This window comes from Prionailurus bengalensis, chromosome B1 (genome assembly GCF_016509475.1).
Source record: "Prionailurus bengalensis isolate Pbe53 chromosome B1, Fcat_Pben_1.1_paternal_pri, whole genome shotgun sequence".
NCBI lineage: Eukaryota > Metazoa > Chordata > Mammalia > Carnivora > Felidae > Prionailurus > Prionailurus bengalensis.
Window position 1 is genome coordinate 123,237,135 of NC_057344.1, and position 110,445 is coordinate 123,347,579.

The 110,445-nt window shown below is 38.2% G+C and overlaps 1 protein-coding gene across 1 annotated transcript; it reads right to left on the minus strand.

Annotated features, from left to right (window-relative positions):
• Positions 1-3,971: 3,971 nt before the first annotated feature.
• On the minus strand, positions 3,972-62,445 carry METAP1 (methionyl aminopeptidase 1). Its single transcript, XM_043571924.1, has 11 exons — positions 62,213-62,445; positions 32,379-32,430; positions 25,254-25,366; positions 24,246-24,306; positions 22,995-23,086; positions 21,768-21,851; positions 19,567-19,705; positions 17,931-18,062; positions 14,706-14,849; positions 10,111-10,176; positions 3,972-5,794 (listed from the first exon to the last, which is right to left on the minus strand). Exons 1-11 carry the CDS (start codon positions 62,324-62,326, stop codon positions 5,631-5,633), a joined length of 1,161 nt encoding a protein of 386 aa, XP_043427859.1. The 5' UTR covers positions 62,327-62,445; the 3' UTR covers positions 3,972-5,630.
• Positions 62,446-110,445: the final 48,000 nt, after the last annotated feature.

The following is a 110,445-nucleotide window of genomic DNA, read 5'->3' on the forward strand; positions in this document are numbered from 1 at the left end:
ATATACTAAGCAACATAAACAGTGAAAATGTGCTTTAAAGTATCTATTGCTCTTTCTCTAACATAGATCTTCAGACTAAAGGTTCTTATCCTTGGCTATTTTGTTTCCTCAGAATCAGATTGACTAATAAAGTTGTAAAAATTCCAGCCTGAATTTTCTGTTGACCCCTGACCCAACTACTGAAATAAATTTGCTTTATAGTCACATTATATATAGAATAAAATAGTTGCTAATAGTATCATTCCACAAATAGGTCTCTCCACAGATAAGTATAGGGATTTGTCCTAGTCTTGCAACCAAATAAAAAACTGGAGAAATCAGAGCCCTGGGGTCCTGTTGGTCCTGTGCTCTTCTCATGACACGAAAATACAAATGTACCTACAAGTTTTGGAAAAGTATTAGCACGTTTGTTCTTGAGGGTGAGGTGAGGAGGCCGAGGTAACACGAAAAGGGCTAAGCACCCAGGAGATGTAAGCGATGCCTCTACTAAAAGTTTTACAATGGTAAAAACGTTCTAGACATCAGTAAAAAAGAATTACCAGAAGACTTTGAGCCGTAACAAACGTATCACTGATACCTTTTCAGGAAGCCTTCTTCACTGCTCCACTGGACTTATTGGCACAGTTTGCTAAGACCCCAGCATTGACACATTTTGTAATATAACCACAGAATCACCATAGACTGACAGCTGTGTTTTTGCTCCTCCACAGTCCCCAAAATGATGAGAGGCAGCCAAGGCCACCTTATTTCCTGCTTTCTTTTTCTCAAAATAACCAAATACAAAGCACTATTTTTCTTTTTCATACTTAGCACCAAAAGGAAGAAGAGGTAAAGGAGAGGCTGCCACCAGAGGCTGCTTGCTCCTCAGGGTTCAAACGTGGGGGAGCCTGTGCTACGCTAACCTTTCCTTGGGTGTTCATTTTTAAAATGAAACAATACATTAATAACTTTTAGGATATTAGCATAATGTAGCCTACATTGTGAAACAATCTGTTGCTAAGACAATAATGCCCAGATGTTTTTCTCTACTGGAAAATGGGCCACACATCTACATTACAAAGTGGTATCATGTGCTCCTCTTATAGCTCCAGAGTTTGGTAGAGGTCAAACACCAAATGTAGACAGAACCTTACCACACTATCTCAAACCTTTCCAATACTTCTAACTCCCAGATCACTATCCTTCCCATTCCTCTTACTGTACCTTTTGCCCCCAAGATGCACTGTATTGTCAAAAGGGAGCTCACAGTTTACGAAATTTAGGATACAGTAGGAATAAAATTACTTCAAGTAACAAACCAATAATCTGTACTCCCTTAGTGAGACAGGTTTCAAGAATCACAAATTTTGCACTTAAGTTCACTGTTGGTAGTGATTTTGATACAGTAATTCTAAATTTTACATGTCTTACAGAATCCAGCAAATAAATATTAATGCTGTTCAGAACCAAAGTTCTCACCATGGGATAAAGCAGATATAAATATGAAACAGAAAAAGATGAGAAAGATTAGTGTTAGATTTGAAAGTATCAGAACGAATTCATGATTTATAAAAAGTACATTTTCTGGCTCTGTTTCCTGAAAGTGCCTGGCAACAAGGACACCCAGTAGCACCCAGATCCTCATTTCCAAATACCATTCCCCATGAAAGGGAACGAGGGCTCCTTGGAGAAACAGCCTGTCCCAGTGTGAGACAGGAAAGCTGTACGATAAACTTACAACATCTTGCTACAGCAAAAAGAAAGCGCTCAAAGACTGATAGGCGCAGGTCAAAATGACACATGAATAAGCTTAAAGGTGCTTCTGCTGGCCAAATTTGGGACAATTACAGTAATTAAATAGAATTTTTAAGAATTGATGAGCCCACATTGACAACACTCAACGACTGTGGGTAAAAGGAGGGGAGAAAATGCTTCTTTGTAAAAGGGTGCCAGCTAATAAAATGTAAATGGAATGCTAGATTTCAGTCTCAATTTGCAGCCACCAATGTAATAAAATAATGGACTCTGGCAAGGATTATCAGTGCACATTAATTCCACTGAGTGAAAAGAATATCCAAATGGTCTTCAAGTATCTCCTCCCAGATTATTTGCTTCAGAAAAGAAAGATATTCTTAAAATGGAAAGATCTGACAAAGCAAGTGATCAAACTTATATTGGCAATAATGTGACAGTAACATTGTGTCTCCTGATGTGATGTGACACAACGAATGAGACATACCACATACCATCAGTAGAGTCTTCTGCCAAAATATTTATCTTGAAATTTCTCATGAGAAACTCCCAGAGAAATACAGAAATTTATAAGCTAACTGGCCTGCTTTATTAAGTGTCAATTTCATAAAGCACCAAAAAAGGTAGGATTGTTCTAGAGTAAAGAAGACTACAGATACAGGACAACCAAATGCATGGGTCTAGATCCTGGATTTAGAAAAGAGAGAAGCTTTAAAGAACATTTGGAAAAAAACTGAGACTCACATTTGAGTATGTACTATACATTAGATAATTCTGTATCAATGTTAAATTCCTTGGGTGTGGTACTATGATCAGTAAGAAATGTCCTTACATCTTAACAGACAAGCTGCAATAATAATGTGAAGTATGATGCCATTTGTTTCAAAAAGAAGGTGCTTAAGAGAGAGATGTGGCAAAGTAATGATCACTGAATATAGATAAAGGGTATATGATCATTTCCTTGTACTATACTTTCAACTTTTTTGTAAATCTGAAAATTTTCAAAATGCAAAGTTGGAAGTAAAAAAAATTTTTTTTTTTTTTTTTTTTTTGAAAAAAACAGCTTACAGATACCATGAGGGTGCATTCTGGGGGCCTTAGCAAAAAGTAAAGCACCATGCCTGCAATCTTAACCAAACACAAAGAAAAAAATAGTAGTTATAGGACAAAAGAATCAAGGTAAGATGACGAATTCCTCAACCTCCTATTAAATTTCAACCCGTGGCAAGTGGTATTAAAGTGTCAGTGAATGGGTCCTAATGTACCTTAATCCACTACATCAGCAAAAGACATAAAATTTAAAGGCAAATGTTTCCCTGCTTCTAAATTATAATTCCAAGGGGGCTGGAGGACTGGCAGGAAAAACTATATGTATTACTTTAAAAGCTGACACAAGGGGTGCCTGGGTGGCTCAATCGGTTTGGCATCCGACTTCGGCTCAGGTCATGATCTCACAGCTCAGGAGTTCGAGCCCCGCATCGGGTTCTGTGCTGACAGCTCAGAGCCTGGAGCCTGCTTTGGATTCTGTGTCTCCCTCTCTCTGCTCTTCCCCAGCTCATGTTCTCTCTCAAAAATAAACAAACATTAAAAAAATTAAGTTGAGGGGCGCCTGGGTGGCACAGTCGGTTAAGCGTCCGACTTCAGCCAGGTCACGATCTCGCGGTCCAGGAGTTCGAGCCCCGCGTCGGGCTCTGGGCTGATGGCTCAGAGCCTGGAGCCTGTTTCCGATTCTGTGTCTCCCTCTCTCTCTGCCCCTCCCCCGTTCATGCTCTGTCTCTCTCTGTCCCAAAAATAAATAAACGTTGAAAAAAAAAAAAAGTAAAAAAAAAAAAAATTAAGTTGACACAAAAAATAAAAAGTTAATACACTCTGAAAAGTTGGCAGAATAATGAAACGTGAAGCTTTCTCATCTAATAAACATTTTAAATTAGATATATACAATTAGACTAGAGCCCATACTGTTTTGAAATCTACCAAACCAAAAAAAGCATCATCACCAATGTTAACCTTTTTACAAAAAAATTATCCTATCAAGGTATTTTTTCCTTGAGCTTATATTCTAATGATCAAAGAAGCCCACACTGTTAATTCCACCATCAGTACCTAAAATGATTACCTAAATATTCAGCATTCTGTCTTGAAAGCTCTCAAAACTATGGTTGCATCTCAAATACTGCTGATAGGCTCTGGTGAACTAAACACAGTACTGGAATTATGTAGTCGTTAAACTCGAAAAACTCTTCACTCAAATGGTCATGAGTTTATTTCAGATTATGAAATCAGCCACCCTACTCCCGCCACTTCCCTCTGAAACCCCAAACAAATGCAGCAAAGTTAATAACTACACGGTGGGGGGGGGGGGGGGGGGAGGGGATAATCGTTCAAACTTTTAATCTCCCTTTACACATTATATTAACATTCATATTGCAAGGCATTCCATTCACAAATATTACAGTTTGATAAAAAATTTCACACACATACCCCCAAAAGTCTATACCAGATTCAGTCACTTCACTAAATCATTAAAATAATAAAAGTAATGAAAACATTATCATAATTCTTTTAAAGCAATAAAGGTCTGAGGCACTCTGGGAAAGATGTTCTCATATAACATGTCAGTGGTATCAAATTATCTTACAAGAAAGTTACCAGATACCCAGTAATCAAGTACACTCCAATGACAACGACTTTGATCTGATACGCGTTCCCTGGATACACTTCCATTTGGACTGAACTACTGAAAGGAACAAAGATATTGGGCAGCTGGGGTCATTTCTAATGAGGTTCCCAACCATGTCAAGGTAAAGTGTGTTTTCAACACACCACAGACAGCTGCATCTCTACTGCAAGGGAACAGTACAATCTTCAAAGAAGTTCCTTTCTCATCACTACCAGGTTTACTAAATGTCAGAAGCTAACAGCCCACCTGACTTACTCTGCTCACTGCCAAAGAAATTTCAGAACTGTCTCTTCCCATCAACCTCCACAGTGCAACCGTTCACCCTTCTCTGAATATCTCCAAGGTTTGCCCTTGAAATAAAATAGAGGGGAAGAAAGGGAGCTTTTTCCCTCCCATTTCGACCAGAAAGAGGTCTGAAAGAGCAATGTATCACAAAACGCTCATGCTCTGAAACAGCCAGCTATCATATGAAACATGGCTATTTTTGCCAGAAACTAGATGTTTTTAAAATGTGACAACCCTTTTCCAAAGTGAATTTTGCCACAACCATTCACTGACGGAGTCCACACTGGAGAGGAAGTCTCACTGACCGAGTGCTTCCTTACACACAATTACAAGGGTAAATAAGTAGCATGGGGAAGGAGGGAGGCCAAATTCCCAACTGGGAAATAAATCACTGCAAACAATGGGTCCATTTATGACAGCATATAGCACTGTCAGGGCAGAATTAACACAAACCCAGGTCATATAGTGTTCAGGAATTACATACATGGAATTTAAAATGTATACATATATATTTCCATACATATATAATAAAAAAAATCTGGAACAACATATGTTGCTAAAGTTTCAAGGATTCTCATCTTCCACATTCACCTGAAGAGCAGCTGGCTCTTGCTGGCCCAGTTGTGGCAGTGATAAAAGCAACTAGAAGCAGGTTTACGTAAAAAGTGCTCAAAGGCCAAGTGAGAAAACAGGGGTGCAGAGATTTCTGGAGGGAGAGGGGAATACTGAAAAGAGTTGAGAATGTTTCTTTTATTCTTCTCAGCTTTTTCAGACCCAAGTCAAGTTCTTGAGGACACACATCCAATGCTGTAGTCTTCCTTATCTATAGTCAAAACAAAACACGTAATAAAAATCTCCTCTTCCATTCTGTACTCTCAATAAAATGCATGGTACAGCCAGAAGGTATTACTGAGATGTGCCATCTCGGGAGAAATTAAAATTGGGACATGAAGTGAGGCCGCGTGCTATCAAGTCGCCGGGTCAGGATTTCACAGCCAGTGTCCGTGACCAGCAGGGTGTGCTCAAACTGAGCAGACCGCTTTCCGTCTCTCGTCACGGCGGTCCAACCGTCTGGCCAGGTTTCATCCTGCCATCCACCTTAAACAAACAAACAAAAACAATTTCTTAATTCTATCGCTCAGTTTTCTAAACAAACTCTCTAGATAAGAGTATTTGCATGTACTCCTATATCCTTGGATATTACAGAAGCCAATTAGAAAATTCACTATTAAGACTCCAATTTACAAATGGTAGGCAGCTACATTCAAAAGAATGAAACTGGAAAAAAAAGAACGAAACTGCACTACTTGCTTACATAGTAAGCAAAATACACAACACACAAAAATAAACTCAAAATTAAAGACTTGGAATTCCATGGATCTCCTTAAAGAAAACAGGCAGTAATCTCTTGGACATCAGCCTCACCAACATATTTATGAATCTGTCTCCCGAGGCAAGGAAAACAAAAGCGAAAATAAACTATCGGGACTACATCAAAAATAAAAAGCATTTGCACAGCAAAAGACACCATCAACAAAACAGAAGGCAACCTACCGAATGCAAAAAGATATCTGCAAATGATAGATCTGATAAGGGGTTAATATCCAGATACATAAAGAATTTATATATACCTCAACACCAAAAACAAAAACAAAAACAAAGAATCCAATTAAAAATGAGGAGAGGACCTGAACATTTTTCCAAAGCAGACATCAGACAGCTAACAGACACATGAAAAGATACTCAACATCACTAATAATCAGGGAGCTACAAATCAAAACTACAATGAGATTATCACCTCACAACAGGCAATAACATGTGTTGGTTGGTGAGGAAGTAGAGAAAAAGGGAACCCTTGTGGACTGCTAGTGTAAACTGGTGCGGCCACTGTGAGAAAAATTAAAAATAGAATTACCACACAATCCAGTATTTCCATTACTAGGAACTTACCCAAAGAAAACAAAAACACTCCTTCAAAAAGATATATGCACCCCTATGTTTACTGCAGCATTATGCAGAGTAGCCAAGATATGGAAGTAACTCTCAAGCGTCCACTGATAGATGAATGGATGAAGAAGATACGGCATGCACACACAACAAAGTATTACACAGCCATGAAAAAGGGTGAGATCATGCCATTTGCGACAACATGGATGGACCTAGAGGGTATTATGCTAAGTGAAATAAGTTAGACAGAAAAAGACAAATACTCTTATGATTTCACTTACATGTAGAACTTAAAAAACAAAACCAATGAACAACCAAACAGACTCTTAAATTTTTTTTTTTAACATTTATTTATTTTTGAGACAGAGACAGACAGCGAGCAGGGGAGGGGCAGAGAGAGAGGAAGACACATCTGAAACAGGCTCCAGGCTGCTCTGAGCTGTTAGCACAGAGCCTCATGCGGGGCTGGAACTCACGAACTGTGAGATCATGACTTGAGTCAAAGTCGGATGCTTAATTGACTGAGCCACCCAGGTACCCCTGCGAAAGACTCTTAAATAGAGAGAACAAACAAGTGGTTGCCAGAAGGGAGGTATATGGGGCGGGGTGGGGGGGCGTGAAATTAGGGAATTAAGAGGTACAAACTTCCAGTTATAAAACAAAGAAATCACGGAAATGAAAAGTAGAGCATAGAGAATACAGTCAATAAAATTGAGAGGTGGTGACTACAGTTATCACGATAAGCACTGGGTAATACATAGTACTGTCAAATCAGTATATTTAATCTATACCTAGAACTAATACAATATTGTACATCAATTATACCTCAGTAATAACAATAATAATAATACTCCTATTTATACTTCAACTGTTTTAGTTTTTCCTCCAACTTCATTTTGGTTTTTAGTTCAATGAAGTAATGATGATATTTTATTCCTTGGGTGTGTTACAACTTCACATTTTTTATGCCTCCCAAATACCAAATCAAGATGGTATTTCCAAAATAAAGGCACTGGGTTTCATTTTAGAAAACATATTGATACAGCTCATTATAGAACTATGAGTTAAAAATTGAATTAATAAATTTAGCTCTTTCCTGGTACAACTTTGGCATAAACTACAGCCAATGTATATTGTAAAGGAAATCATCTTTTTACACTTTTATTACAGCATTTTTTTTAATGTTTGTTTATTTTTAAGAGAGAGACAGAGAGAGAGAAAGAATGCAAGCAGGGAAGGGGCAGAGACAGAGAGGAAGAGAATCCAAAGCAGGCTCTTCTCTGTCAGGACAGAGCCTAACATGGGACTCGATGTCACGAACCATGACCTGAGCCAAAATCAAGAGTCAGACGCTTAACCGAGTGAGCCACCCGGGCGCCCCTATAGCATTTAATTTCTAATATGATTTTTAAATGGCAGGCACACAGATGGTGACAAGAGATTCTACTCTGAAATTTTTGACCACACCCCTCTAGTAACCAGAAAAAAAAGGGGCTAAGAGAAAGAAATAGGATTGGTGAGAGAATTTTAAAAAATTAGAATGAGGCAAAATAGATAGGGAGGGGCTAAAAGAGAAAGGAAAGAAAGGGACAGTGAAAAAAGCCCCAGGACAATGAAAGAAACCACTCTCGAGAAAGAGAGGAGGGGAGGCAGAGGTAAAATGAGAAAGTTATGCAATTCTGGATACTAGTATAGAAGTGTGTTTATAGAGACTTTCTTGTCTCCAAATTAGATGTCAAAAAAAATCAATACAGCCTTCATTTTGAGTAATCTTTACCAAAGATTAGGTCTCACTGACTCACACAAATCCTAGAACACATATAAAATGCAGTGAAGTAACCTACTTTTACAATACTAAATCCCAGCCTAAAAAGAAAATATGAGGTAGCTTAAAGAAAGCTAATTCATGCTTTGTCAAACATGTAAAGATGACTGTAACTGCGTATTTTCTGATGTAATGAATAACCTTTTCACAACTGGATTAAAGACATAATACTTATCTAACTTTACTGCGAACTGCTTACAAAAGGTTCTTTACCAATGTCAAGTCAAACATATCTGGATCCTATTCAGAGAAAATTCAAATTCTTCTTTGCATTTGAAACTTTCCACTCCAGAGCTAGGATTTAGCCTACCTGAGTTACACTAAAGTATGTATGCTATAATATGATGATTATCTGAACAGGCTCTATGAAAAGTTATTTGCTTATTCTTGGAAATACCACACTGTGTCTTACCAACCAGGTGCCAGTTAATGAAAACAGGTATGTAACCAAAACTACTTTCTTCTCAGTGTCTTGCTTTTCTCTGCTAATATACCTCCCGCCCTCAGACTGGTTCCACAGGATCAGAACTTAATTCTTATTCCATGACAACGACAAAAACAGTACCTTGCATGTTCACAGCCCTTAAAAGGACACAAGGTATTTTGTGCTAATGTAAGTCGTCTCAATTCTTAATAGCTGCCCTGGGGAGCTGGCAGGTTAAAGACTGTAATTCCACTTTACAGAAAAGGCAACAAAGGATCAGGTTATAAGAAGGCAGCCTGTAGACTGAATTTAGTGACTCACTTCTAAGGAAGGCAATCTGACAGAAGTAATGGGATGTCACTGCCAAGATCAGGTTATAAAAAAGACCGGAAGAATCCAGAGAGGAGGTATCCTTTAATGTAGGCCCCAGGACACACCAGCCCCACTACTACAGCCTCACTGCGTCCCCTAATCCCAACAGAGGACTGGCTGAGAAGAAAGGTGAAGAGAACATCCGACCATCTGAGCGACAAGCTCTAATCATGACACTGGGTCTTTATCAATGCTATGAGCCTGCCACGGGGAACAGCAACACTGAGGACATAAAACTGCCAGCGTTAAGTATGTCTGTGCTGTGCTTTGTCCACAAGAGCTAAATAATGCCACCTGATGACCTGAGCGCAGACCCTGAGCAGGCAGAACAGCTCATGAGTTTGGTCTAAGTCAGCTGCCACATAACTAGCTAGATGACTTCAGAAGAGTTACTTACCTGCTTCAAGGACCAGTTTGCTCTTCTGTATGATGGGGATAGCACCTACCTCGTGAGTTGTGGAGAAGCAAATCATATACCCGTGTCTGCCTCGAAGTGAGTGGCTCTACTTCTTTTTCCCTCCCCCTGGACACCCATCAAAAAACTACACAGGCTTGATGGAGGCTCCTGTTATTACAACACACCCTTTGACAGAATCTTTTATGGAAAGGGACCAGGATTCAAGTACTTCAGCATCTACTGACAGCAGAATTACCAGACAGAAAGCACTGCTTTCTTGCCAGCCCTTACAGTTTTCAGTTCTCTACATGATACTGAATTGAGCTTGAGATGCGACTGGGAGTGGAAATGAACCAAAAAGAAAATAAACAGAGCAGACTACTGATCTGATCATGAGTGACCAAAAGTAAATTAAAATTCAAGAACATTATAGCATCCTTTTTTCTCACCTTCACAAATCATTGGCTCAATTGTAAATACATGGCCAGCCTTCATCACTCCAACTGCTTTATTTTCTGAAATTAAAGAAAAAAAAATTCTCAAAACCCAGCTAAAAACCAGCAGCATACTGTTGAACAGCTCCCTTGTCAGAGTACACAACTTGCATTCCTATCAGTGATTCTTAAATTCCTCTCTCCTTTCCCAATTCCCCCTTCTTAAAGGGGATCATTCAACAAACAGGTATTTTGCAGATATCCACCTGCTGTGGGGCAGATACTGTCCTAGGCATATTTTATTCTGCTTCTATTTTCTCTAGGAAAACACAGAGATGTCTGCAAAGTGATTTCAGATGAAGTTATCACTTCTATGAAATGAAAAGTACCACCATTTATGTTACACCAGGAGTAGAGTTGAAATCATTCAACCAAGCAAAGTTCCATTACTCACCCAGATATTTAAAGGAAAACAACAGATGTTCCAGATTACGCCGGAAGCCTCGCACCTTTTGGGTGGGTGTGTGGATGTGGGGTGAGGGGGGAGCAGGCACACAGCCCACAGAAACAATGGCACGATTCTCATGAGGCTTTTATGTTGCCTTCTTTTTCTTATCTTCAAAAAGGAACAAAGCCTCTATGTATGAACCTACTTTTTTTTAATGATAAAACTATCCCTTTTTATCTGAAAACAGAAATTCCATTTTCTCCCCCAAATACTTTTTTAGCTTTTTGTTCACTAATACGAGAGTATTTTTCAGGACCATCATGAAAGACACAACGATGAGTTCAAGTATTCAAACTGGTCATCCTCCAAAAAAGGCCAAAAGGTAAAAACAGGAATGGACATTTTTAGATAATCTCAGACAAAAATGGAGAATCAGTTTAAAGTTCCAATTAAAAAAAAAAACAAAAAACTGATGTGAGCATCAGTAAACAAATGACTGCATTTGCTCTGCTTAACCACCAGATGGCAACAGCACTGGCTTTCAGGGTTTCTTAGTAAGGCTGGTCTTGGAGATGGTGGCTTTGGTAATGAATGACACGTGTCCAGAGGCTGAATCCACTAAACGCCATCTAGATGTGATCTAATCTCACCTGCACATTTATATTCCTACACATCCTTCCTTGTGAAAAGCCATCATGCTGCTTTTCACTCTCTTACGTATTGCCAAAATACACGCACTGCAGATTCCAAATCTGGACTTTCTAAATCATCCTAAAATCTGAGAGGCAAAAAACAATGACTTACTATTTCTAAGAACTTTCTTTCCTAATGACCTGCAACTTACTACATATAAAGAATTGGTCATATTCCCCTGGGGATATGTATTTTTTTTTACTGTCAAAAGGGTAGCAGTGTGATGTCACAGAAAGAAAAAGGATAAAGGAATCTGGAACTGAGCTGTCCCACTGCTGCAGCACTGGAAGCATGTAGCCTCCGAGAGCACTTGCCAAGTGGCTAGTCAGAATGATGTCAACTGTTCAGTGTAAAATATATGCCGATTTCAAAGATGAAATATATATCTCAATCATTTTTACACTGATTAAATGCTGAAATGCTAATTTTGTGAATGCAATGCATTACATAAAATATATCATTCAAGTTAATTCCACCTATTTTTTTTTTTTTACTGACCACTAGAAATTTTTAAATTACATAGGCACCTCGCAAGATATTACTATTGGACAGTGATGAAACAGAGACTCAAAGTTCCACTCCTTTCTTCTGTCACTGACTCATTATTCTAGAAGTTACCACTCCTACTCAACTTGACTCATGGTTTCAGTTTCTCCATGTACCTCACTCAGCAAACATACATTATCTGATTGACTACACGACTGCAGACAGTATGCTAAGTACTTCTGTAAAAAGCTGTACCTGCTCTACCATCTACCTCACAGATTATTTAACATACATTCCAAACGTAGGGTATTATCATCATTACCTCTCAGCCCTAATGACTTAAATAAAAGGAAATCAATTCTAACAAGGACTTCTCTAACATAGAAGGCGTGGAGGAAGTTACACAACAGTTTCCTAGTTCCACCTTCAGCTAGTTAGGAATATGGAGTTACAAGCCAAAGCAGGGATCATTTACACATTTCAAAAGGTCTCAGCTGCACAAAGACTCAGCAGTTTCCTTTTACACTTCCCTGAAGTGATCACAACATATTTTAATATATATAAACCTGACTGAAACTGGACTTTCCATAAATGTATCAAACATATGAAATCAAGTATACGTGGCCCTTGCTTCTTTTTTCAGAACTGTTTTCTATTTCTAATTAAATGGTTTTATGTATTTTACGGACACGATCATCACTGACCCGTGTCCCCTTCTCCCATAAATTCTATCTTCTTCCATCTCTTTATATAATCCGTATCTAAACCTAAGTCTGTCATTTGTCAATTCAGTAAGTAAAGGGAATTTTTTCACCCCCCCCCCCCGCACACACACTCTGTACACAAACATACACACACTCATGTATCCCTGTAATCAGAGTAGCCACTTCCATTCTGTTAATGGAATGCACATCAGATTACAGGGCTTACCAGGAGGGAATTAAGTTGACTACCTATTTTCTGTTGCTAATTTTTATTTCAAGCACAATTCACAGCTTATATAAAGAAAACTTCGTGGTCTGCTAATAAATGTTTGCTGATAGGTACCAAATGCTGTGCTCCAAACTACTTCTCCAGCTTCTCCCATTGAGAGGTTTCTCACTCCTTTCCCTTTTCTTCACAACTACTGACATCTAGAATCTTACCACCTCACACCTCGACTACGGCAACAAGTGTGCATCAGGCTGGCTAGACTAGCTCACACCTGCAATACACTCTAGACAACACTGCCAAATTTGTCTTCCCAAAATAGCAACTTCACCTTGTCATTCTTCTGCACGAAAATGTTTCTGATAATCCCAGCAAATAAAGTCAAATATCCTTGGTCTGGCACTGCCTCCTGCTGTATTATTAATATATAGTACTCAGCCCTAGCTCATCATTTCTCTGTTCACTCTCAACTTGAAACATCTATTCATGCTTGCTCTCCACCTGGAATTTCTTCCTCATCTCCACCAAGCCAAAATTTCAACCATTCTTTTTTTTCTCCCACATGAACTACACCAAACCGCTTCGGTCCTTACCAGGCGGCACAAAGTATGGGAATCAAGATTGCCTCTAGAAGGACAAAACCCAGGTACCACCCCTAGTCTTGGTATTTATTTACTAGTCTGTGTGAACCTGAGTAAATGAAGTACTTTTCTAAGCACAGAATCTGCATTTATTTATTTTGTTTATTTATTTATTTATTTAGCAGAATCTGCTCTTTAAAATAGGGCTAAGAAATTATTCAGAGTTGTGATGATCAAATGAAATAATGTATATCCATCATTATCATCATCATCATCATCATCATCATCATCCTAAAAGTTAACACTAATTGTTTTCCATGTACTATCTCACTTAATCCTAGTAACAATTCTAGGGTAGGTGCCACTCCCTACTATTGTTCAAGATGAGAAAACTTAAGCACAAGAAATTATGTGAAAGTGCCTACACAGCAATAACTCACATATATTTGTTAAATTCCTTCTTAGGTCACTTACTGTGGACAGCTTTCATTTCTAGCACTAAATAAACAGACTTATTCTTGCATGCCTTATCTCTCTAAGAGAAAAAGGTTTTTGGAAGACATTAATTGTCCCACACTTCCTTTCTTATTCTATCAGATAGCACTCAACTTAAAAAGGTACTTCATCTATCTCCTTTATTTATACCAACAAACAGTACAGTATCTGATATATACTACAAAATCAAACCAAGCCAAACCAATTTCATTTAAGGAATCAAAAAAGTGACAGCAGAGAATGCCTGATGACTCAGTCTGACTTCAGCTCAGGTCATGATCTCATGGTTCATGAGTTCAAGCCCCACATCGAACTCGCTGTGTCAGCACAGAGCCTGCTTCAGATTCTCTGTCTCCCTCTCTGTCTACTCCTCACCCGCTCATGGGTGCACACTCTCTCCTTCTCAAAAATGAATACACATTAAAAAAAAAAAAAAAAAGAACAGTGATAGCTGGATCCATGGCAGAGGCTGTTGACCAAAATTAGGTTACTTCTCTGAGAGTCCTCAGCTAGATTACACTTCCCAATCTCCTTTTCAGTTAGTGTAGCCATGTGACTGAATTCCCACCAATGAAAAGTAAATGTAAGTGATCTATGCCAATTTCAGGCTGGTTCATTAAAACCTCCCAAAGATACCCCTCTCCATGCTTTTCCCCCTCCTCCCAGTATCTACAGATTAGAAGAATAACTCCCAAAGTGATCTTGAAAGGTATAGGTTGACGATGACAGAACCTGGGTCACAGAATAATTGCCGTATCACCACCACCCCAATAGTGACCAAACACATTTTGGACTGTTAGGTGAGCAAGATAACAAATGTGTATTGTGTATGAGCACATATACATTTTGAGGGTCCATTTATAACAGTTAATAGAAAAATAAATACAAAATAGTAGGTCCTGTTAAATGTTTGAATAAATATTTGTTAAATAAATGGTTAGCAAACAGCAAATCTTTGCTGGCAAAGTAGTACTTACTGGCATAATGGGGTACATTAGGGGCTGTATGAAAAAGCTTGTGGATTCCATGCCCACAATAGCTTCGAACAACTGAAAACCCATTTGCTTGGGCATGCTTCTGAATAATGTTTCCCAATTCTCTGTATCGAACACCAGGCTTCACTGGAAGGAAAAAAGAGGACTCATGACAAAGTAATAGTAAGTGACACTTACTGCCAATTACTATCTATGTGCCTGGAACCTTTCCAAATGCTTTATATTTCTACATTACATGCCTATACATAAACATGTCCCTTACAAAACTTTCAGATGAGGAAACCAAGGGTAACAGATACTACACTGCCAATAAATAGCAAAGTTGAGATTCAAACTAGTAGCACCTGTACTTCCTCCTTCGGTGCAGAAAGGGACACATGTGCAGTACTAAGGGGTTGAGAGACATACCTTTTGCTTTCTAAATAGACAAAAGAAAGGGGCGCCTAGGTGGCTCAGTCCGCTGGGCGTCCCAACTTCGGCTCACCACTGGTGGGTTTGAGCCCCACATCGAGCTCTGTGCTGACAGCTCAGAGCCTAGAGCCTGCTTTGGATTCTGTATCTCCCTCTCTGACCCTCCCCGGCTCATACTCTGTCTCTCTCTCTCCCAAAAATAAACATTAAACAAAATTTTTAAACAGACAAAAGAATGGAAAACAGGCATCTCTTTCTCTCCTTCTCTAAGGTCAAGTGTGCTATCCTATTAAAGCGAGCAGAAGAAGTAAAGTAGGAAAGAGCACCAGGACAAAAAGCAATGTCCAGAAAGTAACTTGGACTTATCCTTAGTTTCAGAGTGATCAAGTTCTCAAAGGATTACTTCCCCTGGGCTTCTTTCCCCATAAAAGTGATCCTCAAATTACTCACAGTTGCCTCTGAAGACAGTCCTGAGGATAGGGTATAGAAAGATACTTCTCACTATATACTTCCTGCTCTGCTTAATTTTTATGACTTTTGCCACTATAAACCAAAACAAACAAAGTGGTTCTTGTTGTTGTTATGGCTGTCCCAGCACTGAGACCCCCAAGCTGGGCGCTGCCCAGACTCCCAGAGAACCTAGTCATGGTTCTGGTGCTCCAACTCCCTACAGTCTCCTAACTCTGCCTCCCTGATTTTCAACCTGTGGTTCCAGTACAATGTATCGCCTCCAGCCAATCAAATCTCTGGGCAAATAGCTCCAGGAATTATTTCAATTAATATGTACTTGTTCTTAACTCTATGTTCCAGCTTGACTGTTTTCAGGGGTGGGAAGTTAATAATGTTGAGGAACAAGGCTGACTTGCATAATGATTTGCTTGCATTCCCATCCAAGCCTTCTTATCAGCCCCAGTCACGGGGGAGCAAAGCAAAACTTTAACCCATTTTGCTCAATATACAACAACAACAAAAAATCCCTGTTCAAAAATAATGAGAATAAAAGAGAGGAGATTTCTCCCTAATTCTCAAACTAGAGGCAATTCTCATCCCAAGGATGCACTTCATAAGTACCTGGAAACGCTTTTAGTTTTCACCACTAGGAGGGCCGGTGCAAACTGGCATCTAGCGGGTAAAGACCAAGAATGTGGCTAAGCATCCTACAATGCACAGGACAGGCCCTACAATAAAGAATTACCAGACTCAAAACAATTTAATGTGTAGATTGAGAAGCCCAATTCTAAAAGGATAATTTTAACAACAGTCAAGCTCTACTGCTCTACACCATGTTGAGCAGCCAAGCCAGTAGAAAATAAGGGGCAAGAATGATACATACAAAGGTATTAACAGCACTTTCCAGAGTTCTATCCTGGCTACTGTGACAAAGACTTTGGTATCTGCTGGTTTCTTGGTAAGTTCTATTCCTGTGTCTTTGTAAAACAACATTTCAGCTCTCTGGTTATTTCCATCAACTCACAGAAGAGCAAAAAGGATATAAACATCAAAGATACTACCTGGCAGAAACCCTAAAAATTGTTTTAAACTACAACTTCCAAAAATGAGAAACTAAACACTAAAGAATATTAGCTTTTACATAATCAACACAGATACTTGAAAGTATCACATTTTCATTTTTCATTCCTCTAACTTTATTAGTAAAAATGTCATCATTTTCCATGCATGTTAAAATGGACTCAAAAAAATAAAAATAACAGATCTATGTTATCAGAGATAACTATGTGTTTGTCAAAGAATGTGGTCCTGTCCAATACTTTGTTGATGATATATCAGGTTTATTGTGGGGGAAAGGAAGGTGAATACAGATAATATACTGAACAATATAGCTAAAATGTCATGGGATTCAACCTAAAAAGTTGTTTGAACTCCAACTGTCCTTTTAGTAACAGTCTGCTAACATTCGCAACAAGCCATTCTTTCTCCTCCTAAGACATACTATAAACAACAACAAAATCTGTATGAGCTATCTGAGTGGACAAAGACAGCCTGAGAAAAATCCTACAGAAATATACCTGTACTCAAAGATATTATTCACTACAATAGCAAGACATCTAGAAAACACCAAATTCTAGTAGGGGAATACTTGTAGAAATTTTTATAGTATGAAATATAATATATAGCCATTAAAACAAGGGGGTAGATCTATGCATGCAAGTACATATGTTAATTGGGAAAAATCACAAAGACCCTACTGAGAAAACATACAAATTACAGAATATTACAAATATTATAACTCTAATTAACCTAACTAAACACATACACATAAATATATGTGGTATGTGTATGTCCATCTGTTAATGTACAGGGGAGAAAAAAAACCTAAACGTTAAACGCAGATACCTCTGGGAAAAAAGATATAAAAAGGAAAGAGGTAAGTATAAAGGAAGATCGTTCATTTTTCTCTCATAATCTAGCATTAATTTTTTTTAAAATGAGAACATAATATGAAAGAATTAACATGTAGGAAAAAAAACTGCATTTAAGAACTACACATTTCTATACACTTATCATGTTATACATATAATATACATTCCTCCTCATTTATCGGTCAAAGAAAAGAAAGATAAATCACAGAAGAGAAAGGATGATAAGCAATCATCTGGTCCACCTCATCAAGGGATCCCCAAATCACCCGTATACCCATCACTGCTAAAACCCACGCTAACTCAGGCAGGGTAGAGGCAAAGCTGGTAAGGGCAAGGAAAGAACTGTGGAGGGACGAGCCATCTGAAGCCCATCAACACGTAACAGCTCTAGAGGGTGCCCAGCACTGCCACCGACCTGCGTCAATGGCTTGCATCAGGCACTCATACGTGGTCTGAACCAGTTTCCGTGCTCCCTCGTCCACATCTCCGACAAAGAACGTCTCATTCAAGTCCCCATGGTAGCCATTGCGATAAAGAGTGATGTCCACTGTAAAACAATGTACAAATATATAGACCATATTTTTGTTTCAAAATAGAAGACATTTCTCCAACATGACAGCATCAAGCAGCTTAATGAGAAAGACAATTTCTGCATTCTCAAACTAGACACTAATGGATATACAGTTATAGCCTGAAAGACATTCCTTGTCTGTCATGCAACTAAACTCACTGTGGCGGAAAAGGATGTGGTCACGCAGCACAAGCCAGATGGTGGTCTTTTATACTTACAGTACTAATTAGATCATTTATGTCAGAAGAAATGTATTGAGGATACATTCACACAAGATCAATAAGCAATTAATAACATTAAATGGAGGACTATGCTACGTTTCGACATTAAACAGAAAATACTGCTTTCACTTACTGTCTAACGCGTTTTTTTCTCTTCCTAGTGAATCACTAAATAAAAAAACTTATGCTGTTCTACACTTATTTTTTTCAAAAACTCATTTGCTTTCACTTATTTGTGAATATTCACCCTTCCCTTTGTCAACATATTGAATACATACAGACTACTAACATACAACTGTAATACACTAAATGTATGTTAAATGAGTTTTTTTAAACCATGAATTTTGACCAACCTACAGTATCACGATATAGGTGTGTTGGCTAGCACGACACGTACATTCCTGAAAAACCTCACACATTATGTAATAAATGTGTAAAAATAAAATAACAGGTTTGTATGAAAAATAATAATTAAAAATAACAGGGTATGTATGAAAAACAGGGTTGGGCAAAAGCCATGGCCTTTGTAAACAGATACCCTAACTAAAAAATAACAACCGAACAAGAAGTGTTGGCTGTCTCCACTAGCACTCCCAGTCAGCATCATAGGCAAAGCATCCCCTGCAGCCTTACCACTTGGGCTCATGCTTCCTCATCTGACAGGTAAGCGTTTGAAGGTTTCTGATTACTAACAAGACCAAGGTTATCAATATTAAAAATACCATCTAGGGATGTCTTCTTCATCGGTATTTCTTTTTATCGCAGCTCCTTCCTCTGCACTTGCAGCGTCCCCAGATAGTTTAACACAGTGGCCCCTGTAGCCACTTTCTGAATTTCTTACATCAAGGAAGGCATTTCTGTAGGATTTTACTTTTCTTAAGATCTTCATATATTACTAAAAATTTTTCATTCTCTGTAAGAAAGCCTGCCCTGATCTCTTCAACACCATTAGTGGACTAAAAGAAAAGGCAGGGGGGAGGAGTGAATCCCACCTGAATCAACATTACTTCCACATTTCACTGACATCTTCCACGATTTGTCAATCACAATCATGCTGTGCCAAACATATCATACTAGAAGTACTTAAAATCATAAAAAATGTTTCCACAGATTTAAGATTTCTTTAAAATTTTAAATACAAAAAAGGGATAAGTTAAAGACAGGAAGCAAGTAAAGAAAATACAAGTCACTATCAGAGTCCCAAAACCTTGTTGTTGCTTTGCTCATGGTGACAAAAGTCATGCTTACACATTTCTTACCGTTAACAATATCACCTTCTTGCAAGGGCCGTCTGTCTGGAATCCCGTGGCATATCACTTCATTCACTGAAGTACAACAAGACTTTGGGAAATTATAATAATTCAGGGGAGAGGGATAACAATTTCTTGCAATACATGCCTATAAGAAATTAAAATACAGAGAAAATAGTTTGGAATGTGCAAAAGAAAAAAATCTATATGCAATTAACCAGATTTTAAAATTTTTTAAATGTGAAAAAAACTGTTGTACAGATGCTCCTAATGAACTTATTTAATATATCATTTTAGAAAAAGTAATAAATATTATCTTAAACAATATACATCAGACTGTAGACAAACCAATATACTGGTAAGTGCAAAAGTAAAGCAATTTCACGTATTATAACTATTTCCAAGTACACACAAATGTTACTACATGAAGATTCTAGTTTGGAATTAACTACTCTTTATTAAAAATATATTATTTAAAATAAAAAGATAATATCTAAAGCAAATATTAAATGTACTTTTAATGTAATTATATCTTATAACCAGCTTATATATATCCTTATAACCAAAAATGGAATACCAGCATAATTAAGAGATGACACAGTACTTCCTGATACATTTTAATCACTACATTCACATGGAACAACAAGGGAACCTCTAAGAAAATGGTCTGGTTTTCCTTAACAAGTCTTATTTTACTTGGATGTTTTTACACAGTGGGAGTTACAACATATATAATTTCTGTTTCCATACTACCACACAGTCTTCAGACCAATAAATACTTGCATATGATTTGTGAAATATGCCATAATTTTACTGGCAATTGCACTACTATTAGAAATTTAAATGAAGTTTCCTCAATTACAAAAAATATTACAACCAGTAACTATATGCCTGTCACTTTTCCCTTATCTGATGACATGCTTCTCACAGCCAGTATAAATAGTTTAGAGCACATAGCAAATTGTTTTGACTAAAAATGTCAACTCCATCATTTACAAGTTGTGTAACATTGGACAGTTAACATGTGCCTCAGTTTCCCTATCTATACAACAGAGAGGACAGTGGTATCTAGCTCATGGAGTTGTTGCAGACATTAAATGAGTTAGTGAAAAAGCACCTGCCCTATAGCAAGTGTGCAATATGCTACTACTGCATACTACATATTTTATAACATCAGGAAGAACTCCCCAAAATCAGAATTTATAAATTTTGAATAAAAAATTTTATAAAAGTTTTTTACTGCTCAAGAAACCTCGTCAAATTCCATTTCAAAAAGGTCGTCCAATTTACAGTAGCACAACCATGCAAAAAGAGTACCAGCTTGGGGTGCCTGAGTGGCTCAGTTGGTTAATCGTCTGACTCTTGGTTTTTGGCTCACGTCATGATCTCCTAGTCCGTGAGTGAGTTCGAGTCCTGCATCAGGCTGTCTGCTATCAGCACAGAGCCCACTTTGGATCCTCTGTCCCCCCCCTCCCCCCCCCGCCCCTTCCAATCCGCGCTCTCTCTCTTCTCAAAAATAAACATTTAAAAAATTTTTACAGAGTACCAGCTTCATCTCCACAGAGACTGTGGAAATAAACGTCTTTAAAATACTTAACTAATTCAATAGGTCTTCATGATTTGCGTTTGATTACCAGAGCAGGTTTAATTAGTTTACCATATAATTTATTAACTAGTTTTGCTCTTGTCTTATGAACAAGATATTCATATAACACGTGCACTCATGTATGCCAGGGTTTTAAGGTCTCTTCATGAAGGATAGGTAATCTACCCCTATATCATATTTAGTACAAACATTTACCTCTTTACTGCCTTTACAAATGGTAATAATGACTATTCAATATTTTCTTTTAAAAGATTTTTAATTTTTTTTTGTACATTTATTTTTGATAGAGACAGAGCACAAGTGGGGGAGGGGGAGAGAGGAGGAGACATAGAATCCGAAGCAGGCTCCAGGCTCCAGGCTGTCAGCACAGAGCCCGACACAGGGCTCCAACTCACAAACCGCGAGATCATGACCTGAGCCAAAGTCGGACGCTCAACCGACTGAGCCACCCAGGTACCCCTGTTCAATATTTTCTATATTGAAAGAAAGTAAAATTTTGCTTTCAAATTAGCCATTAGAACTTTCAGAATTTCTAATTTTTTAGAAGCCTAAAGCATCTAATAAGGTGAAAAACATTTTCAAAGCATAAAAGTCAAGTTCTTACTAAGTGTACAGCATGATCTATTTCTTCAGTAGTTACACCAGGTTTAATCATGCCAGCAGCAATGTCCAATACTTCCCTAGCAAGCTGTAAAAGAGAAACATTTAATACATTCAAGAAGAAATGAAATAGAAACAGAAATCTGTACCCTTTGTACTATCTCACATTTTGTGAGAAATCTGTAAAATGAATTTCACGCTGAATACTATAATCTTGAATTTTCATTTTAAAGCTATTTGTATTTCTAATGTCCATCAATAAATATGTGTGTAAAAATATGTAAATAAAATCAGGCTAACCAGCTTAATAAGTAAGCATGACTGAGTTCCATGTGAAAATGCATATCCTAAGGAATCTAAACAATAATCAATCGATGGAAGTTAAGTCTTCTCACATTTCTATACTTCCTAGGTACAGCAGTCTCCTGTTATCTGCAGGGGATATGCTCCAAGACCTCCTGGATGCCTGAAACCACAGACAGTTCCGAAACCGACACATACTGTTTTTCCTATACATATAAACCGATGATAAAATTTAATTTATAAATTAAGGAGAGTAAGAAATTGACAACAGTAATAATAACACAGAACAATTATAACAACATATACTCTCATAAAAGTTCTGTGATTGTGATCTCTCTCTCTCTCTGAAAATATCTTACTGTACTGTACTCACCCTTCTTGTGATGTGAGATAAAATGCCTACATGAGGAGATGAAGTGAAATGAATGGTGTAGGCTCTGTAATGTGGCATTAGGCTACTACTGACCTTCTGACAATATGTCAGAAAGAAGATCACCTGGGTACAGACCGTGGCTGACTACAGGTAACTGAAACCACGGAAAGCAAAACTACAGATAAGGGTGGGCCACTGAGTTTCACAATAGAGGCTTTTATTTAGCTTTATATAAAACCTCAAATTTGCCCTATGTTACGATGACTCGTGAAAATAAAATGACAAAATATGAAAACTCGGTTCAATTAAAAAAAAAATACAAGGATCAAAAAATGGACTGCCAACTTGCCATAGTACTTTTCAAAAAGGCTAAGTAGAAAAGAACCATTGCATAAAATTATATGCTAACAATAGTTTAATGAAAAGTATGACTAGCCATAGTCTTACAATGGGACATTTGCTACCTTTGTAAATCAGCAAATCACTGACTTCATATCTAGAAACTTCAAGCCCATTTCCATCTATCTTATCTCATGGGGAAAAAATAACTCTTACCCTACATACAAGTCGCATCCCTTCTATGTCTTCAGATGAGAGTAATTTAATTTGAGAAGTACCTTTAAGAGCCTGTTCAGATTCAGACATTCCTGGAAAAGAAAATCAGTAAGAAAGCCAAAATGAAGGTAAAAATGTAGTATTTATTAGCATAATGATCTTCCCAATGACATAATAATAGTCAAGTCTCATTGTTTCACACAAGAGTACTCCATAACTTAGGAGGGTCCAAGTCAGATATTTTAAAGAGATATTCTCAACATGAAAAGGAAATTTGCCCCTCACCACCCAAAATAAATAAATAAATAAACTTAAAAAAAAAAAAAAAAGAGCACCTACAAGTCATTATAAAAAAACTCCTCCTCTAACTGGCAGGGAGCAACTTGTGCTACATATTACCTATCTTCCCCAGGCATCTCACTATTGGTATCTATAAACCAGAGAAGACCACGGAACCCACCTCAGGGGTGGTCAGGGTAGTAACGGGAGGAAGGAACACATGTAAACAGCTTAGCACAATGCCTGACATACAGTCATGAAAAAATACGTATCAGTTATAGAATCATCATCATCATCATCACCACTATTTCTATTACTGCTACAGCCCAGAGTCTTTAGTTAGGCATTCATTCGAGGCCCCCACAATCTATTTTTTATCTAAATAGACACTACATAATTAAAGTAGAGGACACATTAAAATCAAAACAAGTTTTTGGGGCACCCAGGTGGCTCAGTCAATTGACCGTCTGACTTCGGCTCAGGTCATAATCTCATGGCTCATGGGTTCAAGACCCATGTTGGGCTCTGTCCTGACAGTTCAGAGCCTAGAGCCTGCTTCAGATTTTGTGTCTCCCTCTCTCTCTGCCCCTCCCCTGCTCACACTCTGTCTCTCTGTCTCTCTCTCTCTCAAAAATAAACATTAAAAAGATTTTTTAAAAAATAAAAATAAAAAACAATAAATAAAATCAAAACAAATTTTTAATCTAAAATTTGATGTAACAACACAAAATACATTATGTTGAATGTAGCCTTTAACAGCTGTATCAACAGTGTTTTCAGAATTGGGCATATTTCTAAGAGGAGGAAAGAATCTTTAACTCTGATAAATGTTCTAGTGTGTCTTGGAAAAACATGTTTACATTTACTGAAAAGCCAGCAATAGAAAATTTCTACAAAAAAGCACTCCTTTCCTTTGCAGTAATTACCAAGCCCACAAATTGAAAAATGTAGAATCGGCACAGCAGAATTTACCTAACGGGTGATCAGCATAATCTGGTCTTTGAATATAACTTGGCACTGGCCTTGTTGGCATCTAAAAACATCAGAGAGATTAGTTAAAACCAATTCAAATCTGAAAGTAACTTTCATTATTAAAATTTAATAACAAAGAAAATAAAAGTAGGGGAAAAACACTAAAGATATAAGTTCACTCATAGCATATAAATGGAAAACAAGTTTTAAATGACATCTTAAATATCGTATCTATTTCATGAAGACTAAGCTTTACTTTCCTAATGTTAATGCCACTCCCTTTCTTAGGATATTTAAGAAATATCCAGCAAGGATTTGAGACAACACACAGACAACATGGTGCCCAAGCAAAATGACAAACCAAAAACAATAATAAAATGTATTGAAGTAAACATATAGCAGTATGCTCCTGGTCATTATCCCTGAAGGCAGGATTAAACAGACTTTCTTATGTTTTTGTTATTTGTCCAAATTTTAAAAATTAAAGGTACATTCCTTTTATAAAAAGAAAAACATCAATAAAGAGAATTTAAATATTTGAGAATGGCAGACAGATTTCAACTTAATTCCTATGTTATTAAGATTCTTGAGGTCCACCTGCCAAGAACATAGGAAGGGGTGGGAGTGGCAGAAAAGCCATACGTAAATTAAGGTGGAAATATATTCCACTTTAAAACAAAAAAAGCAAAAAAAAAAAAAAAAAAATTGGAAAATAGAAATATACTACCACTGTGCTGGCCAGAAAATATCTACTCTACCTCATTCTTTTTTTAAGATTAAAGAATTTTTAATCCGTTCACCTAAGATGTTTTCTCCTTTGTCCAGGACTGTCAATTATCCTAAAATCCAAATAATATATCATAAAAGCTAACGAGCTAGAATGCAAATTTCATCCTGATTATGTGATTCATAATTAGAATGTAAAACACGTGTACCATTTCTAGGAAACTGAAAATTCTTAAAATTGGTTTAAAAGAATGCAAAATTTGTATTACCTTATTTACTCACCAGTGGATAATGTGGTCTGAGTTTACCAGTATATCGATAGCCTGCCCACGGATCAGTGTTAATATCACCTTCTAGAGTCCAGGAAGACACTTCTCGCTTGGCCTTTTCATCTTCTGGGAGGTGGATGGATGAGAAAAAGAGAAAGAAATGCTTCAGTGGTCAAGCTACTGAGCACCAGCATACTTTAACCATCACTTGTTTGGAAACCAAGCCACAGAGACCAGGTATAAAAATCTAGCAAACTTCCACCCTAATCTAAATCACCAAAGCTTCTGCTTCCCTGCTATGTTCATAACCCTAGGACTCTTCAAAGATCCAAACGTCTTGGGAGAAAAGGCCCAAGCTAAACATATTCTAAGTTTTTACACGAAATTGAATAGGAATAGCTCCCAGAGCTCCCTTTTCAAAAAAAATGCTAAATGTATTCTCTCTACAATGTCAATTTATAGGAAGACCATTTATTGAAATGTAAAATCTAAACCTAGGCAAAACTTCCCAACTGAGAGCAGATATTATAAATGGATTCTGTGCTCTTACTAAAACAACAGAGTCTAAAAAATTCCACAGCAAATTTAAAATAAAAAAATTCCCACTTAGCTGATGAACAGCTTTCAGATCAATATTTCAAAATGCTTTGAAAATTTTATAGTCATCATTTGCCTTTTTTCAGGAGGGGGGTAATAGGATGTAGTGAGAAAGTCAAAGATAAGAGGGGGGAAATATCAATAGAAAATTACTGAAAACTCATTAGAAAAATTAAGAATCACACACACACACTCACTCATTCCTACCAGCTTAGTCATTAATACATAATGTTATATTTACTGAAATGCACCTAAGAATTCTTTTCACATGGAACACACCCTCAATGGTGTCTTATGTCCGCACCCTGACTGCATCTCTTATCCATCAGCTAAAATAAACTAACCTAAGACTTTAAGGGCATCTGGATGGCTCAGTTGGTTAAGCATCCAACTTTGGCTCAGGTCATAATCTCACAGTTCATGAGTTCAAAGCCCCACATCAGGCTCCATGCGGAAAACTCAGAGCCTGGAGCCTGCTTCAGATTCTGTGTCTCCCTCTCTCTCTGCCCCTCCCCTGCTTCTGCTCTGTCTCTCTCTCTCTCTCTCTCTCTCTCTCTCTCTCTCTCTCTCAAAAATAAATAAACATTAAAAAAAATTAAAAGAAAAACTAACCTAAGACTTTACACAGCAGGAATTCAAATCCCTCCTACACCAAGTATCGACCTATACACTTCCCAACTCACACTGATCTTCTCTTGATTACTGTTATCATTGACTTTAAAAATCAGACTTCAAATAATTTCTGCAGTGTACAAGAAAAATAAAACTGCCCCCCACACACACACACGCTATCTAAAATATGAGACTCACACAATGTTAAGCTAGAAAGGAACAGTGAAATGGGTAAGGGGGTCCAAAGGTACAGACTTCCAGCTATATAAGTTAAGTGCTAAGGGTGTAAAGTATAGCATGGTGACTACAGCTAACAACAAAAAGACAACTGAGACTAATTTACTCATCAATTTACAGATGAGGAAACTGAGGTGATGTGGCTCACAGGAGCAAAGACATGGGAATGCTGGTTCTCAGTCCAGTAGCCTCTGCAGAGAGCCCTTCGTCAACTTGGGATTGCAAGACTATTGAGGCACAACAGACTAGAATGCAAAAATATAGCCAGTCTTGGGGCACCTGGGTGGCTCAGTTGGTTAAGCGTCTGACGTTGGTTCAGGTCATGATCTTGTGGTTCATGGGTTAGAGTCCCACATCAGGCTCTGTGCTGACAGCTCAGAGCCTGAAGCCCACTTTGGATTCTGTGTCCCCCTCTCTTTCTGCCCCTCCCCCACTTGTGCACTCTCTCGCTCTCTCTCTCTCTTTCCCTTGCTCTCCCAGAAATAAAAAAATGAATAACCTTAAAAATATATATATAGCCAGTCTGTTCACATTACTTTGGAAGAAAATTCAATGATAATATTACAAATAAAAGAAAAGAAAAGAATAAGACTATTAAATAAGAATAGCAAAGGACGATGCCTGGGTGGTTCAGTTGGTTGAGCGTCAGATTCTTGATTTTGGCTCAGGTAATAATCCCAGGACTGTGGGATCAAAGCCCTATGTTGACTGTATGCTAAGCGTGGAGCTTGCCTGACATTCTCTTTCTCTCTCTCTCTCTCTGTCTCTCTCTCTCTTTCTCTCTCTCTCTCTCTCTCCCCCTTCCTCCCTCTGCCCCTCTCCCCTGCTCGCACTCTCTCATTCTCCTTAAAAAAAAAAAAAAAAAAAAATAGAATAGCAAAGGAAAAGAAAAGCTCTATCATGCTACTGAATTTTAGATCTTTCTCCCCTCTGGAGTTCAAGAAAGCCACTGTGAATGTGAATGTCAACAGGAAAACTGTTTCCCAACCCAAGATAAAAATGGACTCCACTCATTGCCCCTAGGGTCCAATATTACAGAAAACCGTTCAAAATACAGGCCAATTGATGCCTGCTTCAGCTATGAACTGCATCAAGTGCTTCGTCTGAAATATGAACTTCCAGAATCATTTTCACCTGAAACCCAGACAGAACAGCAATCAAGATGCAGGCTTTCTGGTCTGACACACTACTGGGGAAGGAGGAGGGAGAAGGAAGGACATAAGATCCTTCAAAGCTTCCTGCTGATCTGCATTCAGACCTTTCCACAATCTATTGTCAAAAGAAAATTAAAAGCAGACCTCCAACAAATATAACTCAGAGCTATCTAAACAAGTAAAGATTGAAATATGGCAATTTCTTTTCTCTATGTAGAATTTACCTAGGGAAATTTACACTTCGAAAGTAAGTTAGTTTACATTTTAGGCCCTCAATTTGAGGACACGTGGGTGGCTCAGGTTATAATCTCACAGTTGGTGAGTTAAAGTCCCACACTGGGTGAGCACAAACCCTGCTTCAGGTGAGCTCCAGCCCTGCTTCAGGTAAAAAAAAAAAAAACCAAAAAAAAAAAAAAAAACCACGAGCCCTGGGTGAGCCCTGCTTCTCTCTCTCTCCCTCTCTCTCTCTTTCTCTCATAATAAAGGAAGAAAGAGAGAGAGAAAGAATGAATGAATGAATCAATTTGATCTCAGCCTTAAATCCTACAAACATTAACAGACACCTAGTAAGTATGAATCGTATGGGAGTTTTGTAACAAAATTACATACTAATTGGTCTCTGTCAAAAGAATGAAAGCACAGGACAGTGTAAATAAAGATCTGTAAATAAAGCTGTCTTTGAAACATCATAATGCAAAAGGGCCAGGTACACTGCAGGGAGTGTTGAAGAGTACCTGATATGTGCAAGATCTGGCCCAAAGTACATCATACCCAGGACTCATTCTTTAAAAAGTTCTGTGCAAGCTGTCTCTTCCAGCCAGCTGATAACAAAGAACTACATATGTCTAACATATGCCTGGAACAGGACTTTCTAATCACAATCCTGACTCCGTTCTTCCAGAGATGATTATTAAATAATTGCTGAGCATTTACTAGGCATTGTACATATGCTAAGCACTTTACATGGATCTGTTCATTTAATCCTCACAACAAACCTATAATTTCAGCATTTTGGAGATAAGGCTTAAAAGTAATCCATGCTCGAGCGTGAAGGACTCCACGAATCCCGTTTGGAGGCATCTTTGAGCTCGCCAAGCAAGCATGATGGGCAAAGCTCACCCTCCCAAGTTGAAAAAATTTATGGACAAGAAATTATCATTGAAATTAAATGGTGACAGACATGTCCAAGGAATACTGCGGGGGTTCGATCCCTTTATGAATCTTGTGATAGATAAATGTGTGGAGACGGCAACTAGTGGGAACAGAACAATATTGGCATCATGTTAGAAGCCTTGGAACGAGTATAAACAATGGGTGTGTTCACCAGAAGAAACCAACTGCCCTCACATGTCCCCTCCATAGCACCTGTTTTACTACAATATAAAAATCAGGTCATGCATTTTCATATTGAACTTTTTTGTTAAATAAACTTCTTTAAGAGTCAAAAAACAAAAAAAAACAAAAACAAAACAAAAAAAAACTAATCCGTGCTCACAAAGCTTGGTGGAAGTAGTTCTCTGAATTATCACATAACACCTTCTCTCTGCAATCCAAAAATCAAGCTTGCTAGTTTCAAGGAGTAGAGGAAGAGAATAAGTAGTGTAAAGTTTTTTGTTTTTTAAATAGAGTTTTCATATCATATTTCTGGCTATTCAAGAGATACCTGTAAAACATTCCTACCTTTTACTCTAGGCAAAGGTGACAAACACACTGAATGTATCAGTAATAAAGTAAAAACAATGATAACCTAAAACATACTATATTATCATTAAGATGTAAAGTGCTACAACTTTTATAGGTCAGACTAAAAGCCAATGCTACTGCATACATTCTGACAGGAGATACACATTGGACACTGTGTACCCAAGCCAGCATGTCAGCATTACGTGCCTTTTTTTTTTTAATGTTTATTTATTTTTGAGAGACAGAGAGCAAGTGGGGGAGGGGCAGAGAGAGAAGGAGACAGAATCTGAAGCAGACTCCAGGCTCTGAGCTGTCAGCACAGAGACTGTCGTGGGGCTGGAACCCATAAATTCTGAGCTGAAGTCAGACGCTTCACCGAATGAGCCACCCAGGCACCCCCTTTAAGGGCTTTGCAATCTAAGTGATCGTCTTCACTAGGACACATAAAAAATAAATACTCCATTGACTCATTTCTTTAACTGACACTTGAAATTTTCCTAAGATCTTATTAGCTTCTGCAATCAAAACAACTCCAGGTCCAGATGGCTTCACTGGTAAATTCTACCAAATATTTACAGAAGAAATAATACCAGTTCTACACAATCTCTTCTAGAAAAGAGGAGGGAACATCTCCCACTTTATGAGTCTGGGATTACTCTGATGCCAAAACTAGGCAAAAATATTAACAGCAAATGTCAGACCAATATCTGCACCAACATAAATATAAATCAGGCCTCCTTAATTAGAGATCAGTACACATTACAGTTAAAAAAAAAAGAAAAGAAAAGAAGGGCACCTGGTGGCTCAGTCGGTTAAGCATCTGACTTGGACTCAGGTCATGATCTCACAGTTTATGAGTTTGAGCCTCGCGTTGAGCTCTGTGCTGACAGCTCAGAGCTTGGAGCCTGCCTCAGATGCTGTGTCTCCCTCTCTGCCCCTTCCCCAGTCATTCTCCCCACCCTCAAAAATAAAATACACATGAAAAAAAATTTTGTTTGAAGAAAAGAAAAGTTACTGCTTCCTGTGTTAGCTCACTATTGTTTCTTTGAACACGGTGTGATCTGTAATATGCTTGGCTCCTTGCCAGTCCAACATTCTTTTCCCCCGATCCCTTTTCCAGCTATTCCTCTTCGCCCTGGATGTTAACCTTCCCCTACACCATTCCCTCCTCCAGAATAGTCATCCTCAATGGTATAGTCAGGGTCAATTTAATAGGATGTAAAAGATACAGGGCTGGCCAGCTGAGAGCTGTCCCCATCCAACAGCATAACACACCCCAAAGGGATCAAGAATAGTGCTCACCCCTAAGAAAATCATCTCCAAAAAATCCAGGAGGGCACCATTTAAAAGAAGGCACCATGTGTAAACACCAGAGCTATAAGTAAAACGCAAACGGTCTCAGTCCAAGGCAGTAATAATTATGTTCTTTTTACTTAGGGAACATGAGCTATTTAATTCTCTTGGAGTGTAGGTCATAATAGCCCTTATTTCCTGTAGGAATCCAGTATTAACGAAACACACACACTTCAACAAGTTAACATATGCATGGGGTAGAGACCCATTCTCAGCTTTTTTACTAACATACTATTTCACCTCAACCTTTCCCTTCCCTATGCTTTAACTTCCTGGATATAAAATGTTAATAACTGGCTCAAAAGAGCTCTAACAATATCTAACACATCAGACATACAATACTTAATGTGTGACTTAAGTTACATATTAAATAAAAGTAAATGGCATTTTTAAACCAACCTCTATACTGTACTTTGATCTGAAGTAACAAACCCTGTCATTTATGCTTTCTTAAACTCTTATGTATTCATAATCGTATTTCCTCATTTCTAACCACAATTCTTCCCACAATAACCTAACATTTCCATTAAATGTAGACTTCACTTATAGAACCACAGAAAATAAGTCTTTTTAAATTTTAATTTCCCTTTCCTTCAAATGGTGGTTGAACTGACCTCAATGAGGTTTTAAGATATAAATATATACATATGTATATACATACATATATGAAATAATCTATCTACTTTATTAAACCAGCAAATTCCTAAAAAATATACAGTTAGATGAATAAAAAATACCAAGAGCATTAAGACGAAACTTAAGATGGATGAAGACTGTCTACCAAGCCTTCATCCATTAGGATGGCAATGCTTTAAGACCAGAAAGCCCTTGTCAATTTTCAGGTAACTGTTACAAATTGTCTTAAGCCCTTAAGCCAGCCCACTAATGAAATGAATTTACAGGATGAGTAAGTAAGCCAAAGCAAGAAAGGGCATGTGAGTTGGCAATAGATCCATGCGGCTGACAGCAATAGCTAAGAAGCAGCTAATCGTTTCACTTTGTTGTGTCTCACAAAGTAACTTTAAAAAGGAAAATTGAGTATCTAGCTGCAAGTAATAAAACATCAAAAAACAAAGTAATAAAATTTTGAAATAGCAATCAAATTGAAACTAAACAAAAACAAGAGGTCTGGCTAAATTTAGAACCCAGACAGCTCATGTGCACCTGCCTACAACATGCAAACACTTCTAGCAATGGAAAGAGGGTGCCAAAAAATTAGGACATTCTCAGGTACTGCTCAAGAAAAAGCCATCTATCCTAGCAACCATCTCATGTTTTCATGTTACATACAAGATTAACAAAGACAGTACTCAGCCACATTTTATTTGCATGTTTATGCATCACAAAGAATAAAAAATTTTAAAATAAGTGCTAATCTAGAACATATAGGGATTACATTTTCAGAACATTCACATATACACTTTCAGAACTGGAAGACTTCTAGTCTTCTGCAAAAAGCCACTTCTAAAACGATTAACACAGAGATGTGTAATTTTACTTACTTGCTTTCTTATGCAGTAACTTGTGAGTTGCCCAACTTCCTTTAAAACATTCCTAAAAGAGCAAACATGAAAATTAGTTTCAGACCTTCCTTAATCAGAAACATTTTAAGGAACACTGTATGTAAGATACAGTTACTGGAAACTCTGCAAAAATCTAAATCAGTTGAGTTTACTATATTCAGTATTTAGGAAAGCTTAAGAAATGATGATATCTATTTAAAAGTTCACTTCAAAAACCATCCTAAACTTGAGAGTACTTCAAATAAGCAAGAAACATCAGCCTATATTATAAATAGTAGTCATAGTCAGGGCGCCTGGGTGGCTCAGTTGGATAAGAGTCCGACTTTGGCTCAGGTCATGATCTCACGGTTTGTGAGTTCGAGCCCTACGTCAGGCTCTGTGCTGACAGCTCAGCCTGGAGCCTGCTCCGGATTCTGTGTCTCCCTCTCTCTCTGCCTCTCTCCCACTCATAACCTGTCTCTCTCTCTCGCTCTCAAAAATAAATAAACATTAAAAAAAAATAGTCATAGTTATATTTCAATTTTATGTCACCAAATTATTTTTAAGCATTTGAAAAGAACCATGACCCATGTCATACAATGGAGGGATGGGGGGGGGGGACACACAAGGAAAATTTTGCAGATTTTTCCATTATTTATAGTTTGATTCCTAGTTAGTTGTATCCTCATTGTTTTCTACACACTGACAATCCTACACTATAAGTTCAGTAAGGGAAGGGACACTGTCAAGTTTACCATCACATGCCCAGAGGCAACCGTAGTGGCTGGTACACAGTGGAGATTCAGTGCATACTTACTGATTGATCAGAATGGATGAATGATGTGAAAGATTGGACTTTTCACTTAGGGAAAAAGTTCATATGACATATTTCAGACACCAATAGGAAATACTATATTGGGAAAATGAACTCAAGTAACAAATTGAATTCAAATAATGAACTCAAGTAATAAATTAGAAAAATGAATTCAACCATAGATCTTATTTATGCTTTGATTTTTATAGTATTTCCCTCAAAGAGTTTAAAATCACTCAAACAAATCAGTACAAATACTAAGAGAATTCACAAACTCCTACAAATGTTTTGACTTTGCCAACATAAAAAAGTAATGGATAAGAAAAAGCTAAGACAAAAGTAGAAAGCCTCCCTAGGACTAATTAGTAATTAAACTACATGACACCAGTGTCGCTAAAGCTACTCTCCCTAAAGGTTGTCCACGGGCTCTGAGGGGTTGGTTTCTCCCTCCAGGGCCAGGATGTTCACTACTTCTCCTTTCCTCTCCTTGTACCCTACACAGCCTGTAACTGTTTGCATTCAGAAAACCCAGGTCAGAGGCACCTGGGTGGCTCAGTCAGTTAAGCATCTAACTTCAGCTCAGGTCATGATCTCAGGGTTCGTGAGTTCAAGCCTCACATCAGGCCCTGTGCTTATGATAGGGAGACTATCCTGGATTACACAAGTAGGCCCTAAATACCATCATCATGAGTATCCTTATAAAAGAGAGGCAAAGAGAGGTTCACCCACACAGGAAAAAAGGTAATATGGCCAGAAGGGTAGAGATTGGAGAAATGTCGTAGAGCCTCTGCAGGGAGCATGGCCCCACCATCACCTTGATTTAGACTCAGTGAAACTGATTTTGGACTTCCACCTCCAGAACTATGAAAGAATACTCTGCTGTTGTTTTATGCCACTATGTGGCAATTTGTTAACAGCAGCCACAGGAAACTAAGACAGTAAATAACAAGACACCAGGGCACAGCAAAAGAATAAATCCAATTACTACAATGACGGTGAAGGATCAATTACAGTCTTCTTGAAGCTTTTTTTGCTTACATGTACTTATTCATGGGGTCAACTCCCAATTATGCATGGTGATTTTTATTTATGTCTTAAAATGTTTTTATACTTATTTATTTGAGAGAGAGAGAGAGAGAGAGAGAGAGAGAGAGAGAGAGAGAGAGAGAAGGAATGAGCCAGGGAGGGGAAGAGAGACAGAGAGACACAGAACCCAAAGCAGGCTCCAGGCTCTGAGCTGCCAGCACAGTTCGACATGGGGCTCGAACTCACGAACCATGAGATCATGACCTGAGCCGAAGTCGGACACTAACCAACTGAGCCACCCAGGCGCCCCTTTGCATGGTAATTTTTAAATGGGATGAGCGAAGGCACATGACTTATTTTAAGAAACTTAATTTCAGTCAGCAATTTCAACCTCTTCTTTTCCTCCCCTTTCCAAATTATTCATCATCATGGATAAGACTGACAAGAGGGAGGAGACAGATTGGAGTTTCACTTGTTTTTCCCTTCTCCCACCCTAGCTGGTAACAAAAATGTTTATGGCAGTAAGACATTCAGCAAGGAAAAGTTCAGGGACGAGGAAAGAAAGGAGTGAGGTATTCAGGGTGGGTGCTAGAATACCAGTCTAAAAGTCGGCCAGGCCTAGAAGCAAAATCCCACCATGGCTGCATGCTAGGTGCACCAATGTTTTTCTTCAGTTCAAGACCATGACTCCAATGTTTCCTTAAACCAGACAAACCATCTGCATGCTAAATATGCTTGGTACAATTTTCAATTCATTTTCATTATGCCAGCTTAGAATAAATCAACTGAATGTCTGCTCAATGAGAACAATATATTGCTAAAGTGGCTTACACATCTCCTAGGAACAAATAGAACCACTATTGCAGCACTGCTATAAATAGACTTCCCTGAAAAAAATTAAGGACAGATTCTTGTCCCATCACATACACCCCCTTCTCCAAAATCCTAAGGTACTCCAATTGTTACGTAAGCACAAGCACAGTTTGTGCCCTCAGCCTGGCTATCCCTCTTCCTGCCATCACTGAAATTAGGACATAAGAAGGCAGAAAACCAACAAAAAATGAGAAGAAAATGTCAAGAACAATACAGAAGAGACTTCTGGACAGAGCAGGGTTATCAAAGGTGACCCTGTAGATACTCTTCAGCTCTACAAGCCTAGGATTCCATCTTACAAGTAATTATGGAAGACATTACAAGTTCTCAAAAACTTAAAAATGTGACAGTAGAAATGATGATCTCAAAGTTAACCTCTCCCAAAAGCAGACTGAAATGACAAGAAGTTGAAAATAACGAGATGGTATTTGTGAAACAAAGGACTTGCAACCAACAAGTCTGGGGCACCTGGCTGATTCAGTCAGTAGAGCATGCGACTCTACCTCGGGGTTGTAAGTCCGAGCCCCATAATGGTGTAGAAAATTACTTACAAATAAAAAAAATTTTTTTAATCTTAAAAAAAAAAAAAAACCAACAAGTCTAACATCTGAATAATAAAATTTCAGAAAGAAAAGGGCGAGGAGAAATCAAAGAAATAAAAGTTTTCCATAACTGAAAGACAGGAGTTTCCAGACTGAAAAGACCCCCAAAGAATAAAACGCAACTTGCCCAAGGATACAATATGAAATTTCTCAACACTGAGATAAGAGAAGATCCAATAAGCTTCCAGAGAAGGGGGGAGAGGGGGGCATAAATATGCAAAAGATTATGAATCCATGGCAACAGACTTTTCAACACTGGAAGCTAAATGAAAATGGAGAATATAAAAATTCTGAGAAAACAATTTCCAAACTAGAATTCCAAACCCAGCCAAACTGAAAATCAAGTGTCAGGGTATATAACAAGACATTTTCAGAATCTCAAAAATCTACCTCCTGTGCCATCTTTCTCAGGAAGCTATTGGAGGAGATGGTGCATAAAACATGAGAACTAACCAAGAAAGAGGATGATGTGATACAGACAAAAGAGAAGTAAAGGGCGATGCTTGAAGAGGGATATAAGGAGGACTGCTCTGAAGCAAGCCCAGGGAACAAGTTATGGCTGGAGGTCAGAGAGTTCCCAGATAAAACCGATTACATGCCAAATGTATTTAACAGTACTGAGAGGAATTCTATGAAATTGTAGAAGAGTCTGGGAATTAGTAAACGACCAAAGGATACTGTTAAAAGAACGGGAAAGAGGGAGGCCTGGCTGGCTCAGTCAGTGGAGCTATGACTCTTCATCTCAAGAGTTGTGAGTTCCAGGGGCGCCTGGGTGGCGCAGTCGGTTAAGCATCCGACTTCAGCCAGGTCACGATCTCGCGGTCCGGGAGTTCGAGCCCCGCGTCGGGCTCTGGGCTGATGGCTTGGAGCCTGGAGCCTGTTTCTGATTCTGTGTCTCCCTCTCTCTCTGCCCCTCCCCCGTTCATGCTCTGTCTCTCTCTGTCCCAAAAATAAATAAACGTTGAAAAAAAAAAATTTAATAAAAAAAGAGTTGTGAGTTCCAGCCCCAAGTTGGGGTAGAGCTTCCTTAGAAAAAAAAAAAAAATGGATAATAGGGGGCACTGGACTGGCTCAGTCAGAAAAAGAGGCCCTTGACCTCAGGGCCATGAGTTTGAGCCCCATGTTGAGTGTAGAGATTATAGATAGATAGAAAGAAAGAGAGAAAGAGAGAAAGAGAGAAAGAGAGAAAGAGAGAAAGAAAGAAAGAAAGAAAGAAAGAAAGAAAGAAAGAAAGGGATATAGAGGAAAGCAGGGAGGGGATTTGTAAGTTAGAAACATTTGTCTAGGTATGTGAAATAATTTGAATAACCAACTAAAAAGTTACAAAAAGTCGGGGCGCCTGGGTGGCTCAGTCGGTTAAGCGTCCGACTTCAGCTCAGGTCACGATCTCGTGGTCCATGAGTTCGAGCCCCGCGTCGGGCTCTGGGCTGATGGCTCAGAGCCTGCAGCCTGCTTCCGATTCTGTGTCTCCCTCTCTCTCTGCCCCTCCCCTGTTCATGCTCTGTCTCTCTCTGTCTCAAAAATAAATAAAACGTTAAAAAAAAAAATTTTTTTTTAAAGTTACAAAAAGTTATTTTAATTAATTACGGACATTTTGCCTCCATGATGTTGAGACAGTAAACATAAACCCAATCAAGAAACATCTAAATTACTTTATTGTGAGTTAAGCTTCTATACAAAATATTTTAAAACATATATAGTGCTAAAAAAAACTCTAAAGTTTAAAGTATGAATAAAATCAATATCAATATTTTATCAATAAAATCAAAATCAATATGAAAAAATCAATAGGTAACTTTAGAAAGAAAACACAGACTTTTAAAACTAGGAGAAATTTATAATTTTACAGAAGATGAATTCAAGGGGCATATGGGTGGCTCTCTCAGTTAAGTGTCCAACTCTTAATTTTGGTTCAAGTCATGATCTTGCAGTCATGAGATCGAACCCCGCATCAGGCTCTGTGCTGGTAATGGAGCCTGCTTAAAATTCCCTCTCTCCCTCTGCCCTTCCTCTGCTAACGCTCTCTCCTAAAAAAAGAGAGAGACAGAGAGAGAGAGAGAGACAGAGATGAAACCAAGTAATCTCCCACTCAATAGGACTTCTATCACACTGTAATATATGTTACATTAAACTATGAGAGATTTTTTAAATGCTATTATATAGATAACCATTTTTCAAATGAATTTTATGTTCTACAATGTAATAATTTAAAATGCTTGCTCACTGCCATATATATATATATATATATATGTCTAGACATTCAGATGCAGTTTAAAATTAAAAAGTAAACATCTTCTATGTCTAATGATACCATCTAGGTTGAATACCCACTGTATCAATTCCTTTAGTGTGATACTTAACTTTTTTTAGATCACTGAATCTTTTGAGAATCTTGGGAAAGCAATCATTCCCCTCCACAGAAAAAAAAATCCATGCACATATAAACTCATGCACACAATTCTACTCATTTATTCATATAAATACAGAATGCACATTATGACCAAAGCACTTGCAAGGTGCTAGGCATGCAGGAGTGAACAATATAGGCCTGTTCTAGACAAATATTACACGGCTAATTACACAATTACACAGTTTAAGTCATAAGGGCTAAAAAGAAAAAATACATGGTGCCGTTAAAAGAGGAAGAAGACAAAAGCTAAAGATATAGTTAGGGATCAGATTAGGTTAAGGATTCTGGTCTACTCTAATAACAGAAAGCCATTAAAGAGTTTTAAACCAAGGAATAACCTGAAAAAGACTGAATTCCTGGCATCCCTGATCTCCATCAAACCCAAAATCAAAATCCCTTTTTCTAAATAATAGCCTAAAGAATGGTCTTAAGAACTGGTTTTTAATATAGGCAGTCCTTGCTTTGCATAGTAGTACAGAGCCATAAAAATGACCAGGGCAAGCTATAACCATACAAAGAATCTTGTAAGAAATTGTAAGAAATTACAATTGTTCCATGACCTTTAAAATTTTTTGATAAAACATTAAAAAAACTCTGTCAGTTATAAATATATAGAGAACTGGGGGGTGAAGGAATAAAAGTAACACTTATGTACACTGTAATACTGAGAATTAGAGTGTTTTGTTTCTTTATTTAAAAACTTAGCAAGGGGCGCCTGGCTATCTCAGTCGATCTCAGGTCATGAGTTCGAGCCCTATGCTGAGTGTGCAGAGATTGCTTAAAAAAATAAATAAAATTTTAAAAAATTAAAAAATAAAAACTCATCAAGACTAGTTTGAACAACGTTTAGCCTTCTTCCCACTGATGACTTATGAAACGGAGTAAGCATCTTTTTGTGCTTGGCAAATTATCCGTCTCCTTTCTAGATGTGGAGCAGCTTCCAAATTTTATCCTTTGCACTTTCAAAACCTCTGAGACTTCCTTTAAAGTTTTTGTTGGTTATCGTTTCCCCTGAGACACTGTCATTCTTTTCAGCACAACCAGTTTCCTCATTTGTGTCAACAAGCTGGCCTCACAGAGGTGCTCTGACTACTCGTCTCGAGTTTCTAGAATGGTGAGCTATGCCAACATTCCCATGGTCAGCTACTTTTTCTACAACCCCATTTATGTTCTATTTAGATTTCACTTCCAGCATTATCATTTACCATTTCTTTGCTGCACTTTCATCTTTGTTGACAGATTCCTTCTTTCAATTACATTTGTAAAATATCACAGAAGTTCTCACTGAAAAACAAGAAAGCACCACAACTACAGGCTTTGCTGTCTGTCTGGATGAGAACTGAATGACGGATGCACAGTGACCAATCACAGGTTTTGAAAGAAGGGAGTGACTGGTCACCAATCAAGATGCACACCTGTGATTTACATAGTGCTCCTAGGACTGAAGAATTAGCCCTCAAGTGTGTACTTTATGTAATTACTCTGTGATGTTAGGAGACTTGGTTTCGTTTAACTAAACTATGGTAACAAAACTCATGCATATCAAAACTGCAAAATAAGATCTGCCTTTAGGGGGCACCTGGCTGGCTCAGTTGGCAGAGCGTGTGACTTGAGTTCAAGCCCCTCATTGTGCAAATAGCTTACTTAAAAAAACAAAAAAACAAAAAAAAAATCTGCCTTTATATAGTTGGCACTCTCATACAACCTATTTATAAAACCTTTCTAAATGGGTTAAGTGAACAAAAACGCTTCTGCATCACTCAACATCTTTTTTTACCCTCACAGAAGCTGACACACATTTCCGTAAGTTAAAAAAAATCTCTATCCCAACTGATTCATTTAGAGAACACAGAAGTTTACATACCAATTTGAATGGGGGCAGGAGGGAGGGGTACGTACCAATCTGAACAAGAAAGGGTAGAGGAAGAACTATCAGAGAGGAGAGGTAAAAGAAGCATTTATGTTGCCAAAAATTTAGTATATTCACCTAATTTTTTAATACTAAAAAAAATACTGCCTACTTATTACTAAGGATAATTCATAATTCATAAAGGGTTTCTAAGTAGGGACAACTCAAAACCCACAAGGCTTTGTAAAACATTCCTTTTCAAAACTAACGTTAGGGCAGTGGCTAAAATCATGGACTTTGAAATCAGACAGACTTGTATCCTAGCTTGGTCACTTATTAAGCTGTGATACTGGAGAAAAAAAAAATCTTAGTATCTCTTCAGTTCCACTTTCCTCAACTGTTATGTTGGGAAAACAATTAGGTTAAATGTGTGGCCAATAAGTGCTCAATTCTAATTGTCATCCATTTTACTTTTTCAAGCAATTTAAATTTTAACTTTGAAAAGATGATGCACCTACATATCTATCTTTAACATGTTGTCAACCCTGGCCCAAATTCCTGGCTTGTGAAAACTGATGGCAATTAGGCAGCTATTGCTTACTGTGAGCTCTGTATCTGACTAGCATCATTACTGCCCACAGAAGCTGCACAGTGGGGAAGGGGATGCAACCCAAAGTTCAAACTTGCTCCTAACATGTAGACCATCAGAGAACCCAGCCTACTGGCTCAAGGTGTCTGAGTACAACCTGGGACCAATCTCTGGCAGAATACTAAGCTATGCAACCCTTAGAAAGCCAGGCCACGAAGACAGAGTGCTCCAGGAGAAATCCTCCAATTTTGGTTCAAGAATCAGAGTTCGTGAGTTTGAGCCCCGCGTCAGGCTCTGTGCTGATGGCTCAGAGCCTGGAGCCTGCTTCAGATTCTGTGTCTCCCTCTCTCTCTGCTCCTCCCCTGATCATACGCTGTCTCTCTCTCTCTCAAAAATAAATAAAGATTTAGGGGCGCTTGGGTGGCGCAGTCGGTTAAGCGTCCGACTTCAGCCAGGTCACGATCTCGCGGTCCGTGAGTTCGAGCCCCGCGTCGGGCTCTGGGCTGATGGCTCAGAGCCTGGAGCCTGTTTCCGATTCTGTGTCTCCCTCTCTCTCTGCCCCTCGCCCGTTCATGCTCTGTCTCTCTCTGTCCCAAAAATAAATAAAAACGTTGAAAAAAAATTTAAAAAATAAATAAATAAATAAATAAATAAATAAATAAATAAATAAATAAAGATTTAAAAAAAAAAAAATCAGGACAGGGAACTCCTAATGCTCAAAGAGCATGGGTATCCACCTTCTCTCTCTTCTATCCTCTCACACCCCAGACCCCAAAGTGATCCTGAGGTGGCCATCTACTACATGAGTTTGTAGGAGTCAAAGTTCTGAGGAAGGGGCATTTTCCTTCCCTGATCAGTGCAGAGAGGGTGGGATTAAATCCTACTGCTTTTTTTTTTTTTTTTTTTTTTTTTTTTTGCCTCTGCCCTCTCGCCATTTGGCCACAGATACAGGCACAGTCATGAAGTGTGCAGCAAAGCAGGTAACTAAACCGCAGCTTACTGGCCAGAAGACAAAAAGAGAATTCCCAAAGAACCAGAAAGTACTTGCAAGTTGTTCCAGAAAGGGAACTTACAGAAAGTTGTCCATAATACAATAAACTGATGCTTGTGAGAAAAGAACTAATCAAAAATCCATCATCCAAGTCTCAGACCAAGCACTGGGTCAGAAGGCAGGTAAGAACTCATAGCCTGAATCTAACCAGATTAATAGCCTGCTAAAACAAAAATATCAACATTCTCCATAGGATCTAAACAAGACTCAAGATCTCATAATATTCAAAATCTCCAGGATACAATCTAAAATTATTTGACATATATTGGGGTGCTTGGGTGGTTCAGTCAGTTAAGCATCTGACTCTTGATTTCAGCTCAGGTCACGACCTCATGGTTCATGGGTTCGAGCCCCACATCAGGCTCTGTGCTGACAGTGCAGAGTCTGCTTGAGATTCTCTCTCTACCCCCATTCATTCACTTTGTCTTTCTCTCAAAATAAATTTTGAAAACTTTTTTTAAAAACTATTTGACATAGGGGCACCTGGGTGGCTCAGTGGGTTGAGCGTCTGACTTCAGCTCAGGTCATGATCTCAAGGTCTGTGGGCTCGAGCCCCGCGTCGGGCTCTGTGCCGACAGCTCAGAGCCTGGAGCCTCCTTCCGATCCTGTGTCTCCCTCTCTCTCTCTCTGCCCCTCCCCACTCACGCTCTGTCTCTCTATCCTTCAAAAATAAACATTAAAAAAAATTTTTTTTTAATTCAACAAGGCACGAAAAATAAATATAAAAGGCATACAGACAGGGAAGGCAGGAAGAGGGAGAGAGAGAGAGAGAGGGAGAGGGAGAGGGAGAGAGAGGGAGAGGGAGGGAGAGGGAGAGGGAGGGAGAGGGAGGGAGAGGGAGGGAGAGGGAGAGGGAGGGAGAGGGAGAGGAAGGAAGGAGGGAAGGAAGGATCCTCTTTCAAAGATGACATAATTATCTATATAAAAATACAGCAGTACCTGGGTGGCTCAGTTGGTTGAGCGTCCAGCTCTTGATTCTAGCTCAACACTAAGCATGAAGCCTGCTTAAGATTTTCTCTCTCTCTCTCCCCCCGCCCCCACCCTGCTCCTCTCCTCTCTCCTTCTGCCCCTCTCCCCCCGCTCAGGCTCTTTCTCTCTCAAATAAAAAAAAAAAATACAAATAAATAAAAAAAATTAGAAATACAAAGGAAAAAACTCCCAGAACTAAAATATCAGGGTTACAAATACAGAGTCAACACACAAAAACCCACTGTATTTCTATATACTGGCAGTATATAACTGGAAAATGACACAAGATCAATACCATTAAAAACCAGTCCTCCCAAAATTAAATAATATAAAAGCAACAAAAGCTGAACATCAGCTATAGGCTGAAAACTAGTTAATAATAAGAGATCAAATATGACCTAAATAAGTAGAGAGGTATCTTGTATGCACAGAGTGGAAAACTCAACATCTGAAAGATGTCAATTCTTCCCAAATTCATTTATAAGTTTTAACCAATTCCAATCAGGATTTTTCTTTTAGATATAAAAAAGTACAATTCTAAAATTTATACAAAAATGCAAACAAACTAGAATTGCTCAAACAATTTTGAAAAAGAAGAAAAGAATTGGAGAACTCTTACACTTTTTCTCACATTCAGGAAATAATTTTTCTATTTCTACTCTAAAAATATTAGAGACTCGTGCTGAAACCTATGAAATTCATTTTCGGCATCCATAGAAGCAATTTTTTGTATTTGATGTAATGATTTGATGTATTACTGTATTAATAGCTTTTCCTATTATTTCATGACTTCTAACTCCCTGAAATAAACTAGCTGACTATGGTAGATTATTCCTTTTTATACTGCACAATACAACTTCACAGTATTTGTTTTGCAAAGTTGTGGGCATTTTAAGTCTCTCAGTATGTATTGTTGGTATTTCTTAATTCAGGGTTTTCTTGCTGCCCTGTCTTCCCTTTCCTGTCTAACTACCATTTCAATATTAATACCAACCCTTATTACTACTGGTCAACAGGTAATAGGGAAGCTGTCATAACTTCTCTGCTTCAGAGTCTTGTCTCAAAAATACAAATTCCTGCCATCTTAATGAATAGAAAGGACCAGGTGGCAAAAATCTATAGAGGAAGGTTTCTGTCAAGCTGAGTTAGGAGGATCACTGTCCATTAGAGATAAAGGCCTGTCTAGCCTCCAGTCAACATTTGTCGATTGGAACTACCATTTGTTGAGAGCCTTTTTTGTGTGTGTGGCAGGCACCTTACATGCATTATCTCACTCAGACCTCACACTTATCCTAGGAATCGGATATTAAGATTCCCATTTCAGGGGCGCCTGGGTGGCGCAGTCGGTTAAGCGTCCGACTTCAGCCAGGTCACGATCTCGCGGTCTGTGAGTTCGAGCCCCGCGTCAGGCTCTGGGCTGATGGCTCAGAGCCTGGAGCCTGTTTCCGATTCTGTGTCTCCCTCTCTCTCTGCCCCTCCCCCGTTCATGCTCTGTCTCTCTCTGTCCCAAAAATAAATAAACGTTGAAAAAAAAAAATTAAATAAAAAAAAAAAGATTCCCATTTTACAGATGGGGAAACTAAAACAGGAAAGGGTTAAATAACTTGAACCAGCTCAAACAGCTGTTGGGCTTTCAGGTTCCAAGGTCCACTCTTTCTATGCAGCTACAAAGCTCACAGGGCAGGGCTCTGAAGAAGCGACAGCTCAGTAAAGGGGAAATAAGATGGGGCACCTGAATGGCTCAGTTGGTTAAGCAACCGACTCTTAATTTCCACTCAGGTCATGATCTCGAAGTTCATGAGTTCGAGACCCTCGTCGGACCTGGCACTGACCTCACAAAGCCTGCTTGGGATCCTCTCTCTGCCCCTCCCACCACTCGCACATGCGCACGCACTCTCTCTCTCTCTCTCTCTCTCTCTCTCTCTCTCTCTCTCAAAATAAACATTAAAAAAAAAAAAGAGCTCTCTGAGACAGGAGCAGGGAGCTGGTGCCACTCCCACCTGTGCCCAACTCTAAATGTATCTTTCAAAGCAATTAAGCTTAAATAATCAGATGCCCTCCTCTGCTCCATTCAAACCTTACCTTTCTTCAAGAGTACAGAAGATAATAATAACTGATTTTAAATACCATCTGTCCCTCAGTGGGAACTGACATTTCTAACTGCCTCTACAATTCACTTAATAATCTATTCCACTGTGATCTGTACCACTGATTTGATTCTGAGGTAAACTTTGAATAAACTAAAAGCAGCATAAATTTTTTAAAGGGATCATATTTCAAAATCCTTCTCCATCCTCACTTCATGGTGGGCAAAGTAAAACAACCCAAAATAATATATAAAGATCAACATTTAAAATACCCCTTAAGCATTCATGGAAAATTATTTTTTCATATCTGTTTTAAAAAGTCACAAGCTATGCAGTAATTACCAAGATTTAAAAATAATCATGCTTGACTCTGCTTCAGCAAAGAACACTTACAACAAGAACATACTCCTGGAAAAACACAACACGTTTTACATTTTTCAGACTACTTGGTATTCTAAAGAAGCTTATGATGCACTGGAGATCAACTCTGTCCCACATCGATTTTTCTCCCAACTGTAATGTAGCCATCATCAACTAACATTTTGAAATTTCACACATTCACTGAAAAGCAGCTCTCCACCAAATAGCCTTCTACTTTCCTCAAAGGATTTCAGAGTGCTTTATATTTAGTTCATGAAACTTACATCAAATCCCAATTTTTTAATAAGAGGACTAATAGGATTATTCTCATTAAATAAACTGGGGAACTATCTCATGAAACAGCTTAATTAGCTAAAGGCTTGTATTTCAAGATATCTGAAGATTCAAGAAAATATTCCTAAGAAACACCTCTCACCTGTATAAGTGCACCCACCTTCCCCTTACTTGCTGAGGCCATGAAGCAACCTGGTCATGACCTTCAAAAATCACTGAGGACGTCAAGAACATTCTCACATCTCCTAGTAACTCTTGATGACTGAACAGTGTTCCTTCCCTAAACCACAATCTCCCTCTTTCTCTTCTCCCATTCATTATCAGCCAAGGACCACCCAAAGCCCTGAGTGACTGCCCATTTCCTAAAAAATCAACCTCTGAATGCTTAAGTTGGCAATCTTTCCCTGCTCATCTCTGAGAAATGTACCAATGACCTAACTAGAGCTAGACTTAAAGTTCCCCAAACACACTTCCCTTTCCTTTGCACAACCTGGTCTATGTGCTCCTGACACTCACCTTTACATCTGAGTTCTCAGAAGCCTTACCTATCCCTTCAGGTCTATTTCAAATGCTACCTTCCCTATATAAATGTCCACCACACCCCACCCCACCGCCAAGCCTAACAGGTCACCTGTACTTATTTGGTGCTTGTTTGAGAGCACTTTGTCTCACTGCTTTAGTCTCCACCTATTTAACAGCACCAAAGCACTGTGTATTGATTACCTCTTATAACTAGTGGTGTCAACCTTTAGTTTTCACCCCAAGAGAATGTATTTTTTCTTTAGCACCAGCAAAGGTCTACCAGTTTTAGGAGCTGCTATGAGAGAGTATGGTTCTTAATCCTGGCTACATGAAAGAAACACCTGGAAAGCTTTTCTTTTCTGAGGACAGGCTACATAGGGGATTCTTATTTATTTCCAGGATTGTGAATCACTGGAGAGCAATAAAGTACCAACAGAATTAAGAGACCTGTGTTTTCATTTCACTGCTAGAACAAGTCTTTTCCTATTTTATTCTTATCTAGTTAATCCCAATATCCCCACCCTATTTTAGGCTCTACTGACATGTCAAATTACCAAAACAGCTTCCCAAATGGTATCCTTACCAGAACCCTCTCCTCTCTCCAATCTTTTCTTATTCCAAACCACAAACCATCCTACAAGTAGTTGCTAGAATTAACATTAAATGGTTTTCCTAATGTGAACACCTACCTACTCCTGCCTCCCTAAGAACCTATATTATCTTGTTCTTTTCTGCCCTCTCAAAACTAAAATCAATTCATGTTGATAAGGGTCTGAGTAAACAGACACACCATTCAGTGTTAATGGGTCTTGAATGATCAACTGATACCAAGAAGGCTACATGTATCAAATATAACATGTATATAAATATACAACACATATATATTCCCACACAGAAAAATACCATTTGAGCCAGTAATTCCACTTCCCTCCAAAAAATTTATATGTTTAAGTATAAATGATATACAGTTATATTAGTTTCAGGTGAACAACATACTGATGCAACAATTCTATACATTACTCAGTGCTCATCATAATATCCACTTCCAAAAACTTAGCCAAGGAAAATAACCTAACAAGCAAACATGCAATTTAAGGCTCAGTGCAGTATTGTTTATAATTGTGAAAAGCTAAAGAGAGTTTAGATATCCATCAATATAATATGATTTAAATTCTGATTCAACCATGCAAATAAATCCTACATCATTATTAAAAGTAATGGAAATAACCTTACTTACAAGCATACAAAGAATTCTACAATGTTTTAGTGTTAAAAAAAAAAAAAGTTAATTAGAAGGAAAAATGGAAAAATCCACAAATGTGTGGAAATTAAACAATGTACTCTCCTTTTTTAATGTTTTTAATTTTGAGAGACAGAGCATGAGTGGGGGAGGGGCAGAAAGAGAGGGAGACAGAGCATCCAAAGCACACTCCACGCTGAGAGCAGCTAGCCCAATGTGGCAGAACCCTCAAACCGCAGGATCATGACCTAAGCCAAAGTTGGACACTCAACCAACTGAACCATCCAGGCACCCCTAAACAATGTGCTCCTAAACAATCAATGGGTCAAAGAGAATGACACAAAGAAAATTACCAAATACCTTGAGACAAATGAGAACAAAACACAACATACCAAAATTTATGGGATGCAGGATAAGTGAAGTTTATAGCTATAAATTCATACATTAAAAAGGAAAAAAGATCTCAAATTAATTAACACTAACTTTACACCTCAGGGAACTTTAAAAAAGAACATACCTAATCTAAAGCTAGCAGAAGAAAGGAAATGATAAAGATTACAACAGATTAATAAAAGATAAAAAACAATGGTGGGGGGTAAGAATGAACACAACTAAGAGTGGAATATTTTTTAAAAGATCAACAAAATTGACAAACCCTTAGCTACTTAGAAAAAAAGAGAGAAAACTCAACTAACAATAAAGAGGGTAAATTCTCAGTGCGTTCATTCTACAAAGCCAGTGATATCCTGATACCAAAGCCAGACAAAAGACACCACAACAAATCTACAAACCAATATCCCTGATTAATATTGATGCAGGGGCGCCTGGGTGGCTCAATTGGTTGAGCGTCCGACTTCGGCTCAGGTCACGATCTCACGACTCCTGAGTTCAAGCCCCACGTCGGGTTCTGCGCTGACAGCTCAGAGCCTGGAGCCTGCTTCCGATTCTGTGTCTCCCTCTCTCTCTGCCCCCAACCTACTCACATTCTGTCTCTGTCTCTCTCGAAAATAAATAAAAAACATTAAAAAAATAAAAATAAAAAATATATTGATGCAAAAATCCTCAACAAAACATTAGCAAACCAAATCCAACAACACATTTAAAAAATTATACACCATGATGATATGGGTTCCTGGAATGCAAGGATGGTTCAACACACACAAAGTCAACTGATCAGTATATAAAATTCAACACTACATTAACAGAATGAAGGACAAAAATCAAAGTAATTATCAATTGATGCAGGAAAAACATTTGACAAGAGTCAACATGCTTTCAATGATAAAAACACTTAAGTTAGGAGCAGAAGAAACTACCTCAACATAATAAAAGCCAACAGCTAACATCACAGTCAATGGAAAAAGAGTGAAAGCTTTTCCTCTAAGACCAGAAATAACTCAAGGATGCCCACTCTCACCACTGCTATTCAACACAGTATTGGAATTCTTAGCCAGAGCAATTAAGCAAGAAAGAGAAATAAAGGGCTTCCAACTAGAAAGGAAAAGCAAAATTATCTTAGTTCACAGATGACATAATCTTATATGTAGAAAACTTCTTAAAGATTCTAAAGTGAAAAACTATTAGAACTAATACGCAAAATCAGTAAAGTTGAAGGATACAAAATCAACATGCAACAATGTTTCTATATACTAACAGTGGATAATCTGAAAAGGAAATTAACAATTCCATTTATAACATCAAAAAGAATAAAATACCTAGAAATAAATCTAACAAGGCAAGGGACTTATACACAGAAAATTACAAAACAGTGCTGAAATTAAAGGCACATACAACTGGAAAGCAGTCCTGTTTATGGACTGAAAGACTTAATACTGTTAAGATGTCAGTACTACCCAAAGCAATCTACAGATTCAACAAAATCACTATTAAAATCTCAAAAACTTATTTTGCAGAAACGAAGAGTCGTCCTAACATTCATATGGAATCTAAAGGGACCCCAAACAACCAAAACAAGTAGTTTTAAAAAGAACCAACTCAGAAGACTGACACTTCTACAAAGTGTCATACTACATACTACATACATACAGCATACGACAAAGCTACAATAATCAAAACAGTATGATACTGCCATTAAGACAAATATAGAGACAACTGGAATAGAATGGAGTCCAGAAATAAACCCCCAGATATATAGTTAAATGACCTTATTAGAGTACCAACACCACTCAATACGGAAAGGACAGTCCCTTCAATAAATGGTGTTAGGAAAACAAGAGATCCACATGCAAAAGATGAAGTTGGACCCTTATCTTACACCATATATAAAAATTAACTCAAAATTGGTTAAAGAAGTAAACATAAGGCCCAAAACCATAAAACTCAGGGGAAAAGCTTCATGACATTAGATACAATGATTTCTTGCATGTGACACCAAAAAGAAAAGGCAACACAAGCAAAAATAAAGTGGGACTACATCAAACATTAAGACTTTTGCTCATCAAAGGACACAATCAAAGGTGAAGAGGCAACCTATGGAATGGTAAAAAAGATATGCAAATCACGTATCTGATAAGGGGTGAATATCCAGAATATACAAAGACTCCTACAACCCAACTAGAAAAAAATCACATAACCTGATTTAAAAAATGGGCAAAGGACTTCAACAGACATTTCTCCAACAATGATTTTAAAAAAATAAATAAAAAGGCCAATAAGCATCTGAAAAGATGCTCAATATCACTAGTCATCAGAGAAATATAAATCAAAACCCAATGACATATCATCTCACACCCACTAGGATAAGCTACTATCAAAAAAACCTGAAAATACTGGCAGGGATTTGGAGAAGCTGGGATGTTTGTGTACTGTTGGTGGAACTGTAAACTACTATGTAAACCATACTGGGATAATGTAGCTGCTATAGAAAAGAGTATGATGGTTCCTCAAAAAATGAACATATAACTAGTTAAAGATCCAGCAATCCCTCTTCGGAATATATATCCAAAAGAATTGAAAGCAGGGTCAAAGAGACATTTGGACAGCACATTCATCAGCAGCACTGTTCTCAATAGCCAAGAGATGGGAGCAACCCAAATGTCTACCAAAGGATGAACAGACAAACAAAATGTGGTATATACACACAATGGAACACTCCGCAGCCATAAAAAGGAAGTAAATCCTGTCACTTGCTACACCATGGATGAACCTTAAGGACACTATGTTAAGTGAAATAAGCCAGTCACAAAAGGACAAATACTATGTGATTCCACTTGTATGAAGTATCTAAAATATTCAAATTCATGTATAAAGAAAGTACAATGGTGGTTAGCTAGGCTAGAAGAAGGGAGTAAAGGAGAGTTGTTATTTAATGGGTTTCAGTTCTGCAAAATGAAACATTTCTGGAGATCTGCGCAACAACAATGTAGTAGATATACTTAACACTACCAAAATTGTACACTTAAAAATGGTGACAGTGGTCGTTTGTGGGTTTTTTTACAATAAGAAAAAAAAGACATAACTTTAAAAAAAGTTAAGGGGCACCTGGGTGGCTCAGTCAGTTAAGACCGACTTGATTTCAGCTCAGGTCATGATCTCATGGTTCATAGCATCAAGCCCCATGTCAGAATCCCTGTTTGGGATTCTCTCTCCCTCTCTCTCTCTGTCCCTCCCCCTGACTCATGCAAGCTCTCTTTCAGAATAAATTTACGGAAAAAAAAAAAAAAAAAAAAAAAAAAAAGGTTAAGTTCTAAAACTGAATAGCTCTATGTAAGAGCAATGACCTCATTTTTGTTTTGAAAAAATAAAAACAGCTAACATTTGAGCATGTACTATACGCCAAGCACAGATGTAGACACTTACCATGTATCAATGCTGTTAATCCTACAACTCTAAGAGGTAGGTAATATTATCATCCCATTTTACAGATAAGAAAACTGAGACACAGACAGATTAATTAACATGTCCAAAAAACATAAAGCCAGGTTTTAAATGCAGGCCCTCTTGAGGTACTATCTATGCTCTTAACTTCTATGCAATACAAATATAAAAGTCTGGAAAGATAATTAACCAGAGTGTTAACATTCTTCTAGTATCATCATGATGGACTTTTTACTTTACATGCTTCTATTAAATTTATGCAAAGATCATGTACTGCTTTTTACAATGAAAACCAAAAGATATTTACATTTTCAAAAAATATACTTAAGGGAACAGCAAGGTCTCTGTCCCTACTAACTACTCCTACTCTTCACTACAGTAAAGCTACTCTATTTGCTATGACACAACACCTTCTCAGCTTGCATCTCTACTTCCATAAGTTCATCCTTCCCCTGGAAAGAATGTCCTCTCCTACACCCTAATGCACACCTTCTGATTCACTTTTTCACTTTCACTTATTTTTGTAATTTATCAAAATCCAGTTCTTAACTCACCTCCTTCAGGAGGTCTTCTAGGACCTGTCCTTACCTATAGCATTTTTTCACCTATTTTGTACTCCTTTAGAAAAACTGCCCTGTAGAGGTTTTATTTATGTCCCTCATATGGTCATCAGCAAAATTTCCTGAAGATCTTACTACTCCTTTTCCTAGAGACAAGGACACTCCAGGAGCATGAAACATACTTAAAGCACCCAGATCTGGATTTCTAAAGACATTCCTACCAAAAACAAGAGCTCCTTAGAGACAGGACTGATTCTATGTCTGGGATAGGGAAATTACAAGGTAAATCTGATTTGTCTTGTAGCAGAAAGCCAGGAAGCAATCAGAGACTAATGAAGGAAGGTCAAAAAGATACAGAAGTCACTTTGAAAGTGGTACCACTGACTGAATCTGAGACAATTTGAACATCAAAAAGAGTAAGGACTGTAACTTATTTTAATGCTTAATGAAGGGGAAAAAAATTCAAAGGTCCCTATACTGAAAAATGTGAAAACTCCAACAAACATTTGTGATCGTTTAAAGTGAGCGATGCATTACCGTTACATGTCTTTTTAGTAGGAATATTATAGTACGTTTTTAGGTGGAACATAATTTATTAGCCAGTTGATAAAGATAAACTCTTCCTTACAAGAAAAAAAAATCAGCTATTAAATGCCAGAATGCAGTGGGGAGGGGAATCACCATTTGCAACCCCTATTGGAATAATTATCAGACAAGCATCATTAATGGGTACTAAAACCACTAGGAGAAAGCATGTTGAAAAAAGCATATTCTCATAGTGCCAGAGGATCACCCCACAGATTACACAGTCATTGCTAAGTGAAAAATGTGTTTACAGTGGTGATCTGGTAGCACTTTAACAAAGAGATCAAGTTTAGTGGTGGGACAACCGGGTGTTCTGTGCCTCCTGATGTGATACAATACAAGGCACACAGCATCACCCAGGAGTCTTTTCAAGGGAATCTTGACATATTCCAATTAGGCCTCTGGACCTAATATCTGGCTTAAGGAAAATACAGGGGATGAAAGAACAACTTAAGGACACTATAAGGAAATAATCAAAAAATCAAGAATGTGTGACACTCTATAAGACAACTGACTAGTTTCTATAAAAGTCAGCATCATGAAATAAAGATGAGAGAACTCTTCCAAATTAAAAGAGGCTGAGAGGACAGTCAAATGCTATCTGTGAGCTTTGACAGGATTTTGATCCCAAAAATAACAAAAAGCAAAACATACAACTATTAAAGACGTGCTTAGCAAATAACTGAGAAATATGAACAGGCTTGACTATTAGACGACATTAGGGAATCCTTGTCAATTTTCTTAAATGTAATCATGGCACTGTAGTTAAGAAAGAAAAACGTCCTTGTGGTTAGAGAACGCATGCTGAATATTTAATGGCTGTGGTGTCATGTTGTCTGTGACTTATTCTCAAATGTTTCAACAAATACATACAAAAATGCAATATACACACAAGCAGACACAAAGCAAGCAAGGCACAACATTAATTTAGGTGATGAGTATACTGCAATTAGTTATAATATTCATCTTTAAATTTTTCTATGGTTTGAAACTGTTCAAAATAAAAAACTAGGGAACTTAATAAAATTGTAAAATAAAGGAAAATATAATTATTTGTCTCTAACTTTCACTTAGCACCTCCTTGTTATTTTTCTTTCTTTAAAAAAAAAAAAAAAACTTTTTTTAATGTTTATTTATTTATTTTTGAGAGTGACAGAGAGTGAGCAGGGGAGGGGCAGAGAAAGAGGGAGACAGAATCCCAAGCAGGCTCCGTGCTGTCAGCACAGAGCTCGATGTGGGGCTTGAACCCATGAACCATGAGATCATGACATGAGCCAAAACAAAGAGATGGATGCTTAACCAACTGAGCCACCCGGGGGGCCCCTCCTTGTTATTTTTCTTAAGAGAAGTATACTTGCATATAATATTAGTTTCATGTGCACAACACAATGATTCAATCACTTGTCTTTTTTAAAGTACTTCCTGTTTGTACAAGTAACTATTAAGTCCCTGAGGACAGTTAAATTTTTTCAGGTTTACAAACATACAAATAACCCAATGAATGTTGTTATTCAGAAGTAACACAAAAGACCAGATTGACAAAAATCAACATGTCTGTTAATCTCAAGTCCTAGCTAGGATATAGAACAATATAAAGTTTTGGATGATGGGAGTAGAAGTACAAGCGCATTGAAAAACAATTTGGCACCATCAAAATAAAGCTAAACACATACGTATCCTATGACTCAAGAATTTTTCTCCTGGGTATATACCCAGGAGAAACTCTTGCACACAGGCACCAAGAGCTAGGTACAAGACTATTTAAAGCAGCACTGTTTACAATAACAAAAACTTAGAACAACCCAAATTTCCATTAACAAAGAAATAAATAAACTATGATATATGAATTCATTGGAATACCATAGAGAATGAAAATGAATGAGCTAGAGCTACACACAACACGAATGAATCTTAAGACCTTAATGTTAAACGAAGACAGCAAGTTGCACAAGAATACTAGCAGTGATTTCATTTACAAAATTTTCAAAAACATCAAAAGTAAACAATGCATTATCTAAGGAATCAAACATATGGGAAAGCAAATGAATGATAAACACAAAATTCAGGATATGTAGTACCTCTTGTGTGAGGAAAGCATCGGAGCCTTCTGGTTTTACTTGTTTTACTAGTAATGTTCTTTTTAATAACTTAAGTGCTTAGGCATTTACCATGTCTTTTTTTTTTCTTTTTAGATTCTATGGATGATTTACCAGTAGTTTTTAATTCTACTCAAAATCTAACGAAAACAATTTAGCAAAGAAAAAAAAAAGATAATACTTATATATAGATCCTGACTTTAAGGTACATAAAACCTCAATTCAAAAACAATACTAAATTATTCACACAATAACTGCATTTATATTTTTCTCTGCATTTGCTTAGTAGTGAACAATGCAAAGTTATCAGTATTCAAATAATCAAACCTATCAGTAGTACCAATTAGCAAAATAACCAGGAATAAAATAAATCCCTTCACCCAAAAGTCACGTCCCACTTGAGGGAGGGAGGGGGAAGCCAAGGCAGGTCTAATGGCACTTACATTTACCTATTTTACTGAGTGATTTAACGTCATAGCTTGATGGATAAGACAAAGTAGCCTTCGGAACGTGATATAAAAGGCTGCCCTTTTGTACCTTTCATCAAGGGAAAATCATTAAAGACAGGTTTACAATATGGAGAAGTCTCTGTCTCCTCTTACTTTATTAAGGAAAATTGCTACAGTCACAATTTATCTTTTTTACCCTAACCACTAGAGGCCTGAGCTATGACCCAGATAAATGGGACACTAGCAGACCCCAGCTAACAGCGTTTTTAAGAATGCTTTCCAACAGACATGGCACAGCTCTAGTGTATCAGGAAGAAGTCCCTACTGAATTTTATGGTAAAACAGGTAAGTTACTGGAGACAAAAACAGGAGAGGATTTTTTTTTAAGTGTCAATATAATTTTCCTCGTTGTAGGTAAAATGTTGAATAGCAGACCTCTAGAGCTTATTCTAGAGGGTGTGTGTGTGTGTGTGTGTGTGTGTATGTGACTGAAACTTAATGCCTGATTAGCACCTTCCACTTCTCCCTCCTCCCGGCCCCTGGCAGCTACCATTATATTCTTTGATTCTATGAATTTGACTATTTTAGATACCTCATGTAAGTGGAATCATGTAGTGTCTGTTAACTGGCTTGTATCAGTTAATATAATGTCATGGCACACTGCAGAATCTCATTTTATAAGGCTGTATGGTATTCCACTATGTGTATATGCCACGTTTTATTTATCCATTCACCCACCCATGGACACTCTGGTTGTTTCCACAACTTAGCTATTGCGAATAGCGAGTGCTACAAGAGATATATTGCAATATATAACTCGGGGGAAGAATTACAGGGTCCCTCTCCCAGGTTTAGCTATAGCTGCCAAACATGTTGAGACAAGACACAGCTTACAGAGTGTGTTGAATTGCTCTTTATTCAAAGCCACACACAAGACTGATACTAATCAAAGAAATCAAAAGAAAAAGGTGTAATTGTTGAGCTAGGAGTACTACCTGCCCAAGCATGAATAAGCAAATGCTTCATGTTGAAACTGTGAGGTCAGGAGAGGTTCATGATCAAGCAGAAAGGGTAGTAATTATATTTATACTCCATTACATTAAATCTTTGATACGCAGAGATTCACAATAGTTGCTTTACAGAGTATGCCTGCCTATATTATATCTACTAAATGGGTTTGCTATTAATACCAAGGACAATTCCTCAGTAATTAATACAGGAGTTACCATGCCATTGCTTTTCCCTCCTAACACCTAGAGCTAAGCATGCGCTTAGCTATGTGCTTATGTGTCTGTCACGCCACCCCTGCCAATTTTACTAAGACCAAACTAAAAATTTTCTATGCCAAATAATTTTTTGTATGTCAAAAAGACTCACCAAAAAAAAAGAAAGAAAAAAAAAAAAGCGACTAAAACATCTATCCACAAACTGTATGAACAATTAAGATCACACCTACTACCAACAGCCCTTCAATCTCTAAAAAATTCATTAAAGACTTGTTCCACTTTTGATTACTTACCAAATGCTGCTTAAAAAAAAAAAAAAAAGTTTATTTATTTTTTGAGAGAGAGAGAGAGTGTGAGTTGAGGGACAGAGAGAGAGGGAGACACAGACTCCAAAGCAGGCTCCAGGCTCTGAGCTGTCAGCACAGAGGCCGACATGGGGCTCGAACCCACGAGCTGCGAGATCATGACAGGAGCCAAAGTCAGACACTTAACCGACTGAGCCACCCAGGTGCCCCAGAGGCTTGCTTTTTATAAGTTCTACTGGAATATAAGTATAACTCATGCCAAAATGCCAACACGTTTGTTTATAATATAAGCATGTCAATAAAAAGATCTCCACTGGGGCATCTGGGTGGTTCAGTCGATTAAGCATCTTGACTTTGACTCAAGTCATGATCTTATGGTTCATGAGTTCGAGCCCGAAACTGGTGGGTCTGACACTCTGGCCCAGCGCAGAGCGTGCCTGGGCTTCTCTGTCTCTCTGTCCCTCTCAAAATAAATAAATAAATAAGCTTAAAAAAAAAAAAAAGATCCCCACTGACCACCACAAAGTCTGCAAACCAACAATGATCTTTATAAGATCGATGAGCTTCATAAGAAGCTCTGATAGTTATACCCAATCACCTAACTTACAGTAGTTATCTAGGGGTGGTATGACATAATGTGAGGAATGTAAAGATAATCCCTATAAAATACAATATGGTAATATCTCCATCAATGATGAAGATGAGTCCCAGAAATACGCTGCATTATCAGGAACTTTGATACAAAAGGAGAAAGAATTTCAGAGGACAGGGTTGCATTTCAAAGATGCTGTATGTTGGAAGGGCAATTCCTTCCTTCCTTTCCAACTCCAACCCACAAGATGCTCAGCTACTCAACTTTCTTCCTGGAGACCCAGTTCATCACCTGACTTTGCCAATGCTTCTTTGAAAGAACCTACTGCAAGACTTTGTTCAAAATGTTCATAAACAGACAGGAGCACATGTGTGGGGGGTAGGCAAAATGGATGAAGGGGAGTGGGAGATACAGGCTCCCAGTCATGGAATGAATAAGGCATGGGAATAAAAGGCACAGCACAGGAAACGTAGTCAGTGATATTGTAATAGTGCCGTATAGTGACAGATGGTAGCTATATTTGTGGTAAGCACAGCCTAAAGGTACAGAGATGTTGAATCACTGTTATACACCTGAAACTAATGTAACATTGTGTGTCAACTATACTCAAACTAAAAAATTTTAAATAAAATAATAATGATGATAAGGTTCTAAATATTGAGAATTACTAAAATGTGACAGAGACACTAAGTAAGCTAAATGGGGCCAAGAAACTTGCTTGACACAGGGTTGCCACAAACGTTCAATTTAAACAAAAAACACAGTATCTGTAAAGCACAATAAAGCAACCACAATACAATTAGGTATACCTATATATACCTCCATTTCTAGCTTTTCTTTAATTTCTCTCAGCACTGGTACATACTTTTTTTAGTGTAGAGATCTTTCATTGCTTTTATTAGATTTTCCCTAGTTATTTGATTTCTTTGGGTGCTACTGTAAATAACATTATTTTATAATTTTACTTTTTGATAGCTATTATGGAGAATAAAAATTGTTTTACAGCACCTGGGTGTCTCAGTCGGTTAAATGTCCAACTCTTCATTTCGGCTCAAGTCATGATCTCATGGCTCATGAGATCAAGCCCTGTGTCAGGCTTTACGCTGGCATTGCAGAGCCTGCTTGAGATTTTCTCTCTCTCTCTCTCTCTTTCTCTCTCCTCCCCCACTTATGCACACACTTTCTTTCTCTCTCAAATAAACATTTTTTTAAAAATTGTTTTCATAATTAAAAAAATATTTTTCATAAACAAATGATACTTCTTCCTAAACATTTTTAAACTTTCCTCATAACTAAGTGTAAGGGTATTAGATGTGAGGCAATATGCATAATAAAACCACTCACTGAACACTGTGCTAAGCACTTTGCACGCTCTCTTATTCACCTTCCCCTCAGCTCCATGAAGAGGATACACCATTAGCCCTCTACTACAAATTTAAGAGAGAACTTAGCCAAGAACATAGCAGCAAAGATTCAACCCTAGGTCAGACTATATACCCAGTCTCTTTCCACTCACACTATACTATCTTTTAGTTATTGTATCTTATAAATGATTGGAAATCACTCATGTGTTCTCAGCTTGATCCTTTAACTACACACAAGGTAGCATCTGCCCTGGGCTGATATTCACTAAGGGCAAGAATGCTCTTTGCTTTCCTTCTCAGGCCCATCAACCTCTCTTCTTTCAGTTAATAAACTAAGTGCCTACCGTGTACAAGGTAGAGAAAATGAAAATAAGTAAAGCACAGCCTCCATCTTCAAAATATTCTTACAGACTCCTAGGAAGTAGAAGTAAACTCCTATACTACTATTGAAACTACTAAACTACTGGGGCGCCTCAGTGGCTCAGTTGGTTAGGCATCCAACTCTGGATTTCGGCTCTTATCATGATTTCACAGGGTTGTGGGTTTAAGCCCAGCATCGGGCTCTGTGGTGACACTGTGCAGCCTGCTTGGGATTCCCTCCCTCTCCCTCTCTCTCTGTTCCTTCCCGACTTGTGTTCTCTCTCTCCCCCTCAAAATAAAGAAACATAAAAAAAATTAAAATAAAAAATAAACTATTAAATAAAAATGGACATGCATCTATAAGGAAATGCAATCAAACATCAGAAACTCCTGAAAAGCTTGATTTTCAAGTAAAACAGATTTTACTCAAAGGACCAAAACTTTTCTTAAAATTAAGCATCTTAGAGGTGCCTGGGTGGCTCAGTCACTTAAGCATCCAACTTCAGCTCAGGTCATGATCTCACAGTTCATCCGGCTCTGTGCTGACAGCTTGGATTCTGGAGCCTGCTTCAGATTCAGTGTTTCCCTCTCTCTCTGCCCCTCCTCTGCTCTTGCTCTGTCTCTCTCTATATATCTCTGTCTCTATCTAAAAATAAATGATAAACATTAAAAAAAATTTTTAAGACAAAAAAAATTAAGCATCTTATGAGTGCCTGGCAGGCTCAGTCAGAGGAGCACGTGACTCTTGATATCAGGGTTGTAAGTTTGAGCCCCACATTAGGTGTAGAGATTACTAAAAATAAATAAACTTAAAACAAATTTAAGCATCTCAGATAAAAATATTTCTACCTTAGGCATAAAACACAGTATAACACTAAGACCTAACATCGGGAAAAAAAAAAAAGTTAGGGAGGGAGCCAAACCACAAGAGACTCTTAAAAACTGAAAATAGGGGTGCCTGGATGGCTCAGTTGGTTGAGCAACCGACTTCGGCTCAGGTCATGATCTCACATTCTGTAAGTTCGAGCCCCGTGTCAGGCTCTGTGCTGACAGCTCAGAGCCTGGAGCCTGCTTTGGATTCTGTGTCTCCCTCTCTCTCTGCCCCTCCCCCACTCATGCTCTGTTTGTCTCTCAGAAATAAACATTAAAAAAAAAAAAAAACAAACCTGAGAATAAACTGAGGGTTGATGGGGGGTGGGAGGGAGGGGAAAGTGGGTGATGGGCATTGAGGAGGGCACCTTTTGGGATGAGCACTGAGTGTTGTATGGAAACCAATTGGACAATAAATTTCATATTAAAAAAAACCTAACATCGATTAAATTTACCAATGTGCAAAATGTTTTACATACTCTTAGTATTTACTGAAGACTGAACCCTGTACTATTAATGGCCCCATTTTAAAAGGATGTAACAGAAAATAAAGAAGCTATATTATTTGCCCAAAGTCACACGGCTAGTAAATGATTAAGTCATGATTCAAATGCAGCCTCTCTATGCAGCCCTGTGATACACTTATGATTGATTCAAACACTCACTGCCCACCTACTGCATACAGAGCATCATGTTGAGAAATAAGAGGGCAGTGAACGAGACAGCTTATTCATGAAACTCACCTTCCAATTAAAAAACAGATAAATAAGAAAATAAATGAGAAAATTACAGATTGTATAAAGTATTATAAAGGAAAAAAAGAAGGGGATGTGAGGAAGTAACTGGAAAAGAAAGGCTTACTTCTGTTATGGCCTCTTGTAGTCTTGCTCTCAGCTTGTTTCCACACAAGCTGGCCAGACAGCCAGGCTGGCGACCAGAGAAGCAGACAGAAGACAGACCACTCCTAGTGAAGATGATCAGAGAAGTGGCAAGGAGAAGCCCTAGTTTCATGTTTTCATAACTGTGTTGGCATTTTTCCACAAACCCTAATGAGCCAATGTTCTTTCTACTGAATAATACCGTGCCTAAGAAAACATCACCTATGCTGGATGAATACAGTTTCACAGTACCTTTCTAAAATCTCAACAGGTAAGTGTGTGTACACATTAACTCATTTGGCATTACAAAATGCCACCTAATCTTAAACGCAATGAAAGCCACATTATTCCACACAAAGATGGTACATAATTTCCAAAAGCAAATTATTGGGTTTTAGTTTTGTTTTGTTTTAAATCCAGGTCCCACATAGGCTTCAACAAATGAGAATTTGAAAATTATTTCTAAGAAACAAAAGGACTCATACCAGGTTTAGCATGCTGAGTAGTCCTAATGCTATTTTTAGAAAGAGCAACTCTTCTCATGTGCAACTTTTTCCAAATGATATTAACAAGGTCAAGGATCATATCCTATCTAAAAACATGACCTATACAATATAGCCAGGATCTCTCATAATGGCTTATGCACAAGTATTGTGACCTGAAGGATTTATTTTACATACATCTTTAGGTTTACATAGTTTATATTGAAGATATTCATATTCTTGTATTTACTGTTCTTATATATTTGTTTCTATTCCATTCATTGATATTTTTTATATGGCAGTGTTGCACTGCACTGACAGCCTCTAAAACCAAAAAAAGTGCTTCACATTTTACCAACATTTCCATTTACTGGATAATTTGAGCTCCAGAACAACCTTGTGAAATATGTAAGTGAAAGTATCACCTTTCTTTCCCTCTGCACAGTGGGAGCTCAGAAAGGTTAGGTAACTTGACTAGTTCAAGACTGCACTGTAATTGGCAAGGACAGGGCCCTGCCCAGGCCTTCAGACTCTTTGTTCATGCTCTTGTCCCCACAGGACGCTACTAATTTAAACCTGAACTTTCACGTGTCTCTCTTCAACAAATCTGGACTGTAACTACGAGCCTTACCAGTGCTACCCTGCCAATACTCTGTTCCAATGCAACCGGAACACTAGTACTCTTCAGTAAACATAAACACCGGCACACGTTTCTGTCAAGACCCCATTCAGTGCTGGGTTTGCTCCACTGCACAAAACTTACTAAAATACACCACGGCCTTAAAGCATAACCCTTAATGGAACTGACTTTTTCCCTTAGTGGGAAATTCAGTAAATGAGAACGGTGACTCATAACGCTAACTTACGGTTTTCTAAATTAATAATTTTGGGTGCCAAAGCAAAAGAATGAATTACAGACCCCTCTCTATCCCCACGTCCAAAGTTGCTTAAGTGTCAAAGAGCGGTAGTAAAACACAAGGACACAAGTGGGGCTGGAGCTAACATTCCTCCTGTCTGCGACCCCCACCACCCCCAGGCAACCCAGTCCTCAAAACCCCAGTGGGTGTCTTCCGACCTCCAATCCCGCCGGGACCAGGGTGACTACCCAGCTCCGCAGCCCCCTGTGACCACGATCAGAGTCCTGCCGGGAGCTGTGGAGACACGCCAGAGGGGCGTGCCCCCTCCCCGGGGCGTCCCCACCTGTCTCGGGCAGCCCGCACACCTGGTAGCCCCAGCACCGGCAGGAGATGCGCGGCGGGAACCCGCCCCTAAACGCGGCGCGTTAGGACCTCCGAGCTACCCGGGACAAGTCCGCTTCCACCCCCAGCCCACATGGCCGCTGCAGACCGCGCCCGCGTCGAAGGGGCCCAGGCTCTCCGGAGGCGGGAGGGGGCGGCGGCGCTGCGGCTGGGGGTAGGAGGAAGCGCGGCAGGCGCGCCCGGGGGGTGGAAGAGGAGGAGCGCGTCCCGACCGGCCGCGAGGGCAGGCACAGAGGGAAGGAAGTCCGCCAGCGGCGGCGGCGCCGTGGGAGAGCAGGCGTCTACCTGGGAGCAGAAGTACGAGCCTTGGATGCCCAGCTTGATGCAGGTGGGACACTGGAGCTTGGCCTCGCTGCTGCAGCCGTCCGTCTCGCACACCCGCGTCTCCACAGCCGCCATGCTGCCTGGCTGCTGGAGGAGCGCCTCACTGAGGAAGAGGAGGAGGAGGAGGAGAGAGGGCAGGGGAGGGGACAGAGGCCGAGCCGGGGGAGGAGCTCGGCCTGCGGGGCCTGGGCGCGGAAGCAGAAGGAGCGCCGGGCCGGCCCAGACCACGCTGCGCGCCCCGCCCCCGCCCCGCGCGCGCAACTGGCGCCCCGCCCCGTGGCCTTCGCCCCGCCCCCGCCCGTGGCCCCCGCCTCCCAGCGCCAGTCGTGCACGTGGGGGCTGTGAGGGAGTCTGTCGGAGACCTCCTGCTCCGCGGGGTCCCACGTCTGTCCCCGGGTAGTGCGACCTCCTGGCGCCCGGCGGCTAAGGGCGCAAAGGGAGAGGCCCTTACGTCTTGCGCTGTCTGTACCTAGGGAGACAGCGCCCCGTGCCTTACTGAATGTCCCCCACACTCACAGGCGGTTGGAAAGAGCGCCGCGCTCCTCTGCGTTGGTTCGCCCGGCAGCTCCTTGGAAAAGGAAAGTAATTCTCTCTTTTAAAGTACTGTTTCTCACCGATAGTGTCTGCTCTGAGGCCTAAAGACCGCCACTCAGTCATTCACAAAAAGAGGAGCCAGAGAGCTGTCAGAAGATGGGCTGAGATTTGCATCAGGCCTCCCTCGTGCCTGATTTTTTTTCACACTCCCCCCCCCCCCATTCGCAGTGTACAATGTTAGTAATAGTGACACAACTACTAGATATTCAATAAAACAATGATTTTTTTGTATTATCCCAGTTGATTGTTTGAAAGGTGAGTAGGGAAGAATTGTTCTAATGTTGAAGCACCGGAGTTGAAAGGAGCTTTAGAGGTCAACTGATGTAAACTTGTTGCCTAAATTTCTTCAACTACATCCCAGGTCTGCCATTTTCTAACTTGTGCTTAAATACCTCCTGTCACTGGAAAGGGAGAGGAACTAATATTTATTGATCATCAGCTAAGCGCTGTGAACTTCGTGTTATCTAATCCATATTTTTTTAAACTTACATACTTAATAGACGAAAAAACTCATGTTATTTTTATTTTTATTAAGTGTTGCTGTATAAGCAATACAAATAAATAATGTAATAAGATCAAATAATACATTTTAAAATGTTACACGTGAGCAAAAATCAATGATTTATGTGTGTATAGATGCGTATGACATACATATGTGTATATGTATGTATAAAATATTTTTTAACAAAAACAAAGACCATCTTTAGTTACTTGCTTTCTTCAGTTATTACATTACAAACTTGCTTTATTGTCCTTAAATATAGTATAATTTATTATTGATTTAATTATGATTTAATAATTTAATTATGATAAACTTTACCACATAATTTAATGTCTGCGTAATATCCTATTGTATGGGTAATTCACTGAACAAAGCTCACTAACAATAGACATTTATTTTTAACTGTTACATATTATGAACAAGGCTTCACTGAATACCCTTTTAGCTAGAACTTTGCATACATTCTTATTTACCTAGGATATGTTGTTAAAAGTGGAATTGCCTCATCCAAGGATTGTCACTTTATTTTTTATGATACAGTTTGTCAAAGTTTCCCTTAAAAGTGTATACAAATTTACACTCTAGTCGGAACTATACTGACACTTATTTCCTGAGAAATTTTGCTCAGTGCTGATTATTATCTTATTTTTAATGCCTGTCATTTTGATAAATGGAAAATGGTATCTTATTTTTTTTTATTTTATTTTATAATGAGGCTGGACATTTTTTCTCTGATTATCACCATTTGCATGTCTTCCTGTATGTGTTTGCTTTTATTTGTTAAATTTTCCTTTTGCAGAACAATACTTAAAAACTAAAAAAAAAAAAAAACACACAAATTGGCCATAATACTATCACCTGAACACCTCAATGTTTCATTTGTCCTTGTTCCCTCAATCTTTATCCACATGCATCTTCAGCATTTACATATTTGCAATTATTGATAGAATTTTTTATTCTACATTTTCACATAATACTATGCCATGGATTAATCTCAGATTTAGGAAAAACACTAAGTTCTATTCCTTTTCAACATGACAGCTCTTTTATGTGTTTGAGACTGTCAGGTCTTATGGTTTGTCAGTCTTACAGCATCCCCTTCCATCTGTGGTAAGTTTAGATCCCTTGCAATCTTTCTCCATCTAATCTGGAGGAATTCCAGTTTGTTCCCTCATGGGTTGTGTCCAGATGAAGCTAATCAAATAGAGGAAGAGGAATTATTGAAAACTCTAGTCCAAAAGACCCTCAGGGTTCTTCTCAGGCATGGGGAGACCGGAAACTCTTTGCTTTTGCTAGCTGTCTGCTCTGGAGTCGGCTGTGTCCTTGCACCTTTAGGAAAGCAATGCTGTGGGGCAATTAAGAGCACAGATGTTGATTAAGATAGGCAGACCTGGGTTGAAACCTCTGCCTCCCAACTCTCCTCCCTTAGTCATGTTCCCATGAGCAACTTATTTAACCTCATTTCCCATATCTGAAAAATACAAGCTAGAGTACCTACCCATAGAGTTTTATGATAGTTAAATCAAATAGATTTTGTGAAGTGCTTTGGAGCTCCATTAGCAATACTTAGTTAGCTTTGCCATCAAGTCCTCCTTCCTTGGTCCTACTCACCCCACCACCACTCCAGCCTCAAACAGGCTGTTGAGTGAGATAAACTTCCTAAGATCACCTTATCTTATTCTCAAGGTAATCATCCATATTCCTTTTATTTAAACATAAAAAAGTGACAATATATGAGAGGTTTTACAAAATTATGTCTGTCAGAGTCCCTGTTTTATTCTTCTCTTCCTTTTGAGATTTTAACTGTTTCTGTTTTAATTCCTATGTGCAAAGTTCAGCCAACCCACATCCAGGAGGAAGAATGCGCTTCAGGATCGCAGCTGAGAATTTGGCATTTATCAAGAGTCCTTTGGGGGCACCTGAGTGGCTCAGTCAGTGAAGTGCCCAACTCTTGATTTCAGCTCAGGTCATGATCTCAGGCAAAGCCTGCTTGGGATTCTCTCTTTCCTCTCTCCCTCTGCCTCTCTCTCTCTAAATAAACAAACAAACAAACAAACAAACAAACTTAAAAAAAAAAAAATGAGTCCTTTGGCCTTGGAAAGCACTTGTTTGCCAGGACTTCTGCATAGAGAGAAGCATTTTTGATATCATGTTTAAGCACATGTTCAAACTATCTGCCCAACTAGCTACAATATTTCCAGTGTCCATGGACATTTCAAATCAACATAGCCAAAAAGAAACAATTATCTTCTATTTACCCACTTTTGCCCTTCAAATCTGCTTTTTCTCCTGAATTCCCTGTCTTGCTTTGTGACATCCTCTATCTAGTCTTTTCTCCCAAGTTAAAAATTAGGCCCCTTCTCTCTCAAACCCCCACATCAAATGAATCACTCAGTTTCATAGACTTTATCCTCTAAATATTTTTTTAGGGGTGTCTGGGTGGCCCAGTCAGTTAAGCGTCGAAGTTCAGCTCAGGTCATGAGCTTGAGATTTGTGAGTTCGAGCCCCACATCAGGCTCTGTGCTGACAGCTTGGAACCTAGAGCCTGCTTCAGATTCTGTTTCCCCCTCTGTCTCTGTTCCTCCCCTGTCACGCCCTGTCTCTCTCTCAAAACAATAATAATAAAAACATTTATAAATAAATAAACTTTTTTTTAATATGTTCTCTCTTCTTATGGCTACAGCTTTAGTTTAGGCCATTTTAAGCCTTTGCTTAGACTGTTACAGTAGCTTCTTAACTGCCTTTAATCCATTGAATCTACCCTGCCATCAAGCTGATTGTTCTCAGAGATAAATCTGATCATGCCTTTCCCCTGTTTAAAATCCTTTGCTAATATGGGGCTTGTAGAGCTGGAGCCAGGGTCAAAAGGTGGCCAGACCCTGCAGAGTTGGTGGTAAGGAAACAGGACTAAGGAGATCTGTGGACCACCAAAGTCAAAGCTAAGGACACAGCCAAGGAGATAAGGGGCTTGGTACATAAAAATGAAATGAGCAAATACATAACTAAATTAAGGATAATGAGAGACAAATTTATCACTATCTGAGGGAGTTACAAATATGAAAAGGATGAAGGCTAGGATGAATCATGTGGTATTATATTGGATTTGGAAATATTGATGTGATGGGCTCCTGGGTGACTCAGTCAGTTAAGCGTCTGTCTCTTGATATCCACTCAGGTTGTGATCTTATGGTTGTGAGATCAAGCCCCACATTGGGGTGGGGGTCAGGGGGAGGTCAGCATGGAGCCTGCTTGGAATTCTCTTTCCCTCTCTGCCCCTCCCCCTCTCTCATATACATGCCCTATCTCTGTGTCTCTCTCCTTCTCAAAATAAATAAACATTAAGGGGCATCTGTGTGGTTCAGTCAGTTAAGTGTCTGATTTCTGCTCAGGTGAGGTCACAATCTCACACTTCATGAGTTCGAGCCCTGTATGGGGTTCTGTGCTGACAGCTCAGAGCCTGGAGCCTGCTTTGAATTCTATGTCTCCCTCTCTCTCTGTTCCTCCCCCACTCACACTCTCTCTCTCTCTCTGTCTCAAAAATAAAGATCACACTGTCTCTCTCTCAAAAATAAATAAAAATCAAAAAAATTTTAATAATTAAACATTTTTAAAAATATATTGATGTGAACTCAAGGTTTTGCATAATAGATAATATGGACATGCATATACGTGTGTGTGTGTGTGCGTGTGTGTGTGTATAGTTCTGACCGCTAAATGGAACTATAGGCAATGAGCACACCTAATTTTCAGATCTTTGTTTCTAAATACTTTTGTCCAATAAAAGGGATCAGATGTCCTTGGGGAGCTGGCTCATTCCAAAACCAGAGCAGGGAAAGTACAAGTCTGGAAAGTCAAATTGTACCAGAACATAAGGTAGAACACAAAAATTATGGTGACTATAGAAAGGACATGGTAGCCAAGTTGAAGTAGCTCCCACTGGCCAAATTGAATACAATGTGAACCAGAATAAATAGTGATAGTATCAGATTATAACCCACTGAAAAAAGATAATATTCCATGAGCCTATATTGCTAAAAAGACATAAACAAATGAGGGACAAAAGTAAGCTCTTATTAACAATAGAATATCAACTAAGAAATCGCAAGAAAACTGAGAGCTTTTATTCTAAGATCAAGAACAAGACAAGAATGTCCATGCTCACCACTTTTATTCAGCTTAGTACTAGAAATCCTTGCTATAGCAATCAGACTAGAAAAAGAAATAAAAGGCACCTAAATTGGTAAGGAAGAAGTAAAACTTTACAATTTGCAGATAACATGATATTGTATATGGGAAACCCTAAAGGCGCTACCAAAAAAACTATTAGAATTGATAAATGAATTCAGTAAAGTTGCAGGATACAAAATTAATATACAGAAATATGCTGCATTTCTATACACTAATAGCAAAGTAGCAGAAAGAAATTAAGAAAACAGTCCCATTACAGTTGTGCCAAAAAGAATAAAATAACTAGGAATAAACTTATCCAATGAGGTGACTGACCTATACTCTGAAAACTCTAAGACACTGGTGAAAGAAATTGAACATGACACAAACAAATGGAAATCTATTCCATGCTCATGGACTGGAAGAATTAACATCACTAAAATGCCCATTCTACCTAAAGCAATCTACACATTCAATGCAATCACTATCAAAATACCAGTAGTATTATTCACAGAACTAGAACAAATCCCAAAATTTGCATAGAACAACAAAAGACATCAAATTGTCAAAGCAATCTCGAGAAACTGATGGTATCACAATCCCAGACTTCAAGATACACTACAAAGCTATAGTAATCAAAACAGTATGATACTGGCACAAAAATAGACACACAGATCAATGGAACAGGATAGAAAGACCAGAAATAAACCCACACCTATATGGTTAATTAATCTATAGCAAAGGAGGCAAGAATATACAATGGGGCAAAGACAGTCTTTTCAACAAATGGTGTTGGAAAAACTGTATAGCTGTATGCAAAATAATGAAACTGGACCACTTTCTTACACCAGACACAAAACACGATATGGATTAAAGACCAAAATGTGAGACCTGAAACTATAAAACTAAAAGAAAACATAGTAATCTCTTGGACATCAGCCTCATGAACATATTTATGGATACATCTCCTCACGCAAGGGAAACAAAAGCAAAAATAAATGATTGGGACTACACCAAAATAAAAAGCTTTTGCACACCAAAAGAAACTATCAACAAAATAGGCAATTTACTGAATGAGAGAAGATATTTGCATGTACCTGATAAGGGGTTAATACCCAAAATATATAAAGAATGTATACAACTCAACACACACATTCAAACACACACACATTCACACACACACACACACAAACCCAACTAAAAACTGGGTAGAGGCATCCAGGTGGCTCAGTCAGTTGAGCATCCAACTTCAGCTCAGGTCATGATCTCGCAGTTCATGGGTTCAAGCCTGATGTTGGGCTCTGTGCTAACAGCTCAGAGCCTAGAGCCTACTTTGGATTCGCTGTCTCCCTCTGTCTCTGCCCTTCCCCCACTCATTCTCTCTCTCTCTCTCTCTCTCTCTCTCTCTCTCTTTCTTCTTCTTCTTCTTCTTCTTCTTCTCTCTCTCTCTCTCTCTCTCAAAAATAAACATTAAAATAATTTTAATGGGCAGAGAATCTGAATAGACATTTTTGCAAAGAGAAGTACAGATGGCCAACAGGCACAATAAAAGACGCTCAACATCACTAATCAGGGAATGCAAATCAAAACCACAATGAGATATCACCTCATACCTGTCAGAATGGCTAAAATGAAAAAGACAAGAAATAACAAGTGTTGGCAAGGATGTGGAGAAAAAGAAAACCTCATACACTATTGGTGGGGATGCAAATTGGTGCAGCCACTGTACGGAGAAAACTGTATGGCAGTTCCTCAAAAAATTAAAAAGAGAAGTACTACACACACCAGTAATTCCACTACTGTGTATTTACCCAAAGAAAACAAAAACACTAATTCAAAAATATATGCACTCCTATGTTTATTGCAGCACTACTTAACAATAGCCAAAATATGGAAACAACCCAAGTGTCCATTAATAGATGAATGGATAAAGAAGGTGGTATGTATATACACTGGAATATTGCTCAGTCATAAAAAAGAATGAAATCTCGGGGCACCTGGCTGGCTCAGTCAGTCAGGCGTCTGACTTCAACTCAGGTCATGATCTCACGGTTTGTGAGTTTGAGCCCTGTTTCATGTTCTGTGCTGACAGCTCAGAGCCTGGAGCCTGCTTCGTATTCTGTGTCTCCTCCTCTCTCTGCCCACCCATGCTCATGCTCTGTCTCTCTCTGTCTCTCAATAATAAAATAAACGTTAAAAAAAATTTTTTAAAGAATGAAATCTTGCCATTTATAACATAGATGGACCTAGAAGATATTACGGTAAGTGAAATAAGCCAGAGAAAGACAAATACTGTTAGTTCTATGTGGAATCTAGAAAACAAAATAAATGAATAAACAAACAAACAGCAGGAATACAGAGAACAAACCGATGGTTGCCAGACAGGAGATTGGTAGGGGAATGGGTAAAATAGGTGAAGGGGAATGGGAAGTACAGGCTTCCAGTTATAGAATGAATAAGTCATGGGGATGAAAGGTATAGCATAAGGAATATAGTCAAAAGTATTGACAATACCTATTTGGTATTCAATGATAGCTACATGGGTAGCTACACTTGTGATAAGCATAACAGGATGTATAGAGCTGTCAAATCACTAAGTTTTACATGTGAAACTAATGTAACATTGTGTGTCAACTATACTTCAATTAAAAAAATAAAACTAGGAAAAAACTAATTTGGAAAGAATGATGGAGTTAGAAAATCACCATTTGGTAATCATTACAGCAATAATTTATTCAGGCAATAGTCATCAAAAAATGCTAAAAAAAATGTATGCTTTCACTGGGTGAAAGTTTCTTAAGTAACAGGGTATTTACATAGTCTCAGTGTAACTCCCTACAAAATATTTATCATTTAAAAAGGCAAAATAGGGGCGTCTGGGTGGCTCAGTCAGTTGAGTGTCCAACTCTTGATTTCCGCACAGGTCATGATCTCATGGTCGTGGGATTCAGCCCTTCGTCAGGCTCCACACTGAGCATTGAGCCTACTTGGATTCTCTGTCTTCCTCTCTCTCAAAATAAATAAGTACATATGTTAAAAAATTAAAAATTAAATAAATATAAAAAGCAAAATAATAACTTCACAGTGAGAACCTTGTATATACTGTCTTAACAGTGTTTTCTAAGTTAAAATCACCAGTAATGAGACAAATTGACTTTGTGCACCTCCTGATATGAAACACTGAGAACACAATTTGTCTTCTGTGGTGTTCAGAAATGCATAATTGATTCTAACCATGAAGAAACAGTCAACCCCAAATGGAAAACAATCTACAATATAAATGACCTATAATCTGCAAAATGTCAATATCCCAAAGACAGAGAAAGATTTGAGGAACTCTTCCAGATCAAAAGAGACTAAAGAGACATGACAACTTGAATCTGGGTTAGATTTTGGATAAAAAGAAAAAAATGATTTTGCTAAAAGGAAAATATAAAGATTGTATTGTATCCTTAAGAATTCCCTGGTTTTATGGCAATCCTGCTCAGTATGAGAGGAACCGCAAGTTCAGACATTTGGTGTATGTATTTGCCTCAGAAGCCAATGGGACGAAGCTACCATCTGTGGGATTATGGACTGTTGAACCTCTAAGTCGGAATCCCACCCATCGCAGCACCACAGCTCTTCTGTTGGCCTCAGATAGTTGGTTCCCTGCCTTCCCCACTGGCAAGCCCCCACCTGTGCACCAAGTGTCTTGGTGTGCCCCACCACACATTGGGATCAGGTTCTGTGCAGAGAGCCCCTCGTCCTGGGAAATAGGGCATGGCTAGAAAGGGGAAAATAAAAAAGGAATTCCCTCGTTTTCCTTTCTTGATAAAAGCCCTCAAGAAAGTAGGGATAAAAGGAACATACCTCAAGATCATGAAGCCCGTATATGAAAGACCCACAGCTAATATTATCTTCAATGAAGAAAAACTGAGAGCTTTCCCCCCAAAGTCAGAAACACAACAGGGATGTCCACTCTCACCACTATTATTCAACATAGTGTTGGAAGTCCTAGCCTCAGCAATCAGACAACAAAAAGAAAACAAGGCATCCAAGTCAGCAAGGAAGAAATCAAACTTTCCCTCTTTGCAGACGAAATGATACTCCACATGGAAAACCCAAAAGTCTCCACCCCAAAAAATGCTAGAACTGATACATTAATTCAGCAAAGTCGCAGGATACAAAATCAATGTACTCAAATTGGTTGCATTTCATTGGGATTCTCTTTTCATCCTACTTAAGCACTAACAGTAGATATAAAGTGGGTCTCCCCCTAAATGGGATGGCCAGGAACGGGGTGTCAGAGCCCCAGCAAGATGACAACAACATCTCTGCACAGTGACGGTCCCACCTGGGGTGTCATGACCAGAGCTGGACGAGAAGGACATACCCATAGAGGGACAGCCTGGCAAGGAGAGTCAACCCTAGAGTATGTTGAGAAGGATGCCTGTACAGGACAGCAGCTTAGCATAAGTCAGAGTCTAATGGAGGTGAGGTAGGCATCACTCCAGAGAGGCAGCCCGACATGGGTAGTCAGAGCCTGAATGCTGGAGAAGATCCATAGGGAAAGGGGGGAAGTGTGTGGTGTCTGAGCCTGAGTTGGGTGAGGAAGTCATGCAAGTGAAGGGGAAGACTGATGTGGGGTGTTGGAGCCCATGTGTGGTAAGAAGAAAATGTGTACACAGGAGGGCAGCAGCAACAATGGGATTGGTCGGGGCGCCTGGGTTGCTCAGTCGGTTAAGCGTCCGACTTCAGCTCAGGTCATGATCTCATAGTTTGTGGTTTTGAGCCCTGCATGGGGCTCTTTGCTGATAGCTCAGAGCCTGTAGCCTGCTTTGGATTCTGTGTGTCCCTCTCTCTGCCCCTCCCCTGCTCATGCTCTGTCTCTCTCTGTGTCTCTCTGTCTCTCTGTCAAAAATAAATAAAACATTTATAATTAATAATAATAATAATAAAACAATGAAGATTGGTTGTGTATGCAGGATCCAACAAATAAATATGTTAAAGATAATTGAAGCCAGTTTTCTCTCTGTCATAGAAGGCAGTTTCAAATATGGAAAGGTGGAAAACTAAAAGAAATGCCGTGGTGTTGAATGAAATTGAAGGAAATGTTATGAGCTATGGTTTTCAATATATATTGATGGATATAGACATAAATATACATTTAAATGTAAGTATATTTGTGCATGTAAATATACACATTCCCCAGCTCTATCCACTGAGTGAGGCTGAGACCTGCATCATCCCAATAGCAAGGATCATACTGGTGCCAGATCCTGGCTTCTAAATATCAGCCTGCTAAAGAGGAACCAAAATAATAAGAATTATAGATTATAGCCCATTAAATAAGTAGGAGATAATGAATCATACTTCTAAAAAATGATAAATGAATAAATTGAGTTTGTTAATAGAATATTTACATGGTTTCAAATATTTCACCAAATTAATATTTCAATAATAATAAAGGAGGAAAAGTAACTTCAGAGTTGACAAGCCCAGCAGATGCCTTCTTAATCAGGTAATCATATCAAATATCACCTGCAAAGGAACAAATCAAAATAGTGTTCCACCTGAGAGGATGCAATGAGAATGTATGTCTCTTCTAAAGATGCGTAACCTGCATCTGATCATGAAGAAACATCAAACCAAAACTGAGGAATATTATATAGAAAACTGCCTTGATATGATCAAAAATTAAAGTTATAAAAATAAAGGAAAGACTAAAGAACTGTTTTAAACAAAAGGAGACTAAAGATACATGACAGTTAAAGACATCTCACGGTTCTGAAATGGATCCTTTTGCTCTAAAGGACATTATTTGCACATCTGGTGAAATCTGAATGGGTTTGCTGATTGGATGGTAGTAATGTATCAATGGTAACTTTCTGATCTTTATGGTAGTGTGTGGTTATGTAGGAGAATGTCCTTATTGTAGGAAATGGACTCTGAAGTATTGGGAGGTGATGGCACATCAGGTAGGCAATTTTCTCTGGAATGGTTAAAGAAAAATAACGTTTGCATCATAATTACGGCTTTTCTCTGGGATTGTTTCAAGAAAGGCAGCCTCATCATATGCAAAGTTTTATAAAATATTTTAAGTATGCTACTTAAATTTTCTAATGCATAGTACAATAAACTCTGCCTATAATTAAAAACAAAGTAAGTATTGTGAAAATTGACTTACTTTCAGGTGATAGTTTGGCCCTGATTCAAATGCTTTAATTTTTGCATGTACATATTTTAATTCTGCTAGAAAGTGTTTTTTACTATTAATATTAGCAATGAACATACTTGTGTGTTTTTTATGTGTATATGTGCACAGAGTAACCAAACAAGCACAATGGGATCACACAAATGCACATTTCAGATAAAACATATCTCTGTGCTTGTGGTGCCTGGGTGGCTCAGTTGGTTAAGTGTCTGACTCTTAGTTTCAGCTCAGGTCATGATCTCACGGTCTGTGAGATCGAGCTCCATGTCAGGCTCTGCACTGACAGTGTGGAGCCTGCTTGGGTTTCTCTCTCTCCCTCTCTCTGCCCCTCCCCTGCACACTCTCTTTCTCTCTCTCTAGATAAATAAATAAATAAATAAATAAGGATTAAAAAAGCCATATCCCTGTGCTTATCTACACTATCCATGTGTTCATTAGTTAATAGATGTGGTAAATTCTATCTCCAATAATAGTTTTTACTCAAGAAATACAATAGAATTAGCATGTTATATTGTGACCTACCATACCCTAAGCACTATTCTACATTATCGGGATACAACAGACAACATAGACTTTGTATTCTTGAAGATTCTGACAAGAATCAGATAAATAAATGTCAGGGGCACATAACTGCTTTCATGGAAAACACAGAACTGTGTATTACTGGCTTATAGGCAGACATAACAATTAATTGAATAGAATTGAGAGTCCAAAATAAATCCATATATTTGTTTTCCAAAAAATGGAAGCCACACAAATATCCATTAACTGATGAATGAATTTTTTTAATGTTTTATAACCATGTGACAGAATACTACTCAGTCATAAAAAAGGAATGGCAGGGGCACCTAGGTGGTTCAGTCAGTTGAACACTTGACTCTTGATTTCCCCTGGGGTTGTGATCTCACGATTCATGGGATCAAGCTCCACATGGGACTCTCTCCTCTCTCTCTCAAAATAAATAAATATAAATGGATACTAGTGATGGCTGTTCAACCTTGTAAATATACCAAAAACCACTCAACTGTATAATTGAAATTATGAATTTTATGACATATGAATTATATCTCAGGTTTTTTTAAGTTAATTTGAAACAAAAAAGGAAAAGAGAAGAAAGATGTAAAGACTGATACATGGAGGTACTTCTGAAAAGACTTTAAAGTTATTCTAATTGCTCTTGGTTTTTAGGGTTTCTTTTTAAAAACCAACAGATAGCCTTGTTTTTGTTCCTTTGAAAGTGATTTCCCTCCCTCAGAATACTTTTAAAATTTCCTTCTTTGCCTTTGATATTCAATAGCTTTGCTGTGATGTGCCTAGACATGATTTTCTTTGTATTTATCCTGCCTGTAGTCTATTGCTTACTGGTTCTGTGGCTTGATATCTCTTGTTAGATTTTGAAAATTCTTAGTATCTCTCATTACACATACGTTAAAAGTAAACTTCAATTACACATATATTCAATTTATCTTCCATGTCTAGTGTGACTCTTAGGTTCTTTTTTACATTTTCTGCCCTTTTTCTTCTCCAAATTTCTGAATATTTTAGACAACAAGCCAACCCTTGTGTTAGGAGACCAAAATGTTATTTGGTGGTCTTTTCTGCTGATCTTAAGTTACACAAGAAAATAATTCTCTTATCTCCTGCCAAGAAGTTGTATATATTTGACTGCCTCAATCCCCAGAAAAGAGTCTTTCACTTTATTCTCATCAGCTCCTGGAGTCACTACTTCCTGTGGTCCAGATTTCATGTTTTCATTCCCATTTTATTTAATATTCTGAGTTAGAATATGTATTTTATTTTTTACTGTTTCTTTGTTGAAGCTTTGAGTAAAAGAGAAAATAAATGTATTTGGTCATAGTCCCATGTTTAACAGGAAGTCATGTATATAATACTATTCATTACTGCCAGTATGCCATTGAACAGCATTCTCAGAAATTTCTTTTGTTTTTAATATTTATTTTTAAGAGACAGAGAGAGAAATCATGGAAGCATGAGAGCAGGAGAGGGGCAGAGAAAGAGGGGGGACAGAGGATCTGAAGCGGGTTCTGCCAGAGAGTCCGATGTGGGGCTTGAACTCATGAACCATGAGATCATGACCAGAGCCCAACTCAGACACTTAACTGACTAAGCCACCCAGGCGTCCCCAGAACTTTCTTTTTTTTTTTTAATGTTTATTTATTTTGAGAGAGAGAGAGAGAGAATATGAACAAGGTGGGGGCAGAAAAACAGAGAGAGAGAGAGAGAGAATCCCAAGCAGGCTCCATGCTCGGTGCAGAGCCTGATGTGGGGCTCATACCCACAAACCGTGAGATCATGATCTGGGATGAAATCAAGAGTCAGACACCTGGGGAGCCTGGGTGACTCAGTCGGTTAAGCGTCCAACTTTGGCTTAGGTCATGATCTCGCCGTTCATGGGTTCCAGCCCTGTGTTGGGCTCTGTGGTGATAGCTCAGAGCCTGGAGCCGGATTTGAATTCTGTGTCTCCTTCTCTCTCTGCCCCTCCCCTGCTCATGTTCTGTCTTTCTTTCTCTCTCAAAAATAAAAACAAACATTAGAAAAAAAAGAGAGAGAGACAGTTAACCAACTGAGATATCAAGGTGCCCCTTCCCCAGAACTTTGTGATGGTACATGATGGTGGTGTCCTTTTTTTAAAGGTCTTTAAATATGATTTCCCTTCTGAGAAGAAAGCCTACATAAATAATCTAAAATTAAAAAGTAAAACTATGTTCTATGCACAAAGATATTCACAGTAGTGTATTTTATGAAAGTTAAAACTTACATCAACCTAAATATCTAATGATTTGGGACTAGATAAATAATTTACAGACCCTACATTTAACAGAAAATTGTATGGCTTTTTAAAATTTTTTGTAAATTTATGTATTAGAGAAATGGTATTATTAGAGAAAAGGGCAGGATAAAAAAATAATTGTATACATACAGAAACTCAAAACAGAAGCAGAAAAAAGTGTAGAGGAAACATACTGAAATATTGAAAATACCTATCTTTACACCGTTGAACAATGGCAAATAGGTTTTTTTTTTTCTCTACACATTTCTGTATTTTCCAGTATCCTTAATGAATCTGTTCCCTTGGAGGGGAAAAGCTATTTTAAAAAGAAGAAACATTTCTTTAATTTACACAATATGCTATTTATAACGTGCTATTTATAATAATATGCTATTTATAATAATATGACAGACACACCATTTGTCCAAACTTTCCTATTTCTTTTTAATTTATTGCAAGTTCTAGATTTCAGTTCAGTTATAAAGGCGGGGATTTTTCAACATGCATTTCTAAAAAATAATATCTGAGAAAATATGCTGAACTCACAAGCCTAGCAAACTCCTAGGATCATCTTCTCTACGTTTCATAGAAAACACAGGTTTCACATATGTAAGTCAGCCAGAATTAATTGACTCAAATTCTGTGCTAATATAACTCTACAATGCAATGCCTCAGATAAATATCAACCAAGCACCACAAAGTTTAATTTGAAATATGTGTTCCACGTTACAGTCTGCTTTCCCTCAATACTGTTTAACAAATTAAAATGTCAAGTGGCATCATCTGCTAACCCTTTGAGGCAGCAAGAGATACTGAAGAGTTGCTTAAATTTATTTCTGCTGACATATTCTTCAATGTATTACAAGACTGTTCTAAGATTGATTACACGTACAAGTTGAACTAAAAGTGATTTTTTTTTAAAGTGGGTTTGGAGATATGTAAAATCAGCACCATTCTGGTTTTCTGTCTTGAGTGCCTGTGATAAATTTAAAAGAAGTGAAATCTTTGAGTGATTAGAGACAGACAAAAATCCATAAATTGTGGAAAATGTGACATATACATTAACACCAAAGCCACGTTCAGATTCTGAACTTTCTCATTTGAACTGTGGGTGGAAGTAACATGTCATCTATCAGGCTAGCAGGATCCAAATGATGGAGATTCGATTACCCATGTAACATTTATATACAAGGCAATAGCCTTTTATACTCTGCTTATGTTTGTGGCAATCCTTGTAGCAAAGAGAGACTCCAGGAAAGAAGCAAGGGGAAGTACAATTCTTTTACATCTTTCATTTGGGTTCAAATTACACAGAATGGTTTGTCCCACCTTCCAGGTAAATGGTAGGAAAGACAACTAACTACATTTCACCAAACCAGTTTGGAAATGAAGGACCAGCATCTGTTTGTTTTATAAATTTATCAGCTTCTTTTCTGATAGCTTAGCCAAGTTTCTTCCAAGGCCCTCTACAGCTGCCCTTTGGCACTGCTTGCTGGTACACTCACTCAACGTGAAACAAGCTTACTGATTACTATTGCTTCCTTTCTTAGGAAGCAAATGGTCCTTCTCTATTGTGCTTTCTAGTTACTCTATTTGCATAGCTTTATGTCTCTCAAAGGAACACACAGCACGTAGCATATAAATCAGGAATTTTATAGTATCCATTCAAGGACCTTGATTTATGGCAGGACTCCATTTCAGTCCCATTCTGGGCATGAATGAAAGCAGTGCAAGAGGTGAGATCTACAGAAGCTCACAGAGAAGTCTCAAAGGAGAGGTCAGACATGCTACCAAGGTCAGAATGCCTTTGTGAGAATGCCACTTCATCCAGCTGTGAGTACAGCTGCTGTGTGAGAATGGCCAGTGCGACAGTGTGATGCTACTTAATCAAGTGTCTTGATAATTCAAAAAATGTCAATGTGCAACCTGGGATTGCATAAGCTATCTACTTTGCTTTAGTCCAATCTCATAACTATCAAAATGAAGAATGTAACTGAATAATGCAATTCGGTTCTCTTTCCTTGTCTTATGATTAAACCATATTTCTTCTCAAACACTTGGTGCATTTAGGCAAGTTTTTTCAATAACAGTCTTTATGGGGACACTTGGCTGGCTCAGTTGGAAGAGCATGTGACTCTTGATCTTGGGGTTATGAGTTCAAGCCCCACGTTGGGTGTAGAGATTATTAAAAAAATAAACAAAAAAATAATAGTCTTAACAATGAGAATATAAGGATTCCTAAATAATTTTATATTTATTACTGTTTTCTCCATGTATTATGATATTTTTTACGTAGATGAACAGCATAGGGGCGCCTGGGTGGCTCAATCAGTTAAGCATCTGACCTCAGCTCAGGTCCTGATCTCACCGTCTGTGAATTCTAGTCCCGCATCGAGCTCTGTGCTGACAGCTTGGATTCTGGAGCCTTCTTCTGATTCTGTGTCTCCCTCTCTCCCTGCCCCTCCCCTACTCATGCTCTGTCTCTCTCTTTCTCAAAAATAAATAAACATTAAAAAAAGAGAGAAAAAAAGATGAACAGCATAGGCTTCCAATTCTGTATGTCATTTCATCATATTGAAAGTATTATCTATAATACTTAGTTTTATAATTTATAAAAGCTGAATCGGACATGACCATAAAACACTTTTAGAGGGCTCACTGAAAAGTCTGATATTAGTGAACCTGCTCTTCTAACGCTTCCTTAAAATAAACAAAAATAGAGGTCGCCAACAGAACCAGGCATGCTTCTCACAGTTTTGAATATGGAAGAAAAATATTTACCATAATCAGACTCTATCTTCTTTTTCACTTAGGAAAAAAAAGCAAACGTTTGATGAATTTGTGAGACTGTTGAATCTCTCTGTTGTGATATTCAAATATTGAACTGCAATCAGCAGCTTAACGGGGATATTCCTGACTTAACTGAGGAGCTGGATTATCTATCTCAGCTCAGGAAATAAAGGAACAGCTTCTAATAAACAGGGATTTCATAGGATGCTAGCAGAGAGGTCTTAGCCATGGAATTAGTAAAAATAAAAAAAAAAAGTTTGTGTTCACAATATCTAGAGATTGACTCAAACATAAAAATCCTACCCACACTGTGCAAGACTATACCTGTGATGATTTAGGAGGTTCGAAGAAGCAGAATGTTAGTTCCAAAAGGCAAAGGGCCCTTTGGAGTGTATGAGTTTGCTAGGGCTGCCTAGCAAGCCCTACAAGATAACATGGACTAGGGGGCTTAAACAACAAGAGTTTATTTTTTCACAGTTCTGGAAGTTAGAAGTCCAAGATTCAGATGTTGTCAGGTTTGGTTTCTTCTGAGGCCACTCCCCTTGGCTTGCAGGTGGCCACCTTCTTGTTGTGTCTCCACATAGTCATCCCTTGGTCTGTGCTGTCTGTGTCCTAATCTCTTATAAGGACACCAGTCTTGTTGGATTAGGGCCCATCCACATAATCTCATTTTACCTTAATTACCTCTTTAAAGACCCTATCTCCACATACAATCATATTCTGAGGTATTGGGGATTAGGACCTCAATACATGAATTTGGGGGTGGGGGGGAGGCGGCTGCGCAGCGCAGCCCATAATATTGAGAAATATGATCTCAGTCAGATTGATCAGACTCTAGATTCAGGAAATGTGGAAGCAGTTCACACTATTTCCAATGATCATCTTGATTATGCACATAATAATTCTAGGAAGTCTGGGGAAAGATGTCTCAGCACATATAAATATTTGCATATATAGCCACACATGCAGAAGAGAAGAGTCCATTACTGCTAGAAGGTATTAATCTTTGGTAAAGATCACTAAAGAGTTTTCCTTTTCTTCCCAGAGCCTTTGTCACTTAACAGTGTCGGTGTCTGAAACATTTATGTGGTTATAACATCTCAACCACACATTTATCAACAAATTTGCCAATCTTATTCAAGAAACTGGTGCCTACGTGGTTTATGTGTCAGGATAGGCTAACTGCCATAACAACCCCAAATCTAAACCCACTGAAGTTTATTTCTCCCACATGCAAAGTCAAGTGGATGTTCCTGACTGGGCAGCTTTCCCAGGCAATTCTCCAAGTGAGAACCAGGCACCTCCCATCTTATGGCACTACCATCCGAAATAGGTGGATTCCAGGGTTTCCATGGAAGGGGAATAGAGCATGAGGAAGGCACATCAGATACTACTTTCCTTGAGCTGAATGTGAAGCACATCACTGGTGTTCACGTTGGCTAGAACCAGTCATATGTTCTTAATTAGATTCAAAGGGACTAGAAAAACATAGCCCTTGGCTGGGCAACCACTTCCCATTACAACTCTCCACCAGGAACACAGAATTTGGATCGTTAGTAGTCAGCTAGCCCCTCTGCTGCGCATGGCAGATCCAGTGTAGGTTTCTTTAAAAAATTCAGTCGAGTTGGAAATGTAGCAGGTAAAAGCCAGACTGCCTGGATAGAATCCTGGCTCTGCTGCTTACTGGCTGTGTGACCTCGGAAACATTGCTCACCTCTAACCACATTAGCTTGCTTTTTTATCTGTAAAATGGGAATTTTATTCAGAGGTTTGAATAGACTAACTATAAAGTACTTGGAACAATGTCTAGTTCACAGTTAGCACTCCATAAGTGTTAGATATTATTATCATTATATTATTATTATTTTCACAGAGTCTGTCCATAAAACTGTCCTTGTACAGTGGGCTATGAAAGTTTCAGGAACTCACAGTGCTGGCTGTAGCAGAGAGGATACAGGTGTGAGCACTCCATTCAACAGAAGTGGCTGTAACTGAATGAATGGACTCTTTTGCAAAGGCTGAGGGTATAACACAGAGAGTAAGTCAGCAGTTTATTATAGGGGTAGAATTCAAAAAATGAAAAGAACAAAACCAAACAAACACCCAGAGAAAAAGCAATCATCAGAAGCCGCGAGACAATAAAACCCAACAGTCGTCAGAAACTATGAATGGCAAAAGCTAAGAAAGACAATGGACAGAATGGAATAGCAGGAATAGCAGCTACAAAGAGTAGCTGAGTCACCAGAATGGTATAGGACTGCAACAGGGATCCATGGCGGCATGAGAACACAATGGCATAAACTGCTAATATCCCGAATGACCTTCCAGATTCATTCCAGTGGGGGAAGAGGGTCTGACTGCAGAAGTTATTTGTCTGCCTTACTTTAAAGCCCTATCACTTAAGCTTCCCTAGCTTGTCATTTTATTTTGTGATTTAAAGAGCCATCATCATAGCCACTATGATTAATCTGAAACTTAGAAGTGATCTTGGTACATTTTTTCTGATAATGTGAGTATAGCGCCTTGTGAATCTCTGTCCACAGATACAGATGTACAAAAATGTTCTGTATCAAGGTACTTCCTTATGCTGAGTCCTACCATCACCTTTCCATCAGGTGTGTGGAAGTTTAACATTGTCCATTCTTGGAGCTGACCCCAACCTACCCAGAGTTGTTCATGGTTCTGGAATCTTATGCAGCGCTGAGACATCACTCAGATGGAAGAAAGGCCCAGTGGTTGTTGGTCATCTCTTCACAGCCCTGACTTTGCTCTGTCTGCATTATCCCTTCAGGTCCAGCAGCTCTCAGCTGCTTCTGCACCAGGTCTGCAGGATGGATATTTTTACCAAGAATTCCAAGCTTGGGCTCTCATGTACCCTGCAGCCATCACTTTCTGAGGGCCGTCTTGCTGCCTCCCTAACAATACTACCCGAGAGCATGATCTAGGTTCCTTCATCCAAGTCCTCTGGCCCCCATTGGCATGCAGAGTCTTTTTTTTTTCTAAACTGAGGGAAGTTCTAACTTCAGCTTTCTCCTGGTAATTTTGTCTCCACCTGCAATTTCTCTCTTCTACTGAGGCTTAGCCTTTTGAAATAAAAGCCAGAAAGTTTTCCAGACAACTTCAATATCCATCCCTAGGACACACTTCATCTTGCTGAAGAAAGCACTAACCTGCCCACCTACTTAGAGGAAGGGAAAGGGAAAAATAAAGAGATAAAAGTTAAATGTCTCAAAATATTTTAGTTCTTTTTTCTTTTATATATATATAAATATATACATTTATAAATATATAAATATATATTTATATAAATACATATATTTATATAAATATATATATATTTATATAAAAATATATATATATATGCCTTAGATACCTGGAAGGTTGGGCTTCAAATTTTATACTGAATATACATAGCAATTATAGATCCTTGAAGTGAGAATATTTACCAATTTATTTTGCTTAAGTTCTGATTTTTAGATTGTCATTCTATTACTAACTCTATGAGGTATATCATGTAAGCAAGTACACTTCCCCACTTATTCAAATCACTGTTGATTTTTTTAACCGACAAAATTCATTGCAGTAGTGTAGGAGGTAGCTAGGGCCTGCTAGGTTACAGGAATAGAGACATACTTGAGTTACCAGGTCAAGGAGACAGAATATGGCTTGGGAACTGCAAGGTCCATCATGATGTTCAGCAGTTCTTGTGGCTCAGTAATCTTCCAATGACCTTCATTCGATGCTCAACCATAACAGAGACTCCGTTACTCTGTGTCTGATTGTCCTGCTTCACATGCCACCAATAAACTGACCATCTCCTTTCAACATAATGGCATCTGCTTACTTCAGCTTTTTATTTGTGGCTTCTGCTTATAGACTTCTATTAATTACCTTTTTTCAATCTTTGTTTTTCAGTTTTTGTGTTTGCTACCACTTTCTCAAGGAAAGGTGATATTCATCAGCCTAACTACAATTATTCCCAATTGAGTTTCTATGAAATATCAACTCATATGTTATTAACTAAATGTACTATTGGCTTTCCCTGGATCAGATAACTGCCTTTGTTCGTATCAGTTGTGGCTAAGATGACAGGGTGATTTTATACAAGAAGAGAATTCTACGTAGAAGTAAAACTCTAGAAGAGTATTATAGACAAGAACCTCTTAGAAGGGGCTGTTGGCAGACATATCCTGAGGCTTAGCTTGTTCAGTGTTACTGTCAAAGGTAGAGTAAATAGAGGAAATATTGCTTTCAGAATATAAACATATCCTTTCCCTTGGGGGATGAAACCTCATCCTGATCCATGTTAAACATGGTTTTAGTTCCATGACCTTTATGAGGCAATGACCAGAGTCCAAATTGGTTCATTTCCCAAAGTTTGGGTTATTTAGTCTTAAATAAGACCTTATGTAACAAGGTAGCCTGTGATTATAAAATGAGATTACACATTCTATTTGTCTCAAAATTATTATGACACAGTTCCCTTCAAATATCCTCAATAGTCTGATGATGACTTCCGATCTCTAGATTATTTTATATATCCATTTGTCCAGCTTCCACCAGCTTGTAGATGCAAATAAGGTCATTTTAAGAGGAATGACCCACTAGTCATCAGCTTATGTCATCACCTGCATAATGCAGGACTTCAGTCCTTTTTTGAAATCTCACTTCCTTGAGGTGTTTTAGGCATCTTCAGTGGGTGTCTCCCATATGCTCACAAACTCACCCTGATTCAGCAACCACCCACCAGGTATCACATTTGCTCACAAGAACCTGGAACTCTTCCCCCAGCACTGTTTCCCTACCAGGCTCTGCGCATGGCAATTTCTGCTGGGTTCCACTGATGTTCAGGGAGGCTTCCGGATCACTTGATGGGCACTGCAGGCACCAACTTACCTGCAGACGCTGCTGCTGTTCCATGAGGCATCCCAGCTTCTGTTCTACTCCACCTAGGCATGGCAATTCTTACTGGTCTTAGCCACGATTCTGCCTGCCAGTGTCTCTCACCAAACACTGCCACAAAGGCACTAAAGGAAGATGCTTCTCCCCTATCAATTCTGATAAGAGGAATCCAAACCAGCAGTTTCAATGTTTTATGGCACGTTCAGTTTTACGTAGAGCCCTGTCCCTTGCTAGGTCCCAGACATCTTGCTTGAAAATGAGAATGAGCTAAATAGCCACCAGGCAGCCCACAGAGCCCTATTCTCTTCCTAATAAGTCTCTGTTACAAACTCATGTTCATTGTTTCTTACTTGGTCTTTCTTCAAGGTGATTTCTTCCATGAGGCAACTTTGTCTTCATACAAACAGTTCCTAGGGACCCTACCCTACCAGTTTGGCAGACATCCCTGCTCATGCCTGCAGCTTATCCTAATTTCAAATTGAGACTCCATGCTATACTTCAATACTATTTGGTATATTGTTCTTTCCCAGTTTTATCTTTCAGATGAAAAGGAGATCTTCAAGTAATGCGCACAAATACATATGCTTTCTGCACCACTAAAACAGAAACAAGGCATTCCTGTAGATAAGGAAGTGATAACATAGTGACAGAAAATACTGTAGAGATGAGAAAAACAAAACCCACTTTATGTCAGAGCCAAATGCTTAGTCTAATATATGTAATTAGTTATAGACTTGCCAGGTTTCAGCAGCTTTGCAGAAATTATTGCACAAGTAATAAATCATTGCACTCCAGAATCTCAGAATAATTTAGAAAGCTGTCAGTAATTCATAGAACTGAAGAACAAATAGACTGAATCTATTATGATATCTCATAGAGAGTGACTAAATTAGGTTTGCTTAAAGCAAAATTTTTATCCAAATTAAACAGAATTAAATAGACAAAATAAAATGAAGTTTTGAGTTAGTTTTGAAGAAATGTCAAAAGCATTTGTTAGGGATTCAAGAACAATTTGCCATGAACTAGATTAAAGTTCACTGCAAATCTGATTATAGTAAATCACTAACGTAATTGATTAACCTGTTTTACTTCCTACTGAGTTTACATATTTCTTCAGTTTCTGTAGCACTTGCTAGCTATTTGGTTTTTGTGTTTTATTGTTTGTACCATTCCTGGAAGAGCATTTTTTTTTCATAGTATGCATTCCAAATAGTATGATAAATGAGGGAAGAAATGAATGGTTGGCGTGTGTGAAAGGAGTGTTTCCCTTCGGTACTTTGGCCTGCGGTCTTGCAGCAGGATGGCGCAATGGCTGTGGGAGAGCCATGTACTAGAGTCAGACATTGTGAAGCTGCCCTTGTTAGTGGTGCGAACCTGTACACTGCACTTCACATTTCCATGCCTCAGTTTCCTCATCTGAAAATGAGGATAATAATAGCACCAATCTCATAGGGTTGTGGGAAGGATTAGATGAAATTTCACATGTTAAGTCCTTAGAACATTGCCTGACACGTGGTAAAGCATAAGTAATTTCTACTATTATTCCTTTAATTTATGTATGAATACTCTTCAGGTTAAGTAAAAAAAAATGTTAAAAAAATTTTGAACTTTCAAAATTATCTGACATTAATTTGTTTCACATAAGCTGAAGACTAAACTTTCTCAGGACAGAAAATGTTATGAGTGCCGAAGAGAAAAAATATCTAGGAGGAGTGATGATGAATTAGAAAATTCTGAGGCTAGAGGCACCTGGGTGGCTCAGTGGGTTAAGCATCTGACTTCAGCTCATGTCATGATCTTACAGCTCATGAGTTCAGGCCCCACATCAGGCTCACTGCTGTCAGCACAGAGCCTGCTTTGGATCCTCCTCTCCCTCTCTCTCTGCTCCTTCTCCACTAGTGCGTGTTCTATGTCTCTCTCAAAAATAAATAAACATTAAAAAGAAAGAAAGAAAGAAAGAAAGAAAGAAAGAAAGAAAGAAAGAAAGAAAGAAAGAAAGAAAATTCTGAGGCTTGAGGGATATCCTGGTGGCAGGAGATAGTACCGGTGGGCAAGGCAAAAAGCAGTGGTAAGAGATCCCAAATTACCAAGGGACGAAGGAAAACCAAAGCCAAATATTACCAAAAGACACACCAGAGATCCGGACACCATATGAACTTGGTCTTAATAAAAGATTTCAACACAATCTCTTGGGGAATTTTTATCCTATGGAAGAATTTCTCTCATTTCATAAACAGCCAGTGTAAACAGACACTTATAACACCCGTGTCACATCCTTCAGGCCCACCTCTGATTTGTACCACAGATATGGTTCACAATTACATGTAAGTTAAGAGTCAGACTAGTAGAGTCCCACCTCAATCTCTCCGTGTGCGTGTGTTTCTCTGCTTCCACTTCAGTGTCCTGCTGGAATATGTAGGTGCTCGCACATAGTAGCTATTACCACTCTGTAGAGCTCCCCCGCATTAATGCTGTTGTCAGTTTACATTTATCACCATACTTGCATTGCTGGGTTTCTTGTAGTAAAGTTCAGAGGACAGGAAACCTTTCTTATACCATGTGTTATCTGTTTCTTGAAAAAAGAAAATAGTACGCTTTGCAGCAAAAAATACTTTATTCTATCCCGGCTGTGTCATGCATTTATGCAATCTGCCCAGTCTTGTAGGTATTTAAGTTTCTGGGCTATATTCAGAAACTTTGCTTAAGTCAAAACATAGAGAAAGCCTTAACAACTATAATCTTGGTAAAGATTTCAAAAAGATTGAAAATGCCCCGGAGTGGCTTCAGATGAGTGCCTGTAGGATTTCATTGTGAACAATGACACTGGCTGTTTGCTTCAGGTAAGTAATTATTACGATAATGAAGAAGTAGCTTACAATTTCTAGTTTGAACCTGAAGTGGGCACATAATTCTTATTAAACATATTTTCAGTATTTACGTAGATGACTTTGTGAACTTTTTCCTTTAACTGTTTAATGCCATTAATTTTATATATAATACATACATGCATATAATAGGCTTTTAACAAATACATTAGGTTGCATTGCTGGAATAAATCACTGCCATGATTCATTTTTTTAAGTTTATTCATTTTTGAGAGAGAGAGCAAGAGAAGGGCAGAGAGAGAGGGAGAGAGCAAGAGAGGGGCAGAGACGGAGGGAGAAGGAGTGAATCCCAGGCAGGATCCTCACTGTCAGCAAGGAGTCTGACACTGGGCTCAAACTCATGAACCATGAGATCATGACCTGAGCCAAAACCAAGAGTCAGACATTTAACTGACTGAGCCACCCTGGTGCCCTTGCCATGTTTCATTTTAAAACACAAATGGTGGGGGCACCTGGGTGGCTCAGTCGGTTAAGCATCCGACTTCAGCTCAGGTCATGATCTCACAGTCTGTGAGTTTAAGCCACGGGTCGGGCTCTGTGCTGACAGCTCAGAGCCTGGAGCCTGCTTCAGATTCTGTGTCTCCCTCTCTCTCTGCCCCTCCCCGGCTCATGCTCTGTCTCTCTCTGTCTCAAAAATAAATAAAAACTTAAAAAAAAAAACCACAAATGGTGTATTTGTCTAATATTTGACTTGGGACTATTTTTACTTTTTAAATTTTATTTAGGTATAATTGACATATGACATATTAGTTTCAAGTATACGACATAATGATTCCATAATTGTATATATTGAAAAAATATCACTGCAATAAGTCTAGTTAACATCCATTACCATACATAGTTACACATTTTTTCTTGTGATAAGAACTTTTAAGATATACTCTCTTAGCAACTTCCAAATATGCAATACAGTATATTAACTGTAGTCTCCATGCCGTTCATTATATCCTCATGACTTACTTATTTTATAACTGAAAGTTTGTATTTTTTACCCCCTTTACCCATTTTAATCAGTTCCTACCCCCCTTTTCCCTCCACTTTTTAAAAAAATTTAAAAACATTTTTAAGTTTATTTATTTATTTTGAAAGAGACAGAGATAGCATGAATGGGAGAGGAGGAGAGAGGAGACAGAGAGTCCCAAGCAAGCTCCGCACGGTCAGTGCAGAGCCCAACGTGGGACTCGAACTCACAAAACCGTGAGACCACGACCTGAGCAGAAACCAAGAGTTGGAAATTTAACCAACTGAGCCACCCAGGTGCCCCCTAAAATTAAAATAATGTGTTTTTTCCAAACTTTGAGAAACATCTTCCAAATATAGAAGCATTTGGACTAAACTGAAGAAATTTTTTTTTTAATTTTTTTTCAACGTTTTTTATTTATTTTTGGGACAGAGAGAGAGAGAAAGCATGAATGGGGGAGGGGCAGAGAGAGAGGGAGACACAGAATCAGAAACAGGCTCCAAGCTCCGAGCCATCAGCCCAGAGCCTGACACGGGGCTCGAACTCCCGGACCGCGAGACCGTGACCTGGCTGAAGTCGGACGCTTAACCGACTGCGCCACCCAGGCGCCCCTAAACTGAAGAAATATTAAAGGAGAGGTATAAATATTAGAGATTAAGAGCAAATCTCTGAGCAAGACTGCCTGAGTTCATTTCTAAATCAGAAGCCCAAGATCTGCAAAGTCTTGAAGCTACCCATAGCCTCAGCCCACTTCTTCCCTCTCCCAAGCCACAGGAGGGTAATGTTCGTAATAACCCAACACTTAACACAGCCTCGCCTATGCACCAGGTATCATTTTAAATGTGTTGCAATCATAAACTCATTTAATCCTCATAATAGTTTCATTTTACAGGTAAGGTAACTGAGCCACAGAGATAGCAAGAAGCTCAGGGGCACACAGCCTGTAAGCAAAGTATACAACATTCTGGCTCCAGAAGCTGGGAACTCAGTTTTTGTGTATTATATACCACAGTAAGGGATAGTGGTTGTTATAACAAAGAGAATGTATCCATCCTTAATATCATAGGACAGTTTAACAGTTCCCAGGTCAAGGGAGAGTGAGCAATCAAGGATAATTCATCAATAATATTTTTTGGACAAAAAAACAGACTTGGATAGAATTGCTCATATTATAGCAGCACTATCAACAATAACCAAAGTATGGAAAGACCCCAAGTGTCCGTTAACTGATGAACAGATAAAGAAGAAGTGGCATATGTATACAATGGAATATTACTCAGTATTCAAAAAGAATGAAATCTTCCATTTGCAACAACATTGATAGAACTAGAGGGTATTGTGCTAAGTGAGATAAGTCAATCAGAGAAAGACAAATATATGATTTCACTCATACGTGGAATTTAAGAAACAAACAGATGAACGTAGGGGACGGGAAACAAAAATAAAATAAAAACAGAGAGGGAGACAAACCATAAGAGACTCTTAGATACAGAGAATGAACTGAGGGTTGCTGGTGGGGGTGTTGAGTGGGGGGGACGGGCTAAATGGGCAATGGTCATTAAGAAAGACACTTGCTGGGATGAGCACTGGGTATTATATGTAAGTGATGAATCACTAAATTCTGTTTCTGAAATCATTATTACATTATATGTTAAATAATGTAACTTGGACTTAAATTTTTTAAAAAAATTAAATAAAATATAGATGTAACTATGGGAAAAAAACCCTACAATAATAAATAATGGCACAAACTAAAAGAAAGAAAAGAACATATGGTACAGCTGGATGATAATTCAGAAAAATAGAGTTGGATTCTTACGTAATACATTCCACTAAAAAAAAAATAAATAATTCAAAGACTTAAACTTAAGATATAAAAATATATAACTACATAAAAGAGGGATATTTTTAAAACACACACTCTTAGAGGGGCCCCTGGCTGTCTCAGTCGGTGGGGCATGTGACTCTTGATCTCATGGTCATGAGTTCTAGTTCCATGTTGAGTACAGAGCCTACTTACAAAAACAACAACATACAAACAAAACCATACTCTTAGAATAAGACAGAGCATTCTAAATATGAGATAAACCCAGAAGGCATAAAGCATTAGACTGATAAAATGAAGCACATAAAAAATCTTTTAAAACTCTCAAATAGGAAAACTCATCAACAGTTAAGTAAAGTGACAAACTATAAACTGGAAAAAAATATTTGCAATTCATATCACAAAGAGAAAACTTCCTCAATATATAAAAGATTCCTTAAAGTCAGTAATAAAATGACCTACCAACCATTAGAAAAATGGACAAAGATATGAAGGGACATTTTGTAAAACTAGAAAATACACAAATAATTCTTAAATATATGAAGAAACATTCAATTTCACTCATTAGAAGAGGCATACAGACTAAAACAACATTATAATACCATATTTTATGAAATTACTAAAGCACAAAAATTTTGATAACTTAATGTTATTCATGAGGGTATGAGTCAGTAGGCACTGTCACACGTTGCTAATGAGTATTAATAATTTGTTATCTTTCCTGGACATTTTATAATATTATCAGAATCACATATACACATATATTTTTACCTAACAATCCCTTCTTTGAATTCTATTCCATACACTACGCACATGTGAAATGACTTACATATATGGAAATTTACTGAACCATTCTTTGCATTAAAAAAATGTTTTAAAAAATGCATAAAAGCTTCTAGAATACTAGTTAAATACATTATCCTTTATCTAAAAAATGGAATCATTTACAGTCAATGAAAAGAGGGAAGTATTTCTATATATACTTATATGGAAGCATCACTTACAAATATTGTGTGAAAATATTATATATATGAACAAATTTTGAATATACTAAAAAATATACACACACCGAAATGGGAGTACAATATATACTGCTATTTATCATATATATGTATACATATGCACCAAATGAGTAAATTAGTGTATACATAGTAAAGAATAAGTGGTATTCCAGAAATAAGATTGTGTGTAGAAACATTGAAGGAAACCATCAGCTTGATACTTGAGGATGCAAATTCCTTGCATTTCTATACAATTCTACATTTCTCCCTCCATATTGGCTTCATCTTAGAGCTTGTTCTTCTATGGTTATGAGATGGCTACAACAGTTTATGTACTTACGTGCAGATACAACTTTTAGCAAGAAAAAGATTGTCTCTTTTCAGGTTCACTTTCCTAGGAGTGAGGAAGTCTTCCTAGAAGCCCTCTAGTGGAAAATTCCTTAATAACACATTGGCCAGGTTTGGGATACCTACCCAGTTCTAAGAAAAAAGTAGTAAAATTACCATAAATAGCTTACACCAGTAGTTCTCAATCCCAGAGTGATTTTGTCTTCCTGCTGGCATTTGCAATATCTTGAGTTTTTTTGGCACAACTTGGGGGGGGAGGGTGCTACTGGCATCTAATGGGTAGAAATCAGGAATACTGCCAAACATCCTACAAGGCACTGAACAGCCCCCTACAAACAAGAATTATCTGATCCCAAATGTCAGTAGTATGGGGACTTACTGATTTAGGCTAATCATCGATGGGGGAGGGAACCAGTGCTGGGGAGTCATCTACCAAGACCACTATAATAACTTTGACTTGCAGAAGGTTAAGTTTCTGAGCATGTCCTTTCAAGTTATGCCTCCCCTTTGAACTTCCTACCCTAGGTCCTGTGCTTCCATTTGTGGCTGGAGTAAGATCTCTGAGAGAGACCCCAGTAGGACAACATGATTGGAGTGGGAGTGATTAGAGTGAGAGTAGGTCATCAAAAGAAAAAAATCATTGTTACCAGAGGAAGGATAAAGCTGATCTATAGATCTAAAGATGCCCACTACACTAAGGTAGTGAGAATGAAGAGAAGAGGGAATATTTGAAAATATTAAAAGAATTGTTTATTCCTGATGATTTTCTAGATGTGGAGGATGAGAGAAGGATAGTCTTTGGAGGGCTGATGACAAGATTTGTAGAAAAAGAGTGACTGGAGGATGATTTTTATCATTAACCAGGACAAAAAGAATCCAGGAAAAGAAATGTGTGGTTATGTAGAAGAGAGATTAGTAGTGTTTTGGATTCCACTTACTTTCATTAGCGTTCATCTGTAAGCAATTTTTAGTATTAATTTTATAGGGCTACCTCTAAGTTTTATATCCTACTTAATAATGACAAGTGTCACCAACTTTGTTAGTCTGGTATAGGCTGAATATTGCAATCCAGTGCACCAGGGTAGCTCAGTCAGTTAAGCGTCCAACTTTGATTTTGGCTCAGGCCACGATCTCATGGTCGTGGAATCAAGCCCACATGGGACTCTGCACTGACAGTACGGAACCTGCTTGGGATTCTCTCTCTCTCTCTCTCTGCCCCTCCCTTGCTCATGCACGCATGTGTGCATTCTCTGTCTCTCAAAATAAACAAATAAACTTAAAAATAATGAATAAAACACAATCCAAATGTGCTTCTCTAACTTTATACCTAGGACATCTTTACTGAATTTTGTTATTTTTTACTCATTATTGGAGGAGTATGCTCTGTTTTGGTATTACCCCCCTGAATTATTAAAAAGCCTAGGAACTTACTCAGTCCAAGGAGACCTGTTCCAATTCTACAGAAGAAAGAATTGGAGAAGCATGCAAGTTCACTAACAGCTCTAGTTTGGGTTTATGGTTCTGTCTACTAATACAACAATTAATATCTTGCTGATGTAAATGGGGCACAAGTCACTCTAGGTTTGGGCCCCCAAAGCCATAGCATTGTAACATATTTAAGAACACACTCTCCAAGACAAGTAAGATGAGAGACAGAAAAGAGAAAATCCTCCTTGTGAGCCACCTGCTATGCTACCTAGGGATATGTCTCTGTCCCCAGATGCCCCCTTTCTTCATGGCTTATTCCTGGTAACTTTGGTGTTCTTTACTGCCAGATGGGACCATCATCATTTGGGACCATCTCAATCCATTAAATAGATTGTAATAAATTGGAATATTAGAAGAAATGAGGTCAAGATCTTGGTTCCTTTCCACTCAGGAGGCTCCTATTTTTCTAGGAAAATTTGCATATGAAGAAGCATTGGGAAGGGCAGCTTTTGTCAAGCCACAAAATAAAGGATAAGGGGTGCCTGTGTTCTTACATTTACATAACTAAAAACAGTCACTGGGGTGATTCTTCTCAAAAAAAATCTATTCTAAAGTGAAATATTGTCTCTGCTTAGAGTAGCCTCTGGCAATTTTTAAATTTGTTAAAATAAATGTCAATTTCTACCTAAACAGGCAACATATCACACTTCTTTGTTCCATTCTCGGTGGTGAAGTGTATTCATTACTTTGTATCATACCTTGCTTTTAGTTTCTTGAACCAACTAAATTTACCCCCTACCCCATTTGGGGGGGATTGGTTATAGGTTTATCTCAACAACCTAGGCTTAGAAATCTTTAAACCACCCATAACTTTCTTTTGCCTCAGAATCCTCTAATCACTTATTTTTCTTTCTTATCTATCTAGACTTTGACGCACTTTGTGACCTCATGTAAGTATCATACCAATTTCATCAGCTTGGATGTTATTTATTTTGCAGATGTGTTAGAAATAAGCCCATTGACCCAAACTAAGGAGGGACACGGAGACTCGGAGCATAGGGAAGCGAAGCTTTAATCCACGTTCTTGCAAGAGTGGGTGTCTGATGGACAAGCACACTGGGGCAGTTACAGCAGACAATTTATCTCTTAGCATGCAAGTCCCTTCCCTGATTCCTCATTGGCCGAGTACTACAGAGGTTACAGCCTTACCCAGAATTCACCTATGCCCATGTAAGGCAAAAAGTAGTCTGATTGAAACACGTGTACGTTCCCTGAAGTGATGCAGAGACTTTTAGTAGTTCCTCCCTTGATTCTTTGGCACATGCTCATTGCAAAGCCCCTGAAAATAAGCCCATGATGAAAATAAGCCCTCGAAAGGGAGAGGGGAAGAAGAACCAGGAAGTGGAAGTGAACTGTCTATGAGTTTGGGACTCCATTGGTTGGGGGGGGGGGAGGGGATTAATACATATTTCCAATAGGTTGTAAACCTATTGTTAATTAGACAGTACAGCTTTTATTTGGTATTTCTGAAAATGCATCATCTCACTTACTTCTTAGATAGTCTTCTCCCGGAGAGCAGAAGAGCTATTCTCTCTCTTTATTTCAAATCTACAGAATTGATGACTATTAACATTGTATTGGTGTGTTTTTCATTACACATGACACCTCTGTTAGTTCCCAGTATATAATATTTTTCTATTCCTGTTGCTTAAAAGACGTTTAAGGAATCTTGGGTCTTCTGTCTTTGCTATTTCTTCACAACCTTTGGTATACTACAGTATACACATAATCATAACAATTTCAAACACTATAGATGTGTAAAACATGGAAGTCTCTGCATGACCCCCCCCCCCACAAATTTCCCAGAAATAACTATTGTTAATACATTGATATGTATCCCTCTGTATATTTTCATATCATTGTTCTTTCAAAATATGCTCAGTTTTTATTCTGTTGTTAGAGTTTATTCATCTTATAATATCTAGGTTGATTAACCTGGTTAATTATGCATCTGTGCATGATCTTATTTAAGCTTTTGTTTGGGTTTTTCTTTTATACTAAATACTCCTTTCTCAGCAGCACATCACTCCTTTCACTTTTCTGTAACCTACTCTTCCCTCTTCTCCAACTCTCTGACTCACACAGAAGTTACTACGTTGTTACAAATGCTATTCCTTCCCCAAGCAGAGTTGACCGTCCAAAAGGAGTATATAACTTAAGTCAGGCCAGATATAACATCCCACCCTTGCTGGACTTCATTGATTGGTCTAGATGTAGGTATCTGACTTAGAACTAACTCTTCCTTCCCTGGGATTACTTTAGCATAGGACCATGGGAGTCAGTACCATTCTGGTGGCAAGTCCTATAGTATGACAGTGAGGTGTGGAGTTTTCGGCAGCCATGTTTCCTACAATTTGGAGACACTTTGCAGTGAGAAGAGAAGGCAGACATGCAGAGCACAAATAAGACACAGAGGAAGTTTTGAAGTCATTCAAATTCCCTGTTCCTGAGACTTAGTTTCATTCTAGTCTTTTCTAAGTTCTTCCAACTAAAAGAGATTCTCAAGTAATTTCCCTCTTTTTGCTTATGCTAGGTCCCTAAAAAACAGATTCTCTTTAGTTTAAGGATACTCCCATTTCATCCCTACCATCTCTGAAACATTGTTTCAACAAAACAAAACATTTTGAAGTATGTCATTAAGGTTACACAGGGTGTTCTTTTAAAAAATTTTTTTTTCAACGTTTTTTATTTATTTTTGGGACAGAGAGAGACAGAGCATGAACGGGGAAGGGGCAGAGAGAGAGGGAGACACAGAATCGGAAACAGGCTCCAGGCTCCGAGCCATCAGCCCAGAGCCCGACGCGGGGCTCGAACTCACGGACCGCGAGATCGTGACCTGGCTGAAGTCGGACGCTTAACCGACCGCGCCACCCAGGCGCCCTACACAGGGTGTTCTGAACCTTATTTTCACTAATGGGATCCTCAAAAGTTGTAAATACGGGATGTTATTTCTTCAGGTAACACTCATGAAGCATCCACTGGATCAGACTATCAGTACTTTCTCCTTGTTACCAGTGCATGGATGAAAACATGCAGTGAGCAGAAACACAATCAGGATCACACCATGTTCCTTGAGTTATAAATCACCAAGACTGGAGGCACCTGGGTGGCTCAGTTGGTTGAGCTTCTGATTTCAGCTCAGGTCATGATCTCACGGTTTGTGAGTTTGAGCCCCACATTGGGCTTGCTGCTGTTAGTGCAGAGCCTGCTTCTGATCCTCTACCCCTCCCTCTGCCCCCCCCCCCACTTCCCACCTCCCACCTTGTGCTCTCTCAAAAACAAGTAAACATTTTTTTTAAAAAGGAAATCACCAAGACTGGCTGGCTTAGTTGGTGGAGCATGCAACTCTTGATCTTGGGGTTGTGAGTGCAAGCCCCACGTTGAGTGTAGAGACTGCTTCAAAATAAAATCTTTAAAAAAGAACAAAGAAGGGCACCTGAGTGGCTCAGTCAGTTAAGTGTCTGACTCGATTTCGGCTCAGGTTGTGATCTCACAGTTTGTCAGTTCAAGTCCCACATGGGGCTCTGCACTGACAATGTGGAGCCTGCTTGGGATCCTCTCTCTCTCTCTCTCTCTGTCTCTTCCCCTCTCCTCTCTCTCTCTCTCAAAATAAATAAAATAAGCATTAAAAAAATTTTTTTAAAAAGAAAAAAAATCACCAAGACTGATTTAAGTAAGAGCCATGCAAAGATAGTCCCTCATCTTATACAACCGTAACATTCATAGTTTAAAGCACATTTTTTATCAATATTATTCACAATCTCTTGATAAATTACTCGTCTATTAATTACTAGTATTCAAGCTAGTAATTCCATTTTGTGGGTTTTGAGAAAGTTCCTTAACATTAATTTCTTGAAAATTTTCTTGAAGCTGGCAAACAGCCATCATTTTAAATCAGAAAAGATTACTAACCGTTATTACTTACATATGACCAACAATATATAAAACGATTTTTAGAGGTTCAGTCTTTAGGAATGATGCTCAAGGACTGTGGGGGAGGATTGGAGAGAAGTGTGATCTAGGAGGAATACAAAAGGGGTTGTAACAATATCTACAACACTTAAAAGTTTTTTTATTAAGCAATCTCTATGCCCAATGTAGGGCTTGAACTCACGACCTCAAGACCAAGAGTCGCACGCTCTACTAACTGAGCCACCGGGTGCCCCTATGACACTTTATTTTAAAAATAAAACATCTGGTTAATGTTGGAAGATGCTGGTTATTAAGAACCCAACTCGAAGTTGGTGAGTCCCAGATATTATTTTTAGCTATTCAAATGTCACGGTGCTTGTTAATTTTATGTGTCAACTTGACTGGGCTGAGGGATGCCCCAATAGCTGGTAAGTCATTTTTTTCTGTGTCTATCTGTGAGGCTGTTTCTGGAAGAGACTAGTGGTTGACTGGTAGACTGAGTAAGATTGCCCTCGCCAATGTGGTTGGGCATCATCCAATCCACTGAGGATCTGAATAGAACAAAAAGATGGAGGAAGGGTGATTTTTTTCTCTACTTTCTCTATCTTCTGTCCTTGGACCTCAGTGTTCCTGGCTCTCCAGCCTTTGTACTTACACTAGGGCTTACACCGTTGTCTCTCTTGGTTCTCAGACCTTAAGACTCAGAGTAATCATACCACTGGCTTTCCTGATTCTCCAGCCTGCAGACAATAGATAGTGAGTCTTCCTGGCCTCCATAATTGCATAAGCCAATTTCTTTTCCTGTAAGTCATGTATATAGGATATGTATACATACACATATACATATCCCATAGTAGGATATTATTCTGTTTTGTTTTGTTTCTCTGGAGAACCCTAATATAGTCATGTAAGGTCACTTAGTGGGAAGGTCTTGTCCTAGCAGTCAGAGCTAGGATTGAGTCATGGGGTTTGGAGACTATGGGGTCAGTTTGTTTAAATGCTGAATTTTTATCTATTCTCAATCCAAAAAAAATAGCAGCAACATTATAAGTAATATAAAGTATAATTTCAAGATTTTAGCATTTCCAAATATAGAAATGAGTAAGCCACCTGTATAAGTATAATAAGAAGACACATTATTATCCTAAAAAGCAATAATAATCCTGTGGTTCAGGATATATGAATTCTTTATATAGCAATTTAGAAAAAAAATGTGGTCACAGTTTAAGTTGCCAGATATATCACATTGTAATTTAATATTTTTCACCCTTTGATTTCCATATTTAGCTTAATACATTTCCTCAGGGTTTTATGACAAATTATGCCATTATATATTTTCCAATTTATTCATTAATTATGATTCAATCATGAACTTCTCCAGACCTATTCAAATGCTGGTACGTATTTGAAAAAAAAAATATTTCATTTAAAATGTACTAAATATAGGTGTTCTACTTATATGTCAAATTACACCTGCTCAAAATTTTAAATTATTATCTATGTATATAGATTGTTGCTTGTTGTACATTCTGGGAAGTACATTCTGACACAGAGCTGGGGGCAATGAGCCGTTCATTAAAGGCAAATCTTGGTGGGTCAGCATTGTATTGACAGTAGTTTATCCCCTGTGCTGCTCAGATCCACTACTTTTTCTTTTAAGCAACTTTTTTTCTAATTGAAATGTAGTTGACACACAACATTACATTCGTTTCAGGTGTACAGACCCACTTCTTCACATATATTTTGGAACACCTTCTCCCAGATCCCAGTGGTCCTGTTTTCCAAGGGAAATTTGGAAGTAGAAGGTGAGTGGAAGGAATCACAGATACCACCACAGCAGCTGACGTCAGGGCTGTAGCTGAGCCTCACTGTCTCCCTTCCTCACTACCCACTTAAGATTCTCCTCACCCTCAGAGAGCACCTGTGGTGGTCTTAGTAGTTTGCCCCATGGCTTGGCCCAGGTCCTTATCCAAGGGGTCTGATTCCCAAGGTACCATGCCCTTCTTTGTCCACGTGCCTTCAAACTTAGTCAAGACAGCACTAGGAGGCACCCATGTGGATCTCCTGGGCACCAAGCATCTCCTCTCTGCCTCCACTGCTTAATAGCAGTTCTGCCTCTTCCTGATTGGCAGGGCCAATGACTTCTGACAGAATGATGAGTCCTCTTTTTGTCTGCCAAGTTGCAGCTTGATGGTGGCAGGAGCTAGAGCAGCCTTGGTGAGTAAATTCATCTTTTGGTGGCCGTGTACAGCCTCCATTCACTGTCACCTGGGTATTCTGTTCATGCACCCATTGTGCAAGCACTGAGGTGCTGATGACGGAGGCTGGCTGACATCAAGTGGCCAAGCCGTTTTGTTTTCTTGGTTGTTTAGAGTCTCTTCCATGGTGGATGCTCTTTGGGGGACATTAACATGTGACACAGGGACCCTAATACTTGTATTCACAAATGTTTATGTACATGTTCCCCAGATCTACTTGGCTCTAATCTTCTAATATTTCTTTTTTCAGGCCCCTATCTATCAGGCTGAGCCACTGACCACTGACATGGGTTTTTAGACATTCTGACCCTGGGCCACTTATCTTTCCACACAAAGTGGAGGATCCAGTACCAGTGTGCTCATTGGAGGAATTTCATTCACCAGTGACTTTTATTTTTAAATTTTTATTTTATAGTTCTTTTAATATTTATTTTTGAGAGAGAGAGGGAATGCTCGAGTAGGGGAGGGGCTGAGAGAGAGGGAGACAGAGGATCTGAAGCTGGCTCTGTGCTAACAGCAGAGAGTCTGATGTGGGGCTCAAACTCAGAATCAGTGAGATCATGACCTGAGCCGAAGTGGAATGCTTCATCGATGGACACTTGGGCTGCTTCCATATCTTAGCTATCGTAAATAATGCTGCTATAAACATGGGGATGCATGTATCCCTTTAAACTGGTGTTTTTGTATTCTTTCTTTTATTTTTTCTTTTTTTAAGTGGGCTCCATGCCCAACATGGTGCTTGAACTCACAACCCTGAGATCAAGAGTTATATGCTCTACCAACTGAATCAGTGTTTTTGTACTCTTTAGGTAAATATCCCAGGAGTGTGATTGCTGGATCATAGGATAATTCTATTTTTAACTTTTTAGTAACCTACATACTGTCTTCCACAGTGGCTGCACCAGTTTGCATTCCCACCAACAGTGCAAGAGGGTTCCTCTTTTTCCACATCCTCACCAACATCTGTTGTTTCCTGTGTTTTTCTATTTTAGCCATTCCAACAGGTGTGAGGTAATATCTCACTGTAATTTTGATGTGCATTTACCTGGTGATAGTTAATGATGAGCATCTTTTCATGTGTCTATTGGCCATCTGTATATCTTTGGAGAAATGTTTATTCATGTCTTCTTCCCATTGTTTAATTGGATTATTTGTTTTTTAGGTGTTGAATTGTACCAGTTTTTTATATATTTTGGATATTAACCCTTTATCGAATATGTCATTTGCAAATATCTTCTCCCATTCCATAGGTTGCCTTTTAGTTTTGTGGATGGTTTTCCCTGCTGTGCAGAAGCTTTTTATTCTGATGTAGTCCCAAAAGTTTATTTTTGCTTTTGTTCCCCTTGGTTTTGGGGGACCTATTTGGAAAAAAAGTTGCTACAGCTGATGTCAGAGAAATTACTGCCTGTGCTCTCTTCTAGAATTTTTATGGATTCAGGTCTCACATTTAGGCCTTTAATCCATTTTGAATTTATTTTTGTGTTTGGTGTAAGGAAGTTGTCCAGTTTCATTCTTTTGCCTGTTGCTGTCCAGTTTTCCCAACACCATTTGTTGAAGAAACTGTCTTTTGCCTATTAGATATTCTCTCCAGCTTTGTTGAAGATTACTTGGCCATATAATTGTGGGTTCATTTCTGGATTTTCTATTCTGTTCTATTGACCTATGTGTGTCTATTCTTGTGCCAGTACCCTACTGTTTTGATTACTATAGTTTTATAATATAACTTGAAGTCAGGAATTGTGATACCTCCAGTTTTGTTTTTTTCTCAAGATTGCTTTGTCTATTTAGTTCTTTTGTGGTTCCATACAAATTATAGCATTGTTTATTCTAGTTCTGTGAAAAATGCTGTATTTTTATTGCATTAAATGTGTAGATTGTTTTGGGTAGGATAGACATTTTAACAGTATTTGTTCTTCCAATCTATGAGCATGGAACGTCTTTTCATTTCTTTGTGTCATCTTCAATTTCTTCCATCAGTGTTTTATAGTTTCCAGAGTGCAGGTCTTTCACCTGTTTGGTTAGGTTTATTCCTAGGTGTCTTACTATTTTTGGCATTCACCAGTGTTTTCTAAGGCCACACCCATGTGGGGCTGCAGTGAACTTCTATTTTCAGCTTGCACCCACTTATTGAGTGGACCCAGCCATGACTCAAATTTGAGCTTTCCTCCTCCATCAAGTGATCTTGAGTAATTCTCCATATAGCCACAGTGTAAGGTGAAGGAGATGTGCTAATGCAAACTACTTGGGCCCTCTGGTTCTATGTATGCTAGATTCCAGGTGTACAACTTTCATCTCATTATGAATCATTGCTAGGCTACCGAACCTTGTGACTTGGTGGAATAGATCTGACAGAACTCAGCTCATCATGGGTAGCTGCAACCAGATGATCACTTGATGTCCCATGGGCAAGTACTCCCCTTGTATCAGGGATTAATCATGCCAGAAATTGTTTTTCAAAAGGAGTAAAATTCTCTGCTGCAAAAATCGTGGCCTTTCTCTGAAACCCCAGAAACTTACATTGTGATTATCCTACTGCAGCTTGCCAAAAATTCCACATGGCATCTTTTACCACCATTGATACCTCTAACATCATAGTTCTTCTGGTTCAGTGGCCCAAAGGGTGGGACTGTTCGCACCATAATCTGGTCCTGCTCTAGAACTCTTTCTCCTCTGGGCGCTACTTAAAGCTAGCAGCCTTCATCGCTTCATCCCAGGAGTAGAGTATGTTGCTTTCAGAATCTGAAGAAGCATGTATCTGATGTTATGCTTCCTTTTTCATTGGAGGTAGTATGAGATGCAATAATTAGTCCTTTAGTTTGGATGAGATATCCTGGCATGCCACTGACCATTAGACCCCTAAAAATTATATTGATGTGTCAGGCTCCTGAATCTTAGTAGAGTTTATCTTCTACTATCTGGTGCATATATGTCCTATCAAAATCTCCAATGTGCTAACCCATTTGCTCATGCAGTTTGATTAGAATGATGTCACTGATACAGCAGGTAAATGTGAGGTTCTGCAGGATGCCCATTCAAGCTTCATGGAACTACATTATGTCAGAGGCATATAATATACTGTATAATAACATAGCCTGAGGGCAAAATTATAAACATATATGTCCTGTCCATGTAAATGAAGTCTTTCTAATCCACATTTTGGATAAGGATGGAAAAGGAATTTCACCAAATTAATGGATATATATGATGTGCCGTGGCCATATTAATCTGCTATAGCAAAGATATTATGTTTGCTACAGCAGCAGCAATTGGGGCTTCCACTTACTTGAGTTTCAAAGGTCTAATGTGATTTTGGGGGAACTATCTAGCTTTTATATGAGCAAGACTTGCAGATTAAATCAAGATATAGTGGGGGGGGGTCACCATCCGTGCATCTTTTTGAGTTTTAGGAGTGGTATTATCATTGTTCCCAGAAATATACTGCTTTTGGTTTATTATCTTAACTGGAGTCAGTGGGGAAAGAGGAGCAGTTTCAGAGGTCTTCACTTGGCCTTTACCATTATGAAATCTTTTCTCCCAAGGGCCAAAATTCCAACTACCAAGTATGACTATTCCAGTTACACATTCAGGGAATGGTAAAATAACCACCAGGTGGCTTTCTTGATACAGTGGATTTACTGCGAGCTAGACCCTAACCAGGATTCCATTTATTACTTGAATTCCATATGCTCTGATTCTAAGAAAGGAGCCAACATGATTTTTCAGGGCTCTGGATATCAATGTAAAGTCAGACATGAGTCTAACAATGTTAGAAATATTTAGGTATTACCTTTTCCAAGGTGTACAGTTACCCAAGTGGCCATAGATCCATTTGAGGAAGGACTGGGAAAATCATTTCCCCATTACTGGCCATGGTTCCTTTCTCTTGGGCATCCACCTTCTTCAGTCAATGGATTTGGGGTCTGGAAACTGGCACAGGCCCAGGTATTGGGCAAAAGATTGAGATGAGTATATTTATCTTGGGAAGCACTGAGAAATGTACAGAATTGTTAAATCATATTGTACAACTGAAACTAATATAATACTGAATGTTAATCATAATTGGACTAAAAAATTGTGATGTTTTATCGATACAACTGCCTTCGGCTTTCGTTTTATCCATCATAATTTTTTGACTGTACAAATCAAATAGTGCCCTTGTTGCCTGCCCATCAGTTTTACACCTAGACACTTCATGTCTTATTAACAGTTTCCATAATTCTGAGGGACAGGCCCCATTGGCTGCTATACACTTTTTTTTTTAAAGTTAGGTCTTTTTTTTTTTTTTTTTTTGGTTTATTTATTTTGACAGAGACAGAGAGAGAGACAGAGAGAGCACAAGCAGAGGAGGGGCAGAGAGAAGGGGAGTCAGAATCTCAAGCAGGGTCCACACCATCAGTGCACAGCCCAATGTGGGGCTTGAACTCACAAACCACCAGACCATGACCTGAGTTGAGATCAAGAGTCAGACGCTTAACCGACTGTGCCACCCAGGCACCCCCACACACTCTTCAATTATCACAAATATTCTTGTCAATCCTATTGATTCAAAGATCATCTAGATGAAGAACTTACAGTTGTTTATTACACTGTTTCAACATTTTGTAGATTTAAAGATTTTCTCCCTCTCTGTACCCCTCCCCCACTCATACTCTCTATCTCTCAAAAAATAAAATAAACATTAAAAAAAAATTAAAGAGTTTCTAAAATAAAAGGTAGGGTAGAAACCAGTGATAAAAATTATTAACAATATATTCTCTTAATTCTTTTTAGCACTCATTGCTGATGAGTTTGTGTGACCTGTCATGTCAACCTAACACTTTTGGAGAGCAATGTGAATTCCAATATGTATAAAGAGTGAACATTTTGTTTATCTTATATAAATTGTTTAATTCCATTGCTGAAAATTCATCCTGAAAGAATCATCTAAAATATGAAAAAAAATTCTCATGACTGTATGTATTATTCATAATAGTATTATTCATAATAGGAGGAAAGTGGAAATAACCTGAAATATAACTGTGGGGAATTGGGCAAGAGAATTGTAATATACCTACTCAGTGTAATATTCTGAAGCCACTAATGTTACCAGTGTTTTGATGCACTAGGGATGACACAGTATTACTTATTCAGTATTTCTTCCAGAAATGCACAAACCCAAAAATGTTGTATCCACATAACAATAACCTTATCAGCACTGAGTGTCAAACTGTGGTAAGAAAACAATCCAATAAACCAAGATAAGGGATATTGTTCAAAACTACTGTCCTTTATTCCTCAGAGTGTCAATATCTCAAAAGGCAAAGAAAAACTGAGACGTTGTTCCAAATTAAAGAAAACTGAAAGGACATCACAACTCATGTGATGCATGATCCTGGACTGGGAAAAAAAAACAAAAACAAAAACAAAACCCAGTTCTATGAAAGTAATTATTGGAACAACTGACAAAATTCAGTATTGATTATATGTTTTAGATAAAAGTATTGAATCAATATTATATATCTTGATTACATTAATTATATGGCTCTGTAAGAACATGTCTTTATACTTAGGAGGGGTATGCTGAACTATTTAGAGGTTATTATGTCTGCAATTTGCTCTTGAATGGCTCAGGAATAATGAAAGATTGAGAAACAGAGCAACATCTTAATTACTGGTGAAGTTAGAAAGATTTGTGGGAGTTTACTGTTGCAACAATTCTGTAAATTTGATAATTTTTCAAAATAAAATGTTTAAAAATGTTCTCCAGTCTGTAACCAATGTTCAGTTTGCAATGTTTGCAATAAAATATCATGTGAAAAAATGCCCAGTTCAAAATTTTATGTGCCCTGTAATTGTCAAAGCATAAAATGTTGGCATGTTGGATATACTGGAGTAGAAGAGATTTTCTTAAATTTTTTTTCTTTTATATTGTTTGTTATATTGTACTTAAAATGAAACCACTATGTAAGATTAAATGCATTTCAAAAATCACCAAGGGGAAAAACAATAATAAATAATAATAACAAAATAATTTTTAAAAAGTTCCACTTCTGCTCCAGGGTTCCTTAACTATTTTGAAAAACAGAAGTTTAGTTTATAGATTCAAAGTAATTTAAGCTGTTGTTCCAATCCCAAAGTGAATTTAAAGTCCAGTTCTAAATTGAAAAACAAACAAATAATAATAAAACAAATTCAGCTTTGGTGTGGGTGTGATTTTTTTTTTTTTTAAATGAGCTAAGCACCAGCTTTTTAAATAATGTTATCTTCTATCAGGTATCTGATTTAATCTCCCAAAACAGCAGCATAATTCCAAGTTTCTTTGTCAACACTTTAAATACCTTTAGCCCCTAGGCAGGTTCAGAAAATAGTGTGAATTTCCTATATTAAACATTCTCTTTTGAGCTTAAAAAACAAAACAAAGAGCTTTATTGTGGTATAGTTGACTTAGAATGTAACATTGCTTCTTAAGATAAAAAAATAAACAAAAGTAATAAGCTAAAATATTTTAAAACTTTCACTCAAATATTTTCAGTCAAGTACTGTTGATTGCTCTGCCTTTCAAGTATTACATTTAGCCATTTCTTTTTGTAATTAACAAAACACAATAATTTCCCCTTGACTTTTTATTTATTTACATTTTTTATTTATTTTTGAGAGAGACAAAGCACAAGTGGGGGAGGGGCAGAGAGAGAGAGAGAGAGAGAGAGACAGAGACAGAGACAGAGACAGACAGAGACAGACAGACAGACAGAATCCAAAGCAGGCTCCAGGCTCTGAGCTGCTAGCACAGAGCCCGATGCGGGGCTTAAACTCACAAACCGTGAGATCATGACCTGAGCCAATGTCGGATGCTCAACCGACTAAGCCACCCAGGTGCACCCCGCCCTCCTTGGCTTTTTAATTTTAATAATGGCTATTGACATTTTCCTATATATTTCCAAAAATCTCTTTCAGAATGTAAAAATTAAGCTCTGTTAGGATATTAAGACGGTGTTTACCCATCTTGCCATCTTACTTTATTATAAAATGAAATAGTTACCACATTTAACTTTCATCTGAATAAATTCTCTCTACTTATCAGGGGTGGGTAGGAGGAAGCATATAAGCATATAAAGATATAAGGAAGAATTTTTAAACAAAGTCAGATTATTTTTTAAGGTGCCATTTCCATAAATTGTCTGGCAATTACATTAACAGTTTATTTCATAAGTCTGCTCAGAAATGGTATTTTGTCATTTCCCAGTAGTCAGTTTTTACAAGGTAAATATATCCAGTCTGCTAACATGCATATCTGGATCAAATCCTTCCCCCCTTCTTAAAACCTGATAATCTCAGGTACTGATATGATAAAGTATAGACTCTTGTTTCCTAATTTTCCATTTAAGAGCTCTGAATGCTGTTGGTTAATTTGTACTAAATGCATCCATAGAGCTGGTAAAAGTTCTTCCCAAATAGCATGTCCTTTATAGTAATTTCTCATTTTTTCCAGAGACTAATGGCTCCCTGAGTATTATTAGCATTATATTATAATTTATATTAATAAAACAATAATCATGGTTTTCCATTAGCCACTTGTAACACACAGGATCATATCAGAATTTTATGTACATCTCATGTTTTTAAGCAACATCCTAACTGAGGACTGGTATCTCTCAAACTTTGAAATTAGAGTTTAGATGTAGGTAAATCAAAAATTCCTAATTCGTAGCTGTCTAAAGATGCAGTTGGAATAGAAAGGCACGTGGCAAGTCCTGAAGAAGGGTAATTAGCCATCCATACAATTCCTACAGATTGACATTTCCTCAGAGAATCATTACAGTCCAAAGACACAGAGAAAATCCAGCCCACAGGGGGTAGTTTTCCACTTGCCAAGCTCAGAGAGCATAAGTATAAAAAACTAAAAAACTAAGTAGTTTAAAAAAAAAAAAAAAAAAAAAAAGGACTGTGGGATGCCTGGCTGGCCCCGTTGGTACAGCAAGTGATTCTTGATCTTGGGGTCATGAGTTTAAGTCCCATGTTGGATTTAGAGCTTACTTTAAAAATATTTTTTAAAAACTGGACTCTGAGCTGGAGCACCTGGGTGGCTCAGTCAGTTAAGATTCCAACTCTTATTTCAGCTCAGGTCACGATCTCACAGTTCATGAGTTTGGTTAGGAAGTTCAAGCCCTGAGTTGGGCTCTGTGCTGACAGCATGGAGCCTACTTGGGATTCTCTCTCTCTCTCTCTCTCTCTCTCTCTCTCTCTCTCTCTCTCTTCCCCCTTCCCTGACTCTCTCTCTCTCTCTCTCTCAAGAATAAACATTTTTTTAAATGGACTCTGAGTGATACAGCTATTATGGATCATGTTTCCGTATCAGTCCTGCATACATACAAATCAATATGGGAACTTATGTTTCATGACTGTGAACCTGGAATCAAAGCAAGGTGAATTTGTTGTATGGTTGGGGTCCTCAAGAAACCATTTCCAATGAGGAACAATGGACCAGAGATCCATGTTTTTGCACCAGAGCACCAGTCCACAGAACAATGCTAGGGACAGATCACCAAATATAGTCATTTTAGATTTCTCTTTTACAGATGGCAAGCAGGCCATCTGCCACCCATTAATATGTTTCTGTCTTTAGACAAATTCAGCGCAGGCATTTATTCACAATGAAAATTCAGTCATGCCTCCCTGGGAGTTCCACTTAAATCTCTGAATTTTGGGTGTTTACAATCCTGTAGGTTATTTCTAAATACTATGGATCTTATCCCATATGTTTAATTTTTTTCCCAATTTGTTTTAAAAGGTAAAGTAAGTTCATTTGGGAGCTACCTTATTTTTGCCCAACATACTGCTTACATGAATTTTTCACATACTCTTTGCAGATGATTTCTTTCTCATTGTTTCAGAAAATGATTTTACTTACTAGGTGGTCCAATCACAATCTAGTCAATATTACTCAGTGTTAAGAGTCCTGGAGACCAAACTGTGTTCTTGGAAAAGTTATTTAACCTTAGTTTATCTATCTCAGAACATTGTTTTGAAGATAATATGAGGTTATTATCATGGCAAGTAAACTTCATAACGTGGTGCTTGGCATATCATAATTTTCTATTACATTATTAGTTTTCAGGCCAGAATTTTATGTAGTTTTAAAAATTAGATTTGAATTTTCCCAAATATTTGTTAGCAATCTACCTACAAGACAACCTGCAATTAATAACGTTTAATATGATACTGGGTTTAGAGCTAGGGTAATGACGTAGTCTGAAGAAAAAGAAAGAAAGGTAAGGAGATAAAGAGTAATGAGTATACTAACTTAGGGTGGTCAAGGAAGTGTTTTGTCAGGAAATGGCTTTAAAACATTGACCTGAGTGAAATGAGGGAAGGAACTAGGTGATGGGCTCAATTTATTAGATGAATGAGTGCTTGTTATGATGCTTGTTAGCTGCATCCTTTTGGTTCTTAGTCACGCTTCTTTACATGGGTACTGAACTATTTATATTTCTATGACTTAGCAGGCCACGCAGATTTTACAGTCCAGGAAGGAAGTGCCTGGGCTTCCCATGTGCTTTAAATATCTGCCAGTGATTACACATTTCCCATGACTGACTTAGTACTTCTTGAGTGGTTTGTCAGTTCTGTAAACGAACTTAGTATCAGAAGTCCTTTGAAGAGGAACAAGCATTTGGAAGAACCTACCAGAGGAAAGCAGCTATGGTATGGAGGAAAGAATCTTGAGTCCAGAGAATTGGGTTTGAATGCCGGCTCACCACTGACTGTGTGGACTTGTATATGTCCCCTAACTTTACTGCATTTGTTTCTTTATCTCTAAAATGGGGTTGATAATGTTTAATTCACCTAATTGTTGTAAAGGTCAAATGAAATAATTGATATGAAAAATACTTGGTATGCAATAGGAAATCAGTAAATGTTACTTGACTTTGAAAACTCGGAGTATCCTTAAAGATAATGGGCTGTGGTTGTTTTTCTGCATAAAATAATTCTTAAGCATATTACACTAAACTAAAAAGTAGAAATAAGAAATTTATGTAACTATAAAATTGTAGTTAACATTGAATTCTTACTATGTTCTAAGAACTATTCTAAGCATGTTACATGGGTTAATTTGATTATTCTCACACTGATCAAACAAGATAAGTACTATTATTCTGCACATTTAACTCATGACAAAAATAAGGCACAAAGATGGGGATCCTGGCTAATTCAGTTGGTAGAGCATGCAACTCTCAATCTCAGGTCATGAGTTCAAGCCCCACATTGGGCGTGGAGCCCACTTAAAAAATGAGGCACAAAGAGACTAAATAATCTGCATACTGTCATACAGTAAGTGGTGGAATTGGGATAATAAACTAATAAATGCGATAATTAAAAGATTACTTATCCTGTCCCAAGCTATCACCTAGGTCTTTCCTTTTTAAAAAACATAAACTTTTTAAAAATTTTTTAAAGTTTATTTATCTTGAGAGACAGAGAGAGGGAGGGAGAGAGACAGGGGGCGTGCAGAAGGGAGAGAGAGAATCCCCATGCTAATGGTGCAGAGCCTAAACCCAGGAACTGGGAGATCATGCCCTGAGCTCAAATACAGGAATTGCGAGATCGTGACCTGAGTTGAAATCAAGAGTCAGATGCTTAACCAACTGAACCACCCAGGCATCCCACCTAGGTCTTTCCTAAAGGAACATACCTGTAGAAAGTGACAGTAACAAAAAAAAATAGAACTTAAGGCACGATCAAGTTTAAAGAGGGTGAATAAGTTAAAAAAAAAAAAAAACTCACTGTTAATGTTAATTAAAGGTTGCTTTAGATTATATCTAAAGCTAATAAATAGCCAACCCTGTAATATTAAGGATCATTTATTATGCAATTTCATATCTTCTTTCATCTTCTGAAGATCTACTCATTTTAAGAAAAACGGTTGCTTAATATTGATCAGAGACTAAGAAAGACTAAAAAAGGCACCTAATAAGAACAGATTACCTAAAATTCCAAGGCTTTTAGAAAAAAATCCTAGAGAGTGCAGCAATAATATTTTTGAGGGATTGATTGTAACAAATGTGATGGGTTTGAACCATAGTTGAACAATGCCCAGCAAAACAATGACTCTGGTTATCTAGAAACTGAAAATTACAATGACAAAGAGGTAAATAAATGATAAAAACAACCTATGTGTTCTATCAAATTATTTAAAATCTTTTACCATGAGTTAAATCTATAAAGGCTAGTAGTAATATGCCAGCTTGAGAAATATATTATGCAGGGAAAAGATCATGACTACACATGCTAAATGATAACCAATCATCACAGGCTTACAAATAATAATTACCATGATACTATACTGAACCATTAGTTATATATTAACTAACTAAATGAAGTAGAATATATTTCAATACCATATCCCATTTCATATATCTTTTTATTGCCCTTTTCCTTAAGAATAAGCATGAATATGGCAGTAAGATGACAAATGGAATTTTCTGTAGATTAACAGAAAAATAAAGTATAACATTTCTTCTCCGCATATTTCAAGCCGGAAAAAACAAAACCACATAAACACATGGATAAAAACTTAACCACCAAATAGGAATCTAA

What these genes read in the sequence shown, in the direction of transcription:
- METAP1 (XM_043571924.1), bottom strand. Translation starts at nt 62,326, where the DNA reads ATGGCGGCTGTGGAGACGCGGGTGTGCGAGACGGACGGCTGCAGCAGC. An exon ending in GGATGCGACTTGTATGTAGG is followed by an intron (nt 21,852 to 22,994) that starts GTAAGAGTTATT and finishes TCTCTTTTACAG; the next exon opens with CTTGCTAGGGAAGTATTGGA. An exon ending in TGAGCCAATGATTTGTGAAG is followed by an intron (nt 5,795 to 10,110) that starts GTGAGAAAAAAG and finishes TGTTTGTTTAAG; the next exon opens with GTGGATGGCAGGATGAAACC.